This window comes from Pseudochaenichthys georgianus, chromosome 5 (assembly GCF_902827115.2).
Source record: "Pseudochaenichthys georgianus chromosome 5, fPseGeo1.2, whole genome shotgun sequence".
NCBI lineage: Eukaryota > Metazoa > Chordata > Actinopteri > Perciformes > Channichthyidae > Pseudochaenichthys > Pseudochaenichthys georgianus.
The window spans coordinates 2,519,365-2,642,950 of NC_047507.1; the positions used below are offsets into that span (position 1 = coordinate 2,519,365).

The 123,586-nt window shown below is 43.4% G+C and overlaps 2 protein-coding genes and 2 non-coding genes across 7 annotated transcripts; 3 read left to right on the top strand and 1 right to left on the bottom strand.

The window, feature by feature from the left end:
* Window positions 1-8,222: 8,222 nt before the first annotated feature.
* Window positions 8,223-69,135, top strand: sox13 (SRY-box transcription factor 13). 4 transcript variants are annotated; one of them, XM_034083216.1, is made up of 14 exons: window positions 8,223-8,482; window positions 41,365-41,581; window positions 42,586-42,688; window positions 44,959-45,045; window positions 47,645-47,817; window positions 49,478-49,546; window positions 49,667-49,781; window positions 52,960-53,036; window positions 53,681-53,837; window positions 57,038-57,156; window positions 61,542-61,623; window positions 62,375-62,545; window positions 63,558-63,774; window positions 66,207-69,135. In XM_034083216.1, exons 2-14 carry the CDS (start codon window positions 41,366-41,368, stop codon window positions 66,490-66,492), a joined length of 1,872 nt encoding a protein of 623 aa, XP_033939107.1. In that variant the 5' UTR covers window positions 8,223-8,482; window position 41,365; the 3' UTR covers window positions 66,493-69,135. The 4 variants fall into 4 exon arrangements, with proteins under 4 accessions (XP_033939107.1, XP_033939109.1, XP_071059143.1 ...); XM_034083218.1 differs by having other exon boundaries at window positions 52,963-53,036; XM_071203042.1 differs by having other exon boundaries at window positions 49,670-49,781.
* Window positions 69,136-70,854: 1,719 nt separating this feature from the next.
* Window positions 70,855-93,580, bottom strand: etnk2 (ethanolamine kinase 2). The gene is made up of 9 exons (XM_034082811.2): window positions 93,179-93,580; window positions 86,799-86,936; window positions 86,579-86,700; window positions 86,122-86,262; window positions 79,568-79,710; window positions 78,818-78,901; window positions 76,773-76,921; window positions 76,426-76,499; window positions 70,855-74,391 (listed from the first exon to the last, which is right to left on the bottom strand). Exons 1-9 carry the CDS (start codon window positions 93,371-93,373, stop codon window positions 74,319-74,321), a joined length of 1,119 nt encoding a protein of 372 aa, XP_033938702.1. The 5' UTR covers window positions 93,374-93,580; the 3' UTR covers window positions 70,855-74,318.
* Window positions 93,581-117,666: 24,086 nt separating this feature from the next.
* On the top strand, window positions 117,667-117,739 carry trnaf-gaa (transfer RNA phenylalanine (anticodon GAA)). Its single transcript has one exon. It is a non-coding gene; the product is annotated as a tRNA-Phe (tRNA).
* A 352-nt stretch (window positions 117,740-118,091) lies between these two features.
* Window positions 118,092-118,164, top strand: trnaf-gaa (transfer RNA phenylalanine (anticodon GAA)). Its single transcript has one exon. It is a non-coding gene; the product is annotated as a tRNA-Phe (tRNA).
* Window positions 118,165-123,586: the final 5,422 nt, after the last annotated feature.

Genomic DNA, 123,586 nt, shown 5'->3' on the forward strand with positions numbered 1-123,586 from the left:
GTTCTGGAGCCGGAACCATGGCTGTGGGGACCGGTTCTGGAGTCGGAACCATTGCTGCTGGGCGCGGAGCGGAAGCCTGGACCCTGGCTGTGTAAGCCAGGTAATGGAGAATGGAAGCATGGCTGCGTGGGCCGGTACTGGTGCATGGATCCATGGCCTTGTAGGCCGGTTCTGGAGCCGGAACTGGGGCTGGAACCCTGGCCTTGCGTCTCTTAGGAGTCTTTTGGAGGCTTCGTGGACCTCCAAACACCAGACCAGACCCCAAGAAAGGGTCAGAACATGAAGACTGGCACTCAGGGCTACGTGAGAAAACCCTAAGCCACTCGGGCAACAAGCTCCAGAGCCAGGGCTTGCGAGCAACCTCCTGACATGCCTCCTTCAACGCAGCCTCTCTACCCCGTCTAGATGAGGCGCCTTTCCACGTATAAAAAATATACTCCAGAGAGTATCCAAGACATTCCGCCTGTAGCATCAAATGGGCTGAGTCTGCTGGGTCCATAATGGTCGGTTCGTAATGTTACGATGTGTGAAGCAGGTAGGACCCAAATGCAGATTAACGTGAAATTCCTTTATTTCAAGGCTATAAGGACAATGACAGAACAGAACACTCACCGAGGACAAGCCAATACACAAGACGAACCGACAAAGACAGACAGAAAAAACAGAACTTAAATACACACAAGACTAATCGCACAAACAAGACACAGGTGAGGAGGGAGGAGAAAACAAAGGGGCCACAGGTGAACACAATCGGGTAATCAGACACACCAGGGAAACTAACGACAGGGAACCACAGACAGATCTAAACAAGACAAAACGATAGTTACAGCTGTAACTACGGTTCTATGAGTCCCGGATGACCGCCAGAGGCGGTGCTTTAGCACTGGATATGTCCATCGCGCGCATGCGCAGCTCGAGTACCAATAACAACAAAGTCACCTGTGACCCACGTGACACCGGCTATATCAGCCGGTATTGTCAGAGGATCTGTTCCCCGAATCTTCTCGCGAGCACACAAGAATTCTGAGTGACAGGGAACTCTGGCGGTCATCCGGGACTCATAGAACCGTAGTTACAGCCGTAACTATCGTTCTATTTCGTCCCTACTGACCGCCAGAGGCGGTGCTTTAGCACTGGATGACCTATAACAACAATGTCATGAAGAATCCAAGCCCTTGCTCACCACTGGAAGCAGCGGAGCTCGGCAAAAGGACCACGCCCAAAGAATGGGGAGTGGCGACATTGACCTGATGACAACTGGAGAATGTGCCAGAAGACGCCCACGACGCCGCGGCGCAGATGGTCTCCAGGGGCACCCCTCTCAGGGCAGCCCAATATGTTGAGATGCTCCTTGTAGAGTGGCATCTCAGCCTGGTGGCAGGGGGCGGCCACTGGCCCCGTAAGCCTGTGAGATGGTATCGACAACCCAGTGGGGAAGCCACTGGTTAGAGGGCCTAACCTCCTTTAGTGCCGCCAGGGCAAACTCAAGAGTTGCTCCTCCTGCCGTATACAGGCAGTAGCCTTGATATACGCCCATTGGGCACCCCCCGGGCACAGCAACTTCGATGTGCCGTACTCCTGAATGTCAAAGCGTGCCAGCTGGGCAGGCTGATTGAAGTGAGTTTGTGGAAGGACCCCGGGCGGGAATGCCACATTTGCCCAAAGGGCAACGCATGAGAGTCCCACCTCGGGCTATATTGTTTATGGAGAGGACATGCAACTCCCCGACTCACTTCCCTGAGGCTATGGCAAGCAGAAATGCTACCTTTGTGGGCAGCCACCTAAGCCCCACCTGGGCCAGGGGCTCGAAGGGAGGAGGTGATAGGGCATCCGGCAGCAAGGGCAGGTCCCAAGCCGGAGCCCTCGGGTTGCTGCCGTAAAGCCCCTCTCATAAAGTGGGACACCGACCTGTGGCACCCCGCCGTGGCGCCGTCGACCCGAACATGTCGGGCAGAATCGCAGCCACATAAATTCAGAGTGGAGTGAGAACGTCCACTATCTAGAAGGGACTGTTGTCTAAGCAACAATGTACATGCTGTCCCCAAGGAACACGCACATTCTTGCCCCCCAGTTGGGGTAGAAAGTGCGTGAGTGCAAGCTGCACTCTAGCACGTTGACCCGGCGCGCACTCTGCTGGGCAGACCACTGACCCTGAACGGTCCTGCCCTGCCGCACTGCACCCCACCCTGAGAGACATGCACCTATGGTGATGGTCTCCTGGCGGGATGGGATGGCGCCCATGGGCACGCCTACCAGAGATAGGCCCTGCCCCTCCAGCGTGACGGAGAGTGGAGCAATGCCTGTGCCACTTGGCGTCCAAGTGAAGGCTGTTCAGCCACATCTGCATGGGGCACAACGACAGCGGGCCTAAGGGCCCAGCGGCCGAGGCAGCTGCCAGTCTGCCCAAGGGCCGGAGGAACTGAATATAAGGCTCCCTCTTGCCCGGCCCACGTGGAAGTAGGCATCCCTCGGTTGGGAACCACTCCACCTGTGCGTATGCAGTAGTCAGCATATAGAATGGCAGCACCTTCAGGAATCTGTTGATTCCTCTGAGGTCCAAGATCCGCCGACTTTCTTGCTCACGAGAAAGTATGCCGAGTAGAACCCCCTGGCTAAGCAGAGGGTCTTACTGGGTTGATTGCGTCCTTGGACAAAAGGACGGACAACTCTTGGCCCAGAGGTAGGGCCCCTGCCGGATCGCTGACGACTGTCAATTAGACCCAGCCGAAGGCTAGGGGCCGGAGCTGCGGTCCGTACCCCTGGGTTAAGGTGAAAACCACCCAAGGGACGGAAGTACAGACTGCCCAGAAACTGAGCTGCTGCTGGGAAAGCAGCCGCCGACCACCCTCGGGATTTCAGAGCCCAGCCCCCCGGACCCTGGAGCCTCTTGGGGGGTTCCGGTCAGGCTCTGGGGCACGAGGCCGCCTGGAAGGCGGGCGACATGGGGCACGAAAGTCATTGGGAGGCGGTTGAGTGGGCCGCTAAGACCTCTGCAGACCACCCCTGTAATCCAGCGGCTGAGTGCGGCTGCTAGAGCGGCCCCTGGGCCTGCTGGGAGTGGGCACAGGTCTGCGAGGACCCGAGTGCTGCTGCCTGGTCTGCCTAGCTTGGGCGGCACACTCCAGTGCCTCCGAGGGCAGCTGATCTAAACAGCTCCCCTGGCACGCGACGGAGGACTCTCCGTCAACCGGAGGACTCTCCGTCAACCGGAGGAGGTGCGTCAGCCGAAGGAGGGGCGCCAACCGAAGGAGGGGCGCCCACCGAAGGGGGGGGGGGGGTTAGCAGCCCCTACACCGGGCCCAGGCTGAAGGGCCAAGAGGCGACTTCATCATGCCCCTATCGGCAGCTAGCCGATCCACTTTAGAGGACAGCCTATTTCTAGTCCTTCTATTGGGGGGAGCACACAAAGCCATCGCTCCCTCAAGTCGCCGGGAACGGCCGAATTGATCTGGAGGAGTACGTGACAAGGAGAGGTGTCTGTTGGCTGCTGCCAGACGTTCCACCTCAGTGATTCGAGCCACTCTGAGCACCCGAGGCATGCAGCTACAGCTCATGCAGGCGTTTACCGTGAGAACCTCCCTCAGATGCTCGAATTTCGTCCCCACTGACCGCCAGAAGCGGCCGAGGCAGGAGGGGCAGCGGTCGTGGCCGTCCTCGGGCTCAAGAGAAACCCTACAGGCGCTACATGAATGAACCATTCTGTAGGTAGCCAGATGCAGCGTAGCCGGGAGCGGGTGCGGGAACACACCTTCACCAGCTACCTGCTTAATGGAAAGAGTAGAGCGTTGCTGCTACTCGCCGAAAGAGGGAGCGGGAGCGGGATCACTGCCTTCACCTAGCTGGATTAGTAAATAAGGCAGTTTACCAAGAGCGGGGGCGAAAACACTGCCTTCACTGGCTGAGCTAGAGGCGAGTGCCAGATGCAGCGTAACCGGGAGCGGGTGCGGGAACTCAGCCTTCACCAGCTACCTGCTTAACGGAACCAGGCAGTTTAGCGTCTACCAGGAGCGGGGGCGAGAACACTGCCTTCACTGGTTAAATTAAGACGAATGCCAGATGCAGCGTAACCGGGAGCGGGTGCGGGAACGCAGCCTTCACCAGCTACCTGCTTAACAGAATAAACAAGGCAGTTTAGCGTCTACCAGGAGCAGGGGCGAGAACACTGCCTTCACTGGTTGAGTTAGAGACGAATGCCAGATGCAGCGTAACCGGGAGCGGGTGCGGGAACACAGCCTTCACCAGCTACTTGCTTAACAGAAAAACAAGGCAGTTTGGCGTCTACCAGGAGCGGGGGCAAGAACTGCCTTCACTGGTTGAGTTAGAGACGAATGCCAGATGCAGTGTAACCGGGAGCGGGTGCGGGAACACAGCCTTCACCAGCTACCTGCTTAACAGAAAAACAAGGCAGTTTGGCATCTACCAGGAGCGGGGGCGAGAACTGCCTTCACTGGTTGAGTTAGAGACGAATGCCAGATGCAGTGTAACCGGGAGCGGGTGCGGGAACACAGCCTTCACCAGCTACCTGCTTAACAGAAAAACAAGGCAGTTTGGCATCTACCAGGAGCGGGGGCGAGAACTGCCTTCACTGGTTGAGTTAGAGACGAATGCCAGATGCAGCGTAACCGGGAGCGGGTGCGGGAACGCAGCCTTCACCAGCTACCTGCTTAACGGAGAAACAAGGCAGTTCCGCGTCCACCAGGAGCGGGGGCGAGAACACTGCCTTCACTGGTCGAGTTCGAGACGAATGCCAGATGCAGTGTAACCGGGAGCGGGTGCGGGAACACAGCCTTCTCCGGCTACCTGCTTAACGGAAAAACGAGGCCGTTTGGCGTCTACCAGGAGTGGGGGCGAGAACTGCCTTCACTGGTTAAGTTAGAGTCGAACGCCAGATGCAGTGTAACCGGGAGCGGGAACACAGCCTTCACCGGCTACCTGCTGAACGGGAAGAGTAGAGCGGTGCTACTACTCGCCGAACAGAAAAAGGGATGTAGCTACATCCGCATTACCGGTAGAGGGAGCGGGAGCGAGAGCACTGCCTTCACCTAGCTGGGTAAAATAAAGAAGCTAACAGTATACGCAAGACGTTAGCCGAGCGGCTGCTGCTAACGATCAAGCGAGATCAAGTCAAATAACACACATGTTTAAGACCAGATAACTAGCTTCTAAATAATAGAATAGCACAGAGCCGTAGTTACAGCAGTAACCATGGCCAGGGCTCACACGGCATCTAACCGTAGTTACAGTAGTAACTATGGCCAGTACTTACACGGCTTACCACCGTCGTTACAGTCGTAACTCTGGCCAGTACCTGCACGGCTTGGATACTTACACAGCATAGAGCCGTAGTTACAGTAGTAACTCTGGCCAGTACTTGCACGGCTTGGAACCGTAGTTACAGTAGTAACTATGGCCAGTACTTACATGGTTTAGAACCGTAGTTACAGTAGTAACTATGGCCATTACACGGCATAGAGCCGTAGTTACGGTATTGCCTATGGCCAGTACGTGCACGGCTTGGAACCGTAGTTACAGTAGTAACTATGGCCAGTACTTACGGCTTAACCCCGTAGTTACAGTATTAACTATGGCCAGTACTTACACAGCTTGGAACCGTAGTTACAGTAGTAATTATGGCCAGTACTTACGGCTTAGAACCTTAGTTACAATAGTAACTGTGGCCGGTGCCTAAAAGTGTCAGCCAACGGCTGCCCACTAGACAATATAATATTGGGAGGATGAAATCCTCCTTAATGGCCATACATGCAGAGCACACGGCACACACAGTGAAGATTGTTCTCTGCATCTCGTCCTAGTGCTAGGAGTCTAGTACTAGGAGCAGTAAATACCACGATATAGCGCTACTGCAACCATACCATGCGTTTACCGGGAGCAGCAGCGAGAGCACTGCCCTCACCGGCTGAGTTAAATAATGAAGCTTAACCGTACATGCAAGGTGTTAGCCAAGCGGCTGCTGCTAACAATCAAGCAACCAAGTCAGAACACAATGTTAAGACCAGATAATTAGCTTCTAAGAAAGAGAACAGCCCGCATAGAACCGTGTCTGGTTACAGTAGTAACCGCACATGCCGAGCACACAGCACCCGCCGTGAAGATGTTCTCTGCATATCATCCTAGTGCTAGGAGTCTAGTACTAGGAGCAGTAATACAACGAACTAGCGCTACTGCAATCAAACCCTATGCTACAGGGAGCGGGAGCACTGCCCTGAGTTAATAGTTAAGCCCAACAGCAAGGTGTTAGCCAAGCGGCTGCTGCTAACAAACAAGCGACCAAGTCAGAACACAAATGTTAAGACCAGATAATAGCTTCTAGAAAATAGAAAGTACTTACCTTACTTTCTGCATCTAAACGAAAAACGGGTTTAAAGTATGACACTCTTGGCTTTCCATACTAAATCGAATGAGGGACGCAGCCAAAGCTGGGACTCAAATGCTAATGATAGCTCGGGCACAACGCCACAAGCAGAACTTTCAAAAGAGCATAAGGGCAACTTTATGGGAGAGGAAGCGGAACACTGTCGTCACCAGAAAGTCTAAGCCACAAACAATAAGACGGTAATCAGGACAACTTGGCTGGGAGCGGGTGTGGAAACACAGCCATCACTAGCAACAAGCTGACACAAACCTGTCTGTCGAGGCTCTGCACAGCCGGCGCAGCTCCTGGAGGACGCGTCTAACGACCCGTAGCTCCGACTGTCAGTCGCGAAGCTTCACGCGGCCAGCTGTTTGCAGAGAAATCCCTCCGATCAAACGTTCAAGCCTGAACGCTGTAGGCTACGAAAACGTAGCCACGGTACCCTCGCGCAGCGAGAAGATGAAAAGGAACAGATCCTCTGACAATACCGGCTGATATAGCCGGTGTCACGTGGGTCACAGGTGACTTTGTTGTTATTGGTACTCGAGCTGCGCATGCGCGCGATGGACATATCCAGTGCTAAAGCACCGCCTCTGGCGTTCAGTAGGGACGAAATAGAACACAACGCAGACAGAAAACCACAGACAGATATAGACAAGACAAAACACCATAAAGACAGATCGTGACAGGTATATTGCTTTTACTATGGCTATATATATTGTGTATGTTTCTGTACAGCACTTTGGTCTGGAGGTTTTAAAGTAAATAAAGCTGGATTGTATTGGTCTAAAATTGTGTGAGAAAATAAAGTGTAAAATAAAATAAATACATATATAGAAAGACTTTGTAAAATCACCTGACTGGCCTTCTTTAGGCAAAACACCTGACCCTCCCTGTCTAATACTTTCCGTACAGTCCCTTAGGCATTTAAAGACGTCACTGGGATGTTGTTGTCCAGTTCAAAAAGCTAATAGATTAGTTGAAAAAAAACAATCGCTAGATTAGTCGATAATGAAGATAAGACTTATTAATTAAGATAGCTGGTCTGACTTGTGACTGGGATGTCAAGAACAAACAACTACTCTATTAATTGAATAAATAATTGATTGATTAGTCTATAATAAGACTTAATCAATTACGTAGAAAGTTGTTTATCGATGTTGGTAGCGGAGTCAATTCCACTCAAACCCCTCCCCGTCCCCCCTCTAATCATGTTCTTACAGTCTCTAAGACATTTAAAGATGTTGTTGCCCAGATCAAACGACTAAGCGATTAATTGAAAAAACTATCGCTAGATTAGTCAATACCGCAGATAATGGTTGTTTATCCACGTCGGTAGCGGAGTGGATTGAACTAAACATACAAAAATATATGATACAACATTTCATTCACATCTGACAAATACAACAGTGATGAAAAAAAGAAACATCAAAAGAGAAGATGCCCGCTTCCCCTCCCAACTCTAATAAAGTCATACAGTCCCTAAAACATTAAAAGGATGTCATTGGGATGTTGCTGTCCAGATACAAATAATAACAAATCGATTAGTCATTAACGAAGATTAAACGTATTAGTTGCATGAATAGTTGTTTATCCACGTTGGTAGCCGAGTGAATTGAACTAAACTAAGGAAAACAAATAGATATTGGATTGGATATGGATTTAAAGGAGGAAAAAAGCCTGTCAATTATCGGGAAATAACCCATCAATAGTTGGATCGATACGTGTAAATGTGACAAGAAGAAGCCAGTGGCAGATTAGATTTATTTCCCTGTCCACACACCGCCGCCACCACCACCTGGAAATCAGTCCCTCTCCCTTTAAGTGGGAGGTGAGCGTTGTGGACGGTGAGTGTTTGGAGCAGAGACCGACAGAAAGTCACCACTGCGCTCTATGTCTCCAAAACATTTACGCACGGCAGCTGAACACCTCGTTTTCCCGACATCCAACCACCAACACCCGGCTCTTCTCCACTGTGAAGGACCGGAGCCTCGGTCCCGAAATAAGAGCCCCGGTGCCGTGAATGCGCTGAGGAATTAAAGCGGGAGAGGACGGACGGAAGTTTTTTTTCTTCTTCCCCCGTGGAGAGTTCAGGGCACACCGGGACTGGTGAGTGAAGTCTTGATCAAATTAAAACACGAAGCTTTGTCATTAACTAACTAACTAACTAACTAACTAACTAACTAACTAACTAACTAACTGAGTGAGTGTCGCGCGGCGTTTGGGTTCCAAACTTCTCTGTGAAGTCAGGGACAGAGAAGGAAGAAGTACTTGCATCCTTTATTTAATAAAAGTAGACGTACTTCGGTCTGAAAATACTTCAATACATGACTCCTTAATTCAAAATGTTACTTAGAAATATAGAACAATGATCGCTTCTGTATTGCTTGTTGTAGTTTGTTCATATTAAGACCATTTACGATGTGTTTTTAATATAATGATACTGCATGATATCATATCAAAATGTCATGTTTGTTTACATGTCGCCTAGCTGGTAAGTGTTAAATACATGTAGTGGAGTAAAAAGTACAAGACATTTTCCAAGAAATACTCCAAAAAGCACAAGTATGACAACATACTACTTCGGTACTTGAGTACATCCTTACTTCACACCCCTGCTCAGGTGTGCTTCTGTGGAATCATTAAATAGCATTTATTGATAACATTCCACCTTTTTTAGAGATTTCCAACTCCTTAAAATGTGTATTTTTGCTTTTCTTCTTTTAAATTCAACAGTTTATTCTCACTTGCACTCCTTCTACTGTAACTCCTTTGGTGACATATGGATGTATCCGCCTCTGAATGTGTCTGGTAGTACTGATGATGAGGATTAAGAGGAGGATGATGTCAGTTGTGTTGGCAGATGCAAATGAGCAGATATCAGCAGGTTCACCAAGAATAGTTTGAGGTGTCAAAATGTTTACAGTTTCAACACCTTTTATTTCTGTTTGTTAACTTTGGCTTCTACACTGCAATGGAAGAATTATGATTATTTTCTCCTGGCGATGAACACTGTGAATGTCTGAGGCTAAGGTTGTCACAGCTGTGGAAGAAATACTCAGATCCTTTCCTTGAGTTAAAGTAGAAATGCTTTGGTTTTTAAAACCTCCTTTTCAAGTAAAAGTGCTGAACTCAAGTAGAAGTACAGACATATTATCAGCAACATGTACTTTATGTAACCAAAGTAAGTAGTCAGTATGCAGAAGGGACTTTTCCCATTATCTTAGAATATATACTAATATAATATTCAGTTTTATCAGAAAACAATGTGGAGCCAATTTGAGTTAATTTGTAAAATACAGAGTGGATTAGTGGTACAGTACTCCATCATAATAATAATAATAATAATACATTTTATTTCTATAGCGCTTTTCTTGAACCCAAAGACGCTTTGGTCACAAGATCATGTGTTGTGCAAAGTAGGATAACATGGAAATACTCAAGTTGAGTACAAGTATATCGGAATAGGACTTGTCCTTGTCAGTAATTGTACACATCCAGAGTTTGAAGCGCTGCCTGAGGTCTTTCACAAGGGTCCTTTGAAAGCGTGTATTGGTCCCATCGTGTGAACACGATCCAAATGAAGGGAGTAATGGTGAGTTTAGTTAACCGTGTCACATCAGCGTGTGAAGTAATCATATCATTTAAACTACTGATGTTACGATTGTCTCAGGATATAATCTAGAGATGAGTTACTGCTGGCATGTCTTTTCTTCGCTTTGAGAAGCACACATACATTCTTCTATTCTATAATTATACTATTCATGTGTTGTATAGCCTTTGGGTGAGTGTCGTTGTTTTGGGAAACTATGAACACATACGACGGTAGCGGTATAGTCTAGATCCAGGGTTTGAAGCATTGAGCGGTCCTTTTGGAAAGCGTTTAGGGGTCCCATCTTGTGAAAAGGGTCCGAATGAAGGCAGTAATGTTTACGATGCAATCTCAAAGCAGTTTTTGAAGTGGGCACGTCATTTAATCTACTGATTTCACAAACGTTTCACATAAAACAATAGAGCGTTTTTGTCGTTGAATTTTCAGAAACGTGATTTATTTAGTTGGCTTACAAAACCACAAATAACTTGGAAGATGTTTTGGTCAACTGTGACAACAAGAACTGTCTGTAGGGAATACCAACTAATGCATACATCATTGAGTCATTGCTTGATTGACAGGAAGCTCATCTTGATAACCTAGTTGAGGCATTTATTGAGTAAAATAAGACAGTTGCAAGCTTCTACGATTATTGTGAGGTTTTGGGCTTAAGCCAATATGAGGGACTGTGTGAAAGTAACTGGGGAGGGTGGATGGACTTTATTGTTTTTCTTTTCTTTTAATCCTACAAGGACTTCGCAGCTTCCTTGACTTAAGGAAAAACGCCAAGACCCTCGTATGGATATCAAGAAATGTTCACAAACTGCCGCGAGACAGGGTTTCACCGTCAGTGTGAAGTAGAAGTGAGTGTCAAATCTTATGGGCACTGCCACAATGGGCTGGTAGAACTTCTAGGTGTGTGTGTGTGTGTGTGTGTGTGTGTGTGTGTGTGTGTGTGTGTGTGTGTGTGTGTGTGTGTGTGTGTGTGTGTGTGTGTGTGTGTGTGTGTGTGTGTGTGTGTGTGTGTGTGTGTGTGTGTGTGTGTGTGTGTGTGTGTGTGTGTGTGTGTGTGTGTGTGTGTGTGTGTGTGTGTGTGTGTGTGTGTGTGTGTGTGTGTGTGTGTGTGTGTGTGTGTGTGTGTGTGTGTGTGTGTGTGTGTGTGTGTGTGTGTGTGTGTGTGTGTGTGTGTGTGTGTGTGTGTGTGTGTGTGTGTGTGTGTGTGTGTGCATACATACAGTGAGTGGCTGGCTGCGTACAAAGCTGTCCGTCAGAGTCCCTGACCTTTTCTCACCGTCAATCTCCCTCGTTCGTTCCTTTCTCCCATCGCCTCACCCCCTGCTGCTGCCACCACTCCGAATCTTCTCTGTCTCTCTTTTGTTGCTTTAAAAAAAAAAAGATATCGTAACGTTGCATCTGTTTATCCTACAAATCGAGTGCATACACGTTACCCATGATGCTCTCTGGTCTCAGGACGGAGCAGTGCAGAGGTACAGCAAAGTGTCTCTCTGTCTTAACCTATCTCTTTTTTTTCTCTGACACACACACACACACACACACACACACACACACACACACACACACACACACGGGATAATCTCAAGGAGTGGTTTGGCATTTCACCTCTGCCCCCCCCCCTCCCTCTGTTGGGGCTTTGTCTTCCCAGGTGAATGGGTTCGTGGGAGGAAAGCTGACCCAGGTGCTCACTCTGTCTCTCTCTGTCGCTCAGGTTGACTGTTTGTTCAAATCACAGCTCGTGCTCGACTCACTCAGTAACTTTGAGAAGCGTCTGCCTCTCCCGCGTTGCCGACTCAGTCAAGTCCCGGGTCCATGCATCCACAATAGTTAAACAAATCAAATAAATGTAGCGCTCTGAAGATTTACCACAGGTTTAAAGGTATCGATCACATTCTTAAGGATTACGTCCACCGTTTGATACGTAATACATAATATATATGGTAGCAATAAATAAAAAAATGTACATACATTTTCATTTAAAACAATTTAAAACGTTTTTTTTTTTATGTAAAAACAAATATTCTGACAGCTGATATATATTTAACAGAATTGTGTGTGTGTGTGTGTGTCTGTGTGTGTGTGTGTCCTACACATCGGACGTCTCCATAAGGGCAGCAGAGCAGACAAAGGTTTTCTCCTCCTGACCTCCTATATCCTCTCCTCATTGTTCTCTGAATCCCATTGAACCAGACGTCCACAGAGGTGTGTGTGTGTGTGTGTGTGTGTGTGTGTGTGTGTGTCCTTTCGCGCAGTGTGAGGCCAAGCCAATCACACAGAACAATGGTGTGTTCGGGGAAGCCGTATGATCTCTTTAAATAAAACCCTCTGCTGCTGTGTCTCCTTTGGTGGAATCACAAGGAGTGTGAGCATTGAAGCGCGCACACACACACACACACACACACACACACACACACAGACTTCACAAGGAGTCAGAGCATGAACACACTCCGCTGGTTGACTGACTGATAAACACACTGACAGTTTTATCCTCGTTTGACGTCTCTCACAGAAAACTTTTCTCACGTGTTTCTACTTTTCTTTAAGAGCTAATCCGTATCGATTCATTCCTAAAGCATTTTGTTAGCCCCATTTCAGGCGTCTGTCACCTCACAACATTACAAATGATTAGATAATAAGAAAAAAAGGGCTGCAACTAAAGATTATTTTTATTATTTTTATTATTTACCGATTATTTTCTCCAGTAACGGTTTGGTGAATTTAGTTTTTAAGAGGCAGGAAATGGCACTTGCTTGAAACATGACATTACGGATTGTTTGATTATCAAAGCACTTGAGCAATGGTTACAGCTTTAACAAACCAGTGTATTACTTTACAAGACATTTTGTAAACCTGTGCTATGAACATTTTTATATTATACCCGGGCGGCTGTGGCTCAGTGGGTAGTGTTACGTCCCCAGCTCGCTTAGGGTAAAAAGGAAGCAACACGAAACACGAGGTTGATTTTAATAATAAACTCAAAATAAAGATATAACTAAAAATACAGGCTCTTAAAACCAGCTATCTGTTCACAATAACGCTACACAAACGAAGGCCACAGATTATCACAGTCGTAGCGCACTATGGGCACTTGAGGCTAAAATAGTGAGGCGTCTCGCACAAGTTCGACGCCTCTTAAGCACACACCCTAACTAACCACTGCGCTGGACTTCGAATCAGGGGGTAGCAAGTTCGAGTCCCACTGCAGTCAGCATGTCGTTGTGTCCCTGAGGCACTTCTCCCCAAATGTCTCCTGTGGGGATTGTCCACAGTATTGAGTGTGTTAGTCACTTTGGATAAAAGCGTCTAACAAGTGACGTGTCATGTAATATTGCGATAAGGACTCCCTTTCAAATTGCTTAGATATACATCTTAAAAAAGTCAAAACAACCAGTAAGATATAAAAGTAATTGTTTATTTCTGACTTTATTAAGTGACTTGAGCTTGTCTTTAAAATCCTTTACTGGTTTTGAATACTAACGATTTCCTTTGACGTTTTACAATTGTTTGAATAAATATTTAGTTTTTTAGGTCAGTCTTCTGCAATAGAGTTGGCCGTTTCAGTAGGTTTCCACACCAACGTACCAAAAAGCTACCGGCGACTTCTGCTCTCCGTGTCTTCTACCAAACAGAATATCTGTGTTTATGTAAATGTCACCTGTAGCTCAGAATGAACAGTTCTCCCTGCCTTTCTTCACTCCACTACGCTTTTAAAAGGACAACATAATTCAGAAATGCAGGTCATAATTGGCAGTGGTAAAAAAGCACAGTATTCTGTAACCAGTTAAATACGTCAGAGTTTTCTTTGCTTTGTACTGAACAGAATATCCGTGTTTATTTCAATCGGTCACCGTTGGCTCTGGGAATAGACATTTCTCACCGTCTTTTACTGTAAAATAATTCAGATATAAGTGGAAGTTGTGCCTTGAAGCGGTGACAGTGTCTTTCCTACACTTACTGCGGGGTAAACCATGAATTCAAAGTCTATAGAATCACGTTTTCTATTCAGACAAAGGTGTTTGTCCTGCACTCACGGACTCTGAAACGATAATTCAGGTTAATTCCTCACAGCATCCTTGATAAGCGCGCGTTATCGCAGTCACTTTGTATGCATCACAATGTCCTCTTCTTCTTTATGTAACAGCCTGCTTTCCTTTTGTCCCGACCCCTGAGTGCGAGTCTACATTACAAACACACAATCCAAGTGCTTCTGAGTCAGCCTCACGTGTCGAGACGCACCTCATCTGCAGTAATTATGCACGGAGGAGCTCTTAACGAATAAACGCCGTTGTGAAGGAAAAGCAAAAGTGGAAAGGTGCATCTCCTACTCAAGACTTTTTAAAGACTTCCCACCTGTTTTAAAGACTTCCCACCTGTTGCATTGGGAAAAAACGACTGTAGGAACTTCATATCTGTCACCAGAGGTGGAAGAAGTTATCATAGTATTTACTTAGTTAAGGCGAGACACGGCAGGCAAAAACATCGTTTTTCAAGAACTGGTACATTTTGAGATGTTGTGCTATTTTGATTCTATAACGTGTTTTCTTTCTGGCTTTTGGAAAGAAAACGTACAAAATAGTAGAGATGGCGAGATGAAGCCTTTTGAAGCTTTCCAGCCAATTGGTTCGCAAAAGGGTTCTTCTCATGAGGCTTCATCCTGGGCTTCATTTGAACACAAACCCCCTGTTGGCGAAATGGATATTTTAGGGCTGTTGACAGATTTATGGAGTGATAAAAAGAGATATCCAATATCCCTTCTGTAAAAACCTTAGATACTAATATGCCTACAAAATGAAACAAGAATGTTGAACCTGGCTTTATCCAAAGTTCAGATTTCGATTCCTGAAATGTGTTAAAATATGCGCATATTTAATGAGATAATGGATAATTTGCATATTTAAACATGCTATTTCAGAAAACTTGTAATACAAAAAACAATTGCCTTATTGTAAGTAATTAACTGGAGACATTTCTAGATGATACCTTTAAGTTAAAAAAATTACCCTATTCACCTGGGGTGTCTCGCCTAATGTTGCAACACTACGGTGTAAAAACACTCAAAGATCCTGCATTCAAAATTCTACTTTGAGTTCCAAAAGTACTCGTTATGCAGAATGGCTCATTTAAGCACCACATTTGTTACCATAATTAATTTGCATTAAAAAAAAATGGGTTTATTTAAAACCTTGATATACTATGGGGTAGCTTAACCCATAATAATGTATTTATATTGTGTATTACGCATCTGCATCTGCAAGGTAACTACATCTATCAAATAAACCCTGAACTACAACATTTGCCTCCTAAATGTAGTGACTGAAAGTATAGCATAAAGTACAAATACATATTTGACTTAATTTGAGCACATCCTGTTTTTAGTTAATTGCACCACAGGTTGTGACATACTTCTACACACACGTGAGTGTCATGTAGGGCGTGTGATGAAGCTTCATATTGATCATGATGTACTCTCACACACACTCAGAGACACTGCAAGCATCTACACACACCTTCAGGTAAGAGTGGATGAAATGGAATGCATGTTTGTCGATGAGGTGCAGCTAGTTTGAATGACTTTGTATTCATATCTTAAACTGCACTGTAACTTTTATCCATGCATTTTTCCTTAATGTTTATTTTATTAGCTTTTCTTTTTTAATTCTTAATGTCTTTCATTTTTGTTTGTAAAGCACTTTGAATTGCCTTGCGTTGAAAAGTGCTATATAAATAAACTTGCCTTGCCTTGCCTTGCCTTGCAGGGTCGCTTGTGAATTTACTCCAGGTGGAACTAAAGATTTAAGAGTTGATTATATTTCACATCGTTCATCCACATCTGTAAAGTAATTAAATAGTTGAGTACAAGCACACCATTTACCTCTGAATTGTAGAAGTACAATGGAAATACTCGATAACAACTTCCTTTTTCTGAGGCACCTGACAGCGGCGTGCACAAGTAGTAAAGCTAACGGGTTTGAAATGATATTTGGAGGATCTGTTTGGGTCCCCTTTAAGTCGTGCCAGCTGCTCTCTGGATGTGCGCTCACTCGTCCATGAATGCTGTCATAATCTCCCAGTAATGCGGCGGCGGCGGCGCTATTTATCAGCAGCTGTAAATCAGTTTTTAAGAGAAGAAAGAGCGGAAGCTGCCGTGCATTTCTCTAAACACTTTCTAATCCTTCAGAATGTGTGTGTGTGTGTGTGTGTGTGTGTGTGTGTGTGTGTGTGTGTGTGTGTGTGTGTGTGTGTGTGTGTGTGTGTGTGTGTGTGTGTGTGTGTGTGTGTGTGTGTGTGTGTGTGTGTGTGTGTGTGTGTGTGTGTGTGTGTGTGTGTGTGTGTGTGTGTGTGTGTGTGTGTGTGTGTGTGTGTGTGTGTGTGTGTGTGTGTGTGTGTGTGTGTGTGTGTGTGTGTGTGTGTGTGTGTGTGTGTGTGTGTGTGTGTGTGTGTGTGTGTGTGTGTGTGACGCGATGTCAGAAATGCAAGCTCCTACAGGACCAAGGTGTGTTTCATTAAACACGGCTTTTGTCGGGAAGTATGTGGGATTTTCTTTAATTCCGATGTTTGTTCGTAACTACAGGTTGCCTTTGTCTCGCTGTTCTCCTTTAGGCTCGTATTGTTGAGCGTTCGAGACGAGAGTGAGCATGCGTCACGGTTAATCGATCGAGGAAAAACGGGAACAAAAACCGTGATGTTACTACTTTGACAAGTAACAGATCCGAGTGCTTTTATCATCAGCTGATCGTAACTCGATTGAAGGAGAAACCACTCGCATAAAATCATTTTAAAACAAGTTTGAAAGACGCCACTTCCATGAAACAAAGACTGTGAACTTTTTGCAAAAAAATCCAAAACAATATTATTTTTTTACTCGTTTTTAACAATAAAAAGCACCGAAATTGTAATATTTAAAAAGTAGAAATGTTAGTAAATACATTTTTCTTTATTTGTGAATATATCTTAGAAGTTGCAACTGCCGGGGTTCACATGTCCTAGTTAATTTAGTTTTTTTATTCATAGATTTGAATGTTTCGCTCACACAGATAATAAGGATAATTAACTTTATATTTGTTTTTTAATTAACTATTTGTAATCACATTTCTTTCAAGGTAAACCAATACACAAAGACAACAACTTTGTATACTGCACCAAATGGAAATACTCAAGTACCTCAAAATTGTACTTAGGTAGTGTACTTGAGTAAATGTACTTAGTTACTTTACACCATTGATGAGAGGTAACACCTGGGAGATTAGGGTTAAATCCTTTCCATAATTTAAGGAATAATAAGGACTTAAAACCTGCGACAGATACATAATCTTAGTCTTTAAGTCTTCCCTGAACTCTTGGGCGCTGTAGTAATTCATCAAACGGGAGGAAACGGCGCACGTGTGACTGTTAAAGTGAATTTAAATCAAGAACAAAAGTCTCTGTTTGATGGAAAACTCAAACGGCACCTTTTTCTACGTTTCCTTCACGACTTTTCCAGCAGCAAACCCGCAGATTTGCATCGCCATCAGAGACGAGAGCGAGCACACAGACGTGTTGTTGTTCGCCGTGAAACAGATCGAGCCGATCTGTTTACTTCTGGGCGGATGATGAGAATTCACAAACACGCTATTGATACGTTTTCACAAATAAAAACACAGTTCCTGGTTCATTTACATGACTCCTTTCCCTCTGGAACAACGCCGCTCTGTTCTCTTGTGAAACCGTATGCTTCAGTTCTTTAAAACACACCAGACTCCCTCTCCACAGCAGTTTGTTATGACCGGAGACCCTTTGTTTGCTCCACACCAGTCCAGAGGCAGCATTTGCATTTTTATTCAAAATCTGTGAAATCTAAAGCGACAGTCGGCCATTATGTGACGCTTTGTATAATGGCTGTTTCTTTAACATTATGACATGTGGACACGATACAAAACAGCTCTATGAGAATATGACTCATTATCAGCGGTGGAAAATAACTTACTCAAGTATTGTTGTATGTTGAGTATTTACTTCAGGCAAATATCACACGTTATACTCCTTTGTTCATAAGATCAACTTGTATTACTTCCTTTATCATAAATCCCCTTAGGTTTATTTTATTAGCTTTCTTTTTTAATGCTTAATGTCTTTCATTTTTTTTTTTTTTTTTGTAAAGCACTTTGAATTGCCTTGCGTTGAAAAGTGCTATATAAATAAACTTGCCTTGCCTTGGGTTCCCAAATCTAGCCTCTGCATTTGAACCCAAATGAATAACACCACATAATATGCTGATGGGTTTTAATGCAGTACTCGTCAGTGGTGTCATGAAGTGAAGTACATTTACCGAAGTGATGGATTTCAGTTCAACTGTGGGTACTTTTACTTCTCCTCCAGTACAATTCGGAGAAACATATTGTGCTTTTTGCTGCAAACTGGTTCATTTGTATCTTCCGTTATAGTTTAAAACAGGGGAGTGAAACTCAATTTCATCGTGGGCCACATTAGAATTATGGTTGCACTCAAAGGGCCGGTGGTAACTTTAAGACTATATAAATATACATAGATAGTAAATATAAAATAATGTATAATTTTACAATATTTCCTCTGCATTGGATTATTATCGGATAGCTACGATAACTACGTCTGAAAGCAGAAGTCTGGGGCAAATCGTTGCAAGTCTCTTCAGTGCCATGTCACAAAATGAGATGCATTGTGGGACATGTAGTTTATGGGCAACGTTCTCCTGTAAAGCGGCACGTAACATTATAATAAACTTATTATATTCTTTGCAAGCTCTTGTGGGCCACATGAAAGGAAGTGGCGGGCCGGATTTGGCCCCCGGGCCTTGAGTTTGACACCCCTGGTTTAAAAGATACTTTTACTGTTGATACTTGAAGTACATTTAGCTGATACTACTTTGTATAACTATAAATGGGCCATTGTGCAGAATGAGTACTTTGAGTTGTTGTACTTGAAGTATATTTTGGTGCTTTTGTACTTCGACGTTGGGTCTTTAAGTGTACTTTTACTTGAGTAAAGGATCTGAGCACGTCTTCAAGCACTGCTCATTATCCTTGGTGCATTTAGGGTGTATTATCGTCCACAATGATTGGACCAAAAATACATGTTGTTAACATGTGTGTGTCAGACCTCAGAGGATAACAGCAGCTTCTTTATCTCCCGCTCACCACATCTGCACGATAACTTGCTCTCACTTCTTTACGTCCTGTTCAGTGAAACTGAGATATATCTCTGTCCTCGTCAGGTTTCCTCTGCCATTTTCAACACTTCAATTTAAATATCAAACCCGTGAAGTCAACAGAAAGGAAGTGCGTCTAACTTGTTCTTAAAAGGGAAAGATTGTCCCCGTGTGGTAATGCTTTTTCATGCGTCTTAGTTTACATGTACTAATTTAACTTTTTGATGAGAATACTTTTATTCCGTTTCTCATATTTGAAATGCATGTTTTTCTACCTGTGACTGAGGTACTGTGGTATCACCCCTTTAACGAGCTAAAGCACGAGGATAGGCGAACAGTGAGTACTGATGACGACAGGGCGGTGTGTTGGGTTGACGGGAAATACAATGCGTGTGTTCATTAAGGAAGCATTCGCCTGCCATTCATGATGGTACTGTTTGGGCTAGAGTGCAGATCTGAAGCCCACATATTGCGCAACACTGTAGTTGGATTGGTTGCTTTTTCAACAATGAAATCAGCAGCCTTATTATTTCAAAGTTAGCCGTTTGGTTAGGGTCGCCAACCAATGCCTCCATATTTATAAAAACAACACCGTTTATAGTGCAAATTACAACAGTGAGTTTGAACCCAATGTCCTCTGGTACGTGCCGATCACTACCGTACTGTTTCCGACTCAATTCCCATCACTTCTCTTGTTGTAAAGACACTCGGATGTCCTGCTTTTCTTACAGACATGTGAACTCACCACATATAGAAACACTTGAATAGGTACATTCGTATCAATCCGACGACCTTAAGTCCAATATGTGGTGTCTTGTGTTGTATGTGTTATCCTACCCTGAGGGACATATGTCTTCCTGTCTCCATCTATGTCGCCTTTAGTGCTGCTGCAGCTTTTCAGAGCTTCTTGTTGAGTGCTCAGCGACTGTATATGTTCACGGCCCGTGCTTTCATCTTTCTTTCTCCTCCTTCAATGGCCTTGCTCTTGACATTGCCTCTTTTGTCAGGGCTTCTAAGCAGCACCAACATATTCAATGGATTTCTTTTTTGTAACCCCCATCAGTCTTCTTCCTGTATTCATTTTTCATTTTATCTGCTGCGCATGTCATCCCCTCTGTCCACCAGGCCTGTGTGTTTTTGTACTTCAAGTCTACAGTATTTTGTATTTGTACACTGTAGTACTTTAACTTAAGTTAAGGAATACTTCTTCCATTGCCTAGTGTCCTTGGTGCGTCGAAGGTGTATTTTAGTCCATAGTAAATGGAACAAAAGGACCATTTTCTAAAGTTAAGCAAAGACACGTTTCTGTCAGACCTCAGAGGATACACCAGCGCCTTTCTTTTACATTTGTATCTCCTGCTGAGGTCTTCCTGTATTTCTTACGTTCTCTTCTGCACATGTCTTCCCCTCGGAGGACCAGTGTGAGTCGATCCAGGCAGCGAGTCATTACCTGCACCTTCAGACATGATCTCCAGCTTATTGCAGCTGGTTAAGACCTATGGCACTAAGTTGTTTGTGGCATGAGCAGCTACACACACACACACACACTGGACACACACACACTGGACACACTGGACACACACACAGCAGAGACCCCCTGCGGTGCCTCAATGCCGAGATGAACCGACCTGCAGCAGAATCACCTGTTGTGCTCCTTACTTTGCTCAAAGGCGTTTCCATAGAAACACCTCAGAAGCCCTGGCCCCTTGGTCTTTAAGACCCTCGGCAAACATAGACCCCACAAACTCCATAAAACACACACACACACACACACACACACACATATGAGCACACATACACGTGGGTGCTCTCAAGAAGCAGCCGTGAATGGAGCGAGGATATAAAGTGTGCCGGGGTAAAGGGGGGGGGGGGGACACATTGTGAGAGTGAGAGTGAGGCCTCCTTTGTCTGAGCTAGCCTGAAGGAGTAAGGGGGAGGAAAAGGGAGTGGGTCTTTTGTGAAGGAGGAGAAACAAGGTGGCCTTCATACACATCCTTTCTTCCCGTTCTCTTGTTCTATCTCTTTATTGGGAGTGTTTTGTCTTCTCTCCCCCTCTTCCTCCCTCCTCCTCTTCCTCCCTCCTCCTTTCTGATAAATGCCACAGTAGCCTTTCGCCGGCCGCCACAATAGCCGACCTGTTTCAGAGAGGGGCAGATAGAGGGGGGGGAGAGAGGGATGAGAGCGAGGGAGGCATGAAAAGAAAAATGGCTGCTTTTTAACCTGTGCTTCTGAAAGGCAGGGGAAGAAAGCGGCCGAAAGAGTCCTGTTCCCCCCCCCCCCCCTCTTTTATTTTATTTCTCCTGCAAGTCTTTGTGCAGGGCACGTTGTGTCATCGGCCTATTTATACATCTTATTTAGAAAGCCTTGAACAGAGAGAGAGAGATATGAAGTGTATGAGGGCAGGATGGATTTAATAGCATTCATTTAGAAAAAATCTAGTTTTGATGTATTATTATTTATATCATTCTTTATTGTTTTGACTGATATTGCACCTACAATATGTTAATCACAACATTAGGGGCAATAATATATATGTTTTATTTCTCAATTTGAGTGAAGAAATGTATAAAAATAATAATACAACATTTAAAATAATCTTTCTTTATATAAAACATATATTATATATAACATTTTGACTTATTGAACAAGCCCTACCACCGGAGTTCAATCTATAGCAATGGCTTCTATTTCACAGGATGATCATGTTTTAATTATTAATACACACTTTTCTTTTCAAATGCATTGTCTTGGTGGAGGTCTGCGCGCTCTTTCATTCTAGTTTAATGAATTGTCCAGCAGCGTCTCAACAAAGACTCCATTTGCTAATCTTTGGCATGCAAACTTCTCCTCACTTTTATCTCTTTCCTCTCTATATATCTTGATGTCCGTGGCTTATCATATCAGATAAGTAGCAACCAATCAGAAGAACACATGACCATGTGACCGTATGTGTTCTTGTGTGCAGTTAAGAAAATAGGGCCGGCGTTAGAGCTGTTCTGACGGTTTCCAGTAACATCTCGTGTCCTTTAGAGTTTGTTTTCCAGGTTTAAGATATACTGGATGGATGTAGCTGAGGGGGTAAATGGGTTTCTACCAATCGGAGGGATAGGGTTATCTAAAGTATATAAGGGTATGTACGTTGCTTTGGATGAAAGTCAGCTAAATGTATTGCACAGTAATGTAATTAACCCTCCTGTTGTCTTCGGGTCAAATCTGATCGATTTACTACTTTCATCAATCATACATCTTTAGTTTACATTCGATTGCTTTAAGGCTTCATGGTATCCTTCACAGGAGACATTTGAACATGTGAAATTGCTGATCACCACTTTCATTGAATTTTGGATGATTTAGTCAACTTTGTAACACCATTCAATTCAAATTCAAAAGCTTTTATTGTCATTGTACATATATACAACGAGATTCATGGTCGCTGCTCCAGCGAGTGCTTTAAAAACAGACATATTAAAACACAAAATAAAAGGTCTGACAGTTACGACCAGCAAGTAGTGCACACGGCTTCGGATCGTCAAGTAGATGACCAGGATTAATAAATAAATAAATAGATGAATAAAATAGAATTATGATAAAATATATATATATGATAAATATTACAGTATACATAAAAACAGACCAGGATTATTGCACAGTGGGGATGTGGGGAGTTATTTTTGTGTGTTTAATGGTTTAATGGTGTTCCCGGTGATATGACCGCCATGTAGAAAAGGAATTAGTAACCATCCGGATCAGATACAACACACACACACACACACACACACACACACACACACACACACACACACACACACACACACACACACACACACACACACACACACACACACACACACACACACACACACACACACACACACACATACTCTAGATGTGTGTCCCCCCCCTTATGTGCCCAATCCCCCCATGTGAATCACACCTGGCACTCACTAACACACACACACATACACACCCACACACACACACAGAACCATTTGATACATTTCCCGCTCTTATGTGCCCCTCCCCCACATGGATCACACCTGGCAGTACATGTTCAGTGTCTGTTCTTTGTATATGTACTGCAGTGTTTCATGTACGCCAGTACTCTGATACGATATGTACAGTTTGAAAGGGTGTTGAATGAAATGTGGTGATGATTAATGGTTGTTGTGTAAATGCAATAGCAGTTAAAACAGGACCGGTCACATTTGACTGCGAACACCAAAGTAAGGGGGGGGGGGGGGGACAATAGGAGGGTTAGGATATACTGTAGTTCAGGGGGGATGTAGCTAAGGGGGTACATCGGAGGGTTATCCATGTCTACAGTATATAAGTGTATGTGCGTTGCTTTGGTTGAAAGTCAGCTGAATGTATTGCACAGTATGTAGTTAAGTCATGTACAAAATACTTCCAACACATTTCATACCCATCGGCAGCAATGATGACACTTTGCAGGCTCATAATGTTCACTATAGTTATATACTGCTTTCATATCGTCTTATTTGGCTGATATTACAGCGTTTAATTTGTCGGATAGATGATAAAAGTCGTGTCTGATGTACAAGCAACGTGTCTGATGTCCTTTCTTTTTTGTAGCCAAAGGACCAAATGCTCACAACTCTATCTGCGGCTACAGAGGTAGAACATTTGAGCCGTGTAACCGGTCCCTCCTGTTGTTTGTTGTCCTCTTGACACTGAAACACTCATTTTACTGAAAGTCACTTACAGTCTGAGCCTAAAAGCATCGGAGCAGCTGCTGTCTGGAGAGGCGGTGAACTCCGAACTGTGCACTTACCTCCCGTCGAACGCTGGGAAGATTATAGTCCACAGAGTCTTTTAGATATCACCCAGAAAGCCTCAGTTTGATGTTTCTGTGCTTCACAAACAGTAGTTTTGTTAGTATTGAGAAAGCACATAAAAACACAGACTGTTGCCCAAAGGATTCACTGCGTTCACCTTTCTGCTTTGCTAGCCATGCTCCCAAATCATCTTTAAGCAAATTAGCTTTGAGCAAATGTTAATTAATAATACATTGCATTTCGAATGCGCTTTTCCAGGTGCTCAAAGACGCTTTACAGTGGTGATAAAACATGATAAAATAGAATTTAAAAGTTATTAGAACAGCAATACAGCATAATTACTTTCTAAACGGCTGCTGGATATTTTAACAATGAATTATAAGTCAATTATGTGTAACCCGAACATGACAGGTTTGATTATGTATTTGTTAACGCATATCTGTAATATTTTATTAAAAGTAGATATTTGGTTTCCAAACAAATGAGTACAATACTTGGGTAAAGCACAAAACTAAACGCAACCATGACAAGTTTCTCCATCAGTAATCCACCCTGATTAGGATGCAAATTGTTATAAAGTATGTTAATAACAGTCATCATTTCATCATTAGATTATCTTTAGCTAACCTGAGTGTCCAAGTTATTTGCACGAGGAGAACTTTGTGTGTGTCTGAAACAAAGCCTGATTCATTCCTGTTACTTTATCTAAATACAAATAATCGTCATTGAGCTCGTGACAAGTCTTCGTGGTCGTTTATAAGAAAATGAGCCTATCTATGTGGTCGGACTCAGGCACTCATTATAGGTCCTTGTTAAAATGTTAGCAGAGATAAAGTGGCAGAGAGGAAGAGTACAAAAAGAAGAGAAAGTGTGTATAGATTATGGGCATGGTAGTTGACATAAAACCAAGCCAAAAATATCCCCCAGTTACGCAACAGGTTAACAAATATCATAATGCTAACTTTGCATGTTGTCGGTTAATACATCCAGGATCCATCAAATCATTGTAATGCTAATCGTTAGCATCCATAGCGCTTGTGTAGTTAACAAGAGTCTTTTAACTTGCAATGAAGAGAAGAGAAGAGAGCATATTCAGAAAGTCCTTAAGACATGCACTTTTAGTAAAGGGGAGCTATAGCTATTAAATATGGGAGGCGTGTGGCGCAGTGGGTTGTGCGTTGGTGTTCGGATCAGGGGAGCACAGGTTCAAACCCCACTGCAGTCAGCATGTCCTGTGGGGATTGCCCACAGTCGCTTTGGATAAAAGCGTCTAACAAGTGACGTGTAATGTAAAATATCTATTGACAGAAAAAGTCCATTAGCATTATAAGTAAAGGAGAGCTAGCTTTTAAACATAAGAAAATATCCGTTATTTGGAAACCCCATTGTCCCATTTCACTGAAAGCCTACATTTTTAGTAATATATGATGTAAAAAAAAATCTAAATGTGGCTCTTCAGAACCTTCTGTTAATAAAGACTTACTGTAAATAATTTATCTACCAGAAAAACCGACTCACAATCCTCCAGTAAAAGCAGGACTTGAGTCCAACTGTTTTTTAAATGTTAGTTTGCTGAATTCTCTCGATTTTTCTGAACAAGTCTTCCTCAGTTATTGTTTATTTGGAGTCAAGCTACAGGTCCATAAGTTACATCTCCACCCTCTATCTCTTCATAAAACACTTATCGTTGGCCTGCAACGAGTCACGCATTAACACGTGTTTCTGCTGTTGGGTGCCTGGTGTGCTTTGAAGCTTACATTTACTACAGCTGCCATTTTACCCAAACAAGTGGTCTTTTCATTAGAAACAAACTCTGTGATCATACGGCTTGAACGTCCGTGGTAATTAATTTGCTACTCATAGATAGATGGATCAAAGTAAGAATCTGCTGAGCCAATTGGTATGGCACTTCTTATTCCTTCATTATTCTCACTTCTTTATGTATACCTCTGCTGGGTATGGGGGAGTACTGGGAATAGCTGAGTGTGTGTTCATGTGTGTGTTTTCAGTGGGCGGGCGGGCATCAATGGGGGAAGCCCCGGATCTCCAAATCGGAAAGGGAGTAAAATGTAGTCTTTGTGATGTTTCTATCACTGGAGTTCCCAACACTGCTCTTTGTGTAGTGATCTGACTAATGAGCGCAGAACAACAGCACCTTATCAGGGCTCTGAGGTCTTTGTTTTCACACACACTCACACACACTCACACACACACACACACACACACACACACACACACACACACACACACACACACACACACACACACACACACACACACACACACATGCTCATTGCCAGGTAAAGAACATAGTACATTATCCCTTTACATGTAATCCATTACTCCCCAAGCGTGGTGGGAAGCCTAACTTTGTGATTCTGTGTCATGACTTTAATTTATTTGTGCAGCTTTAAATACACACACACACACACACACACACACACACACACACACACACACACACACACACACACACACACACACACACACACATATGTATATGTGTATATATATATATATATATATATATATATATATATATACACACACATACACACGCATACACACACACACATGCTCATTGCCATGTAAAGAACAACAACAAAAAAGGGGAACTAAGTGTGTTGTTGATGAGCGTATTCTCTGGACTGCGCACTATATGGCTCGGTACCCTTGACATCAAAAGGCCAAGAGAACAGAGGAGGGGAAGGAAGGCAGAAGAGGGCGAAGGCTTTTGTGTCTCTGAGTCCTAAGATCTCATCCACTAATGAGGCCAAGTCCGCAACGCAAGGGCGCTTTTTGTCCAAGGACTCTGTGTGTGTGTGTGTGTGTGTGTGTGTGTGTGTGTGTGTGGACGTCTTTATCGACCTGTCCAATAAAACATAAAAAAAAGACCCAAATCAATCTCAATTTGTATTTATATGGCACATTTAAAAGAGCCTCAGTTGACCAAAGTGCTGTGCAGAGAACCAATACACTATATAATAACACAATAGGAGTAAAACAATAACTAGACACATATAGAAATGTCGTGGTCAACTCGTATTAAAAGCCAGGCGAAGAGGTGAGTTTTTAGCATTTCTTTGATATGTCCACTGTCGATGTGATCGTAAAAGTATTCTGTTAAAAGCTCTGTTTATTTTTATATTTTATTCATGTTATTGTAGATATGCAGTTTGTGTTTGGTAGTCCTCTATCTCCGAACATTTGATCCAGGGGGTCCGCGGGGTCTTAAAAAGTATTAAAAATTGATAAATCAATTTAGCCAAAATTAAGGCTATTAAAAAGTATTTAAGGTCATTTTCCAAGGTATTACATGTTGTAGCTTGTTTTCAATAAGTATATGAATGGTCCAAAGAGGTTGTGTTCTACAGTCTGCCTGAATGTAGTCATGGCGTAGGTGTGTAGTGTGATTCTGTGGAGTTTATTGATGGCATCCCGTTGGATTTGACGTCATCTGAACAGGACATCGCGCGCTCACTGCTTGATAGCGCGCGAAGGTCCGTTTACGCCGGTTGCTAAGCAACATCGTTATGGGGAAATGCAAGTCTGCGTCCAAATGGTTGGAACATAAGGAGGAAGGACAATCAATACTGTATATAGTCAATGTGAGGAAAAGTGTGTCGCCAAGGTAACCGGTTAGAACTCGAAGTGGAGATGAGGTCTTAAAATGTATGGAAAGGGTCTTAAAAGGTTTTACATTTGACTTCAGGCTTCCTGCGTAGACCCTGTGATAACTTAATTTCAGAACATTTGATTGGATGATGGCATTTAGGGTTGGATGAAATACTTAGAAGCTTCAAACCTAATTTTGCCGTTCAACATTTAAATGCTGCCGAGCTTCTCCTCTATTCATCGTGTTTATTTTATTTGAACCGTTGCGGACACATTTCAAGCCAGGTACATTTTAATAGTATCCTTTTTTGAAGAGTGAGATTCCAGTTGGATTGTTTCTGATTCGTGTAATCCAAGCATTTCTGGTAACTCCAGAGCGTTGGGAAACCTTTTTTTTGTCAGAGATCGATGCATCCCTTGTTCTGTAATTCACATGTGTGTATCTCACCAAGTGTACTTCTTCAATACATATGTGTTGCAGTTAATTCTTTCTTAAACACTTTGCTCTACCACCTGTTGCAAATGATTACCCACTATGAACACATTTTGGTAGGATTGCAAATGTCAGCTGTATAGTTTGTCTCAGTGTTACACAAGGTGAATCCCTCCTCCCCTTTTCCATACGGTGAGTTCCACCACTAGAACTTTTGCTTACCGTTAATGCCAGGAGAATAGTCTTGGCACTTTTGGAGGTCAACATTTGGTTAAAGTCAGGACTGCTGAATGTTACAGAAAACCAGAGCAGTGTGCGTCAGTTGTATCTTGTGCAACAATGTCCAATTAAAGTACAAAAGGAATTGAAAAAATCAGAAATGAACTTTTGTGACTACCGTACTTTTCGGACTACAAAGCGCACCTGCATATGAGCCGCAGCAGCTAAATTGTCAGTCTGTCTTGCTCTCGTTCTGTCTCTCGGTTCCACTTTTACTTTGGCGTGCTACCCGTCTCACTCTTTTCCGGCCTCCAGCTTTTCCTGCTGGAGCCCGCCGCTTAAAGGTGGCGGGCGCGGACCGGTCATAGAGCCCATAGCGTTAAAGGTGGTTAATTGTACCTGTAAAATCCATAGATTTAGGAGTTTCCCTAGTGGCCGTTAGCTGTACAAAAAAAATGGGGGGAAAAAGTCGCGGCTTATAGTCCGAAAAGTACGGTACCTTATTTAACTTGAAACTGTTTTTGCTTTCTTTACTGACTCGAAATGTAATGAGGACCAGAAAACACATTCATCAAGACCTTTTTCTTGCATTAGTGACTTCATAATCAGGGTATTGTACATACAGCTAGGATAACATTTGATATCTCATTATACATAAACCGTATTAACAATGAAGTCTGATTCTCACTCTACATGTTGCCTTATTTCCTGGCCTCACAATCCACATCTTTGTCCTTTTTTATGACCCGTTACCTGTCCAGGAAATCATAATATGAACGGATAAAAGATGACTTTGTTCGAAAGTGTCGGGATCTGAAAAATGCTTTATCAGTTTGCCATCACACCTGTTGGGTCTGTATCGTGCAGATCGACGGTTACCTGAAACAGCGCGCTAGTTATGCAAATGAAGCCCCTGAACAGCAGAGTTTGAAGGGGCTCTTTGTACTTCCCCTCTTGAGAGGTTAGAGGTAACGGGAGAGTACAAAAAGAGAGGCGTTAGTGGAGAGGGAGAGCAGTCACTATGGCTTGTGTCAGCAGATCTGTTCCAGTGACGGAGCACTGCTGGGTCTCCTCATTCCTCCCAACCAGGTCAGTGCAGAAAACTTGTAGCATTGTCGCATTGTATTGCTTGATTGCCTTTTTTCTTCGTCTTACTTGGATAAGAACAGACTTAATTCTTGCAATTCTTGTGCCAGAGTTACAAAATGTACGGAGCAATGCCAGAAGCTACTATTTGTTGGGTTTTATCCACAAGTTTCACAGATTTCAATTTATACACTGAAAAAACTGAAGCTTTGACCCTAAATAAACATATTATGTCAACAGATTTCCCATATCTGTATTAGGTTAGTTGGAAGCAATGAGTATTATATAACATAATTAGGTTGAACTTAACATTATTAAGTGTCACCGTGTCTCAGTACGATGCCAGTCACCTCTGTGGAAACATTGCTACAACTGCCTTTTTTAATTTATATTTGAGTGTCTTTTAAAAATGGTCTCTTCAAATAAAGCTGATGATGAGTATTGCTTTCAACTAACCTAATACAGCTATGTAACAACACGTTTAAACACGTCAATCTTTTTCAGTTTTTTCCAAGTGAGAAGTTCTTGTACACCAGAATTAACAGATGTGTAGAATCAAAAACTCTTCAGTGTTAAAAAGACCAGGAATCCTTCAGACCGACCATCACTTTATTTAACCCTTAGATGCCCTTAGAGTGACTGGACCCTACAGTCTTCCATAAGTGGGTCAAAAAGGACCCGTATTAGAATAATCTGTTTTTATGCCATTTTTGTCATCTTGGTTAAGAAAAACCACTTGTATAATATTTAGTATTATATTTTGGTTCACACTAGAAATATGTTGTATATAATTGTTCACTATTTGTAATTTTAGACATTATTTTTAAATTTTGAAAAAAAACATTTTCCCATAGGATCCTATAGGAAATGCATTTTTGACCCACTTATGGAAGCTTGGGGTGGAAATACAAAAATGTCTTAAAATGTAAATTAAAAATTAGAATGGCATGATATCCAAAACATGTTTTTTGAGGAATAGCTGGAATATGAAATGATAATAAAATGTAATTACAAAGATACTCTAAGAAAACCACCTCACCGGGTCAAAAAGACCCACTTATGCATCTAAGGGTTAACTACCAGTCATCCAACTGAATATGTGAGTTAATTCAGAGTCATAAGAATCCACCTACTGTAGCTCAGCTGTTAAACACAAATTCATCAGGGGTTAGAATAACTTGTTTTTCACTTGTTTTCATTTAAATGAATTTCTTGATTGCCTTTCTTTGTTTTTTCTTCTAGTTACTGTGCTTCTGTTGCATTGCTCACTTTTCTCTAAATCCAAGAAAAGCCACATTGATCACCAGGTGTCAATCAAAGGAACATATGCAAACAAGCCGCGGCCTGTGGGCAGACAGACACTCGCTGGATTGCTTTATCATCCCTAATCAAATACTGCTAGATATGATCTATAAATGGCAGGTTGGAAACTTCCACGTTAGGGCGCTGTCACTCGATGAATGGAGACAGTTAGAAAATGTGAAAAAGAGAAGGGAAATCTACGTTGTTACAGCAAAAGTAAAGATAGAGACAACAACTAAAACACTTCAGATGATTGGCATACACACAATATGTATAATACAAATGTGAAGTGTTCACATTCGTTCTAAACATTTGGGTAGAAAAAGTAGCAGCAGCAGTATTTATAGAATAAATGAAGTGTAATATGTGGTGTGGTAGATGCTAGGTAACAGAAGCAAAGTCAAACATTGCACAGTTACTTACACATTCTTGTTCCAGTATTTAAGTTGTCAAACTAAGAAGGCAGCCAGTAGGTAGATATTGCACATAAGTAGTATTGTGCAACACAGGTGTCGTTTGTTTTTAAAATGTGCAAAAACCAGCATGTAGGATATTTAACATTCAGTTTTTCCTGTTTTGACTGAGACATGCTTTGTGGTTTTTCTGCCTTTGATTCGGTCCCGCGGAGAATCGTCTGCCGTTACAGCCGTCAGTCTCACGGTTGGCAATGAGAATGTCTTTATTTGTTTATCACCAACCTGAGACAGAGTCCTGGCACTCTCTCCTTGTCTATTGTGTGAACTCTCTGCTATTCTGCCTCAGGCACTAGTTGGAAAGCGACATGGACGATATAAACCGACCAAGCTGCTTCTGTCTGGAGGCGGGAGGGAAGGGGGGGGGGGGAATAAAACAGTGAGAGAATGAAGGAGGTAACAAAGGAAGAGAAGAAAAGAAAAGGGAGAACAACAGTAGGGATTTGCATGGCCTATCCGCCCGGGGGGAGATTTGACGTGTTACAACTTGTTGGGTAACTGAAGGTTTTGTGTGAAGTGATTCTTGTCTCGTGGGAAGTGTAAGGTTTCAGTGTTTTGGATTTTTATCTCTGTTCCCTCCGTCCACTGTCATCCTCCATCGCACCCCCAATTCTTATTTTCTACTGAGACAGGAGCATTTACTTCCCAGCAGGACAAGTGTAGCCATTGCTGTGGTCAGCAGAGGTGGGAAGTAGTGGAATACAAATACTTAGTTTCTGTACTTAAGTACGTCTTTCTGGTATCAGTACTTTACTCCACTACTTATTTTTCTGACGACTTTTTACTTTGACTTCTTACATGTTGAACACAAATACCTGTACTTTCTACTTCTTACATGTTGAACACAAATACCTGTACTTTCTACTTCTCACATGTTGAACTCAAATACCTGTACTTTCTACTTCTTACATGTTGAACACAAATACCTGTACTTTCTACTTCTTACATGTTGAACCCAAATACCTGTACTTTCTACTTCTTACATGTTGAACACATACCTGTACTTTCTACTTCTCACATGTTGAACACAAATACCTGTACTTTCTACTTCTTACATGTTGAACACAAATACCTGTACTTTCTACTTCTCACATGTTGAACTCAAATACCTGTACTTTCTACTTCTTACATGTTGAACCCAAATACCTGTACTTTCTACTTCTCACATTTTGAACACAAATACCTGTACTTTCTACTTCTCACATGTTGAACACAAATACCTGTACTTTCTACTTCTTACATGTTGAACACAAATACCTGTACTTTCTACTTCTCACATGTTGAACACAAATACCTGTACTTTCTACTTCTCACATGTTGAACACAAATACCTGTACTTTCTACTTCTCACATGTTGAACACAAATACCTGTACTTTCTACTTCTCACATGTTGAACACAAATACCTGTACTTTCTACTTCTCACATTTTGAACACAAATACCTGTACTTTCTACTTCTCACATGTTGAACACAAATACCTGTACTTTCTACTTCTTACATGTTGAACACAAATACCTGTACTTTCTACTTCTTACATGTTGAACACAAATACCTGTACTTTCTACTTCTCACATGTTGAACACAAATACCTGTACTTTCTACTTCTCACATGTTGAACACAAATACCTGTACTTTCTACTTCTTACATGTTGAACACAAATACCTGTACTTTCTACTTCTTACATGTTGAACACAAATACCTGTACTTTCTACTTCTCACATGTTGAACTCAAATACCTGTACTTTCTACTTCTCACATTTTGAACACAAATACCTGTACTTTCTACTTCTCACATGTTGAACACAAATACCTGTACTTTCTACTTCTCACATTTTGAACACAAATACCTGTACTTTCTACTTCTCACATTTTGAACACAAATACCTGTACTTTCTACTTCTCACATGTTGAACTCAAATACCTGTACTTTCTACTTCTCACATGTTGAACACAAATACCTGTACTTTCTACTTCTCACATTTTGAACACAAATACCTGTACTTTCTACTTCTCACATGTTGAACACAAATACCTGTACTTTCTACTTACATGTTGAACTCAAATACCTGTACTTTCTACTTCTCTCATTTTCCAAACAGCTGGTCCCTTTAGTCTGAATGTGTGTTTGGTGGCGTGATCATTATTCTTTAGAGTCACTGCGTGCCTATTGGTTGGAACACGATCCGTGTATCCATCACTTCCTGGTCTTCTCTAAAGAAGAGGGACCAATGGAAACGTTGTCATGTTGCCGTTGTTCAGCATGGAAACATTCATTAGCTAACAATAACATTATTGTTCTATTAATATAAAGGGAGGTCAGGTACTCTTTAAAGCAGCTGCTAGCTATGGGTACTTTTTACTGAAGTACATTTCAAAGCCTCTTTACTTTCACTTGAGTAAAGAAGTTTAGTCAGTACTTCTACTTTCACCAGAGCATTTTTAAACACAAGTATCTGTACTTCTACTACTTGTGCCATCTCTGGTGGTCAGTCTGACAGAGAAACACAATTGGCTTCTACTTAAGGAGTTACTTCAAAACAAATGTCCTTTTTGCCTGTCTTTTATCCAGAGTCCTTTGTTGGATTTTATCCATAAGATTTTGTAACATTTATTTACATTCCGACGTCCATCACATCAAATCCAAGTTCATTCAGAGTCATAGGAATTGCCCTTTTGTAGTTCAGCTGTTAAACAACAAACATTCTGCGGTTAGAACAATTGACATATTTGGTTTCTTTTTGTTTCCTTAAAACTAATATCAAACAGGCACATGTGGAAACCCTTTTCTTGCATCAAACAATAACAAAGTCTGGAAGCAAATAAGATGGTTTAGGTTTGTCTTTTTAGACTGCAGTCCTTAATATTTAGGACAAAACCAAAGAGACCAAATGCTAGGGTTAGGGTTGCAATATGTGTACCAGTCACCTATTGTCTAACGATGATTACGCTGTTGGCTTAAAATGTGCTTGTGAACTGGCTACTGATGAAACAGTCCAGTCACAAGTTTCAATGTTTTTTCATGTTGGATATGGGATGTTATTGGTTATGGCCATGTACTTATGATTATTTAAATGTATACAGTTCTGTTTCATATGGGTGTAGTCTCTTTATTTCCCCCTCAAAGTGCACCAGATTGATGCATTTAAGTCCAACATTTAAAAAAAAAAAATCTTACCGGGGGAGCATGCCCCCGGACCCCCCTAGAGGATTTCAGGTCCACCTCCACTTAAAATATGTTCACATGGTTAGGTTCCTAGATTTGCACAGCAACGCCTAAATAGATTTGCACAGCAACGCCTAAATAGATTTGCACAGCACCATATTGACAAATAAATCCAGGAAAATGGCACAAAAGAAAACTGGTAGTGGCCTGGCTGGGTGTATAATTCCCGGCCTGACTTATTATCCCAGTCCGGCCCTGGTCTAGAGTCTTGATATCTGCAAGTGGCTTGTAACACCAGAACCCCATAAATATTGGCAATTGCCCCCAGAAACACAACCATCATATATTGCGTTTCTAATTTACAACTTCAACCACTATTGATATAAAAATACAGATCAGTGAAACTACGTTAAAAAGTGTCTGGAAACAAAAGAAAGCTCGACAGTTCGCCACCATGACCCAGTGACTCCATGAACAAGTGTGTGTTGCAAGTGCTTTAATTGACCTTACACTGTTTGCCTCCTTATCATGTTGTATAGTTTCTATTTTGTATACTATTCTTGTTTTAGTTTGATAGACCTCTCATTATTAGTTTTGTTTGCTGTGCTTGTAATGCTGCAAACAACTCGAGTATCCCCGCTTGAATCGAGAGTTGTATGTATTTCTTGTTTATTGGCTGGGAAATGAACAGCTTGGGAAAGAGAGGATGACATGCTGCAGTCAGTTTCATATATCCGTGTGTTTATCTCATTTGTGTACTTTTGTTTGTTTTCGATGGGATTTCCTTGAAACCGATATCAATAATATGTTAATGGCCGAATCATAGTGATCAGCAACCTGTTCTAAAACAAACGCTTGATTCCCCAAACACACTTATTTGCATCGGATGCAAAACATGTTCGGGCGGTCTTTCCTACCAACAGTAGTTTTTGTTGACTTTGTTGAACTTTGTTTAGCTCCACAGCTGCTGTGTTTTATTGCGATCTTTTTTCTGGCGGCATGTGGTGGGCGCTTATGAACGCTAATAACACCGTAGGTGGTCGGAAAACAGGCCACAATCAGATAACCTCGAAATAAGGCAATGCTATTCAAATCTTGCAACACACACTCTACATAAATACACAAGGTCAGGTTCCACATGGGTGCAGTCAGCTGCATGTACGGTTAGGTGTGTGTGCAAGTAGATTAAATGAACTGATGTGAAGGAACGCAATGCCCTACACCGGTTCCCATTGTTTTTAGCTAAGACGTTAAAAGCATTGTTCAAAAAACAATCTATTGTGCTCGTAAAACACTCTTGACACATTCCTTGCTGTCAGCGGCTCTGTGGATCGCTGAGATTCAGTGCATACCTCTGCAGTGACACACACACACACACACTCTGAGTCTGAGCAGAGGCGTGTGAAAGCCACCTGTGGCGGCTCTACAGTGGAGGGGAGACCCAGGAATAACTCGCCGTGGGACAAAAACTTGCCGCCAACGGACCTCCCCGCGTCCCATATCGCACAATCAACCCCTCGCTGATACCGACGCTGGCTGATTCAGTGTTGGCTAAACAATTCTCACCTCTCTATCGTCTTCCCTCCCTCCTCATTACTACCTAAAGAACCACACAGACCCGCTGGAAATAACAATCACATACGATTAGGTCTTGTACAGATCCCTGTTGCCATGCCGATATGTAAACCCTGTCTTAGATGGAATAGAGTTCCTGTATAAACTGTTTTCTCAAATAGGTTCAAAGGGAAACATATTGTATCTCCTGGTTCACATTTGCAGTGTTAAAATAATATAAACCCTAACCCTAGGTAGCAATACTGCTCGGTTCAAGAGGCCCTATTATGCTTTTTGCTTTTTGCCTTTCCTGAAACGCCTCCATTGGACTCCTTTGTTTACTTTAGTAACCTAGTGACTTCACAATGTAACACTCTTGCTTCTATCGACTAGAGCTCCAACACATTGTCCATGACAGGCTAAGGGGCGGGACATCTCCAAGCCGTTGTCCAATCACAACAGAGCCGACCAGCGAACCAATCAGAGCAGACTGGGCTCTGGTTCCAGACAGAGGATGAATATAGGTGCTGCAGCACAGGCAGTATGAGAACAATAAAGAGCTTTTTGAACATTAAAGCATGGAGACATGTCGCTGTAGAGACACTACACACTGATATACACCTATAAACAAGTTTATAAAATGTCCTCTAAATAATAACAAAATAATGATGTACTTCTGCGGACTTGGTAGAGGGAGAAGGCTGGATATTCCTTTATGTTAGTGTCAGCGTATTGGAAACGGCATTCAGATCGTGGGACAGATTATTTTGTCGTTTTAAATTACAGTATTGGATCGAAGAACAAGGTTTTGGCCCCGACACCATTTGGCACACACACACACACACACACACACACACACACACACACACACACACACACACACACACACACACACTCTGAGTGTTTTATTGTGTTTAAAGTCAACAGTATGTAGCAGGTGGCATCTAATGAGTCGGACTGCTGTTGTTCTCGACTCCTGCAGCTGTATTTAATGTGCTAACGGGCTATTTAGTTACCATCAGCTGTGTGAAAAGGTTTTATTATGATTCAGTTTGAATACACACACACACACACACACACACACACACACACACACACACACACACCTTGCACAGGTCTGAAAGCTCTGGCAGACAGGTGGCTTGTGTTGGATTGCAGGAACAACAGTGTTGTGTATTTGGCAGATTGTTGGCCTTTTTTCACGTCACTTGTTATAAGTGAGCACCGTGCCATCTCCTCGAGGCTTCTCTCCTTATTTGGAACACTTGGTGTCTTTCACACGGAGTAGGAAGTAACAATCAGAGAGGTGTAGAATGATTTGATAATTCCTTTTACAGTTTCAAGTTATTTCGCTGGAAGAAATGCAATAGTGGTCGTTTGATGATGATGATGATGTTGTAGCAGAATAGTGCTGAGGCTGTTATCCAAAGCAATGTCAAATGAGTGCAATAAACCAAGGCAAGTAACATGCACCTCTGTTCACCCTCTGTCTGAAACCAGAGCCCATTCTGCTCTGATTAGTTGGCTTACCGGCTCTGTTGTGATTGGTCAACCGCTTAGAGATGTCCCGCCCCTTATCCTATCACTTACAATGTATTGGAGCGCTAGCCAATAGAAGTGCGAGTGTTAAGGCCCTGACACACCAAGCAGTCACCAGAGGACTAGCCGACGCTGAAGTCGGCTGTTGCCTGGCCGTGTTCTCCTGCGTTTTGGCCATGTGTCGCACGGGAACACACCGCACCGACTTCAGTGCGTGAGTGGCAATAACTCTCCTTACCAGCAGGCGGCGGTAGTGTGTATTCGTCATTCAAAAGAGGCAACAACCGGAAGACAGAGAAGAAGAAGAGTATCTTTTCTCCGTAATATCATACAGAGCTGGCCTCTCCTGGATCAAGGTGATGAGCAGGTCTTCGTTTGCATCATTCCAGATCGCCATGATGAGATGAAAATGAATAGCAGTCTGTGTGTGCCTTCTTAAATCGTTTGTTTACGTCCCTCACTTCCGCTTCGCTTCTCATGCACTGATTCGCTAGCTGAACAGCCAATCAGAGTGATTATTTGGTCCGACTGCCAGACCCGATGCATGGCCGATTCAACATGTTGAATCGGCCATGCATCGGGTCTGGCAGTCCAAATAAGGCGTGTCACGGTCGACGGTGCGGGACACACCAACCTGACTACGGCGCCGCGAATGCCCGACAGCCTCTGACGGCCTCTGACTCCCAAAATCGGGTTGGTGTGTCAGGGCCTTTACACAGTGGTGTCGATATGTTCCTGAAGTAAACAAGGAGTCCAATGGAGGCATTTCAGGGAACACAGGGATGTTAGCCTCTGCAACCCATTTACATGCACACAAACCTATAACACTTAGCTGTCCTGATATCACTGGGGAGCTCGTTACAGCATTTTGGATCCAGGATAGCAAACGGTTGTTTCTTGTTGAGGAGTATCTGAGTCGGTGTACGCAAACGTTTGCATTTGAGAACGGAAAGGCACTGAATACATTTGTTTGGCCTCAAGGACACACAGAGGGAAACAAAGAATGTAAACAGAACTGTAAACTTACAAGAAAACTCTGCACCTTTAATCCTCAGAATTAAAACCTTCTTAGAGCGAGAACAATAGGGGGATTGTGTTGAGCTGTCGGCAACAATGCACACAATCGCAGAGCTTTAACTTGCTGTTGGTTCAGTCCACATATCTCTGTCAATCTTCTTTGATGTCGGGAAGACATGTCAAGCAGTGATTTGGTGGGAATTATCTGCATGTCAGGGTTGAGAGGGTTACTTTAAAAATGTAATCCATCACAATGACTTACCTGTAAGAAATGTATTCAGTTATCCAATCTGAGTGTCAAAAGTGATGTTATTACTTTCCTTTACGTTTGGATTAGCTCAATTTCAAATGTAATGTCATTTTAACTGGAGTGTAACTTGTGTAGGACAAGCACATGAGCACAACGTACAGTTTAAAAAAGCAGAAATAAAATCTGAGCTGACAGAAAATGCTCCATTTTAGTTTAACACACACAGTCGAGCTCTCACACACTATTTTATGAACATATAGGTTCACCTGCTGAATTAAAAACAGAACAACTGAACCGAAGAAAGGGTTATGTATTCCCCAAGCGTGCTGGGTTTGTAGAGAAGAAGCCTAACTTTGTGATTCTGTGTCATGACTTTAATTTATTCGTGCAGCTTTACACACACGCACGCACACACACACGCACACACGGATATACATCACGGAGGTTTGGAGCCTTGGACCCTGGCAGACAGGTGGCTTTGTTCAGAAACAGAACAGGCTGGGAGAGCAGGGTGAAGTGGAGGGGGGGGCGGGGGGTTTCTAATCATTATTATGCTTTCCGCAGAACGGTGGCGCTCCGCATTTTTTTTTGCCGTGTTCCCGAGTTGGTCGGCACATTCCGCTGGCATTGTTATCCGGCCCGTTTCCTGCGGCCGCCGGCTTTTGTCAGCCTCTCCCCCATTGTCCCGGCTTCCTTTGTTCCCCGGCTCAGACAATGGCTTTTTTTTTTTTGGTGCCTCTTAATATATATGTGCACTTTTTGCCCTTGTGTGTTCTGTTTGTTTTGTTCTGCTGTCTGCTGTGTTTTTCTTTCCTCCTGCTGCAGAGCTGGGAAATAACACACACACACACACACACACACACACACACACACACACACACACACACACACACACACACACAAGCCTGAGTGGGTATGCTCAAGTTCACTGTGGTTCAAACCTCTCTCACACAACCTGTCCTCTCTTCCTTTCTCTCCCCTTTCTCCCTCTGATATCTGTCCCTGTCCCCCTGTAGCTTCCTATTATTCACTGTCACACACACACACACACACACACACACACACACACACACACACTTAGCCAATCATCCTGGCTGTGCCTTTCGGTCGGGGGTAAAACAAACACCAACTAACCCATGACCTTGACTTTAGCAATGAATTAAAACTGTTCCTCTCAATCATTTTCTTAAAGACCACCCTTAAAGACACATCGGATGCCAGAGACCCCCCGTGTTTTGGAGGTTTGGGGACATAGTTTCTCAACTGTTATGCATCACTTCAACATGAGGGTACACTGTGAGGAGAAGTCTGCAGTGACAGGGATATCTATGGATTCATCAGTTGGAAATTCTCTATTTGAGGATTATTTGTACAATTCTTAAATAGTGGTTGAGTATTTAACTGCTGAGAGAACCAGGCGTTTTTGTGAAACAAGCTTATAATAAATGCTGTCTTTTAATTCTAATTTCTACTGTTTACACATATATTTTATTTAAAAGGCTCCCTGTTGGCACAAAACTAACGCTAACCCTTGCATTGTGCATACTAAATCCTTCAACTGACTAAGTTATACCACGCTGCTGCTCTGAGTTTGACATTTTAACAGAAACACAGTTCTTACTCATTTTTAAATTCCACTCTTTCGATACTTTGAACTTTCTGCACAGATGTTTCACTCGCATCAGTCAATAGCAAAGTTTAACAGATTGGATTTAATTGGTGGGTTAAGAGAGAATTTAGTTTAAAAGAGAGCATACAAAGTTGCCATCAGAAACAATGCCTGACGTGTTTTGGACGTAATCTCGTCTTTGTTTACATTAGCAAGCCTCGCTAACACTCAGAGCTAACCTGTACTGGAGAGCACATGTGTTTAAAAAGCAGGAAATAAAAAAAGGAACTCGCCTTGTGATAAACCTGCAAGGGAAAACGCATTTGAGCTCCATACTGTTTCAGAAATAATCCTTGATGTGGTTTAGAACAGGATTGCGTTTTATCACAGCAGAATGTAACTTTATCTCCGGTAGAATTCTGATCAGGCATTAGCTCCGCCTCCTCTTCTTTATTTTTTTCAAGCGAAGGACCCAAAATCCGCGTTTCTCTAACAGGGCTTCAAAAGAGGGGTTTGAGCAGTATGAGGCATGGCTGCAACGGGGGATCTGTTTTGGATTTTGAAAAAATAACTCACAGACATGTTTTGTATCGGTATGGCCCTACAATATATGTTTCAAATATAGCATGATAGGTCCCCTTTAAAAGAGAGCATACAATTATGAATCATGTAAGCCATAATAGCACAGGTTTTTCCACACACCTGTATTACATGGCCTATATTTACTTATCCATGCTGATCAAATATTAAAAAAGGATTTATAGCCGTCTTCATGTTGCCTCCTGATGGACCAGTTGATAGCAAACATGGCTGACATAATGGTTACATTTGTATCCACGCTATAAAATTGCTTGTCAGTTTCTCATTCGGCCAGTCATCCAATTGAGTCAGTATTGAATGATCTACTAACTGCTATGATGGGTTGCGGTTGTATTGTGTGCATGTATTCATTGTCCCTAGGATGACAATTATGTTGGGTTTAAATATTGTGACGGTTATTACCCATAGCTGTTTTAACTTGTTCACTCTGAATAGTTGCCGTTCTGGTCTCAATCTCTGTTCTTTGCTGTAATTACATCAACTACCAAAATCAAAATTGGCATGGGAAGTGCCCTCGCCTCGCCACACCCAAATGACATGCAGTTTTTTGTGTTTTCCTTCAACAGAATGGTTGAGCCAAGCCCTAAAGCATTGCACCTCCGCTCAGGTGGGGATGTCAACATGGCCTGTGTCGGAGTCAAAGTAGAACAAGAGGAGTCCTGCGGAGGAGTTGGAGTCATTACCAATGCTGAGCCTCCTAAGAGGTCTCCGTCACGTGATTGGTCGGGAAATCATCCACTGGAAGCCCGCCAATTGACGCCACCGCTCTCCCGCTCCCCCTCGGTAAGGATATTGCAAAAGACATAACAGAAAGAAAAGGTTGTTGGAAGTTTTACGGATTTAAAGGTCTCCTATCATGCAAAGTGCACTTTTTGATGTCTGTTATACATAAACATGTGTCCCCGGGGCGTCGGGGAACTCACGCAGCGTCAGAAAATAAAACCCTCTCTCTTTTCCTCCGTACCCAAATCTCTAAAAACGGGGGAACAACGGAGCTGATGCAGATTTGCCTCTGATATGATGTAATATCTGAAATGTGGACCCACGGGCCAATCAGAAACGTTGCTATCGGAAAAAATGCCCGACTGTTTTGGACGTAACATGGTCTGTGTTTACATTAGCATCGCTAGCACTCAGAGCTAACCTGTACTGGAGAGAGCAAAATACATAACAGAGGGAGAAAGGTTGTTGGACGTTATTTTTATTACTGCCGAATTGTATTCCCTATTTTATTCCATTATATTTCTATGTAATTACTGCTATATTTTATTATTTTTTAATATTTTGTAATGGGATTATAGTTTTCTTAAAATAGATCTCTATCTGTGTTTAAAAAAATATGAAGTATTCTGCGTTATTCTTGAACTGTGGTATTGTGTATTATTATGTACACTTATTTTAATGTTTTTGTTTGGCCTTATGATGGCTAAAATTGGATGACCATTTTAGTTTTCATTTCATATAGCACTGTAAATTGCAGGAAATTATGAGCCGTTTTGTTTTATGTATGTTTTGTGTGTGTGAGGACCCCGGGAAGAATAGTCAAAAGTCAAAGTCAGTCAAGTCAAAGTCAACTTTATTGTCAATCTCAAAACATGTTTGTACACACAGAAACATCTAACTACTGTTTCCCACAGTCCTGAGGTATAAAATAACACATTCAAACACAAGAACACTCAATAATTACAAAGAAACACAAAATAACCATTGTTCAATGCTCATGCTAATGTGGATCCTAATAAGGAATAATAATTCTGCTCTGATGTTTCCTTTCTTTGCACCAACAGGAGGGCTCTCCAGGTAAAGAGCTGCCTCACAGGCTGAGCCCACTGGGACTGAAGGAAGCCAGGACACATGGTAGAGCTGAGGGACACTCCAGCTTCAAGGAAGGTATGTCAAAACTCTTAAAATAGTCTATATAAGTTCAGTGTGTCAGTGTCCTGACTAGTGTTGAAAGAGCTGCCGAGTAATCACATTTAGATTGACAAAAGAACTTGCCCTAGTAGGCTAATAATCATTGAATGGATTGAACTTGTGTATATAAAATATCCCCAGTACCGTCACAGTGAACAACTATTTTCTATCTTGCCTTATTAACTACTGATTTGTTATTTCAAATTAAAACGTTTTTTTAGATACCAAGGGGTTAATGGTTTAACGTCTTTGGTTCTGTTTTACGAATGGCTTGAATATGTTGATTAACTATCGAATGAATCTCAATGAAATTTGGTTCAGGCAGTCAAGGTCCTCACATTGTAATTTATCTATCCTCAAGTGCACCCGGCAGGTTGACATTATTGGTTTTGAGTGAAATATCATGGAAATTGAATGGTGTGCAAAACCTGGAGAATACATTTGAATTTGTTTATCTGCTAATTTTGCTTTTAGCCCCACATGACTAAATACCTACAAATATACAGCTGGACTTATGTTTAGCACATGTTAGCATTGTCATCAGGAGCATGTTAGCATGTAGACCAGGGGTGTCAAACTCAATTTCATTGCGGGCCACATTAGAATTATGGTTGCACTCAAAGGGCCGGTGGTAACTTTAAGACTATATAAATAATATACATAGATAGTAAATATAAAATAATGTATAATTTTACAATATTTTCTCTGCATTGGATTATTATCGGATAGGGTAATAACTTCATAATTAACTACGTCTGAAAGCAGAAGTCTAGGGCAAATCATTGCAAGTCTCTTCAGTGCGCAAGTCACAAAATGAGATGCATTGTGGGACATGTAGTTTATGGGCAACGTTCTCCTGTAAAGCGGCACGTAACATTATAATAAACTTATTATATTCTTTGCAAGCTCTTGTGGGCCACATAAAATGAAGTGGCGGGCCGGATTTGGCCCCCGGGCCTTGAGTTTGACACCCCTGATGTAGACGTTAGCATTTAGCACTACTCACACAGGTCCTAGTGTGGCTGTAGTGCTAACTGTAGCCTTGCTGTACTTGTGTTGCCTTCAAATGAAAGTGTTAATCTTATAGGAAGTTTTTTTAAATGATTGGCTTGATGGTTGAGTCATGGGAACACTGCTGCTAGTCAACAAAATGTCGGCGTTCAGAAATCATGGAGGCTAATAGGTTAGCGAGCTAAGCCATTTCTGAAAATGTCAACAAACGCATCACATCTCATAAAAAGTCAGATATTTAAGGACATTTCCACTTATGAGGTTATGAATATCATTAAATAATATTACATTTCAATATAGGTTGAGGCTATCGTGAAATGTGGTGCAGTCAATCATTTCGGTGTACAATAATGTTTGGGTGCTTCCTCTGCAATGGAGTAGTAGAGAAAAGTTGGACATTTCCAATCTCTCCCACGTAGTGCCTTTTTAATATTGAGTGTGTTAAAACATGTTGTTTACTGATCAGTAACGTGAGAGACTGACTTGTCTTCTGATCTGCACTCATTTCACCTCTCACCATTCACCTGAATTTAAAACATTGGTATCAGTACACCTCTACCATTTGTCTACACACACACACACACACACACACACAACACACCACACACACACACACACACACCAACACACACACACACACACACACACACACACACACACACACACACACACAGAAAGTCTATACAATTATTTTATAACCAACCACATTTTGACGACTCCATATCTTAAGTGCACTATATTCTGCTGCCATTCAACATTAAACAATGCAGTCTGCTGAAAATCGATGCGTAGATGCGACAGTTTGTCTAGCAAAGCGAGGGTGTTATTTTGGTTCATGAATAGATCTGGGAGGGGGGGGTCATGTTTTTATTTATTTAAGTTTCTACAGATTTTGTTCAATCACTCACATGTGGAGTAAAATGCTCTCTGAGATGCTCCCGAAAGTCTCCGTGCCCTCGAGTCTTTCACCAGCCGGCACTCCTCGCCTTAAAAATGTTCTTTAATTCTCTCCACTAGCTGACCTTGGATTGTTCTCTATCCAACTATTGATCCACTCAAACAATCAAAGTTCTCTCACAAGCACAAACAACCTCTGCCCTTCGCCGCCTCAACAGTCTTCTTCAATCAATGCCATTAGAAAGGCAGCAGAGAGGCTGAGAAAGTAGTTTGGTGTCAGGTGGGTTTTTTTGACGGAATGTATTTTTCCAGTGTAACCTGGTGTGTCCTGTTAACAGTAATGCCGACCATTGAGAAGCTGCTGAATGCTGACTGGAAGGAGAAACTTCTGGATAAAAGTTCAGTCGGAGCAGGACAACTGAAAGGTCAGTTTTCAAACACCACTAACGTTCCTATAGTTACAACATGTTCTACTATTGTCCAAATATCTATTTCCCGCTATGATCCTCATATGCTGTGTTAACTGAATAACACCATGAAACACATTTTATAAGTTACCATTCTTGAAAAATAAGGATAAGTTGGGGTAAAATATTAAAATAGGAGTCGCATCTAGAGAGACAGACACGGGAGGATTTGACTAAGCAAATGATGGATGTTATCAATGGCTTTTAAACTGACACTCAGACAGACGAGTTGTCACTGTGTAATTATCGCTGTCCATTTGCTGTGACCACACTTACCTCTAATGTGTGTTTGGTGCCGTTATCTCAGGATCTATTCATCTCTATTATTCCTCTCTGTTTTCTCGTTGCTTGTCGTTTTGGTAGGTGCTAAAAAACATTTTGGCATAAAATAAAGATATGTTCCTCTTGTTGGAATGAGAATACATTACAGCAGGGGTGTCAAACTCGAGGCCCGGGGGCCAAATCCGGCCCACAACTTCATTTTATGTGGCCCCGCAAGAGCTTGCAAAAAATATAATACATTTATTATACGGTTACATGCCACTTTACAGAAGCAGGTTGCCCATAAACTACATGTCCCACAATGCATCTCGTTTTGTGACATGCACGAAGAGACTTGCAATTATTTGCCCTGGACTTCTGCTTTCAGACATAGTTAATTACTAAGTTATTACCCTATCCGATAATAATCCAATTCAGAGGCAATAATGTCATATAATACATTATTTTATATATATTATATATATTTATCTCTGTATATTTAGATGGTTACAACCGGCCCTTTGAGTGCAACCATAATGCTAATGTGGCCTGCGATGACATTGAGTTTGACACCCCTGCATTACTGTATGGAAAAAGTTAAAACTGAAGGAAATATCTTTTGTCTTAAAACGACAACACAAAAGATTTGTGAATTCAAAAGGAGATGTTCCCTCATCCAAATATGCCGGTTGCAGTTGTGTAGGAGAGTATAATACAAAAAAAAAAGTGAAATCACGCACAATTCTCTGCATCCCAATGTATTGGTCATATTAACGATTAGCCCCGACTTACTTTGAGTATTTTAATACTGCTGTAATACGCACATAACTGTATACATTGTGTTGTTGAGCGAGAGCAGTTTGCAGGATCTTATTTTCTCAAGACATAGTGGAGGGAGGCGTGTGGTGCAGGGGGGCACAGGTTCAAACCCCACTGCAGTCAGCATGTCGTTGTGTCCCTGAGATACTTCACCCCAAATCGCTCCTGTGGGGATTGTCCACAGTACTGAGTATGTTAGTCGCTTTGGATAAAAGCGTCTAACATGTGACATGTAATGTAACGTAATAGTTAAGACCCTATTACGCTTTTTGGGGTTGTTCTCTTTTCTTTTGATTCAAGATTCAAGGCTTTATTGTCATGTGCACATTAGCTACAGTGTAGATATGGCAATGAAACACTGAAGTCACAGGCACCTCCAACCTGACCGTTTACATTCAGAGAAACCTGTACCAGAAAAAAGGTTACAATATTACGATTTATTGAAACTAAATCCAATCAGAAACACGCAGATACCTTTACAAAAACTTTATGTTTATTTTACACAATTAGGGACCCAAGGCCGCTTTACATGGAACAAACAAACAAAAAGTAAAACAATCTAATAAATAGCAGAAATTATGCAGTCTTTGTCTTTACTACCCGTTTTACTGTGCCCCTCTCATGAAACTGGCCCCCCCATTAAATTGGTCTAGAACCGCCACTGCCAAGTGTCCTTCCTGAATTTGATAAAGAGTACTCCAGCTCATACATCTCCATGTCACATGTTCTACGCATGTCCAAAGTTAATCCATTTTTGGCAGGGCTATTTTCGCACTACGTCTAAAATATTTAAGATACAAATAAAAATGTGCCCCTTTTATTGCAGTATGTGGTGGCCCCCAAGACTGTACCTCAAATCAGTTTAGCATTTACATCATTGTTAGCTAGAAGGCTGCTTCAGTCAGACAACTCACATGTTTCTTTAACATGTTTATTAGAAGCAGCATATAGTTTGGCGTCTAAGCTCAGGCCTCATCGCTCCACAGATATACATAGCACGATGAGCGATGATTAAATAACTAACCCCCGAGCCTACAGGTGGAAGCTGGGGTGGCAGGCAAGCAGCAGCGACGTGGAAGTAGCTGCAGCAAGCAATGCATGGAGAGAGATCTGGCAGGTTCAAGAGAGCGGCATATTAAGGAGACGGTAGAGTAGCAAGGGGCGTTATGTATGAATGCAGCATAAGTGCTCGAGTTGACTGCCTGAACTAGCTCGCAGGGTTCGCCCCATTTCTGCTCCGGTGGAAATCATCCACCTCTCAATGTCTGCAGGATGTTATGAACTTCCTAACATTTGAAAAGATCAGGTACAAATTGAAAGGAAAGGAAAGGGCAGCCCTTTATATCATAATGTAATTCATTGAAAGTCCTACCCCCTGACTAAGTCTGTCCCCCCTCTCGTTATTATATATTCAAATGTAATAATTGTGTTTTTTGCTCTTTTTGGAGTCCAGCTGACCCTCTGACCTTCCCCCCAGGTACCCCCGAGGCTCTGGCAGAGAAGGAGCTCCAGTTGCTGATGATGATCAACCAGCTGAGCGGTCTGAGAGAGCAGCTCCTGGGAGCGCACTCTGAGCAGAGGAACATGGCCGCCCTGCTGCTGGAGAAACAGCAGCAGCAGATGGAGCTGGCTCGACAGCAGCAGGAACAGGTGACAGTCACACAACTACAGACTACAGGCTTCTGGGGGATCGAGTTTTAAAACGACAACTGGGACAACGTTTTTATTTTGTGATAGGAGTTACAAAAACGAGTACAGTGTCACAGATACACAGAAGACGGGTGCATTTACAAGTAAAGACAAATAACACATCTCGGCTTCTGGAGGGCTGAGTTTCAAAACAACAGCTACAAGCCAAAAGTTCAGAACTGGGACTAAGATTCTAAAAAGATTTTTCCAGGGGGTCCGCGGGGTCTTAAAAAGTATTAAAAGTTGATAAATCAATTTAGCGAAAATGAAGGCTATTAAAAAGTATTAAACAGCATTTTCCAAGGTATTACATTTTGTAGCTTGTTTTCAATGAGTATCTAAATGGTCCAGAGAGGTTGTGTTCTGCAGTCTGCCTGAATGTAGTCATGGCGTAGGCGTGTAGTGAGATTCTGTGGAGTTTATTGATGGCATCCCGTTGGATCTGACGTCATCTGAACAGGACATCGTGCGCTCACTGCTTGATAGCACGAAGGTCCGTTTACGCCGGTTGTTAAGCAACATCGTTATGGGGAAATGCAAGTCTGCGTCCAAATGGTTGGAAGATAAGGAGGAAGGACAATAAATACTGTATATAGTCAATGCGAGGTAAAGTGTGTCGCCAAGGTAACCGGTTAGAACTCAAAGTGGAGATGAGGTCTTAAAATGTACGGAAAGGGTCTTTAAAAAGGACTTAAAAGGAATTACATGTGACTTCAGGATTCCTGCATTTCCTGTATTTAGTAAGTTTCTGTTGTCAAAAAGGTAAACACTGGGTCAACTTAGAATGCTAATGGCGTAAGATCAGTCAAAGCTTGTCAGATGAACAACATATGTACCGTACTTTTCGGACTATAAAGCGCACCGTCATATGAGCCGCAGCAGCTAAATTGTCCGTCTGTCTTGCTCTCGTTCTGTCTCTCGGTTCCACTTTTACTTTGGCGCGCTACCTGTCTCGCTCTTTTCCGGCCTCCAGCTTCTCCTGCTGGAACCCGCCGCTTAAAGGTGGCGGGCGCGGACCGGTCATAGAGCCCATAGAGTTAAAGGTGGTTAATTTTACCTGTAAAATCCATAGATGTAGGAGGTTCCCTAGTGGCCGTTAGCTGTACAAAAAAAATGGGGGGGAAAAGTCGCGGCTTTTTGTCCGAAAAGTACGGTAATGTAAGAAAAAGGACAATTTAAATAACTGTACATTTGTCAGATGATTCTTGGGGAAATTCTATTTATTGCATCGTTTTATCACTTATCCAGTTCTTCGTTATGAATTGTAGAGCAATGCATGTTCATTTCACATATATTGTAATTATAGTGTCAATGTATAAGATAATAGAGTTTGTACATTTGATATAATAATGGATTACATTTGGATAGCGCCTTTCAAGGGACCCAAGGCTGCTTCACATGATGAACAAGAAGGGCAAAAATAAAGTACAGATGAAATAAATAGCACTAGGAGTGGAAGCAGGGGGACTGTGATGGGTTAGGGGTCGAAGGATACAGGATACGATTCATTCATTGCATTTGGTGGGTTGTCATTGGATCATGGCCCCCTCCACTTTGTGTGTTTGCCACATACACACAGCACGTGATCTGTGTGATAATGACCATGTGTCCTGTGTCTCAGATCGCCAAGCAGCAGCAGCAGCTGATCCAGCAGCAGCACAAAATCAACCTTCTTCAGCAGCAGATCCAGGTCAGCCATCAGACATGTTCACCTACCAGCAGCGCAGATATGGGATGTTGAATTACAACCGTTTCAGACCAATGAGAGAAGTTATTTTCTGTAAGGTGTATCTGTGTTGCCTCGTCCCAGCAGGTGAACATGCCCTACGTGATGATCCCGGCTTTCCACCCCAATGCACAGTCCCTCCAGGTCTCCTCTGACCAACAGATGACTTTACCTCTGCAGCCAATCCCCTGCAAACCAGGTCAGTCTTTTGGGGAGGGGCCAGTCTTGGGAAAAGTTGAGTTGGGACCAGAGAGGGCAAAAGTACAAGCATCCTTTACTCAAGTAGAAGTACAGATACTCATGTTTAAAAATACTCTGATAAAAGTAGAAGTACTGACTAAACTTCTTTACTCAAGTGAAAGTAAAGAGGCTTTGAAGTGTACTTCAGTAAAAAGTACCCATAGCTAGCAGCTGCTTTAAAGAGTACCTGACCTCCCTTTATATTAATAGAACAATAATGTCATTGTTAGCTAATGAATGTTTCCATGGGAACAACGGCAACATGACAACGTTTCCATTGGTCCCTCTTCTTTAGAGAAGACCAGGAAGTGATGGATACACGGATCGTGTTCCAATCAATAGGCACGCAGTGACTCTAAAGAATAATGATCACGCACCAAACACACATTCAGACTAAAGGAACCAGCTGTTTGGGAAATGAGAGAAGTAGAAAGTACAAGTATTTGAGTTCAACATGAGAGAAGTAGAAAGTACAGGTATTTGAGTTCAACATGTAAGAAGTAGAAAGTACAGGTATTTGAGTTCAACATGTAAGAAGTAGAAAGTACAGGTATTTGAGTTCAACATGTAAGAAGTAGAAAGTACAGGTATTTGGGTTCAACATGAGAGAAGTAGAAAGTACAGGTATTTGGGTTCAACATGTAAGAAGTAGAAAGTACAGGTATTTGTGTTCAACATGAGAGAAGTAGAAAGTACAGGTATTTGGGTTCAACATGTAAGAAGTAGAAAGTACAGGTATTTGTGTTCAACATGAGAGAAGTAGAAAGTACAGGTATTTGGGTTCAACATGTAAGAAGTAGAAAGTACAGGTATTTGTGTTCAATATGTGAGAAGTAGAAAGTACAGGTATTTGGGATCAACATGTAAGAAGTAGAAAGTACAGGTAGTTGTGTTCAACATGAGAGAAGTAGAAAGTACAGGTATTTGTGTTCAATATGTGAGAAGTAGAAAGTACAGGTATTTGGGATCAACATGTAAGAAGTAGAAAGTACAGGTATTTGTGTTCAATATGTGAGAAGTAGAAAGTACAGGTATTTGGGATCAACATGTAAGAAGTAGAAAGTACAGGTAGTTGTGTTCAACATGTAAGAAGTAGAAAGTACAGGTATTTGAGTTCAACATGTAAGAAGTAGAAAGTACAGGTATTTGAGTTCAACATGTAAGAAGTAGAAAGTACAGGTATTTGTGTTCAACATGAGAGAAGTAGAAAGTACAGGTATTTGAGTTCAACATGTAAGAAGTAGAAAGTACAGGTATTTGTGTTCAACATGAGAGAAGTAGAAAGTACAGGTATTTGAGTTCAACATGTAAGAAGTAGAAAGTACAGGTATTTGAGTTCAACATGTAAGAAGTAGAAAGTACAGGTATTTGAGTTCAACATGTAAGAAGTCAAAGTAAAAAGTCGTCAGAAAAATAAGTAGTGGAGTAAAGTATTGATACCAGAAAAATGTACTTAAGTACAGTAACAAAGTATTTGTACTCCACCACTTCCCACCTTTGGGACACAATGGGTGCCTGGAAAAATGTAATGTTTGTTAATGGCTCTTATCATGTGGCACTAGTGTTGGTACCATGCCAATCTTTCTGAGGCCCAATTCCCCGAAACCCAAATGGTCTGAAAAACTGTCAGATACTGTTCCGAAACGTCCAACATCAGAAGACATTTCCATGTCTTTTAAAAATAAATATGAACTACAAGATAACTGTGTCTGAGTGTTGCCCTTCTGATTGAGTTTTACCTTTTCTATTTGGTTGAATTGTCTTTATAAAAATATTAATGAAGCATCATAAAACATATGTATTGCAATTCATAAAGGGCTTATTAATGTTATGTATTACATGTTATATATCAAAGGCTTCTCTCCACTAGTTCTTTGAACTTTGGGTTTCTTCAGTTCTTTTTTTAAAGCTGTTCTTACAATTCGATTCAATTCAAATACCTTTATTAGCATGACCATCATTCCATGCAGTATTGCCAAAGCTCTGTACAATTGGAAGGTCCAATTTGTCTTTATTATAGTTATTACACTCTTGCGAGACAGAATGAACACTGCAAAGACTGTGCTTTTAACGCCTGAAACTTTGTGCCAAAAAGTCGCCAGCTCTGCAAGTTTCCATCTCGTCTTGCAATGTGTTTTTTAAGGAACTTAAACGCACTTCAACTCAAGGTCGACTTTAAAGGAAATTGAAAGCCATCAGCTATAAATGTAGAACAATACGGTTGAAAGTAGCTTTCACACTCTCAGTTAACAGCTTTGTGCAGCCGTTGTTTCTCCGTCTTAAAAGCTTCGCTCGAGGCTGACCTTCTCCCGTCTTTGTCTTTTAAACCTAAAAGACACAAGGCCACTCTTTAAAAACTGTCTGTGTGTGTGTGTGTGTGTGTGTGTGTGTGTGTGTGTGTGTGTGTGTGGTGTGTGTGTGTGTGTGTGTGTGTGTGTGTGTGTGTGTGTGTGTGTGTGTGTGTGTGTGGTGTGTGTGTGTGTGTGTGTGTGTGTGTGTGTGTGTGTGTGTGTGTGTGTGTGTGTGTGTGTGTGTGTGTGTGTGTGTGTGTGTGTGTGTGTGTGTGTGGTGTGTGTGTGTGTGTGTGTGTGTGTGTGTGTGTGTGTGTGTGTGTGTGTGTGTGTGTGTGTGCGCGCCAGTCATATGAGTGGGTGCATGTCACTTACACATTCCCTTTCTTCTTTTAAATGTGCCTTGTTATTATGTTGTTCATACGGTCAAAGTATATTACGTTTAAAGGGGATATACTACAGATAAAAAGCTAGACGGCATACAGCGAGTGCAGGAGAATAACGGACAGGTAGCTTTAGGAACAAAGAGCGGCCATCCTTCCTGCCTCTTTTGTTGCCGAGTTACCGGAAGCGGCATTCATATGTTCAATAACAAACTCGCCTATCATTACGAAAAAGTAGATTACGCTATTCAAAATAAATCGAATAATCTAAATGAAAATACATGAAACAAATTATTTATCTGTCCGTTTTTATCAGTTATTATTAGTTTTACAGTCACTTACCGTTAGCTAGCAAGCGCTAACAGACACCGCACTTTGATACAAATCTTCAATCGTATCAGAGTAACCTCACAGCTGTTGGAGTGTTCTTGTTTTTCATACATCACTTTTTGACCTCCTCCAGCAGTGGACTATCCCATGCAGCTGCTGCCAAACCCTCACGCCCCCCCCACCAAGAGGAGCAGTGGTTCCTTCCGACAGGTACAGTGTTGTGTGTCAGCCTTTTGAATGTTCATCACAATGGAACAGACGCATCGTTTGTGACGAGTTAATCTATTACCAACATAATCTAAGTATGCAAATGACTTAGCATTAAGCATTTCGATGTACTGTGTGTGTGTGTGTGTGTGTGTGTGTGTGTGTGTGTGTGTGTGTGTGTGTGTGTGTGTGTGTGTGTGTGTGTGTGTGTGTGTGTGTGTGTGTGTGTGTGTGTGTGTGTGTGTGTGTGTGTGTGTGTGTGTGTGTGTGTGTGTGTGTGTGTGTGTGTGTGTGTGTGTGTGTGTGTGTGTGTGTGTGTGTGTGTGTGTGTGTGTGTGTGTGTGTTGTGTGTGTGTGTGTGTGTGTGTGTGTTGTGTGTGTGTGTGTGTGTGTGTGTGTGTGTGTGTGAACTGTATTTGCACGGCTGGTTCTCAAGCAGAGACAGACCAACAGTGCTTAGATAAACAAAAGGATGATGTGAGTGTGAAGACAAAAGAGCAGGAGATTCTACAAAGGTGTGACAGATGTGCTCCGACATGCCAACTCTGCCGTGCAAAACCGGAATACGTGCACACCCTTGCCCGTTGCGGTTGCCTCTGAATGTGTGTGTGGCCCAACCCCTGTTCATCTGCTGTGTGTGTGTGCAGGAAGCCAGTCAGCCCTTGAACCTGACCTCCAAGCCCAAGGGTCATGATCTGGGGAAAACCCAGAGTCCACTGGGTCTGGAGCTGGGGCTGCACGGAGCGTACCGGCACCGAGACGTCCAGAGAGAGACGACCAGAAGCCCCCAACGAACCACACTCAGTGAGTTGAACTCTGGAAGAAGTACTCAGGTCTTGTACTTGAGGAAAAGTAGAAGTACTCATGTCTTGTACTAGAGTAAAAGTAGAAGTACTCAGATATTGTACTTGAGTTAAAGTAGAAGTACTCAGGTCTTGTACTTGAGGAAAAGTAGAAGTACTCAGATCTTGTACTTGAGGAAAAGTAGAAGTACTCAGGTCTTGTACTTGAGGAAAAGTAGAAGTACTCAGATCTTGTACTTGAGTAAAAGTAGAAGTACTCAGGTCTTGTACTTGAGGAAAAGTAGAAGTACTCATGTCTTGTACTAGAGTAAAAGTAGAAGTACTCAGATATTGTACTTGAGTTAAAGTAGAAGTACTCAGGTCTTGTACTTGAGGAAAAGTAGAAGTACTCAGATCTTGTACTTGAGGAAAAGTAGAAGTACTCAGGTCTTGTACTTGAGGAAAAGTAGAAGTACTCAGATCTTGTACTTGAGGAAAAGTAGAAGTACTCATGTCTTGTACTTGAGTAAAAGTAGAAGTACTCAGATATTGTACTTGAGTAAAAGTAGAAGTACTCAGGTCTTGTACTTGAGGAAAAGTAGAAGTACTCAGATCTTGTACTTGAGGAAAAGTAGAAGTACTCATGTCTGGTACTTGAGTAAAAGTAGAAGTACTCAGATATTGTACTTGAGTAAAAGTAGAAGTACTCAGGTCTTGTACTTGAGGAAAAGTAGAAGTACTCAGATCTTGTTCTTGAGTAAAAGGAGAAGTACTCAGATCTTGTTCTTGAGTAAAAGGAGAAGTACTCAGATCTTGTACTTGAGGAAAAGTAGAAGTACTCAGGTCTGGTACTTGAGTAAAAGTAGAAGTACTCAGATCTTGTACTTGAGGAAAAGTAGAAGTACTCAGGTCTTGTACTTGAGGAAAAGTAGAAGTACTCAGATATTGTACTTGAGGAAAAGTAGAAGTACTCATGTCTGGTACTTGAGTAAAAGTAGAAGTACTCAGATATTGTACTTGAGTAAAAGTAGAAGTACTCAGATCTTGTTCTTGAGTAAAAGGAGAAGTACTCAGATCTTGTTCTTGAGTAAAAGGAGAAGTACTCAGATCTTGTACTTGAGAAAAAGTAGAAGTACTCAGATCTTGTTCTTGAGTAAAAGGAGAAGTACTCAGATCTTGTACTTGAGGAAAAGTAGAAGTACTCAGATCTTGTACTTGAGGAAAAGTAGAAGTTCTCAGGTCTTGTACTTGAGGAAAAGTAGAAGTACTCAGGTCTTGTACCTGAGGAAAAGTAGAAGTACTCAGATCTTGTACTTGAGGAAAAGTAGAAGTACTCAGATCTTGTACTTGAGGAAAAGTAGAAGTTCTCAGATCTTGTACTTGAGGAAAAGTAGAAGTACTCAGGTCTTGTGCTTGTGTCAAAGTAGAAGTACCAGAGTGTAGGAAAACTCTGTCACAGTAAAAGTCCTGTATTCAAAATGTTCCTCAAGTAAAAGTAGAAAAGTATTCTCATCAAAATATAGTGAAAGACAGTGAAAGTAGTCGTTGTGCAGATTGGTCCATCTCAGAATAATATATATGATATGTTTTATAATGATTGATCATGAAAGTGTTCTCAAAGCTGGTGAAGGTGCAGCTAGTCTGAAGTACTTTGTAGACTGCAGGGTAGCTGGTGGATTTACTCCAGGTGGAACTAAAGTCTGATTCAACACCTGATTATATTTCACATCCAGATCTGTGAAGTAACTGAAGGCATTAAATACATGTAGAGGCTCACACACACTAACCTCCTCAACGACCTTTCATACAAACATGCAGCCCATAGGCTTCATTGGACAAAGCGGGAAAACCCCAGAAATAAATTACGAAAAATAATAAAATGTTACAAAATTCTACAAACACAAGTCAATAGATAAGTGTTAAATTAAAAAAATACAACTACAGCATCACTCCAAATAGAAAGGTCTTTATGTTTCTTTTAGAAATACAAAGCGATCTTGCCTTCCTAATACCCAGAGGTGGTGAGTTCCACAGTGCACGGAGCAAAACAAGAGAAGACACTCACTGACGCCGTTATGGGACACATCAGGCACATGTAAAGGAAAAGCAGTGGAGGACCTTATTGATCTGGCTGCTACATGAACGTATGTTTGGTGAAGCAAGGTCACTCAAGGCTTTCAAAACCAAATGAGAAAATACATGCAGTGCTTGAGACACTGGTTTGTCACAGGAACATGGTCTCCTTCATGCTGATACCATTATTATAGAACAACTGGTACGTGATATGCTAAGGGGGCGGGACATCTCTAAGCGGTTGACCAATCACAACCAAGCTGGCCAGCGAACCAATCAGAGCAGACTGGGCTCTGGTTTCAGACAGAGGGCGAAAGGATGAGAGCTTTTTGGACATTAAAGCATGGAGACATGTCATGGTCCCCTTTAATGAGCGCCATCAACCACATCGGCGGTTCACTCAGGAGAGACGGTTTTGATTTAAAGATATACATATTTATTGCAAAGATACACAAATGAATGTAAAGGTGATTTTGGCGATTAGGCCCCGTTGTGCAGGAAGTATCGGGAGGGGAGAACCGATCCGATGAAACCCCACTGGTGGTCGTGAATGGATAGTGGGGTTAGTCTGAAGGGGAGGGGCTTAGACTCCTTAGACCCTGGATTCAGAGGGACGGGAGGTGGAGGAGGATTGCGTAGAGTCGCCTGAAATGACAGCTGTCGGAGGGGGAGAGCAGACTTAAAAGGTTTGGCAGAGCGCTACGATAGGCTCTTGGGAATAGAGCGAAGTGATTGGTTAAGCTGGAGAGTGGCGCCCCCGATCACTTATTGAGAGGAGAGAGAGTAGTACATGAAGAGTGAAGACGGTCTTCCTGGTTGACCTTCCGCTGAGCTTCATTAGTTCACCTCCTAGCAGGATGTATATACCGAGGAAGCGGAGGCTATACGTGAATACATAATTTACGACAAACTATAAGCTGCACATTTATGTAAAGCCCTATTCTGATTTCAGTTAGACGAAAAGGCATTTTGGTTGCATTGATTTGATTCGCAGACGACGGGCAAATTCAAACGAGAAAACCAATCAATCAAAAGAAGCCAAAAGACGTGCAGATTCAAATCAACAGCATTGAAGCATTATTCTACACAAACATATATTCTTCATGTATATTTTTATGTTCTTCCATTGACCTGTGTTATTGTTGTTAGGTTTCCTTGGAGACGGAGACGTTGTCACCCAGGCGATCCACGACGCCCAGCAGCTCCTGAGGGGCCACGGCAGCCGAGAGAGGGACATGGAGAGAGAGAGGGATGTGGGAGCGAAGATGGTGAGCTGATTTAAAGACGATCATAGTGCCGCCGAAGAACTGTTCCAATGTCCAGCGTACTTTGAATTCTACCGGGTGTTTCTCAATCTCGAGGACGCTTGCTTGGTAGCACATGTCTTCCGAGTCACTTCCTTCAGAAGCGAGGCAAGAATCCTTCCTGGCATTCGGAAAACAAAGAGTGGAACAGGCGAGCAAGTGTGCAGGTGTGCGTCTTATGAGAGGCCCCGCCTTACATGTTCAGCCACAGATTTGGGGAAATTGGTCCGTGCGCAAAGCATTGTGGGGATTTTAAGACCGCCGGGCTCGGTAGAATTCAAAGTATGCTGGACATTGGAACAGTACTTCGGCGGCACTCGATGACGCAGTATGCTTGAAATAGTGGCTCTGGAGCAGCTTTACTCGACATTGAGAAACACCCACCGAGCCCGGCGTACTTCGTTTGGAGAGATTTCGAGGCTGCACATGAGTAGACTCTGTGGTCTTAAAATCCCCACAATGCTTTGCGCACGGACCAATTTCCCCAAATCTGTGGCAGAAAATGTCAGGCGGGCCTCTGCACACTTGCTAGCCTGTTCCACTCTTCATTTTCCGAATGCTAGGAAGTATTCTTGCCTCGCTTCTGAAGCAAGACTCGGAAGACATGTGCTACCAAGCAAGCGTACTCGAGATTGAGAAACTTCTGCTGTTCCCTTTAGTGTTTACTTCCTGTCTGTCTTCTTCTGCTGTTCCTGTTAGTGTTTACTTCCTCTCTGTCTTCTTCTGCTGTTCCCTTTAGTGTTTACTTCCTGTCTGTCTTCTTCTGCTGTTCCCTTTAGTGTTTACTTCCTCTCTGTCTTCTTCTGCTGTTCCCTTTAGTGTTTACTTCCTCTCTGTCTTCTTCTGCTGTTCCCTTTAGTGTTTACTTCCTGTCTGTCTTCTTCTGCTGTTCCCTTTAGTGTTTACTTCCTGTCTGTCTTCTTCTGCTGTTCCCTTTAGTGTTTACTTCCTGTCTGTCTTCTTCTGCTGTTCCCTTTAGTGTTTACTTCCTCTCTGTCTTCTTCTGCTGTTCCCTTTAGTGTTTACTTCCTGTCTGTCTTCTTCTGCTGTTCCCTTTAGTGTTTACTTCCTCTCTGTCTTCTTCTGCTGTTCCCTTTAGTGTTTACTTCCTGTCTGTCTTCTTCTGCTGTTCCCTTTAGTGTTTACTTCCTGTCTGTCTTCTTCTGCTGTTCCCTTTAGTGTTTACTTCCTGTCTGTCTTCTTCTGCTGTTCCCTTTAGTGTTTACTTCCTGTCTGTCTTCTTCTGCTGTTCCCTTTAGTGTTTACTTCCTCTCTGTCTTCTTCTGCTGTTCCCTTTAGTGTTTACTTCCGGTCTGTCTTCTTCTGTTGATTTCTCTGACGTCCAGCTCGCTGTCTTTTAACCGCTTTCCTTTGTGTTGCGCTCTCTTTCTTGACCGGGGACCGGTTAGCCATCATGACTCCAACGTTTCGTGATCTCCACAAATATAAAAATGAATAATCCAAAAGCATTTCATGATGTGCTCTGATGGAGAAAGCTAATGTTAGTTGTCGACAGCTGCGGATTGATATGACTGCACATAGTCCCTTGATCCCCCTGTGATCTGTTAACAAGTATTAACCACCTCTGAAATGTCCAAATTGACCAATCACAATCGAGTATTCAACTAAGCCATGTAATAATCTTTACTAACATGTGCTTGTCTCTATATTTGATAAGCTGACGATGTTAAAATACCTCGTACAAGCCCACGACAAACAATTATCCTTTTAATGCCATTGTCCAGAGTTTGTAAAGCGAATACCATCTGACTGGATGTGAGGAAGCCCTCCCAGTCCGTCTCTGGTCCTCCAGCTGACTTCTAGGGGTCTAACGGGGGCTTTAGAGTCTGGCTTAGGGTTTCAGGGCTCTGTGCTTCTCCAGAGGATTCAGAGGCTGCAGAATCTCCCAGCTGCACAGAAGCACATTGTCACGGCTCAGTATGACCGGTGTTGCCTTCTGGAGAGTAAACAGTGTCTGGAAAAGACAAAGAAGTTATGTGTCTGTTGTTTCTATTCTTAGTCACTGAAAAAGGGTGTTCAGTATCCCCTGACAAAGATGCTGCTAGCGAGTGCTGTTGTTCAGCTGTGTGCGAGTGCAGTCATGCGCTGCAGTGGAAACACAGTATTTGCACACATGACACACAATGTGACCACATCTGTGGTAAAAGTACATTTACTCGAGTACTCGTACGAACTACTTTGACCTACTTGAGGATTTCCATGTAATTCCATGTCCCAGCAGAGACATGAGACAGTAGAGACATGAGACAGTAGAGACATGAGACAGTAGAGACATGAGACAGTAGAGACATGAGACAGCAGAGACATGAGACAGCAGAGATATGTTCCAGCAGAGACATGAGACAGTTGAGACAGTAGAGACATGAGACAGTAGAGACATGAGACAGCAGAGACATGAGACAGCAGAGACATGAGACAGCAGAGACATGTTCCAGTAGAGACATGAGACAGTAGAGACATGAGACAGTAGAGACATGTCCCAGCAGAGACATGAGACAGTAGAGACATGTGACAGCAGAGACATGAGACAGCAGAGACATGAGGCAGCAGAGACATGTCCCAGCAGAGACATTAGACAGCAGAGACAGTAGAGACATGTCCCAGTAGAGACATGAGACAGCAGAGACATGAGACAGCAGAGACATGTTCCAGTAGAGACATGAGACAGCAGAGACATGTCCCAGCAGAGACATGAGACAGTAGAGACATGTCCCAGTAGAGACATGTCCCAGTAGAGACATGAGACAGTAGAGACATGTCCCAGTAGAGACATGAGACAGCAGAGACATGTCCCAGTAGAGACATGAGACAGTAGAGACATGTTCCAGCAGAGACATGAGACAGCAGAGACATGAGACAGTAGAGACATGAGACAGTAGAGACATGAGACAGTAGAGACATGTCCCATCAGAGACATGAGACAGTAGAGACATGTCCCAGCAGAGACATGAGACAGCAGAGACATGTCCCAGCAGAGACATGAGACAGTAGAGACATGTCCCAGCAGAGACATGAGACAGTAGAGACATGAGACAGTAGAGACATGAGACAGTAGAGACATGTCCCAGTAGAGACATGAGACAGTAGAGACATGTCCCAGCAGAGACATGAGACAGTAGAGACATGTCCCAGCAGAGACATGAGACAGCAGAGACATGTCCCAGCAGAGACATGAGACAGCAGAGACATGAGACAGTAGAGACATGAGACAGTAGAGACATGTCCCAGCAGAGACATGCGACAGTAGAGACATGAGACAGTAGAGACATGTCCCAGCAGAGACATGTCCCAGTAGAGACATGAGACAGCAGAGACATGAGACAGTAGAGACATGTCCCAGCAGAGACATGAGACAGCAGAGACATGAGACAGTAGAGACATGAGACAGTAGAGACATGTCCCAGCAGAGACATGCGACAGTAGAGACATGAGACAGTAGAGACATGTCCCAGTAGAGACATGAGACAGCAGAGACATGAGACAGTAGAGACATGAGACAGTAGAGACATGAGACAGTAGAGACATGTCCCAGCAGAGACATGTCCCAGTAGAGACATGAGACAGCAGAGACATGAGACAGTAGAGACATGTCCCAGCAGAGACATGAGACAGTAGAGACACTAAATATGAAGGTGAAATCTAGCAGAATCCTATTTAACTAAAAGATCCGAGTGCTCTGCCTTCAGAACATCTTGCACTTGTTGTTCTACTTCTCCGTCGTCTATAAATTAGCATTACGTGTTGTGTCTGGCCCGCGACTGTGAGAACCATGGCTGTTATTCTTTGTCCTGCTTCTTGTAAAAATTGTCTTCTATTCTGGTCCTGGTTGTTCGTTCGGAGGTGGCTGATACTTTGCTCTCGGCCTGGCGGAGGACCAGCTGTCGCAGCGCCACAAAGGCCTCTGAGTGGCATTGAGAGAGCCACCTGCCCTGGCTCTTTGTCCAACACTGCGCTCCGTGGCTCTCCTCCATTATCACTCCGCATCTCTATCGCCGCTCCAACAAACACCGATGACTGACCTATTTCGGTATCACACTCCACTGGATGAATAATGTTTTACAGCACGATAGACATTCCCATTTCTCCTCCCTCGGACAATACACACGGTTCTTCCTCCTCCATGTCATGTCCTTCCTTTGCATTTCAGCAGCAGCTGATATGCAGAGCGTGCCGTGTCTTCACCTTAAATAGCTCTCTGTGAAACACATCGAGCATCGGGTCATCTGTTTTACTGCAGCAGAAATTCAAATCTTCCCTTTGTGCTCAGTGTGAATACGTGTGTGGCTCAACTGCGTGTCTGACTCCATTTGTCTTTTGTATGTCTTCAGGAGTATAAGGAGTCTCCTCGGAGCGAGAGGGTTTCTCACGTGGAGAGAGGAGGTGAGGAGCACCTCAGCAGTGATTCTGAGGGTAGGTATCCCTGAAGGAGCCTGACTCAAGAAGATAGCGTTCTCCATGCATGTGTTTATGTACAACCTACTATTTCAAAATAGCAGTTATTATCGATGGCTCAGAATATCAGATTGACATTTAAATAACTCCACCTCGAAGTTCAGCTGTATCGGAACAGTTCAGCTGCACCTGGACGTGTGGCAGAAAGCTGAACGTAAGGTGTGCAGAACTGAAGATGGGGGATGTAATCCTAGCCTCGTGTAATAGAGTTGTGCCGTGATGACGGGTGTTGTTGTAGGCCGGCCTGTACGTTAGCTTCCTCGACACAAATCTTCATCTTCACCACTTTGTGATGTTCCACGTGTAAATGCAATCGGCGAGGTTATAAACAAAGCGTGTTGCTAAGCTAAATGCGGCTAATGTTCAGGGCGTCAGTCGTCTCTTTTAGTCATTTGTTAACAACCGTTGTCTTTATGACGCAAAGAAGCTCCTTGGGTTTGACTTGAATCCGTTTTAGCAGGCTTCGTAGAACATATAGCATACGGTACGTTTGAAATATCACCATTTTAAGCTTACATTTGTTAATTTTCTCTGAAGATTGGAAATGTGAAAAGCGACTAGAAATATTCAGTTTTTACAGTTTTTGGATTTGATAAAACGTGAAATGAGTACGATTTAATAAAGAAAACACACTTTCAGAGCAGGTGGAGGGGTTCAGAAGACCCATCCGCTTGCTCTGCTCCTGACTGTGGCCCCCTCTCTCTTCTAGGGGCCCTTCCCAACTCTGTCCCAGGAAACTACACTGAGACCCGCCCCCCCCCCACCTCCGCACACATCAAGAGACCCATGAACGCCTTCATGGTTTGGGCCAAGGACGAGCGGCGGAGGATCTTGCAGGCGTTCCCCGACATGCACAACTCCTCCATCAGCAAGATCCTGGGTCAGCACCATGTGGGAGTGGGGGGGGGGGAATGCGCCTCTATTCTGAGACGCTGTCTGGCACATGGGAGGGCACGGACAACCACCTGCCTGTCCTCCAGACACACACACACACACACACACACACACACACACACACTGGCATGAATCCCTTTTCTTGGAGCAAACATTTACATTCCATTCTATTGTGGAGCTTGTTGTTGGAGCAACCTTCACTCAGACACACACACACACACACACACACACACACACACAAATGCAAGTGATGCACATTGTAACAATGTTGATTGCCGCACTACCTCATGTCAGTTTGACACCATATCTCCAGTGGTTTATGACTCTGGATGGATCTCTCGATGTGTTGCGATTTAGTGCCCAGACATTTTTATGGTGAAATGTATCCAAGCCCAACACGTGTCTTACTCTGCCAAACATCCAGAAAGTGAACCATCACATGACGTAGAAAGCCAGCTACTATTACTTACTAATCCGTAGAGGCTGATGAACCTTCCGGCGATTGAAAACCTCCTGTGTCTGCAGTGTGAACACTAACTCTATCCCTGTGCGTTAGCGCTAGCAGCAGTTAGTTCTCATTCTCAGATTGTATTTTGTCTCTACCTCGCTTGCTAAATATTGGCATCTGCCATTGAAAAGATATGTATCGGACATAAACTGGCCATGTTAACTTTATGTTGCACTCGCACTTCTATTGGCTAGAGCTCCAAAACATTTTACATGATAGGCTAAGGGGCGGGACATCTTCAAGCGGTCGACCAACACACAATGCTGCTCTGTTATGGCTCTGGTTTCAGACAGAGGGTGAAAAGAGGTGCTGCAGCACAGGCAGAACGAGAAAAAGAAAGAGCTTTCTGAACATTAAAGCATGGAGACATGTCCCAGTAGAGTAGACAAATCCAGACCCAACCTATCACTGAAGCGTGCTACTGATTCACGTGCTGCTATAAAAGCCATTTGCTCTCCCTCATCCTCTTTGTCCCGATGTGTGTCTCCAGGCTCCAGGTGGAAGGGCATGTCCAACCAGGAGAAGCAGCCTTACTACGAGGAGCAGGCGAGGCTGAGCCGGCAGCACCTGGAGCGTTACCCCGACTATAAGTACAAACCCCGGCCCAAACGCACCTGCATCGTGGAGGGGCGGAGGCTGAGGGTGGGCGAGTACAAGGCCATGATGAAGAACCGCAGACAGGAGCAGAGAGCCACCTACACACACAGGTACAAAAACACTGAGTGTGTCGGCCGTGGGGGGACACCCGAGACCGGGCAATGTCCCCGGGGAATAAAACCGGGGAAAAGTGAAAAAAAGTGTCCGAAAATAGGCACTCGTGAGGCGGGCAGAGTCCCCTGTCAACTCCCGTTACATTCCTCCATTTGAACGAAAAACTTTTACGAGAACCAGGCTGGGGGGGTCAAAAGGGCTTGACCAAGGCCGACCCAAAGTGCACGGTGGTCGGACTCATCACCTCCGTGACTTCCATCAAACGAGTCCTTCGGTGGGCGGGAACAAACGCGTCAGAATGGTCACTTCCTGTCCTGACAGTGGAGGTGTCCTGAGAGTGGAGGTCTGCAGCAGGCTCCCACGGTTCAGTTCAAGTTGACGAGAGGCTAAGCTTGGCTATAAGCTGCGACACGTTTTCTATGAGCAAGTCCATCCTGAAGTACGATAGTTTAACGATATTTAATAAACAAAATCAACATACAGTAACTATAGGGACAAAACGGAAACAGAAAAAAGGACAGCACAAGCTCACCCTCTGTCATCCGCACTCGACATGAAACAGGTGACCTGAATACACAAACCTCACCCATGTGACAAATAACGGAAGTGCTAAACAAATACAAATAAAAGGGACGTAAACAAATAATAATAATACAAATAATAAACTCAGGCTAAGTAACATTGTGGCTCCTACACTGAGACTTTACTCCATTGACTATTCTATTTTAATTGTATTTACTTTTTTGCACATTGTCAAAATATCCTTTCGCCTCTATCTACTTGTCTTTCATCCTTTCTTTATAACTAATGCTGTTGATGTGTTGTGATTTCAAAAAGGTGTCTGTTGTCATCTGGCCGGGGACAACATCTGGAAATTAGCATGTTAGCTATGCCCCATTTACTGTTTTTTGTGAATGGGGTCTGTCCACAACACTATACACAAATAAACTAAACTATCTTGCACTATTTTATCAGTTGTATTTGTTCTATGTCCTATATTCATGTTGCACTGTTGGAGGAGCCCGTGACTTCAGTGTGTCATTGTCATATCTACACTGTAGCCATACTTGTCAACCCTCCCGATTTTCGCGGGAGACTCCCGATTTCATAGCCCTCTCCCGGTTTCATATTTCTCCCGATTTCTGACAAAATCAGATTTACTGAGGACTGTTTCCACTCTGACTTTAATACAGCTACACCATTGTTTGGTTTCCATGGTAACACGTCTCTTTAGTAGCACGCGCAACTGAAAGTCTGAGAGGGGGAGGCAGATAGTCACAGAAAACAGAACAAGAATCGACAACTCTACCCTCTGCTCACTCCTATCCAGCCCACACATAGGCACCATCAAGGATGCTTCAGGCAGTGCACTTACAACTACAATAAGCTTCTTAATGTTAATCTAATACAGCTCCGGCAAGTATGACTGTAGCTAATGTGCAAATGATAATAAAGCCTTGAAACTTGAGGGTTCTCCGCACCTCCACAAACTAGTCAATTCATAGTTCCCAAAGCGTGTCTTTTATTCGAGAAGACACGGAGTGAAGAATAACAGCCCGACTGAGGTCTCAATACTTCCTGCCGCCATTGTTTAGCTAAATCCTCCGACTAGTGAAGCTGCAGCTGTGGTTGGTGTTGAATGTGTTTCTGTTTCTCCCTCCATCTCTTTCTCTCTATTGAGAAATAAAACATCAATAACAGGATGTCGCAATGGCCTTCGACTTTATCGCGTTACTCAAATACGTTTAAATGCACCTTGGGAGTTTTATTTAACTTTCCCTCGCAACTTTTCAGTACAAAAGCTTGTACCTTTTGTTGCTAACAGAATAGCAGAAGTGTTTATATTCTGCACTGAATAGTTTGAAGCCTCCTTCATAACATGTGTTTTTGCATGTCTATCCATTCAGTTTGAACCCGGTATTTGTGCACAGTTGCCGACAAAAGTTAGTGTAAATATTAGTCTTATGATATTATTTGTACAGTCCACTGCTGGATGTGTTGGATTGTTTATGATCCAAACACTTCCAATAACTTTCAATAACTACACTTTTTTTTTTTTTTTATTCGAACTTCCCAACATGTCTTTATCGAACAATATGTTTCTTTGTTTATTTCTTTAAAGGACAGTGCACATTAATCAACATTGCTGTAAACGTGCCAGTATTAGCCAGCAGGCACATTTTCAACTGTTGTCCTTGGCAACCATGTCATTTGATGGTGTTTAGCCGTTCAAAAACATGATCATCCTGATAAAAATAAATAATAATAATTCACGTATTTCTTGATATGCTTATTACCTACACTTAATGTTTGTATTCTACGCAAAGTGCATCTGTTAACGAACTACTTTTTTTTTTTTTTTTAAAGAAACGGATTGAAGGTGATTCCTCCCACAGATTTGTTAACGAGTGTATTTCCTGTCTTTCAGTCAAACGGACCCTCAGCAGCTCCACTACCCTCACAGCGAGGGTCCGTACCCGGGTGCTACCGGCTCAGTTTCGGTGGCGAACCTCTCCTTTCACCCCGCGCTGCTGGAGCATTACCTGCCGCAACCCCCGCCCACTCTGCGCCGAGCCGAGGGCCAGGCCACGCCCACTTCCCTGCCCAGAGAGAGGGAGAGGGAGAGAGAGAGGGAAAGACCTCCGTACAGCGAGGGGGAGGAGAGCGATGGAGGGGAGAGGAGTGAGGGGGAACTGGTGCTCCTCACAGACTGAAATGGGGGAGATGGAGGTGAGGGATGAGAGGAGGGAGGAAGGGTGATCTTCTGTCAGAGAAGAAGAAGAAAGGAGAAGAGCTATTGAAAATTGAAGACACGTCATTGTCACACCCTTGTAAAGTAATTGTTTTTAGTGACCTACACACATACAAAAAGGCAAGCTCTTATAATTTCCCTTCATTGACATGTCATCGGTTACTTTGTTTCGTCATATTTGAAGGTATAATGTAGAAAGTTTATCCTTTAATCCCCTTAGCTTCTTGTGTTCCTCCCCGTGTTGATTGTTTGCATTCATCGGAGGAGAGACTTACGAGCATCCCTGTTTTCACCTGCTAGATTTGTAATATGTCCGTGCTGCCCCCTGCTGGTGAATGCCGATTATTACATAATGTAAACACCCCAGAGGAGTAGCATTTAACAAATGTAAGGCATCGGGCAGGTTGTGTGGATAATAAGCTAAATCTAATTTAAAAGTGAAGATTAAAGGTGTTTTTCAGCTATTTAGTGTTGCACTTCTATAAGAAATTGGAGGAACAAGTTTTAACTTCCAAACATTTTACAACACAAGACATTTGACTAAGTCATCTTGGGGCTTTGTTTGACATTTCTTACCGTTTTCTGACATTTTTCAGACAAAACGACGAATAATGGGCGGATTCATTGACAACAATTATGAAAAATAATTGTAAATTGCAGCACTAGCAGCTGTCAATCATTGCTTTACAGTCGGTTAGAAATCTGTGTGGTAAATGTTCCAGTCGAGGCAAGGCAAAGTTCATTTGTATAGCACATTTCATCAGGTTTAAAAAAAAAATGCATTCAACCAGGAAGAAAAACAGAATTCAATTATTAAAATGCTAATTTAAAGAATACAAACTTATTAAAATCACAGAATAAGTGACGCATCTAACATCAGACGGCCCATTTTAAAAGTGTCCTTTCCAGATAAAGTACACAAACGATCAATTTAACCCTCCTCTTCCTCATGTTCCCACATCATGCTGTTCAGTTTCGCTGTATCTGCTGTATTTGTGTTTCCATCAGTTGAACTCAGCCTCACCTGTTTTTTTTTTTTATACCTCTGTTTGCTTCTTTGAATGTTAATTGATTGTCGTGTTGAGCACCTCCTATCTGTCTCTCCGAATGTCAGGTGTTTGTTTTTTGCCACTTTTGAGATGCAGCACTGCAGAAAATATCCACATACTATACAGATATAAATGTTGTATGTGGGTATTTTCGTCATGTTCTTGGTACTATAGTGCATCAGGAATTGTTCCAAGATGTTTCACTGGAAATATTTAAAACAAAATTATAATTTTTTTGCAGTGACAGATCAATCGGCCTCCTGTTAGATTAAGGTGAAGCTCCATCTGTTGTCTTCTTAATTCATCTTTAATTTTCCTGTTCGACAGAGATCTAACCATATGTCACATGTTGTTCATTGTTAGGATGTAGCCTAACTAGCTAGAGTGGCTACAAAGACAGGGAAAAAAGGTCAAGTCATGGTTATGAGTTGTTGACAGTGCTACCCAAAGTGAAAGGATTGGAAATAGAAGCAGGAGTTTTGGGTGACTGACACAATGTTTAACTTAATGAGAACACCAACACCAAAATCATCCATGTAGTACATTGTTAGCTATGATGCTACGAGCTAACATGTTAGCTTGATGTTAGGCCCTATGTTAGCACTTAGCATACACTATGGTATTTTATAGCAATTACTGATGGTTGGAATCAGTGTATTAATGTTCATTGTCTTACAAGTATGCTAAAAACTTTTGTTGCTAAAGCATAAAAGTTTAGGGAATGTAATCGCAAGCAGTAAAAAAGTCAGGCTAGCTAAAAACGAACAGTCATCACAATTATGCTACTGTTTAAAATCCACCACCCTAAGTGACTTAAGGACCCAAATAGACTGATTTAGTTTACCTACAAGCTTTAGGGTTTAAATAAATCTTACATGAACTGTAGCTTCTATTGTGTTATTAAAATATCACAGTTTAACCTAAATGTAAGATGTAAAAAAGTGTTAATGACTAGCTAGCATCTGCTTGACCTCTTTCCATTTCATGTGAGGACGTTTTGGAGACTGTTTTATCCTAAAATCATTGTTGTAAGACATAAAAACAAGGACCAGGAATAAACTAACATCATTATCTTCACGATGTCTAGCTAGTAGCATGTTGCCATTAGCCTGTAGAGCTACTTTGCCTAGCTCTTCTGAGCACATGGCTAGTTTTAGTGTTGTTGTTCTCATCACGCCATAACCACAATGACCAATACAACCATTTAAATCAAACTAGTGTCTAAATAGCACTGGGTCAATCCGCCTTTAGCTAACTAGCTAACCGCAAGGATGACAAAGATACATTTCAGACATCAGGGTTTGGGTTCAGGACTGTGTAAAGATGCTGGATTTTGTGCAGAGATGGATATCAGAGGACAAATGTTTATCTTATTTTAGTGGAGATATGCTGAGGAGTCGCCTGTCTTTACCCCTGCTGATGTAAATATAGAAAGAGACTTTATTTTGTTTATAAGAGCCTGTGTAATTTAAAGGTGTACGTTTCTTTATGTTTTCAGAGTTTTGTGTTGTATTGTTTTTTTCTTTCTTGAAAGACAATAAATTGGTTGTGCTAAATGTGTTTGGAGTGAATTATTTGTGTGTGTGTTTGAGACAGGGTTGTGTGTTCAGCTGGTTCAGTAATTACTCTGCTTCATCACTAAGGTCTACCTGAGGTCGTTCCCACAGCAACACTCCGCTCTTTCCAGCTCATCCCTGCATTTAAACATTACATTAGCGAACAGCGTATTCTTCCATGCTGTATTTTCCCCTGAAGTCTCTCAGCTGGTAAAGAGCATGTCATATAAACTGATTAATAACATTGGATACGCCTTGGTCGACTGTAATAGTCCCTTTACTTTTTAACAAGAGCAAAGTGGACAGCTGTACTAATAACACTGATTACAGCCAGGGGCGCCGCCAGGGATTTTGGACCCCATGAAAAGATAATCACACTGTTGGGGAATATTTTCCAAGGCCCATAACTTTGACCCAGTTTATCAGTTCAAACTGTCCTGAGCACACGCACCTCGTAACCCTTGGCTGCTGTGCTCGGTGTTCTGTCTCCCTGTTCCTGCCTGTTGACGTCAGCTGATGGAGGTGTTATGATTTTACCTTGTTATGCAGCATGTTGATGATGCTCTCGGAACTAGCTAAACACACGGGTCTGGGGTCGAGTTCTTCAGAATTGACGTGGCAACTCTGCCGTGCAGTCAGATCGTGGCTGCTGTGACTTGTGATGTGAATTCTCCGGCCGAAAACATTTTTTTCTTAATCTTCTAAAATAGTTTGCGCCCCTGTCAGTCACGGGCCCTTAGAATCGTCCTAACTTTTCACCCCCTTACGGCACCCCTGATTACAGCTGCAGAGTGTTGTCTCACTGGAACTGATGCATCTCAATGTATTAGAGGCTAAGTGTAATTAACTACACGTGCATTTCCTGTATGAGATAAGCTCAATAACTTGTTATCAAAGTCACATTTAAATTTTCCCACCTGGCTTCGAACTACATAAATACCTGCAACACATTCACATGATTAGTAGCCGTTAATACTTTAATACTATGTGTGTTTTGTGCTAACTAATAAAGGGATACACTGGTCAATAAGATTTCAATTAAATATGACTCCATCCCAGTTTAATTCTTATATCAGGATCATATTCAAGTTTTTAAGTTATGTTGCATGTAAATGAGGCATCTTGCTATGTATGTACATTTGCATACATTAAGGCAACAGACAAATATACATTAGAAGCCATTAAAAACAATTGATAGGCTTTATATTTGTTTAAATATGCAAATGAGGATCCTACCGACACCACATGTATCTGTGTGTGTGTTTTGTCATGATTTCCCACAGCTTTCTGTCCCCAGAGTCAGAACTAAACATGGAGAAGCAGTGTTCAGTTATTATGCTCCAAATATCTGGAACCAACTCCCAGAAACCTGCAGGTCCGCTGCAACTCTGACTACTTTTAAATCCAGGCTGAAGACTTTTCTTTTTGCCGCTGCTTTTAATTGCACTAACTTTTATCCATGTATTTTTTCTTTTAATGTTTATTTTATTAGCTTTTCTTTTTTAATGCTTAATGTATTTCGTTTTTTGTAAAGCACTTTGAATTGCTATATAAATAAACTTGCCTTGCCTAGCTAAAGTGTTCTCCTTCCTTCTGCTGAGGCCAAGTCAGCTGTCACCCACATAAGGCGGAAACTAAAGTGTCAATAAGTCTTATTTTGGTACTTGTATGTATTCCCAGAACTACTAAGAGCAGACAAAAGAAAACAGACATTTTTTGTATTATTTTATACATTTTAATGGAAATATTTACTGACAACTGTTAAATATGTAATCTTGCCACTCCCACAGAGGTGTGAAGGATCACTGTACAGTAAGCTTTTCACAGTATTTCTTACAGTATTTACATCCTCCCTCCCCGTTAGCAGTGGACGAGCACATTTACAACTTCACATCTGCAAGCTACACGCCGGCTGCCTTCACACAGCGCTTTAAAAGCATTTACAAAAAAGTAAATATCAGCGTACAAAGAGAACAAAATAATCAGTTATCTGTACAGTGTTTCTTCAAGATTAGTCAAATCACACACAAACTCTCACGTGAAGTGCAATGCAAACCCTCTGAAGCTAACCACGTTGGTATGGTTAGAAGAACAGACAACACGGTGTGAAGTGTTAAGATTCACTCAATAAATAAACCCTGTTAAAACAACATGTAAAGCCCTAACATTAAGAAAGACGCATCGAATGTATGGATGATTATTAGTACGTCTAAACACACACCGACTTCCCGTTTGGATTATTTTCTATTGTTAATAAGAGGTTTTAAAGTATGACAATGATCCCTCAAGCATTTATTATTCAGATGTTATTGTAGAGCTACGGAAATGTCCAAATTGATTGTAAATGCAGTCGACAGTGCACAACCTTACACTAACTTTGTTTGGTTAAGAAAATAAATTATAACTAAGAACATTTAGAAGAGATCCGCTTTTCCCTCACGTTAGTGCCTAGGGATAATTAACTATGTCTTTGTTAGATCCACATATGCACCTGAAACTATTTGGGACTTAGGCGGGGTTGTACCAACAATAATTATTATTTTGAAACCTGAACCAAACGAGGTTTAAAACACATTGCACTAAAATGTTACCCTAGCTTTGATAAAAAAGTCTAAAATGTAAACCTCTCTTTTAGTTTTTACTCTCAACGTAGATTTAATTTGCTTTCCTGAAACCCAATTCAGTTTTAACTTAATTTTTTAAATCTCAACCCAATAGAGGTTAGTAATGCTTCTGAATCTGTTATGGAGACTGGACAGAAGAGGAGTAGGGCCACACGTGAGATAGTTCTGACAAAAGTCAGAATTCTGAGATAAAAGTTGGAATTCTGACTTTTGTCTCAGAACAAAAAAGTTAAAGAAAATCAAAACGTTTTTTTTTTTTTTCTTTTCGGCCGGAAAGTATTTCTCTCAAGGAGAACCTCGAGCCAACATGAGTAACGTTTCTAATTTACTCGTGTGTACCTCAATTCTGAGCAGAACGTGTTTTAGCTCTTCACATTACTGTTAGGCCCAAGTAACCCACATAAAGCTGTCCTCACTATTAACGATAGTCAGGGCTCGATGATGTCCGCTCGGCCTCAGGACCTCTGTGAAGCTCATGGGGAATTATTCAGTGCAAATGGACTCATTATCGTGGCGGGACTACTACCATTAGGAATGTGCGTTCAAGCGGCCGACTGATTTGCCCTTTCTTGGCAAATCTACTAAACAAGCTATTCGTGACATAACATAGGGGCCTCTTGATTATCATCGATTCCATATAGATCTCATATAAAGCTAAGTCACCCATTTATGAGTTATATAATTCACATTTTTGATAATCTGATCTTCACGTCTAAGGATGAGAACCACGGTCTCCTTTGAAACATAAATGTTTTCTCAGGTTAACGGTGTCTGCTGCTGCTGCTGCCCCACGTGTAAATGATTACGCCCATCAGCGACATGAGAGCGGCAGAGGAGGGCAAAGGTCGGATCTCAGTGTCTCCCCCTGCTGGAACCGGCGATCAAAGAGGAAACATCCCTGGAGCCCAGCATGAACCAACTCGGATATCAGTCCAATCAGATCAGTCGTTGGTCAATCCTGTGCTTAAGGTCGTTATGAAGAAAGTGCTTGTGGTGAGACTGACTCGGTGTCACGGTACCTCACATATAGGACCTTTTCTTTTAAGCCTATACAGATTGTAATTCAAGGCCAATTGAGGAAACGTGTTGCCATGCAGTACTCTTAAACTTTGAGGAGCCAGAATATGAAACAAGGACAAGAAAAGAAAGAGGAAGGGCCACCCCGCTGATTTGAGACACATATCAGTTTACTAGATATTAGCTTGTAAGACGGTTAAATGTCCGCTGTGGCTCCTAAGAAGCTTGTCAAGTCACTCAAGTATGCCTCATTCTGTAAGCTAGACTTGATTTGACCCGGGATATAAGTTACGCAACGTCCGAGTGAGTCCAGGTGTGGGATGAGAATGGATTTGAGTTGAGGTGAGAGCGGCCTCTGATGTTAGGATGCTTCAATCTGAACGGCTTTAGGTTGAGCAACATGAGGGAGCAGAGGAGGTGGGGGGGGGAGGTAGTTGAAAGTGAGGCTGAGGATTGGAAGGCTGTGATTTTCCAACAGGTTGGATGGAAAGTTTAACGGAGCGATTCGCCGGAACCATAAAAGTCAAAAAGGTGGAAAAGTGTTTGAGGGCAGAAACACACACACAGGTTTACACAGGTCTCCATCTCCTCTCCGGCTTCAGACCGCCCCCCTCCAACAGGAAGCTGACCGCAGCAACCCAACACTGAAGAGCTGCCGCACCCGAGATGTTAACTAACCCAACAGGTGTCCACGGAAATAAATATAATGCACAGGTTGCTACTCGCTATCAGCCATTGCTAGAACACAATAGTGATGTGACCTGCCGCCAGAAGCTTTTCCATTTGCTGTTCCACACATTCAGCGTCAGGTAGACACACGCGCGCACACACACACACACACACACACACACACACACACACACACACACACACACACACACACACACACACACGTTATATTTCTATTAGCAGCAGCAGCAGCAGCAGCAGCAGTTTGCATGGACTACATCAAGAGGAACCGACAGGAGCTAAAACTGCAACAACACAAAGAAAATAAATCAGAGGAACGACGACTGTTTGATGCAGTAGAGGAATACTTGGCATCAAAGCTGGAGTAAAAAGAGGAAGGATTAGGAGTTGAAATGTCTGCAGACAGGAGGAGGAATGGTGTCATCACACACACATATGCAAAATGGAAGGAGTGCAAGATGAAATGCCATGATACGGAGAGACGGACAACCTATGTGCATCAAACCGGAACATTCCCCCAGAGACAGACACAACTCAAGTCGTCTGCGTCTGCCCCAAAGCCACTGCGCCTGGTTCGGCTTCTGGAAGAGGGCTTCATCATGATAAATTAAGAAACATACACAAGCGTTCTCTCACACACATACACACGGGACCCAATGGAAGTTTTATCGTTCTCGAGCGAGAGGTAAGTCGCAGAGCAGAGTAATTGCGCTTGCTGCGGGGAAAAAGGAAGCCGGGTAGACGGAGCAGCGCTGCGTCGACAGCTGGCTCGCAGAAGAGTTCCCGCCCCACAGGAAGTGGCAGCAGGAGACCCGCCTCGCCCTCCTGTCTGCCTCTCTCTCCCCCCGTCCCTCATTCTGGGATCTGCAGAGCCATCAGTGCAGGTTTGGTCTCAAAGTACTGGTTGAAACGTAGCACAGCGTACCTGAGAGAGAGAGAGAGAGCGAGAGAGAGAGAGACACAGAGAGACAGAGAGAGAGAGAGACACAGAGAGAGAGAGAGACAGAGAGCGAGAGAGAGAGACAGATAGAGAGAGAGAGAGAGACACAGAGAGAGAGAGACAGAGAGCGAGAGAGAAAGACAGATAGAGAGAGAGAGAGCGAGAGAGAGAGAGACAGATAGAGAGAGAGAGAGAGACACAGAGAGAGAGAGACAGAGAGCGAGAGAGAAAGACAGATAGAGAGAGAGAGAGAGAGAGAGAGACAGATAGAGAGAGAGAGAGCGAGAGAGAGAGACAGAGAGAGAGCGAGAGAGAGAGGAGAGAGACAGAGACAGAGAGAGCGAGAGCGAGCGAGAGAGAGAGAGAGAGAGAGACAGAGAGAGAGAGAAGAAAGGTGGTGTTAATGCAGCTGTGAATGTAAATCCTCTGGGAGGACATATGCTTTAACACCCTTATGTGCAATATGGTGAATGTCCGCGGGATTCTGATTCTGAGAGCCATCTATTTATTGAATCGTTTATTTGGCCGGGGCAGTGCACAGTGATGAACACTTAACACATTACAACTGTGTCGAGCGTAGCAGTGCCACATTTAGCTTTGAGCTAATTCCCTCACATAAAACATTTAGGAAAATAACTTTATACAAACATAGCAAAAACAAAATACATAATATGCGAGAAGTGCAAAAGAGCAAGAGCAATTTACCACATGGCAGCACAATATAGCAGCTACGATATATAAAGAGCTGAGGGCTGCTCAATTCATCGTATTTTAATCGCACGATTTTGGCTTAAAACGATTCTGAAAACATAATCGAAATAAAACGAGTTTGTTTTGGAAGTTTAATTATATTTAAAGTTCAGGGTAATCAACCGTTAAAAACACACTGTTCACATTTTTTTTTTCAATGAATGGATGTTTTCAAAGTAAATGGATAATCGTTTTTAATATTAATTTAATAATGATTATGATTTTTGCCACAATCGAGCGGCCCTAGAAGAGCTACCTAAAGAGCAAGAGGAGATCTCGGTGATTGCACGTCTGGTTGTTTCTCAACCGTTCTTTGAGTCGACCGTTGAAGCTTTTGAGAGTGGGACGATCCCGCATCTCAGTTGGGAGGCTGTTCCACAACGAGCTGTCTTTAACGGAGAGGACATTTTGTCCAAAAGTGGTCCGTCTGCGGTGGACCTCACAGTCTCCTCTGGTTTCTGACCGAGTGCAGCGCCCAGTGTGTTTCTGTGGGGGGGGCAGTGTTAACTGAAATCTATCTCTGTGTCGTGCCCGCCCACACAGAAAATGCACCAACTGCATGTCAGTCTGAACCGAAAATTCATGCCAACACCAACGTAACGAGTGCAATCCTGGCCGTAATAAAAACACTAAATAAATGGTATATCTACTTTGCATATTTGGCTAACGTAAACTAGCATGCTTGCTGGAAATCCGCTAACTGACCGACACACAATGCACCAGAGCTGTTGGTCGGTAAATGAGACTTGAATTATTCATATCAATTGAGATGGGTCTTGTTTTTCCAAATGATTGCACTTGAAGTGACCACCACCACCGAAGAAGAAAAAGGTATTGTTCTCTTACAGTATTGGTACCTATCTGTGTTGGTTTGGTGCGTGTTGCCAAGTGTTTACCTGCCATGGAGGCGTCTGCTTTCTGTCAATATAATATCACTAGGTGGCACTTTGTTTCTCAAAGAGACAAAAACATACATTTGAGAAACTAAAGAGTGATCACTTCGCGGGTGTACTGAAGCACCCGCAGACCTCAGGAGGAAGCGTGCACTTAATCCTGGACAAGACGCTCTCATCAGATCACGTGAGCAAGCGAACACTGACTGTTCATTTCTGTGTGAGTGGATTCACTTACAACATCTGCGTATTTCCCCCCCTGTCCATACACGCAAGCAGATCCCTTTCAGACACACCGTGACCCATCGCTTACGTTACATCATACATGGGCGGTTTGCCACACACAGCTCTGAATCTTTCCCACACGGCGACTTACCCCAGGAAGTCAAAGTCGATGGTGGAGTATTTGGCCTGGATGAGCGCCCAGAAGCCCCAGAAGAAGTGAGAAGCCTTCGGAGAGAAGAATCAGAACATCAGGTGGAGTGAAGTAACGTGAGACAAAGTATATGTGTGTGTGTGTGTGTGTGTGTGTGTGTGTGTGTGTGTGTGTGTGTGTGTGTGTGTGTGTGTGTGTGTGTGTGTGTGTGTGTGTGTGTGTGTGTGTGTGTGTGTGTGTGTGTGTGTGTGTGTGTGTGTGTGTGTGTGTGTGTGTGTGTGTGTGTGTGTGTGTGTGTGTGTGTGTGTGTGTGTGTGTGTGTGTGTGTGTGTGTGTGTCCTCCTCACCAGAGCAAACTTGTTGACCTGTACGTAGAGTGTCTCTAGCTCCCGCTCGCTGACCTCCGCTTTTTGTTTGTAGGCCTTAAGGTAAACTCTCAGCCAGTCCATCTGCATCTCCCGGCTCGGGTACAGCCCGAAGTCCGGCTCCGCCATTCCTGAACACACACACACACACACACACACACACACTTATCATTCTCCGTCACAGCAATACAAAACTGGAATTCTCTACCCACTCAAATCAAAGACACAAAGACATGTACCACCTTCACAGCTCACTTCAAAACACGGTTCACTGAGAACCTGCACACACTCGTCTGTGTTGGATATGTGAGTGTGTGTGTGTGTGCGTGCGTGCGTGCGTGCGTGCGTGTGTGTGTGTGTGTGACAAGGGCTATCTTCTGAGCTCTGTTCCCTTGGCTACAATCTTTCATCTTTGTCTGTGTAGTAGGATCGGTGTTTAGCGTCTACAGCACCTCCGCTGTTAGGGTTGGCGTAGACCCAAACGTCGCCCGCAGTGGTCGCGTTAACCGAATATTTTCCAATGGCGGAGAAATCTAAAAGCAGTCTGTCATTTTGACGGATTAGAACAAACTCGGAACAGCGCAAAAGTTTCCCCGCAGCGAGGCTCTGGTGTGTGCCGTGTTATGCATGCCCGACATGTCTGGGAGTTTTGGCTTTGCGCTGTGCGCGCTCCCGCGAGGTGCATGCATATCTCGGCGGGCATTCATAACACCGGCACAACGGTTCACGAGCATGCTCTCGCTAGCTGAAGCTTGGTTGCTAGGTTACTAGCTGGGTGTTCTCCGATAAGGGGCCGGGGGAAACAAAGTTAGTGATTACTGGTTCCATGTTGATTTATTTCAATACAAATTGTTGGGGGGAACTGAAAGGCTCTTACCGTACTGGTTACTTTGCAGCCCGGACATTTCCCCCAACACACATTTAGACGTGATCGCAACACAGAAGTACCTTTCAAATCCCATCAATTCTGATTATCAAATTTAAGACTTGTTAAGACTTTTTAAGACCCCGCGGGAACCCTGTATATGTGACATGTATATAGTAATGTGTGTTGTATGCATTGTATTGTTCTTTTTTATCCTTTCGCCTCTATCTACTTGTCTTTCATCCTTTCTTTATAACTAATGCTGTTGATCAGGGCTGGCCCTAGACATTTTGGTGCCCTAGGTGAGATTATGATTTGGTGCCCCCCCCCCCCCCCGCCCCTCCAAGCAATGGTTATATACTTAAAGAAGGTTTCGAATGTGTTGTATGAACATGTTTTAATTGGCGGGTGGACGTCAGATCCTTTAGGGGGGCCCGGGGGTATACCCCCCCCCCCGGAAAGATTTGTTTTAACATTTTAAAGTAAAATGCTTCAATCTGGTGCACTTTGAGCAGAATTACTAGAGACTAGATCTAGGGGGTACAACTCTAAAACACCCATATGAAAAATATCGGTTTACATTTGAATAACCAAATAACCAATAACCCATAACAAATAAATGTAACATATTATATTTTTTTTATTATCATATCTTATTTTACCTAGTTAACATTTATTTCATGCATATTTTTTAATATCTCCAGTTTCAAACGATATGTCTGGTTTACTGTCCTATAGTATACATTGGAATGATTTCAAACCTGTTTTTATTTATCCCAATAATTGTAAAGGAGTGCCTTGGAAATATTTGTTTACATAAATTGTGACCAAACCGTTTGAGACCCACTGAGATAACTTAGACTAAAGTGAACTATCTAAACACTCAAGAGTCCTTTACCTCACTGAGCTGTGGTCATCAGCCTCAATCCAACAACAATCCGCGGCACCTTTCTATCTATCTATCTAAGCTGTCTATTATCATCTGGCCGGGGACAACAGCTGGAAATGAGCAATGTTGGCTAAAGCTAATGCCCCATGTACTGTTCTGTGTGACAGCTGAGGACTGTCCACAACACTATGAACAGTAAGCTAAACAGCTGTATAATAAAGCCCCACTGGATGGATGTGACAATGACTCTGATCACACTGTGGTTTGACAAACCTGCAAACTCATTGAAGTGGTTGCCGATGTCGAAGGCCTGGTAGTTGTAGCTGGAGTATTCGTAGTCTATGAAGCGAACATGACCTGAGAGCCGACGAGAGGACATGGACAATGTTAAATGTATAATGATGTAGCAGCTGTTCACGTTGAAGGCTCAGGAGTGTGTTGAAGCAGTGAAATATACATCTCTATTGAATATACAATATACCGAATTAACATCAGTGTACACTATGAAAGATATTGAAGTGACTGTTACTTTGTATATATAGATTGTTGTGCTTTTATATACTGTATGTCTTAATGTGTGCATATGTATAAATGTGTCTGGTGATTGTATATATATTTTTATTTTTATTTTTGTATTATTATCGATCTCTGTCTGTACACACAAACTGAATGATTGACAATGAAGTTGACTTTGACTTATAGGCCGACCTCCAACTAACCAAATGTAAACATAGGATACTGTTTATAAATGACTATATGAATTCATGCTATTGTTAAGAAAGCGGATTAAACATAGGGATGGAAGAGGACAGGAAGGAAAGGAAATAAGAAAGGTCGCAACGAGTGGAGAGTGCACAGGGCAGAGGAAAGACAACAACAACAAAATCTAAAACACACCCTGTCCAGATTTTTAACTTCTGACTTTTTCTCAGGACTAAATTCCATGAAAAGGAAATGGACTTTTTAGACTGAGTGACGTTGACCCCAAAGCTCTGGTTCCGCGGGACGCCCAGAGGTGCTCACCCTCTTTGCTGTTGTGGATGATGTTCTTGCAGAGCAGGTCGTTGTGGCAGAGAACCACCGGAGAACCCAGAGTGGAGAGATGCTCCTTCATCCACACCATCTCCTGCTCCAGCACCGCCTTGCTGGGAACCTCCTGCTGGATCCTAGAGAGAGAGAGAGAGAGAGAGAGAGAGAGAGAGAGAGAGGGAGGAGAGAGAGGAGAGAGACAGAGAGAGAGAGAGAGAGAGAGAGAGGGGGAGGGAGGAGAGAGAGGAGAGAGACAGAGAGAGAGAGAGAGGTCAGATTTATAAAGTTTAGTTTTAAAGGTCACCTATTATGCAAAGTCCTCTTCTTCATGTCTCTTCTACATCAACATGTGTCCCCTCTTCTTCATGTCTCTTCTACATCAACATGTGTCCCCTCTTCTTCATGTCTCTTCTACATCAACATGTGTCCCCTCTTCTTCATGTCTCTTCTACATCAACATGTGTCCCCTCTTCTTCAGGTCTCTTCTACATCAACATGTGTCCTCTTCTTCATGTCTCTTCTACATCAACATGTGTCCCCTCTTCTTCATGTCTCTTCTACATCAACATGTGTCCCCTCTTCTTAATGTCACTTCTACATTAACATGTGTCCCCTCTTCTTCATGTCTCTTCTACATCAACATGTGTCCCCTCTTCTTCATGTCTCTTCTACATCAACATGTGTCCCCTCTTCTTCATGTCTCTTCTACATCAACATGTGTCCCCTCTTCTTCATGTCTCCTCTACATCAACATGTGTCCCCTCTTCTTCATGTCTCTTCTACATCAACATGTGTCCCCTCTTCTTAATGTCTCTTCGACATCAACATATGTACCCTCTTCTTCATGTCTCTTCTACATCAACATGTGTCCCCTCTTCTTCATGTCTCTTCTACATCAACATGTGTCCCCTCTTCTCCATGTCTCTTCTACATGTGTCCCCTCTTCTTCACGTCTCTTCTACATCAACATGTGTCCCCTCTTCTTAATGTCACTTCTACATTAACATGTGTCCCCTCTTCTTCATGTCTCTTCTACATCAACATGTGTCCCCTCTTCTCCATGTCACTTCTACATCAACATGTGTCCCCTCTTCTTCATGTCTCTTCTACATCAACATGTGTCCCCTCTTCTTCATGTCTCTTCTACATCAACATGTGTCCCCTCTTCTTCATGTCTCTTCTACATCAACATGTGTCCCCTCTTCTTCATGTCTCTTCTACATCAACATGTGTCCCCTCTTCTTCATGTCTCTTCTACATCAACATGTGTCCCCTCTTCTTCATGTCTCTTCTACATCAACATGTGTCCCCTCTTCTTAATGTCACTTCTACATTAACATGTGTCCCCTCTTCTTCATGTCTCTTCTACATCAACATGTGTCCCCTCTTCTTCATGTCTCTTCTACATCAACATGTGTCCCCTCTTCTTCATGTCTCTTCTACATCAACATGTGTCCCCTCTTCTTCATGTCTCCTCTACATCAACATGTGTCCCCTCTTCTTCATGTCTCTTCTACATCAACATGTGTCCCCTCTTCTTAATGTCTCTTCGACATCAACATATGTACCCTCTTCTTCATGTCTCTTCTACATCAACATGTGTCCCCTCTTCTTCATGTCTCTTCTACATCAACATGTGTCCCCTCTTCTCCATGTCTCTTCTACATGTGTCCCCTCTTCTTCACGTCTCTTCTACATCAACATGTGTCCCCTCTTCTTCACGTCTCTTCTACATCAACATGTGTCCCCTCTTCTCCATGTCTCTTCTACATCAACATGTGTCCCCTCTTCTTCACGTCTCTTCTACATCAACATGTGTCCCCTCTTCTCCATGTCTCTTCTACATCAACATGTGTCCCCTCTTCTTCACGTCTCTTCTACATCAACATGTGTCCCCTCTTCTCCATGTCTCTTCTACATCAACATGTGTCCCCTCTTCTTCATGTCTCTTCTACATCAACATGTGTCCCCTCTTCCTCATGTCTCTTCTACATCAACATGTGTCCCCTCTTCTTCATGTCTCTTCTACATCAACATGTGTCCCCTCTTCTTCATGTCTCTTCTACATCAACATGTGTCCCCTCTGTGGAAAGAGACTCTGAAAGTTTCAGGAACAAAGATTTTCTCTCTTTTTGATCCATTTCTATAAAAACCATTCTGAAAATGAGCTGATCAGATTTTGGCCACTTTATGATGTCATAACGATGTTTTGTCTTGTGTAACCATTAGCCAATCAGCAACCAAGGTAACAAGAGTATCTCTGATCTAATCTCTCGGTCATATGACGCAGACTGAGAGTGTTATGATTGGCTGTAGTAGAAAGAGTTAAGACAGCGAGTAAGTGTCTGAGCCAGTGAGAGCAGTGAGCTGAGTAGACCCCTGTGCTGACAGTAATGGGTTTAGTGAGGGTAATCCACCTGCAGGAGGACACACACACACACACACACACACACACACACACACACACACACACACACACACACACACACACACACACACACACACACACACACACACACACACACACACACACACACACACACACACACACACACACACACACACACACACACACACACACACACACACACACACACACACACACACACACACACACACACACACACACACACACACACACACACACACACACACACACACACACACACACACACACGGCAAATCATTCTGTAGCATTTTTTTGCATTGGAATCTTCTAAAGACTTATCTCAAACACGGCTTTGAGTATCGCTTGTATTTCACCCCCTTCAAAATAAAGTTTTTAGAAAGAAATCAACGAACAAAATCCAGATTTAAATGAAGTTATTCATCAGATGTAATGCGTTATTCTTAAAGAGGACATCGTATGCTCGTTTTCACGTGTATATCAGTCTGTAGTGTCTCTACTTTAAAGAGTCCTCTCCTGCTGATGTTCAGGTGTATATCAGTATGTAGTGTCTCTACTTTAAAGAGTCCTCTCCTGCTGATGTTCAGGTGTATATCAGTATGTCGAGTCTCTACTTTAAAGAGTCCTCTCCTGCTGATGTTCAGGTGTATATCAGTATGTATTGTCTCTACTTTAAAGAGTCCTCTCCTGCTGATGTTCAGGTGTATATCAGTATGTAGTGTCTCTACTTTAAAGAGTCCTCTCCTGCTGATGTTCAGGTGTATATCAGTATGTCGAGTCTCTACTTTAAAGAGTCCTCTCCTGCTGATGTTCAGGTGTATATCAGTATGTCGAGTCTCTACTTTAAAGAGTCCTCTCCTGCTGATGTTCAGGTGTATATCAGTATGTAGTTTCTCTACTTTAAAGAGTCCTCTCCTGCTGATGTTCAGGTGTATATCAGTATGTAGTGTCTCTACTTTAAAGAGTCCTCTCCTGCTGATGTTCAGGTCAATACCAGTATGTAGTGTCTCTACTTTAAAGAGTCCTCTCCTCCTGATGTTCAGGTGTATGTCAGTATGTAGTGTCTCTACTTTAAAGAGTCCTCTCCTGCTGATGTTCAGGTGTATATCAGTATGTAGTGTCTCTACTTTAAAGAGTCCTCTCCTGCTGATGTTCAGGTGTATATCAGTATGTAGTGTCTCTACTTTAAAGAGTCCTCTCCTGCTGATGTTCAGGTGTATATCAGTATGTAGTATCTCTACTTTAAAGAGTCCTCTCCTGCTGATGTTCAGGTGTATATCAGTATGTAGTGTCTCTACTTTAAAGAGTCCTCTCCTGCTGATGTTCAGGTGTATATCAGTATGTAGTGTCTCTACTTTAAAGAGTCCTCTCCTGCTGATGTTCAGGTGTATATCAGTATGTAGTGTCTCTACTTTAAAGAGTCATCTCCTGCTGATGTTCAGGTGGATATCAGTGTGTAGTGTATCTACTTTAAAGATTCCTCTCCTGCTGATGTTCAGGTGTATATCAGTATGTCGAGTCTCTACTTTAAAGAGTGCTCTCCTGCTGATGTTCAGGTGTATATCAGTATGTAGTTTCTCTACTTTAAAGAGTCCTCTCCTGCTGATGTTCAGGTGTATATCAGTATGTAGTTTCTCTACTTTAAAGAGTCCTCTCCTGCTGATGTTCAGGTGTATATCAGTATGTCGAGTCTCTACTTTAAAGAGTGCTCTCCTGCTGATGTTCAGGTGTATATCAGTATGTAGTGTCTCTACTTTAAAGAGTCCTCTCCTGCTGATGTTCAGGTGTATATCAGTATGTAGTGTCTCTACTTTAAAGAGTCCTCTCCTGCTGATGTTCAGGTGTATATCAGTATGTAGTATCTCTACTTTAAAGAGTCCTCTCCTGCTGATGTTCAGGTGTATATCAGTATGTATTGTCTCTACTTTAAAGAGTCCTCACCTGCTGATGTTCAGGTGTATATCAGTATGTAGTGTCTCTACTTTAAAGAGTCCTCTCCTGCTGATGTTCAGGTCAATACCAGTATGTAGTGTCTCTACTTTAAAGAGTCCTCTCCTCCTGATGTTCAGGTGTATGTCAGTATGTAGTGTCTCTACTTTAAAGAGTCCTCTCCTCCTGATGTTCAGGTGTATATCAGTATGGAGTGTCTCTACTTTAAAGAGTCCTCTCCTGCTGATGTTCAGGTGTATATCAGTATCTAGTGTCTCTACTTTAAAGAGTCCTCTCCTGCTGATGTTCAGGTGTATATCAGTATGGAGTGTCTCTACTGGGACATGTTTCCATGCTTTAATGTTCAAAAAGCTCTTTATGTTTCTCATGCTGTCTGTGCGGCAGCATCTCTTTTCACCCTCTGTCTGAAACCAGAGCCCAGTCTGCTCTGATTGGTTAGCTGGCCGGCTCTGTTGTGGTTGGTCAACCGCTTAGGCCGTATCTCATTTCTGGGATTTCCCCTCCTCGACTCCTATGTGACTTAGTCCCGCCCACAGGAGATGCGAGCGGAGGAGGGGAGCCGAGGAGAGAGGAGGGGAGCCGAGGAGAGAGGAGGGGAGCCGAGGAGAGAGGAGGGGAACCGAGGAGAGAGGAGGGGAAGCAGCAGGCGGTTAGAGAAATGAGAACTCCTCTCCTCTGAGCGGTCATCTTAAAGAGACGTCCATTAATGATGACAGGAGGCACAGCAGCCCTCTGTCTGACGGACAGATGTGTTCATGACCACCAGGGTTGGGTTGTAACGGAATACATGTCACGGCGTTACGTAATCAGAATACAAAAATCAAGTAACTGTATTCAGCTCGCGTTACATTTGAAAAACGAGTAATCTGATTACAGTTACTTTCGTAAACCTGAAGTGAATACATTTTGGATTACTTATTGGAATTATTGGTGGAAAGATTTCCTCTCAACATTTAATATGCATTACTAAAGGGACAGCCGAATCATCACAGCGCGCAAAACCTATTACCGCGCAGATGGGCCAAAAAAGCGTTTGAAAAAAAATCGCGGGTCCGCTCGCTCTGAAACAATAACAACGAAACATGGAGGAACAAAAGTCTGCGTTTAAATCGCGCGTGTGTGTGTGTGTAGGTGTGTGTGGTTAAAACACATCAGCCTGCGGTCGCTCTTTAGTCTTTAGCCTTACTGATGATAATCCAAAAGTAATCTAAAAGTAATCTGATTACGTTACATTTTTAAGACACGTAACTGTAACCGTATTCCGATTACTCTCAGAGCCATGTAATCAGTAACTGATTACATTTACAAAGTAACCCTCCCAACCCTGATGACCACTTATATATTGACTTTGATTCATTGACAGTGCGGTGTAATGAGACAATAACAGGCTACAGATGCAGACACACACACACACACATATATTTATATAAATATATGCAATTCCAGAATCAAACAAGTATGAGAGCACTCTCATAATAATAACGTAACACTATCAGAGACTGGATTTGAGTTCTTTGTGTCTCACATATAACACAGATCTCTACCGATGTGTCAAATCGCCTGTTCACCTCTGGGCTCTCACACAAGCTGCTTCAAACCCCAGAGCAGCACGCGTCTGCTGTCCGGCTCCAGGTCGCCGCAGCTGACTGCGTAACCAAGGAAGAGAGAAACGTGACCTGATGCAGCGAGCCGAGCAAACATCTGGCCTCCGCATGCCTCGGACTCCCTAATCCAGCCCGCTGCTATTGTTCCACTTACATAAGCCCCATTCTGGATCTATAGACGCCACCGGAACAGAGAGATACCGGCAGCGAGAGGGCAGCTGGACACGTCACGAAAGGGTCTTCCTTCGACAAACCACAGGTCTGAAAGCAGGATGTAAACTTCCTTTCACTTCCTGCCTCTACAGATATCTAATCGTGCATAGATCATTTGTAAGATCAACACCCTCTGGTAGTCGTGGTAACTACCTGGTGCAATAATACTTAATGAAACTAGTTCCCCGAGTGCTCGGAGATGATATCAGGCTCAGGGCAAATAGACTCTGCACTCGTAACCTCAGAGACGGGCGAATCAGTCTGCACTTCAGAAGCTACTTGCATGCGTGTGGGTGTCGGTGTGTGTGTGGGTGTCGGTGTGTGTGGGTGCTGTACCACAGATCAAGATCTACTGCTGAGACGGGCGATCTCACCTGACGTTGGACGCTTGGTCGGTGAACTCGGTGGCCACGAGGGAGAAGTACTTCCTCATCTTGATCCAGAGGTTGGGTTTGGGGATGCAGCCGTTGTGTGCGTGGATGGCGTGGATACGAGCCATCTCCCCAGCGATCATTCTGACAGGACACATGAGTGTTCAAAAGCCATCACCAAGGATACCCCGCGTCATCAGATCACATATAAGTATTGATTGCATCTATCGTCAGCCTCACTTCATGTGGCAGACGATCTAACCGACCGTTCAGCCAGTGATTAGCATGTTTTGCTACCTGTGCCTTTTCCCTGTGCCGCGTCGAGGCATTTCTGGCTTGTGGAGAATGCAGAGACCTATGATAGACCTTCAAAGTGTGATGCTACAGTGTAAGAAGTCAAGCATCTCTGGGCTAAGTCAGAATAAATCCTGAGTATTCCCACGATCTCCTAAATCCTAACCTGAGCAAAGAAGGATCCCTGACATCCTGCGTCCCCAGAGCGTCCCCCTGCATGAACTCGTAGCAGATGCCATTTTGAAATGAGCAGTAGAGGCGAGGAGCGCAACCATTAGCATGCAGCACCTAGAGAAGAGACACAGAGAAACACAAGACTTAGACGGGAGAACAATCTTTTGAAGCGTTTTAATTCACAGCAAAGCACGGCCATGTTGATGAGCTACCTGGAAGCTATTCAGCTCATTGTCCCTGTCCACAAACAGCTCCGTCTTGTTCCCGTAAACCCTGACCAGGACCACGTCATCGGGCCTGTCCTCCACGTAGCAGCCCACCAGTTTGTTGGTGGTTCCATCTGTGAAGAGCTGCAGGAGGAAGATGAAAGAAGTCATGTAACCTTTCACAGAGATCAAGAGGAATACCCCCAACCTCTCCGCACAGCGCCACGGTGCCGTTCCAAAACAATCAGCTATCAGCTGTCAGGACCAACAGCGCAGACACCATGCAGCTCTCGCCTTCACGAGATATTAAATGTCTCATTCAGCAGCACTTTCAACCGGCGTCACATGAGCCTCAGGACCTTTATGTCAATCTATTCGACACATTCGCATCGTCACCCGGTATAGGCGTCTGTATCCAGCTGTGTTTTCTTGTGCTGGCTGAATTTGAGACATTTCTAGGAGTCAACTAGGGCTGCACAGTTAATCAAATATTAACAGTGACCATATGTTCGGCTTCACACAATTTAATTCGCAGGATTGACTGGAATAATGTGATTTGAAATGTGAAGACGAGCCTAAATGTAAGTCTTATTTTGATGCAAATATATGCAGTGGTGTAGTGGGGCTTTTTTTACGGGGGGGCGGGGTGGGGAGACACTATGGACGCGCTTGTGAACTGTCAACGGGGGGGGGGTACACTGTGGACCACTGTCGCCTGTCAGCGCAACTTACATGATGCCGTTTAAAAAATATAATAATAAAGGGCGGTGCCGGCCGTCAGCGAACCGATCCGGCCTTTCTGCGCGACTGTCACTCAAATGCGGGACATATTCTCAATTTGTGGGACGCGGGACAAATGATAAAAATGCCGTGTGTGCAGTCCCGCACGAAGCCGGACACCTGGCATACCTGGCATGACCCCGGACCCCCCTAGAGGATCTGACGTCCACCCGCCAATTAAAACATGTTCATACAATAATGAATACATTCGAAACCTTCTTTAAGTATATAACCAACATGTTGATACGTTTCAGTCACGCGGTGCCGCCCATCACACACACGCTTCAAATCAAGTTACATAAATACTTGAGCTACGTTTTTATTATAATTACTGTGAAACGTATTGTGTTTGTCATTATTACAACAAATACACACTTGCAACTGATATTTATTAGACTATTCAAAAAATCTTGTTTCAGAAAAGTGGGGGCTCCAAATAAGTGGGGGGGACGACGATCCCCGCGTCCAACGACCACTACACCACTGAATATGCGAGTTGGTAGCAACATGAAAAGTGCAGTATTCAATTGATTAGGCTTCGTCAGATATTACTCCCGATCTTTCATGCATTCATAGCATTTGAGTGAGTTTAAAACGAGCCAAGTGTCCGTAGCGACTTGGGTATAGGTGGGTCTAATAGTCAAGCCACACTTTCCGAAAGACCTCAACCAACACACGTATATCCATTTTCAGACGTAGCTTAGATATGCCCACATCCACTTCCGCATGATAAAAAAACGAGTAAGCAAAAAGCCTCGTGTCTAAATCTAGGCCGTAAATGTCGGAGACCTAATATGTTGATGACAAACAGTATAATAGGGGACCTTTAAATGACTGAGTGACAACATCAGTCTACTGCCTCCCACTGCACGAACACAACAACACACACACCGCGCAGACGCCCACTCACACATATCTGGCATTCCTTACGTGGCTGACCACGAAGATGGGCGATCAGGCATCCCCGTTATGACCGTAAATACACAGGCATACACGCCGTTGCGACCACACGACTGATCCCTTCTGCCGCCACAGTATGCACCGCGAACACCGGCGATCACTACATCGACAGACAGCGATAAGCTTGGACCAGACCGAGGTAAACAATCAGCCATATATTTCCTGACGCTTTATTTCTTTTTCATGAATGCGTCCTTGTTCTCTCCGGTTCGTCCTTTTCTTTTGGCAGAGATGATCCAGCGGTCTTCAGCATGAGAAAGTTGTAAGAGGACACTGTTGCCCTGTTGCAGTTGGCACACTGGTGTTCTCAGGACCTCAGAGCGAGTGTGTGCGCTGTTTGGAGACAGACGGTGTGTATTTACAGTAAAGGTCTTCCTGCCCAGGTGGCGGGGCTAATTAGGTGTTTCTGTCCTACACATCTAGCGCTTCCCTCTCCCATCCAAACAATGGCCCCACTGCTCAGGAACATCCTTCCCATCTTCAAAACAAGAAAAGGATTTAACAATGTTTAAACTGAAGTGTGTAGCCAGCCACCTTTTTAAAGAGTATTTTGTCTGTCTCCATGCTTTAATGTTCGAAAAGCTCTTTATGTTTCTCATATGTGCTGCAGCACCTCTTTTCACCCTCTGTCTGAAACCAGAGCCCAGTCTGCTGGGATGGGTCAACTGCTTAAAAATGTCCCGCCCCTTAGCCCATCACGTACAATGTGTTGGAGGGCTAGCCAATAGAACTGCGAGTGTTACATAGTGATGTCACTATGTACGGGAAGTAAACAAAGGAGTCCAATGGAAGCATTTTTTGGCAGGGGGGGAGAGTGTGGGAGAGAAACTCCCTCTGGAGGGGACACAGGGAGTATAGCCTTTGCAGACCTTTTACAAAGAAAAGCCCAAGAAGAAGAATAGGGTCACTTTAAGGTATCATATCAGCAACAAGCCTTTGTCTCTACGGTCTTGCTCAGCATCCCCCCCCCCACCCTATGTATTCCTGCGTTGACCTTGTTATTGAGTCGTGGGCAGCTGTGCAGCTGTGCTCTCAAGACGAAATCATACAGTGAGGTAAAACGTCTGTTTGGGTGGAGCTCAGGGAGAAAAGCTCTGCTGGTCTGCTTTGTAAAGATCGAGGTCAACGTGTTCACATGCTCTGCTGCAGGTGAGTGTGAGTGTGAGTGTGTGTGTGTGTGTGTGTGTGTGTGTGTGTGTGTGTGTGTGTGTGTGTGTGTGTGTGTGTGTGTGTGTGTGTGTGTGTGTGTGAGTGAGTGTGAGTGTGTGTGTGTGGGGTATCAGATCCGGAGAGACCAGCCAGCAGGATGTAAACGCACGGTTGGGGTTCAGACCGTGCCACGTTCGAGAGTAGCATGGTTTGTATCGTGCCCGCCGTCAGAGCTAATCCAAAGACTTTGCCCTGGCAATGACACGTCAGTCACTTGATCATTTTACAACGTATCAATTATGCATTTCCTTCCCTGACACGGTGCATCTCTAAAACGGATTGCGCAACAACGTGTGTGTGCGTGTGCGTGTGTGTGTGTGTGTGTGTGTGTGTGTGTGTGTGTGTGTGTGTGTGTGTGTGTGTGTGTGTGTGTGTGTGTGTGTGTGTGTGTGTGTGTGTGTGTGTGCTGAATATGTGGCAAAGGTTATCAAAAAGTGTCTGATGTTCATATTGGTTGGAACACAAAATGCATACCAGAGATACAAAATGGATTCTATTATTAAGTATTATTCAGATAATACAATTCCAGGCCATACATCTTGCTCAATAGTATGAAGTTAACTATTCAGCTTGTGTATATTGACTTATCAAGAACAGTACCTCGATACTCATATAAAGCAGCATGCAACTTTAAAGTGTGTTTGCTATGAAAGTATGAACAGTATAATAGCCTTCTCATCCATGTTCAACCATCATTTAAAACTCCAGGAAGTCACATGTGGCCTTTCCCCAGATATAGCTTCACGCCACAGAGCTCGGTTTAATTAAATCAAAGTGATTATTTCCTGTTCACTTTGAGAGCTGGACAAATGTTCCTTCCTGTCCTTGTTTTTATTGTCTTTTAGCCCCAAGCGAGACGCAGACCGCTTTGCCTTTTGTGTTTGTCTTTTTGTTTAAAATGTATATGTTTTAAGCCACCTGTCAAACTCGAGGCCCGGGGGCCAAATCCGGCTCTTGGTGGATTTAATTTCAGCCCGCAGGATCATTTGTAATTCCTGTTAGATCTGGCCCTCCGGTATATTGCACGCACACCTTCACTCCATCCTGAGGGTCTCCTCCGCTCAGAGCCGGACCCCAAACATTGATGACCTTGAACTCGAGATGAGATGCCAAGTATCTGAACTAGCATCTCAGAGCAGCAACCTGAGTTTACATGCTTCCTTCTGCACTTTCTCTCTCTCGACAACAGGGCGTGTTTGGTTTCTCTTTGAGGGAAATAGTTTGTTGAAGCTGTTGTTGGCCTGTGGGGAAATGTACTCGTAAGAAATGACTCTGAAAAGCTGCAGATAGAGCCATGAGAAATTAATGCAACTGATTATTTAATGTTGGTTTTATAGGCAATAGTTTAAGCTTTGTTAGTTCCAGGTTTAATATGTGCAATAAGTTCATTTCAGTAAGTTCTGCAGTAAACATTGACCCAGTCCGGCCCTCGACTAGTACCCATTTTTTTATTTTGGCCCACTGTGTGTTTGAGTTTGACACAATGCCACCTCTGCACCTCTGTCATTTCTTCTTTTAAGACTGCATTCAGCGCACATACTTTGAAGATTTGGCTTACTTTGTGGAAACTGACATTTAGAGAAGGTCAGCCTAGCCAGTTGCGACATTTGCTCTCCAGTTTATAGACACACACACCCCCCTCATCTCTTTCTTTCTTTAGGAGAATAAGGAATACTATTTTAAAAGACAGTACTGTGAATGCATGATGTACTGTCTACATCACATCCCCTCCCACAGGACCGTTACACACTCACTTCTATTTAATAGTTAGTAAACTCATTACAGTCAGCCTACGATGAAGCGGTAAGGCTTCTCAGCATGCTTCTCTCCCAGTGTCCGACCCAACAGCTGTATGTTAATGTGTCTAACATTCAGACACACTAGATTAGCTGCTAGACATAATAACTAAGCAACGCTGAATAATACTAGCTCCCAGTCTGAGTTCAACCAGCCATGAAACAGGCTGTGCTTCACACACAACTGTACGGACTATAACAACACTGTTTTGCAATGTATATGTTTCAATTCTACTACTGGCTGCTTATTCGTTTTGCAGTACCCAACACCCGTAACAATGATGTCGCAACATAAAACTGTGTAATACTTTATACTAGGAATTATAGTATTTACTACGGTCATTCTCTACTTCATTACTTTCTACTTGGTTCACTTTCTTTATAATGCAGCGACTAACCTTTTGATACTTATGTATAATTAGTTTGTGTGAAAGGTTTAATATGTGTGCTCACTTGACTACATGTTGTGTCCATCAGTACCGTCTCTTAGCTGTGGCTTGTCCCCTCGGTGGGACAATAAAGGAAGTCTGATTCTGATATTTAGCAAACTGACCACCACGTCACCTGGCGTGTACATGTTGTGTACTTTGGACCAATGTGATGCTGTCTGTAATACAGTGGTGGAAAGTCATTAAGTACTAGTACATGTCATTCACTCTAGTACTTTACTTAAGTACAATTTGGGAAACTTGTACTCTACTTGAGTATTTCAATGTTTAGCTACTTGGTACTTTTACTTCTCTACAATTCAGAGGTAAATAGTGAACTTGTACTACTCCACATTTATGCAGTACCTTTGCAGATATAGTGATCAACACTTAAATGAGACTTTACTTACATGTGGATTAAATTCACAAGCTGCATCAGACAAAGGAATTCAAACTAGCTCTACATATACCAGCTTTAATACATATATAAGAAACATAAAATATGTATTATTCTTCACAATGACTACTTTTACTTGTGGTACTTTAAGTATATTCTGTTGCCAATACTTTTGTACTTTTACTTGAGTATCCTTTTGAGGCAGGACGTTTACTTGTAACAGAGTATTCCTACACTCTGGTACTTCTACTTTTACTAAAGTACAAGATCTGAGTACTTCTTCCACCTCTTGTCTGTATAATGAGTAATTATACAGAGTGATTGGATGAGTGTGCTACCATAACTAACTTAAAGTCTGAGAGCATCTTGCTAGCTAAGCCAACGTTTCGACATCAGTGTTGTCTTAAATTAACCTAGTCAGTGTATAATGTGTACACGGTCCTTCTCAGAGGTACTACCTTAATGTCATGGAGTAAAAGTACACGATTTACTTCTGAATTGTAGTGGAGTATAAGTAAAAAGTAGTACAAAATGGAAATACTCAATTAAAGTACAAGTACCTCAAAACAGTACTTGAGTTACTTCGTTACTTCCCACCTCTGCTTGCTAGCTTAGCTAACGTTTCTATATTATTTGCTAGTAAGACAACCACGGAAATAAACAAATAGTCATCTTCGTTCATTATAACGAAGGTGTAAATAGAGGTGTGTCGTTTGTTGAAATAAATGAAGCTACTCAGTGTTTAATGTCTCCTCGGCCCTCCTCCTCCTGTCAGTCTTAAACTAGCCTAGCATACCAGCTAGCAGATCCCGTTACCTTGGTTTTGACCCGGTTCGCGTCCCACGCCGGTCTCAGGTCTTTAATGAGCTTCATCGCCCCCTCCGTCACGTTGTGTTCGTCCACAAAAATAGGGATTTTACGAATAAACGGCGACCCCACCGGCACATGTATCTGCGTCTCCATCCCGTTTGTCTTTACCGTTAGTCTCCTCTCCGGTAGAAACTGCAGCATACAAGAGTCGCTTGTTTTAAGATCAGCTGACGCGTGTATGTTAAAGAAAGGCGGTGTATTTTTGCTTTTGTTTTAGGTAATGGTGAATTGAAAGCAGGGATGTGGATGATCACTCTGCCGGGTATGGATGCTCGTCGCCGGTTTTATTGGGAGCAAACCAGCCAACTGTAGCATTTCCTCCTCCTTAGCTCCGCCCGCCCCGGATCATCCGATTGTACCGCCGGTTGAGACGACGCAGCGCAAGCCGAGCACGCCCATTCATCTCCGAGTGTTGCCGAGCACAGCCGAGTTCAGCCGAATAAAAAGACACATACGAGGAATTTGACTTGGTGTCGTGGTGCATACATACAAATTAAAAATAAAAACACAGATAATAATATAATAATAATAACATAAAAAAATAATATACAGCAATACAGTCAAATATAGCAGTATTTACATTGAAATAGAATGGAATGTGCAGTAATACAAAAAAACTGATATTGTGTACATTGTGTGCATTAATGTAATGTATAACTCATCTACAAAATCTATTTGTATTACGTTTTTAATATTATTTATTTAATTCATTTTATTATATATTTATATTATTATTTATTTATAGATTTCTACATTTTATTGGATCTATTCATTTTGTATTATTTCTTCCTTTAATTTTTCGAGAGGGATCATTATTTATTTATATTGTATTTTACTTGTATTATCATACCTTTTACCTCCTTGTGTCTCTTTAACTGTTAAACTGTTATATTATGTTGCTATGCTGCATGTTTCCAAAAAGATCTTGGCGTCTGATCTGAGATGAATGTTTTTTTCCCTGTGTTCATTTGTATTGTGTGCCAACTTTGTCAAAGCACCTGAGGCCTGTACTGTACTGTACTACGAAGCCATTTCAACATAAACTGGACATAATGTCCGTGACTCTCAGAGTACCTGCTGCCCGCAGCTGTCACACACACGCACACACGCACACACACACGCACATACGCACACACACACACACACGCACACACAGAGCCAGTGGGCCATCGGGACGTTCGGGACGAATCCCATTGGGCCGGTACCGAAGTGGGCCGCCCGTTGACAGTTTACGTGGGCTGGGCTGGGTGCGAGTCCCGGGCTGATTTTTAGTCCCAGTCCGCCCATCATGTATAGCTGTTCAATGAAGGTAAACACAGTGTAGGCGGTGCGTAAAAGCTCTTTGAGCGCTGGTGCTGCTCTTCTCTGAGTTACACGTCCCGCTGCCTCCTGGAGTGACACACGAAATGTCCTTAAAGTGAAGTCTAAGTACGATATATATCTCAAATAATGTATGCACTGTCATTTCCCCACGTAAACATAACAGTCTGCTATTAAATGGTTGTCTCCTGTGCGCTTCACTTCCTCCTTGGCGCACCGGTAACTTTCTCAAAAAGAAAAGTGCGAGATACTAGGCTTGTTTGAGACAAGCAAGACCTGCGCAGACCTGCGCAGTTGCGATCAACGTCTTGCTAGTGCGTTGCATGATGGTTAGTCATTTTGTCCGACTTGCTCTGGAGGCTCGCCCACATGAGACTTTGAAATCTCGCGGGACAAAGACGCCCGCAGCCTTGAGAGCGAGGCGAGGCGAGTTGGCGCACTTGCTCTCCAAGAGCTGCGGAAGCGAAATGCTTGATGGGAAACGGCTCGCTGGTATCTCGAGCTGAGCGCTCATTGGTGGTTTTTACCACGTGCTGCTGATGAAACTCTCCCATTGGCTGGCAAAAGTTTGTTGTTGTTTTGTGTCAGTTTTACGTCGCCACATCCATTCCCATTTTTCAGTTCCACAATGTTTATCATCATGAAATTAATATAATATATTTTAGACTATACTGCTTACCGTTTTCATACTTTATATATCTTAGCATATTCATACACACTGTTCATACTGCTCACAGGCTGATATCTAGTGTATTCATACCCCACTGTTTATTCATCATTCAATTCATTCTATATGCTATTCTGTAGATTGTGTACATTACTTTCCACTTCACTGCTTGTTGCAGGTTAGAAGCTAAACTGCATTTCGTTGTCTCAGTACCTGTAATATGTGCAATAACAATAAAGTTTCTCTTTAAGTTAAACCAAATCATTAAAATAAAATCTATTGTAATGTAATGATTTGGTTTAACCTTATTTATTGAATACATCATTTAAAATGGCAAGATTAAATCAAATTACATCCATGTTGTACACATCATAAAGCTTAAAGTGGCAGCTAAAGAATTAACACAGCAGCAGGTCTGTTCAATTCATGCTCATGAAGCTTCATGTGTGCGGATCATCATGTCATTCTCCATACAATACATGTGGGATTTCTATTGCATCCACTTCATCTGCAACGCAAAACGCCAACGCAATTTCCGCCATTGCAAACCCAGCCAGTCAAGCCGACTCCGAGTCCGAGCTGTCCGACTTAAGACGAGCTTTTTGACACCTCCCCCGACTGCGATCGGCTACTCTCGTCTACTTTCGAGGCGAGCCGCAATGTGTCTCAAACAAGCCTACTTTCTGGTGACCATGAGAAACTTTCTCGTGCTCACCAGAAACGTTCTCGTGCGCACGAGATACTAACTCGTTATACTGACTTTTTTTTTTTCTCCCTCTGTTTTTTTTTTTTCTTTCTTCATGTCCCTTTAGGGGCTCCGTAATTATGTGCGTTTTTCGCGCATTTAATAGTTTAAAATGCCGCTTTTTACAGTGCTTTAAATAAGAAATGTCATGTGTTTAAAACACTTGACTGTAGCGTAGAGGTCTGTTACATTACCTTATTGTCTGAAAGAAAAGGGAAGTAACAACAGATTAAGAAAAACGGGCAAAAATATATATTGCTTCGCGTCGGGCCGAACCACGCCCCTTAGCTGTGATATAATGAGCATATACCACGGCCTGAAGTGAGCTATTGCTTTTATAAAACGGTTACCAAGTGTGGCAATATGAAAGAAGAATACACACTCCAATGTAAATAGTTTTTATTAGTAAATAATTGAAGAAACACACTCCTCAATGTCAGTCTTGGTACTTTATTGACAAAGATGACGACACCCTGAAACAGAGCAATGCCGCAGGATAAGCTGACAAAGTATTACATACATGCATGTCATGACCAATACACATATATTAAATTACATATATTAAAGACACACTAAACAGTAGTGGAAACAGTCTTACATGAGTGAGTGGATGAACGTCTCAACTCGAGGCGGAGTGAATGAACAACATGTGAACTAAAATGGCCGCTAGGCACTACCGGGTCAAAGCACGGCATATCCGGGCAGCGACAGCAGTGACGCTGCCCTCTTGTGGCCGGCGATAAACTCTTCATCCCCCCAGACCGGAAAGCTATGGGAATAGGTTAACGGTCTAAATCCAGCTGCCGGACTCGGGCTCGTAACGTGCAGGCGGCCTCCTCACGCGGCCTGGCCGAGTAGGCTGGGGCAGCATCGGCGGCGACTGCGGCACCGGTGCGCCCAGGAAGGCACCCGTAGGAACGGTGAGGTCAGAGGATGCCTCACCGGCAGGTGCCGGTGGGGAAGCGCCCATAGCCGAGTCGCGGGGTCCAACAGCCGGCCGTTGAGCGATCCCCTGGGGCGTCGCCCAGCCCGGGTGGACAGGTGGGGGCTGATGGTCCAGAGCAGCGGGCGGCGGCAAGGGCGCAGCCGGCTGCTCACGAGCGCAGGGTGTGGCCGGCGTATAGGCACGGAGGAAGCGCCGGTTGCGCAGTGTCAAACGTCCCGAACCGTCAACCCTGATCCGATACTGGTCGTAGCCCGGCGACTCCACCACGATCCCTGACCTGTCCCATTTATGGGGGCTCGGGCCTTGCTGGTTCTGGAGGAATACCCTTTCGCCGAGTGCCAATGGGCGGAGCGGTCTTGAGTGAGTCCCCAGAGACTCGGTGGTACGGGACATACGGGTCCGAAGGGCGTCCTCCTTCGCTGCCCATGCCTCGCGCCATAGCAGGCGGATGTGCGGGTTCGAGAACTTCTCGAGGCGGTTCACGAAGGAGAGCGAGCCACGAAGGGGGCGGCCAAAGATGATCTGCGCTGGCGAGAGGTTGCAGTCAGGGTCAGGCGTGTTTCGCAGCTGCAGCATAGCACGCAGGAAGCGGTCCTGATCAAGGCCGCCCGACGGGCCGGTGTTGGACATCAGGAGGCGCTTAGCGGTCTTAACCGCAACTTCTGCCCTCCCATTCGACTGCGGGAAGCTAACGGACGACACACGGTGTTTGACATGCCATAAGCGGAGGAAGTCCTCAGTGTGGCTCGCCTTGAATTCCGGACCACCGTCGCTCGAGAGCTCTTCCGGTACGCCGAAGGTGGCGAAGAATGAACGGAGGTGTTGGACCAGGCCAGCTGAGCCCGCCAGGGCAGTACCCGCCGTAGAGCTCAGGACCTCTACCCAGCCCGAGAGACGGTCCCCGACAACTAGGTAGTGGCGGCCCCCATAGTCGAAGAAGTCAGCGAACACCGCCTCGAATGGCGTGGACGGGGGTGAGGACGGCAGGGGGGGTGTAGCCGCCTGTGACGGAGCATTGCGGTTGCAATCTGCACATCCGTCCCTGGTCGCCTGAATGTCCCCGGACATCCCGGGCCAGTAAACTATGGCTCGGGCATGCTGCCCCATCACTGAGGTTCCCTGGTGGGCGGCATGGAGATGCTGAAGGACTCTCCCACGGAGGGATGGGGGGACCACGACGCGGTCCCGATAGAGCAGGACGCCGTCCTGTGCGCTGTGCGTAGATGGACTCACAGACCGATGACAGACTCGCCAGGGCAGGGTCATTTACGTCAATCCCACCATCCTGCTCGATGAGTTGGAGGAGGTGGCCGAGGCATCCGTCAGCTGCTGTCTCCCGTGCGAGGATGGGCCAAGAGACGGCTCCGAGCTTCCGTGCGTCGTCGCGGATGGAGGCCATGAGTGCTGACTCCACGGCGTCAGGCCCGCTCGGCAGCCCCAATGAGAGGCCGTTCGCTGAGCCCGAGGGGGAAGGATGCCTCGACGTGGCATCAGCGGCATAGTTGCTCTTGCCAGGTAGATGCACAATGTCAAAGCGCCATGGGAGGGTGCGCTGCATGAGTCTAAACAGACGTGAGTTTGTGATCTCATCCAGCGTACGGTCGCCAAAGATCTTCACCAACGGCTTATGGTCGGTGACCACGACGAGGTTGTCGGACCCCTGTGTGAAGTATCGCGTCTGTTCCAGACCCCAAGCCACAGCTAGGGCCTCTCCCTCGACGGCCGCATAGCGCTGCTCCGCAGGGGACAGGAAACGCGAGCCCGCGAGGGTGATCCTCCATCCACCTGGACAGCAGTCCGGTATGCCCGAGGCACAGTGACAATGTTGCTGGAGCAGGAAGTAGCCAATGCCACGCATGGACCAGTCAGGGCGGAGGCAGGTACGCTTCTGCATGTCGTAGATCTCCACGCCCTCACGGATGGCCTCCATTATGGCTTGCTTGGACGCCTGGAAGGCCTCCTCCAGAACGGGGGACCATAGGAACACACAGCGTGGGCTGAGGAACGGCTTAAATGGAGCCATCGTGTCACGCAACTGGGCGTAGTTGGCCACCTGGTTGACAAGGCCGAACCAACTCCTGATGTCCGTCGTGGAGCTAGGGGTGGGGAAGTCCCGGATGGCGTCCAAGTATTTCGGGAGCGGTTCGATGGTAGATTCCGACACCCTGAAGCCAGCAAAATCGACGCACCTCTCCGCGAACTGAAACTTGTCTGAGTTTAACACGATTCCTGACCGGCCGACACGCGTCAGGAAGTCGATGGTCCTCCACCAGTGTTGCTCCAGGTCGGTGTCATAGTGGATGGTATCATCCACGCAACGTTCCTTGCGTTCATAGTCCGAGAGGACGGCATCAAACCGACGGTTGTAGCCATCCCCTGATGACAGGAAACCCTGTGGTGCCCTGGTGTAGCGCCAACGGCCGAAGGGTGTGATGAAGGTAGTGAGGTGGCGATCCGACTCACGCAGGGGGACACTGTGGTAGCCGTTCCAGGCGTCCGTGACGGTCTTCCAGGTGCCCTTCGGCACACGGCGTGCAAGGTGGAACGGGGACTCAGTGGCGAAGGTCTCACGTTGGCAGAACTTGTTAAGGGGGGAGAGGTCCACGGTCCTGCGTGGGGAGCCGTCGTGCTTCCGAGTGACTACCATACGATGGCACCACGTCACAGGCTCGCCGTATGGCACACGTTCAATGACCCCAAGGGCTTCGTCCCGCAGTAGGTCATCGTGGACCCTCCGCTGCCAGTGTAGAGGCACTGTAGCCGCGGTGTGACATGCCCTAGGCGTAGCTGCGGGGTCCACGTGCATCTCGATAGGTGGCCCCTCCATGCATGGTAGTGCTCGATGGGGGCAAGTATTGAACGTTGACGAGGCATATCTCCCGAGTAGCCAATCTTTCATCCTGTTATTGTTCTCTGGCTTACAAGGGAACGGCAGTGCTACGGGGCGCGCCGGGGGGACCGTGCGCTGAGAACATGTGCACTGGGCGTCCCGGGGGTCACCTGGCCCCACACAGACGCAGTTGGCTGACCTCGTCGCATTGACGGACAAGGGCTGGTCTGGCGTGTCAGCCGTGTCCGGGCTACGCCTTTCCTTGGGCCCCCCTGCAACGTCGTCCGATGGGAAGTTCGCGGGCAAGAGGCCGAGGTTGAGCAACGACTCGTAGGAGAGGTACATGGCCCGGACCGAGCTGCTCACATATACCATGGAACGGCAGGATGTGACACGCCCCCCACTGCAGGTTGTCGAGAGCCTAGCGAAGAACGCCCCCTCGATGGATATAGGGGAGCGGTTGGCGGCTGACAGGCTGAGGCTGACGGGTCGCAGGTCGTCCCGCGAGAAACCGCAGGCCAGGAACTCCTCCAGCGACCAAAGGTCCGACTGCGCGCCAGTGTCCGCGACGGCGGATATCCGAGCTCCGTCGGCCGAGCCCCGGTTGCCGGTGCCATCCCTCAGCCCGACTGGCATGTCCATCGAGATGGTGATTAATGCTCGGGGGTGGTCTCTCAGCCTGGCCCGTCTCCATTCGCCCTTGGAGAAGATGTGGTGCTCGAGTCTGATAGGTGCTTGTCTGTTGACACATCCGTGCGACGTCGGGGCGCGGCGTCGGCGATGGCTCCTGTGACGTCGGCCAGGGCGGGCCCCAGCTTGCACCGATGAGACCTGGGAGACCGGCTCCGACCCCATGGCGGCCTGTTGACTGTCGGACGACGGCTGTTGACGCCTCTGTCGTCGGCGGGCCCTATAGCAGCCGATACACACCTGGTGAGGCTTAGGATTCCACCCGCGAGGCCCCTCCGTGAAGACGTTAAAGACGCTCTTACATTCCGGGCACGAGGCACGTTTAGCCCCGTCCGCAGGGCTTGGGGCGGGGCTCGTCTGTGGAGTCGTCTTCAGGTGCCGGAATGACGACATGGCTGATAGGGAGGACGACGGGAGAGCGTTACGGGCCATCTCTCTGTTCTCGACGAGTGCAATTACGTCATTAACTGGCTTAACCAGGACGTCAGGTGTCCCCAGCGTCTCGCGGCGTATGTCCGAGTCATAAATGCCATTGAGCAGAACATCACGGATGATGTGGTCGGTATAGTCCACATCCTTACCACACTCGCATACCGCATTATATGCACATGTCTCTGCTTTACCCCGCACTCTGGCAGCGAATGCACGGAATGTCTCATCGCATTCCTGGCGGAGCTGAAGTAGCTCGGTGCGCAGGACGCATGTAGCGACTGGGATGACAGCTAGGGAACGCATGACGGTGATTAGGTCTGGCAAGGGTCCGGAAGCGGTGTCGGGAGCGGCTTTCAACAGGCTGTCTCCAAGTACAGGTCCAGCGCACTGAAACAGCTGGAAGGGGGCCTGGGCATCCCCTATGCCTGAGCCGGCGCGGAATACGTCCCATCGGTGGATAAACACGTTCCATTCCTCTATCGCCACACGCCCACATCAACTTTGGGCCGATCGAGTCTCGGGCCGTGAGAGGCTGGGGCCTGGGCTGGCGCGGCCATGACAGGCGCTGCATGCTGGTGGCTAAATCCATGAATCGTCAATATAGCAATGACGAGTGCTTCAGACAAGTCTTGGGATTCGAACTCGCAGCCGGGGACAGGGCATCCAACAATGACCATGGTGTCGTCATGAAGAAACACACTCCTCAATGTCAGTCTTGGTACTTTATTGACAAAGATGACGACACCCTGAAACAGAGCAATGCCACAGGATAAGCTGACAAAGTATTACATACATGCATGTCATGACCAATACACATATATTAAATTACATATATTAAAGACACACTAAACAGTAGTGGAAACAGTCTTACATGAGTGAGTGGATGAACGTCTCAACTCGAGGCGGAGTGAATGAACAACATGTGAACTAAAATGGCCGCTAGGCACTACCGGGTCAAAGCACGGCATATCCGGGCAGCGACAGCAGTGACGCTGCCCTCTTGTGGCCGGCGATAAACTCTTCAATAATGATGTTCAAAATAAAATAGTACCTCCGTTGCCTACTGCACAAAACATAGTGTGAGGTGGTTGCTATGCAACAACACTAACAGCTAGTGAACATATTAGACAGAGAGCGTTGATCCATTATTTGGCTATTGTGACGGCCCCTAGGCCTTAGACTCAGGTCCCTGGTTAGCCACTCCCCAAATAAGGAGAGATTGCTGACACCTGATTTGGGTTGACTGCTCAGCTACAAGTATGGGTGCCTGAGCAGTCAGTCTTTCTCTCCTCTTGGGTTGCTTGGCTCTACTGGACCTTGGTTTGGGTGTGCGGTCGTTATATACTGATGCATGTTCACACACCCACACACTACACACATTACTGATTAACTGACTTCATAGTTAATTTAGTTTCTTTAAATAAATGCACTTCAATTGGATGAATCATGTGTGGTCTCCTTCCTTTGTCCGTCCTTGAGCCAGGGCGTGACATGGGGGCTCGTCTAAAGTCAAAAGTCAAATTTTGACATACATTTTGTTGGTATGAATTGCCTGTGCTAATTTAGGTTGGAGTATCACACATGGATGTAGTTGTTTTGGAGAGCTTTATTATAATCTAGTTTGGGCCGGTTTTCTTTGAGGTAAATCTGCTAAATGTTTGGTGTGGCATGTGACTGGTGTTCTCCTCTGGGAGGCCACGCAGCAGGTTCTAATATGGCGCAATTCCACTGCAACGGGGTAGCCCCGTTTAAGCGCCCCTAAGCATCCTCGCTCAGTCCTCGGGCTGCCTCGCCGGCCGGCCGAGGCCGTGGCGCATTTCCATTACAGTTTAGGACCTGAGGTAGCAACGCAGTGTAGGCGGGGCGATCAGCTTTTTGGCGGGCTTTTTGGGCGGAGCGACGCTGAGTAAAACTGCAGTGGCGTCATCTTCAATGCGACACAACTCACAAAACAATGGAGGATGTGGAAGCGATCGTTTACTTGTTTCTTGGTGTGTGGCTTGTTATCACAGCAAGAAGGAAAGTGATCACAGCAAGCAGGAAAGTGATCACAGCAAGCAGGAAAGTGATGTTTCAAAGTAGGCTGCGTATAGCAAGACGAGATGCAGAAGAAGCTGACGAGAGAGTTGTGGAAGTCCTACAACGCTGCAGAGACTACAACAGGACTTACTACTCGGTAAGCTAACGTTCGCTAGCTAGCCATGTGTTTAGGCTCACGCTCACAATACGACCAAAGTGTTTCAAATATTTAATTAATTGTAGCTACCACTTTTACGTATTAAAATATGTATGCTTTTGTTTGTGTATTTCAGAAGTTACGTCGCCGCAGACGTCGTGGCAACTACTTTCCACCTTGCACCAGGGACATTGGTGGGGTGAATGCTGGCTATTACATGCTTGGAGACAATGCCTATCCCTTGCAAAGCTGGCTCTTAAAACCCTTCCCAGACACTGGACGGCTGACAGCAGAACATGTCGTATACAACAAGAAAATGTGCAGCGCACGGGTTGTGGTTGAGAACGCATTTGGTAGACTGAAGGGAAGGTGGCGTTGCCTCATGAAAAGAAATGACTGTGATGTTAAACTTGTGAAATCCATGGTGCGGACATGCTGTGCTCTGCATAACCTCTGCGAGAGTCATGGAGAGGACTATGATGATGGGTGGGATGCACCAGCAGCCGCAGAGCCAGGGGTAGCAGCGGCTCAAGGTGCAGAGGAGGAGGGCACTGACATCAGAGAGGGTTTGATGCGCTACCTGAATACCTAAATATGCATTGTATTGAACATAAATAAATCCTTTTTTTTTCATATACATGTGTTTGTCAAATGTTTTAAACAAATATTATCTGAATTGAATATTTGAAATTCAAGCACCAGTAAGTACTGCCCCATAATAACAGTTGAGGAAATATCAGATCATGAAAAGAAAATCTTTCTAATCAATTAAGCAAATATCAAAGCTAACTATAAACATAAATACTAAAGTGTAAAACACAGCAAAACTATATTCATAAATGCAAGTGTAAAATAGTGTGGACAATTGTAAACTTGGATGGAGGCTAAAGTATCCACAATATAAAATATAACCTCAATCTTTCTTCTAGACATGTTAAAAGCTTGCTTGAATGGGTTATAGGTTTCTTTTGTTCTCTCGTCTTTGAAATATATAAGGAATGTGTTGTTTGAGTCTAATAGAACGAGGGTATTACAATTGAGAAATGTCTACATGTATTATATATTTATCATGTATTCTTAATACCATTACAAAATAAACATGTAATAATGTTTTAGAGGAGGACCTCAAGCTAGCAAACTCAATTTCTTGCTTTAAATCTCTTAAAACTAAGGGGCTTTTTCCTAACTGATGGTGTTTGTTATTCCTTTATAAATTCATGTATGTTTATATCTTCTCTAAATAAAGATTATGTGAATCTGATTTTTTTTCTGTTGGGTGCCATTCATTATCAACAAGAGATAAGATAAGTCAAAGAAGTACTTTAATGATGGCAGTATACAAAAAAAAAAATGGTGTATCAAAAAGGCATGCCATTAAACAATACAAATTATAAACTCTATTGCAGCCAGCATAACTATACATGGTATTGTACAAATAAAATGAACATTTTAAAGAACATAAATAAACAAGAAAGTACACATTTAAAAAGTAACTAGAAAAAATATATATAATATGTACAATAACTATTAATGTTATTTTAAGTTGGACGAGGAGGAGACGGGCCACGTCGGCTGCCCAGTCCCCCTAGCACCTCGCCAAGAGTGCGCAGGAAGGCTAGGTTGAAGGTCTCTGTTTGAGCGGCCTCCTCCTTCTCAAGGCGGCCTCCTCCCTTGCCTCCTCCCTTCTCAAGGCGACCTCCTCCCTTCTCAAGGCCGCATCCAACTCCCATCTCCGCTCAGCAGACGCTTTGGCCCAGTCCAGGTGCCGTTCCTGCTGGGCCATGTGCTGTTCATGGTGCCGTTCCTGCTGGGCCCGATCCTCTCCTCCTCGTTTCCTCTTGCCTGGGTGACAATAAGATAATAATAATTAGCAATAAGGAAAAAACACAGGACAGGTACAGGTCACACAAGGATATAAGAATAACATGTATAAACAGAACAACAGTAAGGTGAACTAAAGAAAGTTCTGGCCCTAGATGTTTACAATGATTGTGAAAGTGAATTACATTATGTCCAGCCTGTTGATAATGAATATAAATATATGTATATGATTGGATGTCACACACAACGGTACTAGCTGCTTACTAGCTAAGACTTTACTTGTAACAGAGCATTTCCACACAGTGATATAGCTTATTTTAATTACTGACGATGGATAATCCAAGGTTTAAAAAAACAAAACACAATTCCAGTCGTTTTGCCATTTCTATTTCTTACCTAGAACCACACGCTGCGGTGTCGTGATGGCACTCGGTGTTGGTGGTTGAGTCGGGTTAGGGTCTTCGGCTGGGGTCTGTGGTCGAGCTGGGGTCCGTTCTGGATTCGATGACGATGTGGACGGAACACTGCCATCACCCGTTGTTCGGGAATGATCCTCCTCACGAGTCCCAATGTAATCATCTAGAACAGCAACATGACTTGTTAATTCCACAAACTACTGCAGCACAATACTAAATAGCAACAACAACTATAGAAAAGAAAAACTGAACGTAAACAATGGCACATATGGTGTTAGCAAACAATAGCTCTAGCTAAGGCCATCTGCCTAGGCTATCTGCCTTAGCTAGCTATGTAGCACTTCGGGTTGTCGAACATTAATGTAAGGATAAAATAGACTTCTTTGTTAGAAGTGAGCGTACCTTGCAGGGACTCCAGTAAAGCCGTTGCAGAGTCCAGGCCTCCCTCCCTCCCAACGTTGGCCGGTCTGTGGCCGTAAATCTGGTCCAACAAGTCGAACCACTTCCATTGTTTGCGACCCGCACCACTCGTGTTATTGTTGTCCTTTATTATGCGATATTCACTCTTCATCTTTTTAAGTTTTTCCCTACACTGCAGGAAAGTCCTCGAAAATCCGCGTTCGGACATCTGTGCAGAGACATCCTGGAACACTTTTACATTTCTTGTTGTTCCGTCGAGCTCCCGCTGGATTTTATCATCCCCAATGAGATGAAGGAACGTCGTCACCTCCTCGGTCGACCACGGTGTGCTTTTTCTTAAAAAACGTAGCCATTTTTGTAGCTCCTCCGTTTACAAAATGCTGTTTATAAAAATGCTGCAAGCTTGCTTCTAAATATATATGCGACGCTAGGGATGAACTCGCGCGCGATCTTGTGACGATTCTCTCTGACCAATCAGCAGTCGAGAGTGTTGACGTCACAGCCCTGGCCTGGTCTGATAAAAAAGAACCACGATTTTATGGGGCCGAAAAAAAAGGGAAAAAGTACCCGCTAGCCGGTACTAGGCTATATGGAAATGCCACCAAAAACTGGCCTGGCCGCTTGAGGACGGTTCAGGACGCTTAAACGGGGCTACCCGCTGCAGTGGAAATGCGCCAATAGAGGGTCTGTTGTCGGGGGTTGGGTTCAGTGTGACAGAGAAAGTGGCTAGAGCAGTTGTCTCGGGATCACGTCCATGGTTTCTTGTGGGGTCGCTGTGTATACAGTTGCTTTCCAGTGCCACTGGGTTTCAGTGAATAAATACCCGCCACAAGTATCTGTACGAAGACTAGGTACGAGTTTAGTCAGATAAGGTACATACTCTAGTTAGTTGAGCATGGGGAGTCACCAGTTGTTGTTGCATAGTGTAAAGGTGTATGTTACCTCAATGTGGTTATCTAGGTTGCTAGATTTTGGTGGTTTGATATGGCTAACATTGTGGAAGATTTTGTTCAGTGTCCCTCGGATGAGTTGTTGGAGCAATGTACAAAGGAGCAGTTGGTGAAGATTGCTCATTATTACTCTGTTTTTGATTCCAAGCAAACAAAGGAAACCCTGAAAAGTGTTATAAAGGCTCATTTGCTAGACTGTGCGGTACTGATGGACAGGGCAGGTAAGAGCATCGTCACTAATTATGTGTCTGGCTTGACATTTGAACAACAGAAAGAATTGTTGATTTTGAGGTTAGAACAAATGAAACTGGATTTGGAACTGCAAACATTGGCTTTGATTAGCGCAGGTAGAAGTCTGCATCGGCTTTGAATGAGGAACTTGTAAGTTCACGCTTTGATGTTGGAGGTAATTTACTGTTGTTGCCAAAGTTTAATGAAAATGATATAGACACTTTTTGTGTCTGTTTGAGCGTGTTGCTGACTCAAGGGGCTGGCCTGATGAGGACAGAACGTTAATGTTGCAGTGTGTGTTTACAGGTAAAACACAAGAAGCCGACTCCGCTTTATCCTCTGACGCCTGTAAAGATTATGATACGGTGAAATCGTCCGTTTTGAAGGCTTATGAGTTGGTGCCTGAAGCGTACCACCAACGTTTTAGAGACTGGCGAAAGAGTGGTAACAAAACACATGTGGAATTTACACGGGATTTGATCTTGCATTTCAAGCGCTGGTACTCTTCTTCTGGGGTAAAAACATTGGATCAGTTGTGATTTAATCATTCTGGAGCAGTTGAAACAGTCGGTCCCTGAGAACATTGCAGCCTATATTAATGAACATAAAGTCCTAGGGAGGCAGCAGTACTGGCTGATGAGTACGTGTTGACGCACAGGCGCATCTTTGGTGAGCGTTATGAAAGGAATGAATCTCAGAAAGCAGGATCTTTGTCCCCAAAGTTTGCACACCACCCTAATGGCACAAGCAATGCGAATGTGTGTAATTATTGCCATCAACAGGGTCATTGGAAAAAAGAATGTCCTTTGCTAGAGGGGAAAAGAAACCATTTTCATGTGAAGTCAGTTGGTTTGGCTACAACTGTTCATCATCCCAGAGTTGGTGAAACAGAGGTCTTGGCTCCATTGCAGATGCAGGGTAAGGCAATTGATATCTCAGAGGTTGAGTCGGGTTATGCTTCGTTCATGTCTGACGGTTTTGTAACCCTAGTTGGGAGTGACAAGAAAGTTCAAGACAGGATTTTGAGGGACTCGGGAGCTTTGAATACTTTTGTGAGGGAGGCCATCTTGCCTTTTTCTCCAGATTCAGACATGGGGCGCTGTGTTCCAGTCAGAGGGATTGGTCTGCAAACCATTTCTGTCCTGAGCATAAACTGTTTCTGTCCTGAGCATAAACTGTTTCTGTCCTGTGATTGGGTCCAGAGAGAAGTGGAGGTTGGTGTTCGTTCCGAGTTGCCCGTGACTGGAGTGGACATCATTTTGGGAAATGACCTGGCAGGTGGTCGTGTTTGGCCAGATCATGCAAAGCCATTCAGGGGTAACAAAATAAACATTGCAGGAAAGAGTTTTCCTGTTAGAGGCGAGGACTGGTTTTGTACTGATAAGTGTGGAATGATGCTAAACATGTGGCAATGTCAATTGGGCTAGAAGGTCAGTGCAACATTTGTAACACACGGAAGTATGTGAAAGAGAGCTACAGTAACCTCTTTGGGTAAGATGGGGCAGGCAAGGGGAGCTTCGTCCCATTCTTCTTGAAGTTTTGGCCGTACAGGCATTCCCTGTTTCGTCCACTAAGCAGCAGTAATTGCTTTTCCTGGGGTTAGGCTGTAATGATTGCGGGTTTTGTGCAAATTTCGGTAGTCACCTCATGTACTTTTTGTCATAGTTCCTTCTTTGCCTATATCACTTGGCTTATAATGCAGTTTTGATGTGCTCTGAGACGTATTACTCGGATTTATGAATTTGGAAGAAAATGTTGTGTCTAATGTTCTTGTTTTGTTTCAGGATCTGAGGTGCTACCTCATTCTTAAGGGGGGAGGTGTGACGGCCCCTAGGCCTTGACTCAGGTCCCTGGTTAGCCACTCCCCAAATCAGGAGAGATTGCTGACCCCTGATTTGGGTTGACTGCTCAGCTACAAGTATGGGTGCCTGAGCAGTCAGTCTTTCTCTCCTCTTGGGTCGCTTGGCTCTACTGGACCTTGGTTTGTTTGTTTGTTTGTTTGTTTGTTTGTTCTTTATATACTGATGCATGTTCACACACACACACACACACACACACACACACACACACACACACACACACACACACACACACACACACACACACACACACACACACACACACACACACACATTACTGATTAACGGACTTCATAGTTAATTTAGTTTCTTTAAATAAATGCACTTCAATTGGATGAATCATGTGTGGTCTCCTTCCTTTGTCCGTCCTTGAGCCAGGGCATGACACTATTTATTTAAATTCATTTGTATGTTGCTGTTTATTGTTCAGCCACTGAAAAACTGTAGCATCAGTAGCATGGCTACTGGTTGTACTAGGGCCCAGGGGTGTCAACCTCAATTTCATCGTGGGCTACATAGCATTAAGGTTGCACTCAAAGGGCCGGTTGTAACTATATAAATATACATATATATAATATATATGAAATAATGTATTATATATTACATTATTGCCTCTGCATTGGATTATTATCGGATAGGGTAATAACTTCATAATTAACTACGTCTGAAAGCAGAAGTCTAGGGCAAATAATTGCAAGTCTCTTCAGTGCGCATGTCACAAAATGAGATCCATTGTGGGACATGTAGTGTATGGGCAACATGCTTAACTAAGATAAGATAAGATGGACCTTTATTAATCCCTGTGGGGAAATTCAGTAGTTTAACAGCAACAGGGTAAGATTGAAAAACAGCACAGATTAATAAAAGTATGGATAAATAAAAGTGAAATAACTATAAAATAAGAAATTTATTAAAATGAACATATATAGATATAATGTAAAGTAGCATGTAACCGTATAATAAACTATAAATTATATTCTTTAAAAGCTCTTGCGGGCCACATAAAATGAAGTCGCGGGCCGGATTTGGCCCCCGGGCCTTGAGTTTGACACCCCTGTTACTGTTGCTTGGCGTGGCGACTGGCGAGAATATTGCTCCACTTTCTCCGGTCCTCGAGATTCGGCTTCCAGTGGCTCTGGAGAGAGCTTTCGCACCTGTCGCCACTAGCGGTCATCATTTCTCTGCTTTGTTTCAAGACCCGCATCAGAAAGCTTTTGATGGTACTTTTCCATTTGTTCTACCTGCTCTTCACGTAGCTCTGCAGGTGTTTTCTGGAGATAGGCACTGCTCAATCCACTCCTCCGTAGTAAGGCCACCTCGGAGGTCAAAGTTAACCTTAAATGTTTCCATCTTAAGCTTTGTTAGTTAGTTAGTTAGTTTCGTAACGGACGTAATGTAAGTAACAGTTATAACGGCTGTAGCTTTTCTCAGACACGGAGGGATACTGACTTGTGAAAAGTAACTACAATTCTACCCGTGATTAGTGCTGCGTACCGGTACGCCGAACCGGTACTGGACTTGTAAAAAGTTTCGGTTCAAGTCCGGTTAAAACCGGAACGTCAGGAACCGGTACTTGGACTCGCAAAAAAACTAGCACTTACGTATATTCTGGTGTCTGTGGTTATTTAAACATTCCCTGATGAACGTTATTCAGTGTGAATAAATGAGTGCTAATCCCAGTGTGCTCAGTGTACAACATCACATGTCATTTCACCTTCGATTCACGGTTTGAAGATGTAGAATTTCGCCACATGCTAATGCTAACCGGAAATGAAGAATTTTCAGAATAAAAGTATTAAGTTAATAGTGTGAACTTCCGGTTTTTTCAGAATAAAAATGATTTAAATTAGTGTATTTAATTCAAAATTACGCCATATCAACATTGATTTTAATTTCTAACAGTATGTATGTACATCACTATGTATGTAGTATGTACTGTATAATGTACACATGTAGATTGTAGAAAATACATGGTGCACAGACAGTACAGTACACTCTGACTGTACAGTCACTACAGCCTATACTGTATAGTAGGTGTGTAACAGTGTAATGCGTATAGTCTACTCTACACTCTACCTTTCAGCAACGCTTTAGGGATTTAGGCTCAGTCAGCTCAGGGACTGTTTGGTTACTTTAGTTTGGTAAATGAAATACATGTTTGAACTTTGTAGTAGTTCACTGTAGTTGCTGTCATAAGTCATTTGTAGACTAAGTGGCACATTTGTACTTTGTAGAGAAATGTAGACACAAGTTGGAAGGGAGCACAATAAACCTGATGAGTGAATTTGAGTTGATTATGAGTTAATTTTCAATTGATAATTAGCTCACAATAAGTTCACTTTAGTTACTCACACAACTTGACACAAGCCATGGGTTCAGGTCCGGATTTATAAGTCCGGACCTGAACCTGAACCTCTGGACTTGAGTCCGGACCTGAACCTGAATGTGAGTCCAGGTACGCAGCACTACCCGTGATATACGCTCATTATATCCCGGCTAAGAACCAATCAGATAGCTTGATTTGCTGTCCGTTTTATAATGAGTATAATGTTTTTACTGTTTATTATAAAACGGACAAGTCAAATCAAGCGATCTGATTGGTTCTTAGCCATGATATACTGAGCGTATACCACGGCCTGTCGTGAGCTATTGCTTAAATACAGTGGCGGCTGGTGGAAAATATTTTTGGTGGGGCTGTTGATAGAGTCAGTAAAAAAATTTTTTTTGGGACAAATGACCCCTTAAATTAGGACTTCTGGTGATGTAATGGCGCGTTTCCAGTGCAGCGTGGAGCTTGCTTTAATGCTGCGTTCAGACCGGACGCGATGCGAATATTCGCTTCGCTCTAAACGCTCCTATCGCATCGCTCTAGTCGCTCGAGTTTCACCGCAGCTGTCAGCTGTGTTTACTCGCATCATTCAAACAAGACGCGCTGGCTCGGGAGCTACAACAACATGAACATATTTTACCGTGATTAAATTGTAATACACGTTTCTAAATGATGCCGACGTAACAAAAAACAAATCACGTCAACGCACGTAAGCAACATGGGCGCCAACGTGAGCGCCCACGTGACCAAAATATTTGACGGCGCTGATTGGCTGAAATTATGTTTCGGCGGCACAGTTTACTATTGAGACTTTTGCAACGTGCTGGTTGCTGCTGTTTCGCTCGGGGGCTCTGCCCCGTAATGATAAACTAATGCCATGGGCAAGGCCAGGCAGGAAACAGGTGACTTATCAGTAACTTTAGACATCGTAACACAATTTTAAACGAGATTGTATTGTAGATTATACATTTTTGTGATACTAATTGTATGATATTTACCTTGTTCATTAAAAATTTAAATATATATTTTTTTTTTAAATATATATTTTTTTTTATTTAATATATATATTTTTTTTTAATTTTGTATCTGGCAAGAGGTGGGGCGGCGCCCCTAGCGCCCCTATGGGCCGGCCGCCACTGCTTAAATATATGAAAATAAAGAGTACTCAAACGCCGACTTACAAAACAAACTGAAGACAAAATAAAACAACTTTCTTGCTAAATAAATTGATAACAATAAACAACACTGTAAAAAGACACAATGGAGCACATCTCCAAAAACTAACAAACACAAGCCACAACTAGTTAACACTACACGGAGACAAACTGGCTGCACAGGTCACACGCTAAGATCAAACCACGGGTTGACAATAGATAATTCCCTCACAACACATATTACATTGGGAGCATTACATGGCTGCAGTACCACCTCTCTGTCCAGTGGTGGCAGTATAGTGATACAAATGCTACAGTAGTGAGAGCAGTGCACACAGGGTCAAGTCTACAAGGTGTACCGAATCTTTTTTAGAAACTAAAATATGAAATAACTTCCCTGTGACAAAGTACATCGCTTATAATATTCTTCATGCTTGGAATGCTGTAGCGCATGAATGCTCCTCTGCTCACAGTTCCCCACAGTAACACAATCAACATGCCATTCTGCTTTAGCGGTTTATCTTACTCTGATGGCTTACGTATGATGATAATTTAACATGGATATAAAGTTCATTTAAAATGACTGAGATGAGAATATCTGAAGATAGAACATGTTACCCCCGGGTGTTAAACCTGATGTCCCCACATGTACCACCAATGCTTATACCTCTACACCACATGATATACTCTAAATCGGAAAAATTGTTGGATTGAATTTGTATCTTTACCCCGACATCATAAGTAAGCCATCAGAGTAAGATAAACCGCTAAAGCAGAATGGCATGTTGATTGTGTTACTGGTGGGGAACTGTGAGCAGAGGAGCACCAGCACAACCTGATCTCACCAGAATGCGTGACTCCACCACGACTCCTTAACACCACAATGCGTGGTGGAGTCACGAACTTTGTTACATTTGCGTGTCGGCACCACGCAAACAACCCCAATGTAAAGTGAATGAGGCTCCTTTGTCGTGGTGCACACACGCATTTCTACAACGGCCCGCAGTGAGCTTTTATTCTATACAACGTTTTTAAAATCTACTATAAGCTTGTAGTAACTCACGGGAGGCTTCTTTTATTTTATTTGTATTCATAATAATTTTTATCTTTCGTCAGAATGTAAAAATTACATTAGTTACGAATTTGTGTTCTCAAAAAACAGTGCATTGTGGGTAATGCAACTGTGATTTTTATTAAATTAGTTAGTTTTTAAGGAAGGCCAGAGCTTCAGCTGTGTCAAATAGATTGTTCCCTTCAGTTAACGTTATTTAAAAGATAATGATCATGTCCTCTGTATTGTATTACGAGCGTCCATTCCCATTGGATAACGGAGAATTTTACACCCGGAAGTAAGTAGCCTATTCTCCTTACTGTCGATTGATTTTACAGTGATATCTGCACTACTCATCGACTAAAAAACACCAAATTGTCCTTGTTAATTACACAACATTGATTGGTTTGAATTGTGTGCAATGCTTTTGTATTTTCCCCCTTCGATTCGGAGAAACAAATATTTTTTCGGAGTTTTAGGAAGGCCGAAGACACTACACTACCCAGAATCCTCAGCTATCGTTTGGGACTACACCATGTGCTTAGCTTGACAAACGCCGTGATCAGTCCTCAACCTCTGTGATTGGATGCGCGACGTTTACACAGAGCGTCCAAAAGGACTTTGAAATGGAATGAAACCCATCGACGGCACACTATTCAAAACAGGAATCGAACGTGTCCTACCCCCCTCCCCCCCCTTAGGTCACAGGCTCCTCCAACAGTGCTACGCAATAAAACAGATACACAGAAAAAATAGTGAAATAGTGAAATAGTGCAATAAGAGTCTACAAGTGATTGGAATATGATATATTAGATAAATAATTTCTAAGTAGCAGCCAGATGAATGTTATTTCTAAGTTCAGGTGTTTAATAGTCTTCTGGCCTGTGGGATGAAGCTGTCTCTGAGTCTGGTGGTTTTAGTCTGAATGCTGTGGTACCGCCTGCCAGACTGCAGCAGACAGAACAGTTTGTGGCTGGGGTGATGGTGGTCTTTTATAATCCTGAGGGCTTTCTTTAAGGTTAACCTGGTATTTTTAATCCACTACATTTATTTTAGTTACTTTACAGATTTGGATTAATGATGTGAAATATAAACAACCCTTAAATCAGACTTTAGTTACACCTGAATGAAATTCAGTGAAGGTGATTGTCAAGTGCCAACAATCAGACGACATATTTGATATTTGGTGCTTGAGAAGACTAAATATTTATCTGCAGATCCGTTTAAAGCATATTCATTACTCGTTATTCTCTAATAGTTCATTAAAGACTGTATATAATTGCTATTTTGCACATCCCTTTCAAGATTTCAAGATTTTCTAAGGTTTATTGACATATCATATACACAACAGTGTAGTTATGCAATGAATGAACAACTTGGGTCACAGGTTCATCAACAGTGCATTACAAGACATCTATCAATATGTGTGTACCTCCACCATTACACTGTCGTATTCTGCACATTTCTTTAATTAAAGCCTTATTAGTTAGCACATCCTCCTATCAGGCACTACACTGTTTTACTCTAGATATCATTTGAGTATCTTCTTGATATTTTCTATTCTATATTTATATAATTGACCTTCTACTTTCCCACTATTTTGTATGTACTCTTAATATTTGAATGTTTTCATAAAATATAACACATTCAAAAGTGCGTTACAAAAATGAAAGACATTAAGAAAAAGGCATTTTAAACAGTCATTAAAAAGCAACACAATCTTCCTGCATTGCAATTACTCTAAACGTGTAATAACGTGCTTTAACCAGTAGGTGGTTTGGGTTAAAAGGCTGTCAAGTTTACAGTGTTAACAAAATAAAATATACTGCTGTTTCCGGTTCAGTTTACGACGAATATTATTTTGTTATTGTTTTGATATTTGTAACAAAAGCGATGGAAAAAATCCATAGCAACCAAAAAAAGATGGTCTTAACATGACCCAGTGGTCTAGTAGTTAATAAAAAACAATAATATAAAAACAAAATATTACTACTAACTTTATTGTGAAATTAAAACAGAACGGTAAAAGAATAGTTTCCAGTCTATTCTGATGCCCGATCTCTGTAGATAAATAAAGAACTAAGACAGATGTGTAATATTTAATGCAGCCAAACCATTTATTACAATGCATTCATGTGATGACTTTCAAAGCAAGCACTGCTGAATAAAGTATGATTTTCTCTTTTACGAAATGTTTTCATATGGAATGCAGTTGGAGGTCAACCAATCAAAGAACTTGAGGACTGATCACGGGGTTCATGGTGTAGTCCCAAACGATAGCTGAGGATTCTGGGTAGTGTAGTGTCTTCTGCCTTCCAAAAACTCCGAAAAAATATTTGTTTCTCCGAATCGAAGGGGAAAATACAAAAGCATTGTACACAATTCAAACCAATCAATGTTGTGTAATTAACAAGGACAATTTGGTGTTTTTTAGTCGATGAGTAGTGCAGATAGCACTGTAAAATCAATCGACAGTAAGGAGAATAGGCTACTTACTTCCGGGTGTAAAATTCTCCGTTATCCAATGGGAATGGACGCTCGTAATACAAGACATGATCATTATCTTTTAAATAACGTTAACTGAAGGGAACAATCTATTTGACACAGCTGAAGCTCTGGCCTTCCTTAAAAACAAACTAATTTAATAAAATTAGCAGTTGCATTACCCACAATGCACTGTTTTTTGAGAACACAAATTCGTAACTAATGTAATTTTTACATTCTGACGAAAGATAAAAATTATTATGAATACAAATAAAATAAAAGAAGCCTCCCGTGAGTTACTACACGCTATAAAGTAGATTTAAAAAACGTTGTATAGAATAAAAGCTCACTGCGGGCCGTTGTAGAAATGCGTGTGTGCACCACGACGAAGGAGCCTCATTCACTTTACATTGGGGTTGTTTGCGTGGTGCCGACACGCAAATGTAACAAAGTTCGTGACTCCACCACGCATTGTGGTGTTAAGGAGTCGTGGTGGAGTCACGCATTCTGGTGAGATCAGGTTGCACCAGCATTGCAAGCATGGAGAATATATATGAATATCGGGAGGGTGTGGCTCAGTGGCTTAGTGCGCTGATGTATGCAAGTCGCTTTGGATCAAAACCTTTAACAAGTGACATGTAATGTTATATTCAAAGATATTTAACATAGCTCATGTAAAATTAAAATTGACTCGGCATAGCCAAAGACAAAACCTATTACCCTTGCAACCCGGACCCCCGCATGTAAAACCAACAGCGGGAGCGGTGTCAAGTCACTAAGCACATTCACTCAAGTACGGTACTTAAATACAATTTTGAGTAATTATGTATTTTATCTTATTATTATTGTACACATATTAAATAATAGTGAATATTGTTGTGTTTTGGACTGAAACAAATAGGACATTGATACTGTGTCAGTCTGTAATCTAGAATATGAGATGTCATCTGCTCATTTAGAAGTAAAAGTTTGGTAAAATAAGGGGGGACACTTCCATTTGGATAGTATGTCAATTTATTAGAATACAACTTTGCAGATAAACCTTCTTTCTATAAATTGTACTTCCCCATCATGGGTTGCCATCCAGTGTTGTGTCTTTTCTAACTAACCCTGTATTTCATGCTCATCATGACTCTGCTGCCTGTCACTAAAATCTCAAAGAGCCAAACAGCCGGTGAACAATGAGATGAGTAACCGCGGATGTCCGATCACATTAAATCTGCTCAAACTTGTTCCCCATACTGCTGGAGGCAACGCGCTCACAACTGGTGTGTGTGTGCGCTAAACCGGAATACATAAACAAGTCCACAGGAAGTTTGGTAGCTGTCGTTCTGCTGTGTTTATTCGGAAGCCATTATTGGGCCCACATGGATAAATCTGTCTCATCTTCCCATCACATCCTTTCTGCAGCCGCCTCATGCATTCAGGCAGTGCTGAACATATTCCTGCAGCACCCTTCATTAGAGCGTACTGCCCTCAATGGCTTTGGCACCCTCAATGACTACAATCCGCTACCTGTTTTCAAACTTCACTTATTCAGGATTATGAGATGGTGTATAGGTTGGCCATTTTTATATATGGGTGCTTTTTTCTTGACATTTTCTGACTGATTGTACTCTGCATTCATTCTAGATGTTGCCGGATGCATTTTAATGTAGGCCCGCTGATTTCACCTGCATATAATACTGTGAATATTTACAAATTGCCTTGGTCAATATTTTCTTTTCTTTGGTAGCAACATTTCATCTCGTGTCCCATCTGGAAACCTCCATGTCCACCATGCGCTTGTTAGAAGCCACAGCCCAACTGCCATCAAGCATTAGTTGAAAGTTGTACTCTCTGAAAAGGCTTGTTGTCTTTACTAAATGTTGTGTTGTTTTTGTTCTGACGGCCACCATTATGTCACCTTTTGTGCCGAAATAGCTCAGTTGGGAGAGCGTTAGACTGAAGATCTAAAGGTCCCTGGTTCGATCCCTGGTTTCGGCAGCAAAGAGATCCGTTTTGGGCGCAACCGTAATGGTTAGAGCTGCTGAAGCATCGCAGTCTGATTTGGTGCCTTTGTCTGTAGGTCAAAGTTTACTCATGCCTGGGTGTGCAATTGTAGATATGTAAGTCAGATGCTATGTGAGAACCCGACTCAAGCTAAAAGATGTACTTGCTGCCACCGTCTGCTTTGAGATTTTGTGTTTTTCTTTGTTTGGGATTAAATATATATAGATCCCAGAGGGGAAGTGCCTCTGTCTGGTGGACATGTAGTTTCATTCATACCTGCCATTTAAACTGCAGACATGCTGTTGTTTTCCATCCTACGGTACGGCCACCAAGTTAGGCTCAGAGTGCCGAAATGGCTCAGTTGGGAAAGCGTTAGACTGAAGATCTAAAGGTCCCTGGTCAGATCCCTGGTTTCGGCAGAAAAGTTACCTCAAAGGTAAATGATATGTATGGATGTGTCAGTGCAACATAACATGGAGTGCAGTGCTACTATTGGTGATGCTTGAACTACTATGAAGATGTGCAAACAGCAAGGAATGTGTAATTTCTTTATTCCAAAAATGTTTGAGCATCTAAACTTTGTGCATGTTTGCAAATGACACTTTTTGTTCTTGTGGTGTGTGTGCTGTCAGTCGCACCCTGATAATGCTGCAGCTCTACCTGTAGCCACATGCTTCATCTCTCGCTGAACCTCGTCCTCGCTCTACACTGGCTTCCAGGAATGCAGAAGGCAGTGTGTGTGTGTGTGTGTGTGTTAGTATTACTATACTTGTGGGGACCTACATCTGTTTACATAGTCACGTGTGGGGACTGGCTTCCCTTATGGGGACAAATTGGAGGTCCCCATAAGGGGGATCATTCAGTTTAGGGTGAAGACTTGGTTAGGTTTAGGATTAGGGTTAGGGTTAGGCATGTGTGTGTGTGTGTGTGTGTGTGTGTGTGTGTGTGTGTGTGTGTGTGTGTGTGTGTGTGTGTGTGTGTGTGTGTGTGTGTGTGTGTGTGTGTGTGTGTGTGTGTGTGTGTGTGTGTGTGTGTGTGTGTGTGTATCATGTGTATGTGCATGCATGCATCTTAGCCATGGCTTTGTGCACGGGTGGGACAGCTCAAAAGTAGAACGGTGCTCCTTGGATATCTCAGGAATGAGGAAATGTTTACATTGTCGCACTGCGGAGTGCTGTTTACAATGTGACACACACACACACACACACACACACACACACACACACACACACACACACACACACACACACACACACACACACACACACACACACACACACACACCATAAATCACAGCTCCACACCGAGCCTGTTTCTTGTCTAATCTAATTTCTCATGTCAAGGCTCGTGTTGACACACTCCTCGTCTATCACAGATCGCATGATTAGAATGAACCGCTTGTGTTTGGGAAGAGGCACCGTTCCATGTGAGGAGTGTTTACTTTCACACACACCTTCGTCACAAAGCGGACGTGGGTTTGTTTTAAAGTTGACAGATGTGGCGGAACAATGCGTCCGGTTTATGATCTACAACAAAGTGACTGAATGGGAGTTCATGCATGTCTGACCATCTGGACCGGCAGACCTTGTTAGTTTGCTGCAGTCATTGATTTCTCATCACCAAAGACTTTGAAATGCATCTAAATGCTTGTATTGTAATTGAAAACAAGAGATCACATTTCCATGCAATCCATGAACTTTGAAAATGTCGAGTTTGTGACCGCCACAAGAAGATAGAAGATTTCGATATGGTAAACACAACACTTTAAATACATTTTAAATAAATGTATTTTGTATCTTTGCCTGGAATATCAGTCGTTAAGTAAAACAGAATGTGATTCCTGTGTGGTTGCTTTAGAGCAGGGGTTCTCAAAGTGCGGCCCGCGGGCCAATGGCGGCCCTCGGAAATGAAATGTTTCTGGCGGCCCGCGATAGTTAATGTGACACGCTGAAATGCATGCGTTATATTTTAATCCTCCATGGTTCCTATCTAGTAAGAATTAGAATGGAATTTAAGAATGGTAAAACTGCGTCCCCTGGGTTGTCATTCCTAAATTACGAATGACAGCTTGTGGAAAGTTTGCTAGACTACTGGTTGCATGGCAACTAGGCATCTCGCGAGTTGCGGTTAAGCGGAAAATCTGTTGTAAGTTATCAGAATCAGAAACGGGAGTTAGCTAGCGATTCTAGCTAGTCACTGTCTGTGGATAACCCAACTGTGTGTCCTCTGCAAGTTCGTAATGTATACTGTATGTATAATTGGTTAGTACAATAAAGAAAGGATTTGTTTTGGAAGTATTTTGTGTTCCGTTTTTTCTTGGGCGGGCCCTCAATCCAATATTAGGTACCTAAATTGGCCCTCACTCATCAAAACACTGAGAACCCCTGCGAGTCTTTTAAACTCACTGTGAGTCAGAAACCAACACTTTCAATAAACCCCCCTCTCGTTTTAGAGTTTGGTCAGAGATGAAAAGACACTTTAGATATGTTCACCTGAGCAGTGCGATCACCAACGCACTGCTGACAAAAGATTGTTTGTCCTGTGAGAAAATAAACTGGATTACAGGTTCAGTAACATAGGAAGCTCTTAAATATGCCTATTGACGTATCTACACAACTAGCCTTCAAGGTAACCCCTATAATAAAGTGTACACTGTTGTTGGTCATATGATTAACTTATATTGGTGAACCCCACACACTTAGCAATGCTGTGATGTGTTATCTACCCTTTGCTAGTTTCAGCCTGCTGCCTTTTATTGGGGTATTTCAATGGTGCTTGGGTAGCATCTGTTCCGCCCAGCTTCTGGTTAGTGTCAGGGTCATTCTAATGCAGATAATACGGTCCTCCTTCTCCACCATGTGGTATCTACCTACCATCAGGGTCACCTAAACCAATCTGCTGGGTTATCTCCGGGTGGCAAACAGCTTTGTGTTGTTATCTCCTTTCCTACATCAGTCCTCTAACTTCCTTAAAGAAAAGTGTGTGTCCGCTTTTGTGCGTACCAAGTCTTCGCAGTGGAGTCAGCATACATAGCTTTACAGTGACTTTGTGGAGTGAGTGAAGAACAACTCTCCTTAGTGCCACGCTAGTTTGTAGCTGTCAGATGACGAACGTCCTCTATTGGATCCTGAATCCTGCCTCATCCTTTCAGTCTGATCTGGTGTCTCTCTATGTGGACTTGCACCTGAAATATAAACAATTACCACAGACACAAATGAACCACGAAGGGATGCACAGTCCTGAAAGGCAGATATCAACTACGAGGAAACCAAGACAGAAAAGACACAACAAGACCTCAAAAGGACAACGAATGTCCACAGTCACGTGATGTGATTATATGCTAATCTTATCCGGTCCTGAACATGCGGCTCAGTCTTCCAACCTGCAGGCCCTGACAGGAAATGGTCACAGATCAATACAGAAGTAAGAGGACACCCACAACATATCATATAGGTCAACACACACACAACCTCAGAGGAGGAGTGAGGCGGTATCAGTATTGATAGGACCTGGGTTAAGGCTTTGTGTTGACTGCCATATGCTCCTCTGAGGGTCACCAAAAGACACACACACACACACACACACACACACACACACACACACACACACACACACACACACACACACACACACACACACACACACACACACACACACACACACACACACACACACACACACACACACACACACACACACACACACACACACACACACACACACACACACACACACACACACACACTGCAGACCCCCACACCTCCTCTTTATTTACAGCCATCTCCTCTTGCTTTCTGTCCTTTCCTTTTCAGATCAAGTCCTTTCACCCAGAGAGCAGCAGCTGGAGGACTGGCTCTCAGAGGGAGGACGCCTGACAGCAGGACCGAGGGCGAGTCACACATTAACCTCTCGTTACCCTGATTCAAACACACACACACACACACACACACACACACACACACACACACACACACACACACACACACACACACACACACACACACACACACACACACACACACACACACACACACACACGCACTCACGCACGCACACATAGGAAAATAGGGAGCATTTAACCTCACCAAAACACCTTTTATGTCATATTTCTAAGACATCTTGAGCTGGAACCCTGAGCTGTATCTCAAGTAAGTACATGTACTCAAGCACTTAGTACTTTACCCCTTGAATGGGCAAGGCCATGTAAATAATTACAATTCAATAATTGCTATTTTTTAATGAATCTAGGCTAAAATGACACATTTCGTTTTATTTAAAGGGGACCTATCATGCTATATTTGAAACATATATTGTAGGGCCATACCTATATAAAACATGTCTGTGAAGTTTTTATTTCAAAATACCAAACAGATCTCCCGTTGTAGCCGTGCCTCATTCTGCTCAAACCCCTCTTTTGAAGCCCTGTTAGAGAAACACGGATTTTGGGTCCTTAGCTTGAAAACAGAAGAAGAGGAGGCGGAGCTAATGCCTGATCAGAATTCTACCGGAGATAAAGTTAAATTCGGTTGTGATAAAACGCCATCCTGTTCTAAACCACATCAAGGATTATTTCTGAAACCGTATGGAGCTCAAATGCTTTTTCTCTTGCAGGTTTATCACAAGGTGAGTTCCTTTTTTTATTTCCTGCTTTTTAAACACGTGCTCTCCAGCACAGGTTAGCTCTGAGTGTTAGCGAGGCTTGCTAATGTAAACAAAGACGAGATTACGTCCAAAACACGTCAGGCATTGTTTCTGATAGCAACTTTCTGTGGGTCCGCCGCCGATTTGACGTCAGATCGGATTGAATCTGTATCCGCTCGTTGTACCCCCGTTTTTAAAAGATTTGGGTACGGAGGAAAAGAGAGAGGGTTTTATTTTCTGACGCTGCGTGAGTTCCCCGACACACCGGGGACACATATTGATGTATAAAAGACATCACAAAGTGCATTTTGCATGATAGGTCCCCTTTAAATGTTTCAATATGACCTTTCATACTTAAATACATTGCCTCTAGGGTATACGTTTATATTATTAAAGTTATTACACTCATATAAAACCCATGTTAAACCAAAAGTATTCATTTATTATTTATTTAGTTATTACACCCATGTTACACTGTTATCAGACCCTTTTTGGTTATGGAGCCTCTGGAAATGGATGTGTTGCTGCAGGTTTGACTGTTTCTGACAGCTAACAGCTAACTGTAACAACATCAGCAAAGGTCACCTCAAAGTCCCTGTGGGTGGGCTTTGTGCAGGATGTGTGTAAAAACAAAACAAACGGACTTAAACTGAAACCTTTCTTTGACGTTTTTCCACTAAAATCAGTACAAATGTACAGGAATCGGTTGAACGTTATAAAAACTATACTAAACTTTACCAAACTGTGAGTTATTTCTACTACGAATCTTAAATGTCTGCTGCATGATGAACACCACAAGATGGATGTGCAGTAGAAACCTTTTGTATGCATAAAGTGAAGGAACAACATGATTACATTTCACTGGAATCGTACCTTGCATAATGACATGTGATAAAGAAGTTGATTATATGTATTTACCTGTCCATGTGTGCGTTAATAAAAAGTACCATGCGTAACCAGGGCGGTTACACACAGGTATGCACTGACAAAGGTCAGTGCATACCTTGACCTTTACTGTTCAGACTGTTCAAATCACAGATCTTTCCCCTGGCAGTCTGAAAGGAAAAACATGGTTTCCGAGGCAGATCCGAGGTCTGCCTGCTCACACATGTCGCAGTCCACAGGAGATACGTGTGTTTTTATATCATCAGGGCTCGAGAGAAGATGTGTGTTTGTTTTGGGGAAGCAGCTGTCAGTGTC

Bases quoted from the DNA above. Each gene is read 5' to 3' on its own strand.
- sox13 (XM_034083216.1), top strand. From the start codon at position 41,366: ATGGTTGAGCCAAGCCCTAAAGCATTGCACCTCCGCTCAGGTGGGGAT. The intron at 45,046-47,644 runs GTCAGTTTTCAA...CCTTCCCCCCAG, and splicing joins CGGAGCAGGACAACTGAAAG to GTACCCCCGAGGCTCTGGCA. The intron at 57,157-61,541 runs GTGAGCTGATTT...GTATGTCTTCAG, and splicing joins GGGATGTGGGAGCGAAGATG to GAGTATAAGGAGTCTCCTCG.
- etnk2 (XM_034082811.2), bottom strand. From the start codon at position 93,373: ATGCTGCAGTTTCTACCGGAGAGGAGACTAACGGTAAAGACAAACGGG. The intron at 78,902-79,567 runs GTGAGCACCTCT...GTCGGCTCTCAG, and splicing joins CATCCACAACAGCAAAGAGG to GTCATGTTCGCTTCATAGAC. The intron at 76,922-78,817 runs GTTTGTCAAACC...GTGTGTGTTCAG, and splicing joins CCACTTCAATGAGTTTGCAG to GAATGGCGGAGCCGGACTTC.